At 49.1% G+C, this 140,204-nt stretch overlaps 6 protein-coding genes and 2 long non-coding RNA genes across 8 annotated transcripts; 1 reads left to right on the forward strand and 7 right to left on the reverse strand.

Annotated features, from left to right (window-relative positions):
* Positions 1-3,371: 3,371 nt before the first annotated feature.
* Positions 3,372-58,240, reverse strand: VPS13D (vacuolar protein sorting 13 homolog D). The gene is given in 75 exon segments (XM_083375739.1): positions 3,372-4,241; positions 4,891-5,131; positions 6,021-6,152; positions 12,389-12,584; positions 12,804-12,936; positions 17,759-17,878; positions 17,880-17,927; positions 18,043-18,066; positions 18,068-18,097; positions 18,099-18,179; positions 18,738-18,782; positions 18,784-18,887; positions 19,185-19,278; positions 19,280-19,282; positions 19,825-19,974; positions 20,530-20,679; positions 20,790-20,897; positions 21,392-21,571; positions 21,948-22,056; positions 22,254-22,417; positions 23,288-23,396; positions 23,602-23,837; positions 24,425-24,548; positions 25,279-25,454; positions 25,826-25,956; positions 26,222-26,364; positions 26,584-26,710; positions 27,489-27,680; positions 28,358-28,605; positions 29,123-29,333; positions 29,488-29,638; positions 30,167-30,214; positions 30,841-30,976; positions 31,287-31,439; positions 31,802-31,907; positions 32,357-32,431; positions 32,883-33,014; positions 33,168-33,308; positions 33,627-33,716; positions 33,926-34,132; positions 34,530-34,604; positions 34,741-34,960; positions 35,190-35,345; positions 35,429-35,562; positions 35,699-35,964; positions 36,295-36,504; positions 36,613-36,719; positions 37,072-37,243; positions 37,557-37,767; positions 38,182-38,401; positions 39,217-39,399; positions 39,990-40,170; positions 40,913-41,039; positions 41,482-41,572; positions 42,048-43,088; positions 43,766-43,914; positions 44,008-46,221; positions 46,868-47,000; positions 47,683-47,813; positions 48,589-48,753; positions 49,215-49,287; positions 49,716-49,846; positions 49,964-50,143; positions 50,457-50,667; positions 51,422-51,514; positions 52,030-52,198; positions 53,269-53,369; positions 53,633-53,803; positions 53,906-54,010; positions 54,234-54,350; positions 55,030-55,110; positions 55,416-55,606; positions 56,070-56,144; positions 56,839-57,013; positions 58,146-58,240. Coding segments are annotated over 74 exon segments (13,161 nt in total). The 5' UTR covers positions 56,936-57,013; positions 58,146-58,240; the 3' UTR covers positions 3,372-4,109.
* Positions 58,241-58,639: 399 nt separating this feature from the next.
* Positions 58,640-70,012, reverse strand: TNFRSF1B (TNF receptor superfamily member 1B). The gene is made up of 10 exons (XM_083375738.1): positions 69,911-70,012; positions 65,217-65,319; positions 64,900-65,028; positions 64,332-64,481; positions 63,338-63,431; positions 62,674-62,852; positions 61,915-61,989; positions 61,504-61,541; positions 61,114-61,348; positions 58,640-60,754 (listed from the first exon to the last, which is right to left on the reverse strand). The coding sequence occupies exons 1-10, from the start codon at positions 69,974-69,976 to the stop codon at positions 60,474-60,476; spliced, it is 1,350 nt and encodes a 449-aa protein (XP_083231864.1). The 5' UTR covers positions 69,977-70,012; the 3' UTR covers positions 58,640-60,473.
* Positions 70,013-79,602: 9,590 nt separating this feature from the next.
* Positions 79,603-82,417, forward strand: LOC310647997 (kelch-like protein 18; the record flags this gene model as incomplete). Its single annotated transcript, XM_083375629.1, has 4 exons — positions 79,603-79,636; positions 80,126-80,204; positions 80,489-80,716; positions 80,911-82,417. The coding sequence occupies 4 exons, from the start codon at positions 79,603-79,605 to the stop codon at positions 82,415-82,417; spliced, it is 1,848 nt and encodes a 615-aa protein (XP_083231755.1).
* Positions 82,418-83,163: 746 nt separating this feature from the next.
* LOC310647998 (kelch-like protein 38) lies at positions 83,164-87,600 on the reverse strand (the record flags this gene model as incomplete). The annotated part of the gene is made up of 5 exons (XM_083375630.1): positions 83,164-84,610; positions 85,194-85,421; positions 86,251-86,329; positions 87,032-87,104; positions 87,487-87,600. 5 exons carry the CDS (start codon positions 87,598-87,600, stop codon positions 83,164-83,166), a joined length of 1,941 nt encoding a protein of 646 aa, XP_083231756.1.
* Positions 87,601-89,253: 1,653 nt separating this feature from the next.
* Positions 89,254-90,005, reverse strand: LOC310648195. Its single transcript, XR_014494032.1, has 3 exons — positions 89,937-90,005; positions 89,733-89,789; positions 89,254-89,339 (listed from the first exon to the last, which is right to left on the reverse strand). It is a non-coding gene; the product is annotated as an uncharacterized lncRNA (long non-coding RNA).
* Positions 90,006-91,740: 1,735 nt separating this feature from the next.
* Positions 91,741-94,420, reverse strand: LOC310647999 (uncharacterized protein; the record flags this gene model as incomplete). Its single annotated transcript, XM_083375631.1, has 7 exons — positions 91,741-91,829; positions 91,934-92,040; positions 92,292-92,463; positions 93,119-93,217; positions 93,304-93,402; positions 94,166-94,264; positions 94,363-94,420. 7 exons carry the CDS (start codon positions 94,418-94,420, stop codon positions 91,741-91,743), a joined length of 723 nt encoding a protein of 240 aa, XP_083231757.1.
* A 36-nt stretch (positions 94,421-94,456) lies between these two features.
* Positions 94,457-95,278, reverse strand: LOC310647900. Its single transcript, XR_014493980.1, has 3 exons — positions 95,177-95,278; positions 94,844-94,951; positions 94,457-94,607 (listed from the first exon to the last, which is right to left on the reverse strand). It is a non-coding gene; the product is annotated as an uncharacterized lncRNA (long non-coding RNA).
* Positions 95,279-108,583: 13,305 nt separating this feature from the next.
* LACTBL1 (lactamase beta like 1) lies at positions 108,584-118,004 on the reverse strand (the record flags this gene model as incomplete). The annotated part of the gene is made up of 8 exons (XM_083375632.1): positions 108,584-109,562; positions 109,946-110,051; positions 110,731-110,978; positions 111,482-111,639; positions 112,288-112,397; positions 114,062-114,203; positions 116,104-116,113; positions 117,919-118,004. 8 exons carry the CDS (start codon positions 118,002-118,004, stop codon positions 108,584-108,586), a joined length of 1,839 nt encoding a protein of 612 aa, XP_083231758.1.
* Between the last annotated feature and the right edge of the window lie 22,200 nt (positions 118,005-140,204).

Raw genomic sequence — 140,204 nt, forward strand, 5'->3', positions numbered from 1 at the left:
CCAGCCACTGGTCCGCACAAACAAACAAAGCCCCCTCCGCGAGATGCAGGCAGCACAGAAAACCACTCGTGCTCTTCAGTCCGCGAAAGGTCGGAAACGGTCTCTGGTGCCCAAAAGGTTGGGGGCCTCTGGACTAGAAGACCTCCGAGGTCCCTTCCAGCTCTGTCATTCTCTTTCCCCCTCCTGGGGTCGCCTTCTGCCTCTCCGGGGTCTGGCCTCTTCCCCCCACCCCCCCTTCCTCCATTTTGCACTATCCCTACGAGTCCAGGCTGGGCTCGGCGCCCGCCTCTAGCCCACGTCAGCCGGAGCGCCGAGTTCAGAGCAGGGTTAGCCAAACAGCCGATAAATTAAGCCGGAGGGAAGAGGCGGCTGGGTTGAACTTTTCACCCGGGCGGGCTAACCTGTTCCTCCCCAGGGTCAGATACAGGTGGGCAGCCCTGGAGAGCCACCGTCTCAAGGAGGGGGGAGGGACTCGAGTCAAAGCAAGAGCACGAAGCCAAGAAGGAGCAACGCTCTGCTGGTTCCGAGGATTATGGTCTCGGAGGTGACTTCCACGGCTTTGCTGACTCTAGCAGGTGGACAGCCGTGCCAATAACCAAGCCCCAAATTCCTCTTCTTGAAGCGGAAAGTTGAAGCAAATTTCTCTAAGCGAAGTTTCATCAAATTCCTCTTTTTTTAAAAAAAATTCCATTTATATCCCGCCCTTCTCTGAAGACTCAGGGCGGCTTACAAGCTTAGCAGTAGCCTTCATTCTATGTATATGCCTGCTTATTAGGGCTTTCACACACACCCCAAGCGGCATTATTACAAAGTCAGCTTAATTGCCCCCAACAATCTGGGTCCTCATTTTACCTACCTGGGAAGGATGGAAAGCTTTAAGGGAAAAATGGGTTTGGCCCCTTTCTTGTTAAGGGAATTGCTGCGGTCGGTGAGTGAGTGAGTAGCCCGGTTGTTAAGTGAATCTTGACTCCTGATGGTCAGGAGGTCACCAAAGAGGATCCGTGTGGACCCCAGCGAATCTGTGACCGTCGTAACTATGAGTCGGTGGCCAAGCTTCCAAATTTTGATCGCATGATTGTGAGGACGGTGCCACGGTCGCCAAGTGTGAAAAACAGTCCTAAATCACGTTTTGCAGGGCCGTTGTAAACTTTGCATGGTCACAATTGAGGAGACCTCGGCGCTCTCTGAGCTTGTTTTTTTTTTTTTGCGGAGGTTGCGTTACCCAACTAGGGACCATCATCAGTGCTGGAAGGAAAGTGCGGACTGCTCTCTTTGTATACTCGTGGCTTGCCGTATATTAAATGAGAGGAAACTTCCCTTCTGGCACTGATGATGTTACCTAGTTTGGTCACGAAACGTCTGCAAGAAAACTCCCAAGCTCAGAGAGCACCGAGGACCCCACAGCCACCCTTCTAACATCTACACATCAGAAAAAGGGAAATTTTCCTCCTGCCTTCACTCTTTCCAAGAGAGGATTTCAGCCTGATTTTTCATTTTTCTCTTCTTCTCCTTCTTAGCTCGCTCACTCTCTTTCCCGCCTGACAGAAAGGAAGAAAGAAAAAGACACAGGACTCCCAAATGGGGGGGGGGGGGGGAAGGAATGGGAGTGGAGGGGGGGCAGGGAAAACCCAGGGCTCAGCAAATCCATTGTGTTGTGCTGACAGGGAGAAACTGTTACTACACGCTTCAGCTGCCAAGTCCCCTGTGCCACTCAATCCATCACGGTAGGTCACAGGCCGGTGAAATGCAGCCCGGACGGCTATTTTTGGCTAACCGAGACGGTGAGATAAACGGGGCATGAACCAGCCCCCCAGCAGGGGGGGAGAGACCCCTCGTACCCTCATTAAAGTGTCAATCAAAGAGAGTAATGGGCGAGGGGAAGGCCGCGGCATCGCTTGCTCCCGCTGGCTGGCGTTTCCCAGGCCCAGCAGCTGGAAACCCGGGGGCATGTCTGGGGGGGGGGAGTGCATGGAGTGGTGGGGAAAGGTCAGATTAAAGGCCGGGAGGCTGAGACTTAGGAAGAACAGTTGCCGGAACTAGCAGTATTCCAGCATTTGAGGGGTGCCAAAAAGGAGAGGTCAACTTATCTTCCAAAGCCCCAGGAAGCAAGACAATTAACAAGGGATGGAAACTTAAGCAAGGAGCACCCACAACTTCTGGTGGCAAGCTGTTCCACTGGTTGTTTTCACGGCTAGGAAGTTTCTCCTTAATTCCACACTGCTTCTCTCCTTGGTTAGTTTCCATGCATTAGAAAATCGGTTGACACAACCCCCCACCCCATCTTTGTGGCAGCCCCTCAAATATTGCAACATGTCACCCCAGTCCTTCTTTTCATTAAACTGGACATACCCAATTCCTGCAACCGTTCATTGTACGCTTTGTCCTTCAAATTCCCCCAATCATCTTTGTGGCTCTTCTCTGCGCTCTTTCCAAAGTCTCAAGATTATTATTTTTTTTTTAATATCGTGGTAACCAAAACTGGATGCCGTACACCAAGGGTGGCCTCACCAAGGCGTTGTGAAGTGGTATCACCACTTCACGTCATCTCGATTCTGTCCCTCTGTTAATGCCGCCTAGGACCATGTTGGCTTTTTCGGCAACTGCCGCACACGGCCGGTTCCTATTTAAGCGATTATCCACTAGGACTAGGTAAAAGTGTTGTGCTTTGGGGAAGGGGGGGTGGGAAATGGGGAAAAGGGAGGTATTTTTAGCTTTGAGCCTTGGTTACACTCCGCTCGCTCGCTCACTCGCTTAGCCGTGAGGTGGGGGTGCCAATGTCCATACGGATCTCACAGCAAGGAATCGTATTTTGCAGAAATACGGCGAGGTTCGTCCTTTGCTTGTGGCCTTCTCTTATCCCAGGGCTGCCAAAAGTGCATTTCCCCCCCCCCAAACTCCTCCCTCCCGATCACTCTTTTTTTGGCTCTCCAAATGAATTCTTTGGCAGGTATGCAAAGCCGAGGCGTGCCGTCTTGTTCTGTGCTTTCCGATGCTTGTGACAAGAGGCTGCAAAGTGCCACGAAAAAGGAGGGGAAAACGGAAGGTCAAGGCTTTTTTTTTTTTAGGCAAGGGAGGGGGGTGGGTGGGCAAAATAGCTGGCTGGCTTTGGCCGGTCACTTCTGCTCAGCCCAAGACAATCAATCGGAGTAAGAGCTGGAAGGGACCTTGGAGGTCTTCTAGTCCGGCCCCCCACCCCACCCCCGCTCGAGCAGGAGAACCTGGACCATTCCAGACAAGTGGCTGTCCAGTCTCTTCTTAAAAAGCTCCAGGGATGCAGCTCCCGCGACTGCTGTGGAAATAACCGCAAGATTCCAGGAGCAGCCACGTGGGGTTTTTTTTCCCTTTTTTTTAATTAATCCTCAGGGCCAGACTGCAGGTTTTTGCAATATTACATTTATCCACCGGCATTCTCTCTCCTTCGGTCTCCTTAAAACTCCCCTTCCCACATCCGGACGCCAGAAAAGCAAAACTTAGCCTGGTCCTGGGCAGGACTGAGTCGGTTCACCCTCCGTCGCTCAGTGAAGTCAGGCCCCCCTCCTGCCATGTCCTGAGATGCCCAAATTCTGGCCAGGCTGCCCAAGGGGGAGGGAGGCTAAGGGTCTCCCCCCTGCTCTATCTTCTTTGTGGCTTCCAGGGAAAGGAAGAGGGAAAAGGTGCCCTTTCCCCAAATGCTCAAGATCAGTGCAACGTAACTTCTCCTATCATTTCTTTACACGAAAAAGACTTTTATACAACCTCGCCAGTGTGTACGGTACATGTATCAATAGATACATCCACACATCATCCACACAAGTATGTATATATATATATATATATATATATATATATATATATATATATATATATATATATATATATATACACACACACAAATGGTTAAGAAAATCCCAGGTTTTTTTCCCCCCCCTAATGGATCTCCACTGTTGGTGACTCCGAGCGTCCCACAGCGCAAGATTGGTTTTTTTCCTGCAGACTTTTTTTTAGCTTCTCTGCTTCACCCAACGCTTTCCTATTCCTACACCCTGGGGAGGGGGCCAGATTCTCTGACTGAGCCGAGGGAGGGTGGTGGTGGTGTGTGTGTGTGTGTGTGTCCCCACATTTTCTCTGGGTCAGGAATCCAATTCTAACTGTTCCTGGTGTTCGCTGGACCGGAGCATCAGCTGCTGTTCGTAGAAAAGGCTCTTTGCATAGTTGATTTCTTGACAGAGACGGACGGCCACGTCCTCCGCGGATACGTGCACCTGGGGGAGAGGAAGAAAACGACCAGGGCTGCTTTTAAAATAATTAATAAAATTAAAATTAAAAAAGTCCTCACCATCCGCTCGCTGGCTGAGAATTTCAGGTCATCCTGGACAACCCAGAAAGACAAATCCGGTCCCGATTGCAGGTGTTAACATCAAGGAGGGGATCAATTTGCAACTTTTCACTTAGTGGTGGCTCGGAGTCACAGCGCTCCCCCGCGGTCCCGTGATCAAAATTCAGACGCTGGGCAACTGACTCATATTTATGACAGTCGCAGTGTCCCTTTTGTGACCTTCTGACAAGCAAAGTCAACAACGATGGGAAGAAGGTTTGTGAAATGGGGCAAAACTCCTATTCTATTCTATTCTATTCTATTCTATTCTATTCTATTCTATTCTATTCTATTCTATTCTATTCTATTCTATTCTATTCTATTCTATTCTATTCTATTCCGTTTCGTTCCATCCTGTCTCGCTTAGCAACGGAAACTACAGGCTCAGTGATGGCCTAAGTCGAGGCCTACCTTTCAATAAGAGTTTTCCAACACCTCCAGTGGGCTCCTCTCCCAAGCCAAGTTATTTCACTCAGAGCCCCCTCCACCCCTACCTTCCGTGGCCAATAAAGGAAAGTCTCCGAGTGGCCGCTCACCATGGGCTTCTGATGCGACGGGCCGGGCATCGCCACGCCGCTGGTGGAGTTGACGGCCTTCTTGGTCAGCTGGACGTAGACCTGTCCGTGGTCCCTGGAGATAAGGCAGTGGTAGAGGTCATCGTACTTGACCTCCAGGAAGATGGCCTCCCGGTCCATGGCATCCCCGCTCTTGAGGAAATAAACCGCTTTGGAAGAGATGATCACGCAGTAGCGGTCCACGTTCTCCACCGCGATGAAGCTGGGGGGAAGGAGAGAAGGAGGGCTCAGGGCTCATCCTGGGCCTACATTTCCCAGAATTCTGTGCGCCGGCAGCTGGTCAAGCTGAGAATTCTTTACACCTTTCGTCAGTCACCTGGCCCCGGGGCGCTGCAACCGCCACCAGTACGAGTCAGTCACCAAAGCATCTGAATTTGGATCGCGTGACCGCGGGGACGCCGCCACGGTCGTTAAACGAGAAAATGGGTCCTAGGTCGCCTTTGTCCAGGGCCGTTGTAACTTTAAACGGTCCCTAAGTGAACTATTGTTAAGTCAAGGATTACTTGCAGACTCTCCCCGCCCAGACCCCATCCCTAACTCCTGCTCTTGTGATTTGATTTTTTTTTCTCCCCCACCCTTTTTTTTCCTTTTTTTTTAAAAAAAAGTCCTAATGATCTGCATATTTTTCTCCAGAGTTAAATCTCTAAAGGAAAAAAAAAGTTTTGTGTTTTTTTTCTCTCCCCCCCCCAAAAAAAAATATCTTGCTCTCCCATACTAAGTGATTCCACATTGTTTTCCCTAGCTAGGCTCCCTGTTTCACTTCTGAAAAACATCGCTGATTAATTCAATTACTTTCTGATGTGTGTGTGTCTGTGTGTATGCAACCCAGCTAATTGCAAATCCAGAAATCTCAGAGAATGCAACCGCCACCCCCAAAAGCAGAAAATAAAAATCAAAGGTGGTTTGTTTGTTTTTTTTTTAAAAAAGGAGAAGCGACTAAATTGACCGGGAATTTACGGCCCCGATGCCCCCAAAGCCCTGACTGCCTCCCGCAAAAGTCACACTGATCACCCCACAGCGAGGCTCCCCAAGGAGGAGGGGAGCAAGGATTGTGTCCCCTGCAAGGGGAACCACCTACCCGGTGTACTTACAACTCATCCTGAATGTTGTCCGTCACCTTGAAGAGGGTCTCCTGGCCCTGCGCCTGGCTCTCCGAGTAGCGGGGCAGCAGGCCTTGTGGCCCCCGGCAACACCGCGGCCTCCGTATCCGCTCAGCCTGGGTCCTGTCAATCACACAGAGGAACAATTCGCTTTGTGACCGAAGCTATACCAGGAGCGGGGAAAAGCGACCGAGGACCGTTTTTCGCACTTACGACCACTACAGCGTTCCCCGTGGTCAAAATTCAAGACGCTTGGGCAATCGACCCATATTTACGACGGTGGCAGCATTCCCGTGTGTGTGTGTGTCACGTGATCCCCCCACTCCCGACGGTGGAAAAGCCCAGCGAGCGAATGTCTCACGGGGCGACCTAAATTTTGGTGGGTTTCCTCCTGGCTGTAAATCGAGGACTAGGTGTCCGATGGCAGCAGAACAAAAGGACACGGAAGGGTGGCAGAAGGCTTGACAGCTTCCCGGGGACATCTAGGGCACAGCAAAGGGGGGGGGAGGTGTTGTGCCAGGCACGGGTGCCAATACCAGGTTGCCCATATTTGCAGAGAGATGCAAAGGAGGAATTGCCTCTGACTAGCACACAACTCTTTTTGTGTGTTTTGCTCTGTTCTCTGGCAGGGCCTGTCCTCTGGCTCCCCACCAGCTTGGCTGGTTCCCCCCCCCACCCGTGTTCCCCCCCCTCCACGGTTCACCCAGAGTAGCATCCAACTCTCCCAGCGCAACGTGCTCACTTCCTTCCAGAGTGGAAATCACAGTTCCAAAGCCAAAAGCCAACGGACAGATGCATCACAAGCCAGGGAGGGAGGGGAGGAAACCCGCCAAGCAGGCAGAACTTGAACTCGGGATACGGCCAAGGGGAAAACACACCACCACCCAGCCCTCTCCTTTCAGGCTAGGCCAGTTTGCAGGCACGTACAGAGGTGAAAAGTTAAAACACTTACACACACAAAAAAAACAAGGGGAAAAAAAAACATGTGCTCTTCTTTCTGAATTGAAGGCCACATTCAAGAATTTGCCTGTCATCCTGGGCTTACATCCGTTCGTTTAGCGACCGTTCAAAGTTATGACGGCACAGGAAAAAAGGGAATAAGGACCTTTTTTTCACATCCACAACCTTTGATGCGTCCCCCCCCCCCCGATCCTGTAATCAAAATTCAGACTCTTGGCAAAGGAGTCATTGAACGAGACGGTATGATAACTTAAAATAAACAACAGTGGAGTTATCCACAAATGTTGCAAAAACAGCAACGTGGAAGGAATTTTTAGATAAATTCTCCCAAATAAATGGGATTACTGGACTCATAAATAACGTACAGGTAGAATTGCCAACCCAATCATACTGTAACTATCCTAGTTTGCATGGCTATCTGTCTAACATGGTTTAAATGTTGGTTAAGATGCTTTTTTTCCCGTTTCCCCTGACAGTCCTGGATGCTGTAAACAATTAACTGCGAGCCATCGGCTTCTGGCAACTGAGTCTTATTTGAGCTGGGTGAGAAAATAAACATTCCACAGTTCTTGAATATTAGGACGATTTAAACTCCAGCTTGTCTGGCTGCCTCAAGCTGCCTTCTGCAAATAAAGAGCACTTGGGGTGTGTGTCTCTGTGTGTGTGTGTCTGTGCGTCCACACGCACACAACTTATAAAAAGCTGAAAATGCAAAAACATTTAAAGAGAAGCCAATTAAATGCACGGTGACTTGTTTGCATCTAGGTTTTATTAAACCCAGCTCCCCCATTCATTGACAAGACAAAGCTTGGGGTTTGGTTTTTTTTTTTAAAAAAAAATGGAGGGTCAAAATAAAAAATAAAAAATGCAGAGATGGGGAGGGGAGGAACAGCTTGAACAGAAAACTACTGTTCCAAGACAGCCTCGGAGGTTTTTCTCCGAGAAAAGCAAAACAGACCTCAAAAGTCCATTTTGTTGACTGTTATTTTGAGGTTGGTGGCGTTCGCTGAAGCTTGCCAAAAGGCAGGAAAATTCTGCTTTTCAGCCAGGCAGGATTGCTGGAGCAACGTTAAATGTTGTTGGCTCGGGAGCCTCGACTATATTTTACAAGCACAATGGAGGCGAAGGGGGCCAGCCGTCCCAATGTGCAACTGAGAAGCCTCAGTAACGCAACTGAGGTTCACACAAAGAAACATCCTACCTTTCTTAAGATGGCCAAGCCAAAATTATTTGGCAGGGATGGTGGTGAACGTAGCGTGAATACATATATATGTGTGTGGGGGGGGAGGTGTCTTAAATTACACATTGCATCACAGAATTGGTCTCTTTTTCCTTTTTTTTTAAATTTTAAGAAACTTCCCTTTCTAACCAAGTCCTTGACTTACGATCACAATTTACGTTGCTGAGCAAGAAATTTATCGAGGGAGTTATGCCCCGTTTTACGACTATTTTTTTTTTAAAGCAAATCACTGCTGCAAAGAGAGAGAGAGAGAGAGAGAGAGAGGGAGGGAGGGAGGGAGGGAGAGAGAAAGAGAGAGAGAGAGAGAGAGAGAGAGAGAGAGAGAGAGAGAGAGAGAGAGAGAGAGAGAGAGAGATTTTTGACTCGGCCCAGACAAAACCTGTCTTTCTGGTAAGAAACGTGAATGCTCTGTTGCAAACTAACCAGAGAAAATAGCTATTTTGAAGAAATTTTGAGGGAGGGGGAGGCTGAAAAAACAACCAACCAAATCCCCTACAGGGCATCTTTAACTGGATGCAAACGCAACCTGTGCAGCTACATTTTTCATGAAGCATCCTCGGGGTTTGTTTTTTTTTTTTTTTTTAAAAAAAAGATCGAACAGGTCACGACTTTCACAATCTTCCTAAATAGACTTAAAGGCAGGCCGGCACAGTTGCAGGTTGTCCTCGACTTACGACTGCAGTGGAGCCCAATGTTGACATTGCTAACCATCGGTTAAATGAGACATTGGCTAAGCCAGACTTGCCCTGTTTCATGTGCCATTCGTGAAGTTGCATCACGGCGGGTGTTGAATTAAGTCACGCGGTTGTTAAAAGCGAAGCCGCCTTGTCACAAAAGGGGATCACGCGGCCCACTGCGAGCGTCGTTAAGTGTGAGCTGCTGCCAATTCGGATCACGTGACCACGGGGAACGCTGCAACGTGGCGCAAGGGTCAAAAAGCATCGTAAGTAAAGTCCCCCCCTGCTGTTTGACCTTGAATAGCCACTAAATGAGCTGTTGAGGACGGAGGACCTGTGCTGTATAAACCACCGATGAATTGCTGATGTCAGAAGATCGCCAAGTGAGACACCCCCCCACCCCACCCCCGGGACACTGTGGCCGTCGAAAAAAATACGAGCTGGTTGCCAAAGGTCCAAATTTTGATCTCTTGACCACAACAGTCCTTCAGTGCGAGAAACGGCGCTAACCCCCTTTTTCTCAAGGCTGTTGTAGGCTTGAACGGTTGCAAGTAAAAGGATCCTCTAGCCCATGCCCCACTGCGGCTGGGGGAAGTGGAGAAGGGAGGGTGCCAGCCATCAATGCCCCCTATTGTTCCCCCCCCCCACCCCGTCCTCCCGGCTGCCCTTTGCGGCCGAAACTCGGAAGTGAAGCCCTAATTGCGGGTTCGCATTTTTTGAATGGGGAAGGAAAGGGATCCGTTACGTGCTGCGCGAGAGGGTTAATTCGGAGAGCCTCGGCTCGCATTAAACTTTTGCCCTCTGGATATGTACTCGTTGGCGGCCGTACAAAACCCCGAGTAGCATTACACACGCCTTAACGCTGTAGTTCAACTGTCGGTCAAACCCGGGGCCTGGCTTTCCGCCAGACCGCAATCAATGGGACGAAACCTTCCTTCCCCATTGCCCCCCCCCATCCCTCAGCCAAATTCGGATCGGCCCTCTTTTTCCGTGCTGGAGGGGAAGGGGGGGGCTAAATTTACACGCCCCAAGCTTCTCAGGCTGGCTTGGGACCCCCACGTGTGTGTCTCTGTGTTTGTGCATGTGTGATGATGGTGGTGGTGGGGGGGGGCCTTGCCTTGGGGCTGCAAAGGAGACGTGCTTTGCAAGAGCTGCGGAGGGGCTCAAACGGAGAGAGTTCAGGGGGAGGGCAGGACAGGCCAAGGGTGAATCCGTTCCGGAGAACTCTGGGCTGCCAGGCGGGGGGGGAACTCCCTCCCCCTGCCCCGGCCAGCAGGGGGACCCTCAGGTCAGTGCAGGGGCTGGGGGCCGCGCTCCAGCCAGAAACAGCCAAAAAGCAATTGTCCTAGGCAGGTGTTATGGGGGGGGGAATTCCTTCTGCCAACAGGCAAGAAGCTCACAAAGGCCTACGTGGAGTCCTCGGCTTACGGCCGCAAATGGAAAGATGCGAAAGCCAGATGGGTGACCCATCGCTTACTCTCTCCCGTCCACGAAATCTCCAAGGAAGAAGGGGGAAAAAACAACAACTTTCTATCGGTAAGACTGCAGGTTTTGAAAGAAGAGACTGGAAAACCCGTTCGTCTAGAATGGCATAGGGTCAGCCTCCTGCTTGGGCAGGGGGTCAGACTAGATGACCTCCAAGGTCCCTTCCAACTCTGTTATTCTGTCCTCTGAAGCCGGCAGTCTAAGGTGCCCTGAGTTCCCCTGTTTGTCTGAAGCTTCAACCCTTCTCCCTCCCTCCTTCCTCCCCCTTCCAAGCCAAAGACACACACACACACACACACACACACACACACAGAGAGAGAGAGAGAGAGAGAGAGAGAGAGAGAGAGAGAGAGAGAGAGAGAGAGAGAGAGAGAGAGAGAAATGTACTGCAAATGTCTTTTCCTTGTGTTGGCTGAACTCTGAGTACTCCCTTGCACTCCTGAGCCCAAAATAATCCATTTCTCATTCTGGTGTCACTTTATGTAAGACTCTTAAAAAGAACGAAAGAAAACTTTCTTTCTTTCTCTCTCTTTCCCCTCCCTTTGAATAGTTGTGACTCATTCTAGCCTTCTGGAGGCAGTTTTATTGACACTCAAGTGGTTTTTCAGGAGGACCTAATTAGGTGGAAATCTAGAGCAGGGGAAAAAAGTGGAGGAATCAAACCCTTTAAGCCTTAAATCATTTTATTGGCTTGTTTGTTTGTTGATTTCTGGGCCATCCGTGACTGGGCCTTTTTTTACACCCAGAGATCCAATTCTTGCTCTAGCAAATCTATTTTATTCAGCAAACAGCAACGTTGCGTTAGCCGGGAGACTGCAGTGCTAATGCAAAGAAATGCTGAGGTGATGATAATAATAATAATAATAACAATAATCAGTCAGAATAGAGCTGGATGGGACCTCGGAGGTCATCTAGTCCAACCCCCTGCTCAAGCAGGAGACCCTAGACCAATCACTGACCCAGCTCACTACTGTCGTAACTCGGGACAGTTGTTAAGGTCAGTCGTGGGACGACCCAATTTTACCACCTGCTTTGCAGTGGCCGTTAAGTCAATCGCTGCAGCCGGTCGTTAAGCGAACACCGACACTTCGTCGTCAGTCTCCTGGCAGTTTCCAAAAGAACATTTCAAGTCCCAAAGAGGCTGCTGCTGCACACACCTTGTGTGCCAACGTGGGTGTGTAAACGCTCATTCCTAGCTCGTTTATTTATTTATTTATTTATTCCCTTCTGTGCCGGGTTTTCTGCACTTTAAGAGGAAGCGGGCGAAGGGGAACGTGGAAAGCCAAAGGTTGAAAGCTGGCTAGGAGAAGGAGGGGAGTGGTGGGGACGGGAGACAAACTCACACTGACACCCCCACCCCGCCCGCCCGCCTTAAGCAGGTAATCAGTGCATCATTGTTAGCGATACGCTTCTGGGTTCAAGTGGAGTTCAGCCAAACAATCCTCATTGTAGCACAACCTGGCTTTCATCCCCGGCTTTCCAGGATGTGGTCTTGGGAAACCGTTTCAGTGGGGTTGGGCTGCCCCTGCGGGCACCAGACACACCCCCTCCCCACCTTTCCCACTGAAGATGACGACGAAGAAGAAGGAGGCTACACTTGGAATAGCCACGATATTAAAAACAGATGTGGAGACTCTAGAAAGAGTGCAGAGAAAAACAACGAAGATCACTCAATGGGAATACAGCTGGAAGGGACCTTGGAGGTCTTCTAGTCCAACCCCCTGCTCAAGCAGGAGACCCTACTAGACTATTTCAATTAATCAATCAATCAGAGCTTGAAGGGACTTCAGAGGTCTTCTAGTCCAACCCCCTGCTCAAAAAGGGGGTCTGAATTTTGATCACGGGACCGTGGGGACCCTGCGACGGTCCTAAGTGTGAAAAGCCCCTTTTTCAGTGCTGCTGTAACTTTGAACGGTCCCTTGACGACTTGTCGTAAGTCGAGGACGTATGATGACACCCGACGAAAGACGGGAGCCAACTCAACCCGTTTCACTCACCTGGGGCCAGTCAGCGTGGCTGTCTCTCGGACGGCTTGGGCAGTCTCCGAGGCAAAGTCCAGCGCACCGGCCACCGGCTTCGTTAAGGTCCCGACAAGTCCCTTTCCCAGACCGGATATGAAGCCGCTCATTCCGCCTTCGTTCTTCACCCCTTCGACCGTCGAGGTGATCACGCTGGTCAACCCGCCGATGATGCCTGTCGGGGGGGGGGGGGGAAAGGAGACAGGTATTTATGAGGGCTGGAACAAAAGGTTTTGGGACAAAACACCCGCCAAGAGTGGAACACAAAGGTAGCTAAGCTTGTAAGCCGCCCTGAGTCTTCGGAGAAGGGCGGGATATAAATGGAATTAAAATAAAAAATAAAAATAGCCAAAGTGTCACTCGTGGAGAGAGAGAGAAGGTGGACGCTGATTACCGTGAGCCAGGCCTTGGATGCCGGCCACCAGGTGTTCACCGCTGGTGGCTGCGTGGTATCGGATATATTCCCGCTCCGTCTGATGCCGGTTATCCATCGTCTTTCCCAGACCGTCAGACAAAGTTCCGGTAAACTGCCATGAAGGGGGGGGGGGGGAGAAAAAAAAAAGAAGACATCTATTAATTTGCCCAGAACGTAACTAGCCTACGCAGCTATATAATTATATCCCAAGTACAGGAAATCCTGTACATTTAAGATCAGATAACCTTCATTGTCGCCTTTCTGGCACACATCAAAATGAAATTCCAATGCCTGCTCTCTGTGTAAAGAATAGAGAGAGGCACATAAATGCATACATATATGTATACTGTATATATACACATACATACATATGTCTATCTATCTATATCTATCTCTGTATCATCATTCAATCAATCTATCTATCTATCTATCTATCTATCTATCTATCTATCTATCTATCTATCTATCTATCTATCTATCATCTCTCTTTCTCCATCCATCTATCCATCCATCCTCGGCTCACAGAGCACTCTTTTTCCCCAATTGATCTGGGGATCTTCTGGCTTCCTAGGGTGGATTAGCTAGAGAAGGACCCAGAATTCAGTTTAAAACCTTAAAAAAAAACGAAACGAAAGCCAGACAGGGGCGGGCTACTGGCCAAGGGAAGATTTGTTGAGCAGCTGCCTTTTCGTGGCCTGCCAAAAGTGGCACATGGCTGGTGGCAGAAGGCCTGACGCCCTCTGGCTGAGAAAGAGGTGGGACAAAAGCTTAGCAAAGGCCGTCTCTGTTAGTAGCCCCAATTCAGGGCTTGCCAACTCCCCAGGGAAGATCTGGAAGCAGACCCTCCCAGCCATCCCGGGTCTCTCCATACCCTCAGGGAATCTGCTTGATTTCTGACAGGTCATCAGGCTTAAGTTGGATTCTCTGCGCTACTCTTGAAGCTTGATGGGGATTTTTTTAAACAAACAAACAAACTCGGAGGAAGGACTGTGGGCTCCTTGGCGCTCTCTCAGCCTGGTGGCTTCCTTGCAGACCTTTCGTGACCCAAACCAGGGAACATCATCAGCACTAAACGCGCTCAGTTGTAAGTCGAGGACCAGGTGGGGGTCCAGCCGGGCTCTCCATGGACTCCCCATGAAGTGGAGGATCCGGGCTGTTGCCCCCCACCCCTCCACGGGGCCTGATGGGAGGGGGCTGCCCCTGAGGAGCAGCTCCGGTGAAGCTGCCCAGCGGGGGCCCGCGGGCAACCGTGTTGTGTTACAGGCCTGAATGTGAGAGATCCCGGCAGGAGCTGCCGGCTGTTTTCCCTGCGTGCGCGCGCACAAACACACACACACACACACACACACAGAGCTGTCAAAAGTCCACGGAGTGAACTTGAAATGACCCCACTCGCTGGCGGTGTTCACTGCTGGGGCAAGTGAGGCTTTATTAAGCCACACGGATCATTTGGGAAGGGGGAAGCAAAGCCAGGCAGGCGGGGGGGGGGCTCCCCAGACCGCCCCCCCTAGGACCAATTGCAATGCACCCAACTCCTTAATGCAGCATCTTTGCTCCCGTCAGGTACCACCGGTGTGTCACCCGCCCCATCGCTGCCCTCAGCTTCCCAAGCCATCATTAAGCTGGCTTTAAGCTCCCTTTGGGGAAAGAGAGAGGCCCAGCAGGCCGAGTGCTAGTCATGCGTGGGGAGGGGGGGGCAGGTGGAAAGTTTTCCTTTGACGAGTGGCTCTTCCCAGCGCAATTGCTTTTTCCAAGGAATTTCCCCGCATGGTGTGGCCCAAATAAGTCGGGCATCCCACTAAAAAAAACAAAAACTATAACACCTTGGCAAAATATTTCCCATCTCGAGCCAGGGGGCTGCAGGCAGACCCTTCCAATCCCAGTTTTTAAAATTAATTTCATTATAGGTGCTCCGATTCGTCACGAGGTCACGCTCGGTGCTTTTTTAATATACGCATGTAGGCAAGTAGCCTGCAATTGGCTATTTTTCTGGCCCTATGGCTATAATAAAGTGCTTTTTTAAAAAATTCAGGTCGTTGCCTTGTGCCTTTTCCCGCACTCTGCACTTGTGGGGCGTTCCTCCCCGCCTCCCCCCCCCCCATGTTGAAAAGTTTGCTTTGGGGGAAGGGGGTGGTGTGTTCAGGAAGAGCTGCCAAGGATTTGCACTTATGAATGCTTGTTTGTCGTACGGCACAGAACATCCAGGCAAGAGGCAAAAAAAAAACTTGTTTCCCTCGCCAGGGTTCAAAGTCAGCATTGATGGAGATTTACAACGGGGAGGGAGGGCTTTGGGGAGGCAAACCCAGGGCAACTCTTCACCTACACACACACACACACACAGCCACACGCAAGAGTTACACAACCCACCCTCATAATCCATGACCTTTGTTGGGGCTGCTGTGTGATTGGAAGCGCGACAACACCACCTCCTGCCAGCCACAAGGAGAGAAAAGGGGAAGAAGAAAAAATACGCTCTCGTGTGGCCAAACCCACACCAGGAAGGCGAGAACTTGAAAAAAACGAGTGGAGCAAAACACCGGTGGTCCTCGACTTACGACCACAGGTGAATCTGTCGCTCAGCGAGACAGCTGGGAGGGGATTTTTGCCTCCTATTTGCCACCTTTCTGTTAAGGGAGCCCCTGAGGGCGTTAAGCTAAGGACACGGGGGGGGGGAGACACATTTGTTTGATGTCTTTTGCCCACTCCCGTGGTTTAAGTGAGCCACTCCAGTTATTCATTTATTTATTTTATTTTATTTATTTTTATTATTTTAATTCCATTTATATCCCGCCCTTCTCCGAAGACTCAGGGCGGCTTACAAGCTTAGCAGTAGCCTTCGTTCTATGTATATGCCTGCTTGTTAGGGCTTTCACACACACACACCCAAGCGACATTATTACAAGGTCAGCTTAACTGCCCCCAACAATCTGGGCCACGTGGTTGTTAAGATAATAATAATAATAATAATAATAATAATAATAATAATAATAATAATAATAATAATAATAATAATAAAAAAGCTCCAAACGTCTCGCTTAGCGATAGAAATGTGGGGCTCCACTGCGGCCGTAAGTTGGGACTATGTACCTGTCGGACGATAGCTGGTTTCTGAAATTCGGCCAAATTCAAGGTTTGTTTTTTTCTCTCCCCCCCCCCCATTTCTGTCCCTTTCCGCGCTTCGGATGAAATCGTGCAGTTCCCAGTTTGCTTGAAATGTTCCCCTCCTGACGGCTCCCGATTGAAGGGAGGGGGCTGCTGCGGGGGGGGGGGGTGAGGGGGGGCTACAGCTGCAGCTGCCTCAGCAGAAATCAGAACTCCCTAAGAAAACATTAAATTTCCGAGATGAAAGGCCCGCTCGGGATATTTAGTCGTCTCCTCTGCTGAGATTTGTCAGTTCCAAAATCTTTAGGCCGGCCCGGTGAACTCTGATTTACCTCCTTCGTGTTCCCCGAGAGGGTGTATCGTGCCGCCAGTAGTTTATATTGTATATTTTATATATTACGTTACGCTGCGTTGCATGATATATCACGTATTCTATGGCTGTATGGTATTGTGTTAAGACGTTATGTTGCTATATTATGGCGTGGCATAATACAGCGTAGCGTGGTATATTATATCATGCTATGTTATATATTATAGCACAGTATATTGTAGGACAGTATATATTGTATTATAGTATATTTTAGTATGTTGCTACACTATAGCAGGGGTCTTCAAACTTGGCCCTTTTATGACTTGTGGACTTCAACTCCCAGAATTCCTTAGCCAGCCATGCTGGCTAAGGAATTCTGGGAGTTGAAGTTCACAAGTCATAAAAGGGCCAAGTTTGAAGACTCCTGCACTATAGTATATTGTATTGTGCTGTGTTATATGGTATTGTAGATTATATTATAGTATTCCTTCCTTCTCTCCTGCTTCTACCTTTCTCCCTTTCTTTCTTTCTTTCTTTCTTTCTTTCTTTCTTTCTTTCTTTCTTTCTTTCTTTCTTTCTTTCTTTCTTTCTTTCTTTCTTTCTTTCTTTCTTTCTTTTTCTTTTTTTCAGCCAGCAGCCTGGAGGGCAAAGGGAATGGAAACTCCCTCCCAGACCTATATTTAGGATCAAAGTCCTCTCCTAGCACACAGGCAGCCAGTCTCCAGGGATCAAACTGCAGTGAACTTTCTCCATCCGAGAGGGCTGTGCCAAACTTCCATACTCAGCTCGGGGGCCTCTGAGAGAAGCCGTTCCCCGCTTCCAAGATACATGGGAAAAACATTACGGGGATCGTCAAGCGAAAAATCTAGACAATGGCAAAACCAGATGCGGCCCATAAAGAAGGATTTCTCTCTCTCTCTCTCTTTTTTTTTTAAAAAAAGGGGGGTTATTAAAATTCAGCTTTGTTCAGCTCCAGAGTCCAAAGGCCCACCTGGCTGAAGAAGCAGACAACTGAGAAAGGGAAGGGGCTGCATCCCTCCTGACATTTGGCTGTGATTGCCAGCCCCCAGCGCGCCCCCCCCCCCCGCCAAAGGCAGACAAGGATGAAAGAACGTCTGGCATATTTTTGGAATCAGGTGGAAGGATCTGGGGAGCAGACTCGGTCATTAATCCTCCTCTCCCTTGCGGACAGCATCCACGGAGAAGCTGTAGCCGTGGTCAACTGCTCAGGCTGAGGCTTCCTTGCAGGGAAAGAGCAATATTTTAACAGGAAGAACAGAGCGGGAAGGGACCTTGGAGGTCACCTAGTCCAACCCCCTGGCTCAAGCATTTCTCCAGTCCTCTTCCTAAAAACCTCCAGTGTTGGAGCGTCCACAACTGCTGAAGGCAGGGCTGTTCCACCCACCCACCCACCCACCGTGGACGCTGCAACCGTCACAAGTATGAAAATGGTGCTAAGGTCACATTTTTCAGCGCCGTGCTAACTTTGAAGGTTACCAAAGGGAACTGCTTGTGAGTCTACCTTTGCCGCGGAGTTCGACACGCCGTGAGCCACGTTCCGTATGAGGCCGCCGACGTTGCCGTATTTGATCAGCCCGGTGACCCCTTCGGAGACGTCGTTCAAGAGCCCCATGGGGTTACCCCAGGAAGTCCACGGAGCTCAGGATCCTGGCCGCCTGGCTGAGCAGTTCCTGGGAAACACGAGGGGGGAAAGGTCGCCACCTGGAGCTCCCGGCGCCAGCCACAAACCCGGAATGGCTGCCCCCCCCCACCACCATCGGAACAAGCATGAAGGACCCCACTTACTTCCTGGAAGTGCTTGAGAATGTCCATTGACGATGAAGCTCTTGGTCTCGTAGGGGGTGGACCCGGGTGTAAGGATCCAGGTCTATGACGGCGTCTTCGAAGCGGACGAGAGGGAAGCCCAGCGTGCTCTTCAGCGCCTGAGCTCGGAATAGCCAGGAAGAACCTGTCAGTTGTTAAGAGTCTTCCATTCTGTAAAATGGGTACTTAAGACAAAAGCTCGGCTGAGGATTGTTGTGGGGAGGCTGAGCTGGCCAGAAATGGATATTTACTATTTTGGGACAGCAACCCAATGAGAAAGACAACAGACTCCACGAATGTTTAGGGCTGCAGAAAAAACAATTGCCACCAGCCTGCCTTCCACGGTATACAGGCAGCCCTCGACTTTTGTTAACTGACCGTTCGAAGTTACAACAGTCCGTTGAAAAAGGGACTTAGGACTGTTTGTTCACATTTACGACCGTTGCAGCCATTGCAGTCGTAAGCGAGGACTGCCTGTACTGCACGGCCAGAAAGAGGGCTGGGGAAATATCTACAGACCCCCTCACAAACTGTTTCAACTTCTCCCCTCAAGACGACAGACGTACAACTATAAAATCTGGCAGAAAATTATTCACAAGAGTTTAATTAAACAGGACATAACTTTATGTAACACACACACACACACCTCCTTATTGAAGACACCCCCAAAGTCTTACCTTGAGATCCAGCGGGAGCTTGCTAGACGTGAAGACGCTGAGTTTTTATTTGTGGGATGCTGATTTTGAGGTTTTCAAAATAGTATCTCTTCCGGGCAACCTCTTGACCGACCGGCTTTTCGTGGAGGTTTTCGTCGTAATTTTCAACCTCTGTGGCCAGCGGGGAAAAGAGAGAGGAGAGAGAGACGTTTCTTAGCTGCAATGGCGCTCAGAACTGATGTGGCTGAAGGAAGACATTTATTATGTGAATTTTGCTTCGTTTTACGACCTTTCTTGCCACCGTCGCTAAGTGAATCGCTGCATTTTTTAAAAAAAATGTTTTTTGGGGGGGCCCTCCGTGTTCAGGGAAGTCTCTTTGCAATGTGACTCACAGACAAAATTCACGGAAACTCTTATTAGGGAGGGGCAGGTGGTACACAGAATTTACAGGCGGGTGGGAAGACATACCCGATTCTGTCTGGTCACAGCCGAAGAAGCTGAGAAGTTTAAGGAACAGTTTCTCCTCGATTTGGACCGTAAACTTGCTTGCTGTGATCATCAGGGTGCTGGAATGGAAGAGGACTGTTAGAGCACGTCGAGTATTCCAAGAGAGAGAGAGAGAGAGAGAGAGAGAGAGAGAGAGAGAGAGAGAGAGAGAGAGAGAGAGACTGAGAGAGAGAGAGAGAGAGAGAGGAGAGAGAGAGAGAGAGAGAGAGAGAAGGAAAGGGCACCAAGAGGTCACCTTGAACTGCACGAATGGGCTGGAAATAAAATTTGATCATCGCGACAAAAGGCCACAATAAGAAATGCATTTGCTAAGAGAGTTAATGCAGGGGAACCTGGAACTCAAGGGCTCTGAAGGTTAGCCTCTCGGGAGTTGGGTGGATCCAGTGGATTTAGAAGGGAGACATCAAACTAAGGGCCAATAAAACCAGAGCACTACGGGGCCCTTGGTGCTCTCTGAGCCGGTGGCTTTCTTGCTTCTTCTCTTTTTTTTTGGATCCGAGGGAGCGATGGGCCGAGATTAGAAGGTTTTTGGGGGGTTTGTTGTTTTCCCCCCCTGGTTCTGCAACGTCACCGACCAGAGGACTGGGGTGGAAGGGATTACCTTGTATATGTCACTTAAAGGGCTTTTACTAGGAAATTTCATAGCGTTCAGCTGCACGGCTGGGCCCGTGTCGGCAACTTCGTTCTCGCCCATCTTGGGGGTGAGGAAAAGCATGAAGGGCTGAGTGGTGCGGAGAAGCTGGTTGTCAACCTGGGGCGAAACAGGAAGCGGAGAGAGACACTCTGAGGCTTATCAAGCTCTGGGCTCTATTATTAAAACAGATGCCCAAATCTATTGGCTGATCAATGGACAAGCAAGCTGAGGACGCTTATGGAAGAAGAGAGCTGGAAGGGACTTGGAGGTCTTCTAGTCCAACCTCCTTCTAGACCCTGGACTTTTTAAAAACTCCAGAACCTTTACTCTCCTTCCTTCCTTCCTTCCTTCCTTCCTTCCTTCCTTCCTTCCTTCCTTCCTTCCTTCCTTCCCTCCCCTCCCTCCCTCCCTCCCTCCCTCCCTCCCTCCCTTCCCAGTGCTTAGAATGCACGATTGTAGGCTAATTTTGCCCACTGCCAGGACTTCGATTCTCACCGTCCTTCTGGAGGTCAGTAAAATGGAGAAGCCAGATTGCTGGGGACAAGATTGCTGCAGTAAAATGGAGAAGCCAGATTGCTGGGGACAAGATTGCTGACTGTGTCAAGCGCTTGCAGAGGGCTGCGAAGCGGTCTGCAAGTCTGAGGGCTGCGGCCCTTGCTCTGGTGCTGTTACCTGCACGTCCTGTATACTGAGTTCCAGCACTTGACTGGCTGACAGCTGGGTGAAATGGACGTTAATGCCGATGAAGCTTGCAAAGATCAGTTCTTCGGGGGCCTTGTTGACCAAAGACAAGCCGACCCCTCCTTCTAGCTTCAGCTGGACCTGCAAAGAGGGCGAAACACACACACACAGGTCAACAAGAGCGGTTATTAGTCGGGAAGGAATGACCACACCCCGGGCAAGAGCCCTTCTCCCAGCTCTGCAAAACTCACTTCCAACTCTTGCTGCAGGTCTGGATTTTTCAGCTTCCACAAGTCTTGGTCCAACTCCTCCCCTTCGTAGGAGAGGCGGTCGTTTCTGCGCTGGTTGAAATCGGTGATCTAATATGGGAAGCACAATTTAGGACTGTTTCAGGGTGCAAATCCTCCCTCCCTCTCCCTCCCCCCCCTCCCTCTTAAAACTGTTTTTCTTCTTAAAACTATGGAGGAGGTGGTGCAATTACTATCCTGGGTTATTCTGTCTGAGGGGTCTTTAGTGCTCTCTTGAGCTTGCTACTTTTCTCGCAGAGGTTTCGTTACCCAAACATCCAAGCTCAGAGAGTGCCAAGAACCCCACAGTCCTCCTCCTCCTCCTCCTCCTCCTCCTCCTCCTCCTCCTCCTCCTCCAAGTCCACTCCCTTCTGGCACTGATGACGTAACCTAGCTGGGTAATAAAGCCCCTGCAAGACCACCCCAAACTTCAGAGGGCACCAAGCCCTCTGAAGCTAGAAATCATCTCCTGGCTCATGGTTCCTTGTTTAGGGTTGCAACTGCTTATTACCAGGTTGGGTGCAGATCAAACCAAACACACAAAGACACACGCGGACAGCCCTCACCTGCAGAACTCTTGTGGGACCGTCGGGGATCACCTGGGCGGCCAGGGCTCCAGAACCGGGCCGCATCTTCTGGTTGATGAACTGCTGATCCGGAGGGACGGGACTCAAGTCTTCCAGGGAAGTGTCTGGTCCCAGAACAACTTCCGCTCCATCGCGGAGCCCGGCTCTGCCTCCTTTGGCCTAGGAGGACAAGAGAAGGTGACCGGAGAGAGCAGGGGGAGGGGAGTGTCCGTGGAGATGCTCCCTCCTCCAGCTCCAGGATGTCCCGAAGGTGCTTTTACTGGAGGCGACTGGACTTCCTGGTTTTTCTCTGAAGACGTTTCGCTTCTCCTCCAAGAAGCTTCTTCGGCTCTGACTGGAGGGTGGGAAGGACGGATACTCCTTGCCTGCTTCGAGAGACGTTGAGGACACTTGGAGGCGAGGCTGCGACCTCGGGGGCAGCTGAGTGGGGCCTTCTCCAAGCGGCCTCAACGACTCTCGAAAAGGAGGCAAATGACCGGCTCTCTCACCAACGGTCCACCCCTGACCCTCACGGGAAAGGGATCTCTCTCGCTACCTGCACTGCGAGTCCGTGCATGCCGCACACCAGTTTGCCGTCTCGAAAGCTCCACGTCTGGGTGGTGCTTCTCCGCCTGTCCGGTTTTCTCAGCATCAGAGGTTCGTATCTAGGAGAGCAACGCCAGCCAGTCGGAACAGAGCTGGAAGGGACCTCGGAGGTCTTCTAGTCCAACCCCCTGCTCCAGCAGAGACCCTGCAAACTTCGGGCTCAAGTCGAGGACCACCCATACGTGAGAAGGCTTGGCCCCACGGTTTTTCCTAACCGAGCATCCCAGACGGAGGGGAGCTCCCGAGCTTTGCCCACCTGTTGTCGGTGACGGCCGCCAAGCCAGCAATGTCCAGAATCATGGAGGTCTCTGCCGAGCGAGGTGGGGAGGGCTTGTTGGGGTGACGGGGGACAGCCGAGCCTTCGTGGCACAGCATGCCGGCCCCGGTCATTCTCCACAGCTGAGAGCGTTTCCCGGGTTCCTGCAAGGGGAAAGGGGCAATGAAACCAAGGCTGTGTGGCAGCCTTTGAGGCGTCGTCTTCCTCCCTCTTCCTAAGCCTTTTAAGCAGCATTAGTGCGAAGAAAAAAAACAGGAGAATCCCTGCAGCTCTGGGCTGAGCAGTCCCTGGCGGGCTCCGGCCCCGCTAGGGGACATCATCAGTGCCGGAAGGGAGGGGGGGGCGGTTGCAGAAAGGAGGAAGGACTGTAGGATGATCCTTGGGGATCTCTGAGCTTGGTGGTTTTCTGGCAGGCGTTTCAGGAGCCAACTAGGGGACGTAATCTGCAAGAGGGCACGTCCACTGAATAGGTTCTCCTCCTCTTCCTCCCGTTCCTTTCTAGCGCTGATGAGGTTATTTTTTTTTAAAAAATCCCATTTATATCCCGCCCTTCTCCGAAGACTCAGGGCGGCTTACAATCTAAGAAGCACAAACCAATGTGCTTAGCAGTAGCCTTCATTCTATGTATATGCCTGCTTATGAGGGCTTTCGCCCCCCACCCAAGCGGCATTATTACAAAGTCAGCTTATTGCCCCCAACAATCTGGGTCCTCATTTTAACTACCTGGGAAGGATGGAAGGCTGAGTCAACCTTGAGCCTGGTGGGACTCGAACCCGCACTAATTGCAGGCAGCTGGTGTTACTTAAGGAGGCATTAGCCCACTGCTCCACCAAGGCTCACCAAGGTTACCTAGTTGGGTCCTGAAACACCTGCAAGCAAAGTGCCAAGAGGCTACCTCCGCAAAACTTCCTCCTTCTCAGAGGTTCACTCAACTAATGCGCAGGAACCAGTTTCCTCATTCACTACTACTGGGGCGCAGCGATCAAGTTCCCGATTCTCTCCAAGCTTCGTACCTTTTTCTTCAAGATGACTCTCTGCGTCTTGGGAGCGACGTCCAGGACCAGCTCAGCGCAGTCCACTTCCTTGTTCGTAGCAACGGGTCTTCCCGTCTCTTCCTGGAGCCTGGAATGATCCAAGAAAATGGAGACCGAAGAAGCTACTTAGATGAGTGACGGAAACATCTCCGTTTTAATAAACTTTGTGCCATGAACAACAACGGCAGTTAATAACGATAGGAATAATAAGAGTCGGAAGGGGCCTTGGAGGTCTCCTAGTCCAACCCCCTGCTCAAGCGGGAAGCCCTACAAGCCACGGTTTAGAGGCTTACCCCGAGAAAGTGTAAGAGGCCGCGATGTAGATGAAGTTTTCGTAATAGAGCTGCTTGCTTTCTTGAAAGTCGTTCATGCAGCAGGCGACTTCGGAGGAGCCGGCCCCTTTGACCGTCAGGGTGACGTAGGGCGGGAGGGTGGGCTCGTCCCAGGCGTAGTCCAGGGAGGTGGAGGGCTTCACCTCGGTGCTGAGACGCGGCTCGGCCACGCCGTGTTGGGCGAAGACCACCGGCACCTGTCAGAGGGACATCCTTTGGGTTATGACTTGGCCCTTAGGGAGACGAAGCTCGGCCGGGACTTTTGATTGGAACGTCGACCTATTCACAAGAACGCTGCGCGGGCCAGTAGCCCTCGATTCACAGCAGTTCATTAAGCGACCGTTCAAAGTTACGACGACACTGAAAAAAGGGACTCTTATGAGTCAGTCGCGTCCGAATTTGGATCACGTGATCAGGGCTGATGCTGCAACGGTCGCTAAGCGTGAAAGACGGTCGCACGTCCCTATTTTTCAGAGCTGCCGTCACTGCGGTCGCTAAGTGAGCCGTCGTTGAGGACGACCTGCATTCCTTCCATTTCAAGAAGCTCCTCAACACTTTTCACCCCCCCTAGCGAAGTGTTCTCTCAACTTAGCCAGAATTCCCCAGCAGGGATTGGCCGTAAGCGAACGGTCGTAAAGCGAGGATTTATCTGTAATCCAAGCTCCAGTCGGCATTCTCCGCCCTCTGCACTGCACTTAAAGACTCGGCGTTCGCTTTCCAAAGCAAACAGCCTTCTCCCTCCCATCGCCACCCCCACCGTTTTTTGTGTTGTTTTTTTTTTTACCTTAGAAAAGTTGTCGATGCGGTACGGAGGGGGAAATTTATCGGTGTCGCTGAACGAGACGCAGTACGTGGCTCTCTTCAAGGTGATCTCGACTTGAAGGAAGCAGCATTTGCCCAGGGTGTCCCTGGAGAACGTCAAAGGCAAACAAGGCCTGGTACCATTTGACAATGTTCGCTTCGTCTCGTCACAAATGCTCAGGTGTACGCCAGTTGTTGTTTTTTTAAAAAACTCCACTGTGTAGTAACGCCTGGGGGAGTCCTCGATTTACGACTTGCAGGGGGAGGTAGGTCCGTTTTTCACACTTAATAACGGCTGCAGCACCCCCCTGGGTCAGGTGATCAAAATCCGGACGCTTGGCAACTGACTCAAAGTTATGACCGTTGCTGTGTCCCAAGGTCACGTGACCCCCTTTCTGCGGCCTTCTGAGACCAGCAAAGTCAAGGGGGGAGGGGAGAAAGCTGGATTTGCTTAGTGACCGTGTTCCTAACTTAACAAATGCAGCGATTCACTTAACTAAAGGTGGCAAGGATGGTTGTAAAATGGGGCAAAATTCACTGAACAAATGTCCTGCTTAGCCACAGAGGTTTTGGGTTCAATTGTGGCCGTAAGCTGAGGACTATCTACATATAAAAAGAAAAAAAACCCCACCCAAACTGTCACGGCCGCAACGTCCCAATCAAATCTGTCATTTGATCGGTTCCGCCTCCACATTAATCTTATTCTGGATGTTAAAATTTTAAAGGAAACTCCACGTAAACAAGAGGGACAGTGAGAGTGGCACACAGAGGCAACAACACACACAAAAGGGCTCACAACAGCCAATCTAAGACTCCCCAACACTCCTCCATTCCCACCTCATGTTGATGTGGAAGGAATTGTTCTTGTTGACCTCGAACCCTCCGGACCAAATGCAGCTGGGCACGTCCATCAGCCGGACGCAAAGCAGCTGGTCGTAATCGTTCCGTGGCCAGTGGAAGACCACGCTCGATCCCGGGAGGGTGGAGATGTAGCCGTCGGGATTGGACGTTCCCTAAGGAGATGGGAAAGAGAAAGACCTGACTGGCACCATTGGCTTGGAAGAATTCAGGAATAGGAGAAAGAAAGAAAGAAAGAAAGAAAGAAAGAAAGAGAGAGAGAGAGAGAGAGAGAGAGAGAGAGAGAGAGAGAGAGAGAATACATATAGATGGACAGATGAGAGACAGAGAGACAGAGAAGTTTCTTATCATTAACAGGTGTTCCTTAATTTCGGCCCCTTGAAGAAAGATCTTCAACTACCCAGAATCCCCCCCTGCCAGAGCAGGGAAAAGGGAATTCTGGGAGCTGAAGTCTGCCCATCTTCAAAGGGCTGAGTTCGAGAAAGGCTGGGTCACAGGAGGAGCCAAGGGTGGGGTTTTTTTTTACCTGTCCTCTGGCAAAGGCCCTCTGGGCGAAGGCGAGGGTGTGTGAGGATTTATTGTCCAGCAGGTAGCGAGGTGCAAAGGTCACCACGCAAGTGTCCATGTAGCGCCCTCTGCCTTTCTTAACGTCGATACCTGGTTAACACAGAGCCGGTCAGAAGAGGAGGGAAACAACTGTGGTGGTGGTAAGCTGTGGATCACCTGCATTCATTTTTTTTTAAATTTTCTTATTTCTTACCCCGAAGGCTTCTGAGCGGCTAACTATGAAAAAACACTGAAAGGAACTTTTTTTAAAAAATCACGACCCTCCACCCCCAAAATAACAACAACAACAATAATAATGTCCCATTCATACTGCAAGGGATGGAGGAAAAGAGACCACGTGGTGAGAAAGACATACCGATATTATAAATAAGGCCCGGCCGGTTTCCTTGCTGGATGACCTTAAGGGCTCGGACGCCGCTTCCTCCATCCAAGGAGAAGCCCTGGCACCAGCCAGGCATCCCCTCAGGGTGGATACCTCTCCCGACCCGCATGGTACAACTGGGGGGGAAAAAACAAACAGGGAAAAAATCACGAGTAAAACTAAGTTGTTAACTCTCGTGCGAGTCGAGAACCCCAAGGGCTGGGACCGTCGCAGGATCCAGGGGTCACGTGATAAGCCAAGTCAACGGGGGGGAGCCCCGATTCACTGTGACCAACTTAAGAACGAGTTGCGACACTTAACGAGGGTCGCAAAACGAGGCAAAAAGCAAAGCTCACAGATTTGGCTGCTCTTTGTCGGCGTAGCAGAAGAGGAGAGGGCTCAAGCTGCGGGCCAACTCGTGTTCCTCAAACTGGCCGGCCGCGTCGGTCTTGGCGTTGTCTTGCCGGAAAATCAAGGGCAACCCTTTGGATGCAAGCGGGGGGGGGGGGAAACAAGGGGATTTAAAAACTCAACTGGCATTAAAAGCACTCGGTTGTCCCTTCGCGGTGGCCTGCTCCAGAGCCACAATAATATTCAAACAAAATTGGGGGCGTCTGATTGAATGGAAAGAAGGACCAGGGGGGGGAACATAGGAGCAGCCTTCCAGTATTTGAGGGGCAGCCCCCCCAAAAAAGAGGAAGAGGGGGTCAATTTATTTTTCAAAGCACCAGAAGACAAGAAACAATGGATGGGAATTAAATCAAGGAGAGAAGCAACCTGGAATTAAGGAGAAACTTCCTAACAGGGAGGACAATTAACCAGCGGAACAGCCGGCCACTAGGAAGTTGTGTTTTCATCACTGGAGGTTTTTAAGAAAAGACTGGACAGCCATTGGTCTGTTATGGTATAGGGTCTCCTGCCTGAGCAGGGGGTCAGACTAGAAGACCTCGCAGGCCCCTCCCAACCCTGTCATTCTGTTAAACCGTTTCCATGTTCTTCCCTGGAGTAAAAGCCACCCAAGCAAAGAACATCTTTACATACTACACGGTTCAGGGTTTCGTTTGGTTTTTATGTTAAAACCATTAGTTCCTCCTTGTTCTGGACCAGCAAGAGAAAATGCAACATAACCGGTAGGACCGTGTTTCCACAATCAGCATTAATCGAATCCCGCAAAATTAAGATCTTGTTTTTTGTACATTTCCCGCCCCCCCCCCCCACCTTGAAATTGAAAAACGGAAGTTGCCTGGAGGCTGAGATTCACCTGTTTTGTTGATAAGCCAGTAAGGAGCCGAAATGAAAATCTTCAAGGAGCCTTTGGCTTGGCCCACGATCCGGACCGTGAGGTTCAAGAGACGCCGGTTGTTGTCGTACAGCCTCATCCGCACCACGTAATTTTGCGTCCCCGGCGGGATCAGAAGCTCCTTGCAGTGGGTGAAGTTTTCGAGGGAGATCCCTGGAAATCAACAGGAGGGAAATTAAGGCCCTTTTTTGGATTTTGAAGTAGGGGCGCCGTTTGCTGGCCGGGCGGTGAGGAGAGGCCCACGACCCAAGGTCTTGAATACAGGGAGTCCTCACCCTATGACTAGAATGGAGCCTGCCTATTATGGTCAGGATTCATGACGATCGTAAAGCAAGTCGGCCTAGGATCGACCTAATTTTGCCACCTTTCTCACAGTTCAAGGGAACCGAAAGATCCCTTCGTCCATCATTTAATTTCGATTCATCATCGTTTTATTCAGCCACTCGCCCTGCCTGTTTGGCAAATAATTCCCTGCTCTGGTGTTTTATATTTCCGATACACATTTTATACGTTGCATCTCTGATGGGCAGTCTCCATTATGGTGGGTGGGCGAGGACTAGCTGTGGATGCGACGCACTTTTCAAGGCAAAAGCTAGATTTTTTTTTAAATGATTAAGGCAAAACTATATATATATATATATATTTAAAAAAAGATTTCTAAGGCAAAGTTAGATTTTTTTTAAAAAAAAAACGATTCTTGGCAAAATTAGATATTTTGAAAAACCGATTCTTAAGGCAAAACTGGGCGATCGATTTGCAGAACTGACTGCCAGATTGGAAGCGGCGAGCCGAAGGAGTCGGGGAGGGGAAACCCATGTTTTGTCTCTTACCCAGCTCGATGTTCTGGGAAGTGTCGGCGGTGTGCAGGGCGGCTTCCTTCCTCGGCTTGAGAGTCCCGTTGATCGGCACGCCCTTGACGTAAAACTCCAGTTCACAAGGGAGCAGGTTACACAACACCACGGTGGGCAGGAGATACACGGTGTGTCCCGGCTGCCTGAAAATCTGCTTGGCGCTGTCGGAGAAGACGCTGGAAGGCATGTAGTCTGGGTAGTTTTCCTTCTTTATAGCCACACAAAACCTACGGGAGGAAGACCACGGCGGACGATTTAAAGAGCGAGAGATTCCCGCCTCTTCGGAGGCTCCTAGCAACGCTCCTGGTCAAATGCAGCTATTCCTCCAGTTACTTTTTTTGCGTTGCTAAGGGGAAAAGATCCGTGGAGTGAGTTTTGCCCCACTTTACGGCCTTCCTTGATGCGGTTGTTAAGGATGAAAGTTTTTCCCAGTGCCGTTGTAACTTCGAACTGTCACTAAACAGACGGTTGTTAAGTCGAGAAGCAGCGTTAAAGCCGCAGGGTCGTTTTTAGCTCCTGGCTGTGCAAAAAGTCTTTTCCCTCGTTCTTCCTCTGTGGAGCTTGACCTCCACTCCCACCTCGCTCGTTCGTTCGTTCCCCTTGTGGCGGCAGGGACACATCTCAAGGCTCAAAGCCAAACACACACACACACACACACACACACACACAGACACACACACACACAGACCGCCCCCTGAGTCAGTTTCTTTGCATCTGAGCGTCCAGGCTGGGGGGGGGGCTCACCTGAAGAATCGGCTGTTGTCCAGCTCCATGGAGTGACACTCCCGCTTGCTGCTGCAGACCTCCGAAGCCTTCTGGACGTTGGTCCAGTGGATGGGGGACTTGCAGAAGAAGACGCCGCTGCCCTTGGGCCTGGCCTGGAGGCGCCAGGAAGTCAGGTGCAGGGGGATGGCAAAGGAGTCGCCGGGCATCACCGCCGGGAGCACCACGGGTTCTGCACAAAGGGGGAAAGAGCAGGATGGCTGGGTCCCGGGCGCTCTCCTGCTTGAGCAAGGGGTTGGACTAGAAGACCTCCGAGGTCCCTCCCAGCTCTTATTTGGATTGAAAAAGAGTTGGTTTTGCCACTTCGGAAACTCTGAAGCACTTACTGTCCGGTGCTGAAGGGCTGTCCAGCCTCAGCTCCATTGGCACTTCAAGTTTGTTTTTCACAATCAAAGCGGAACGAACCGTAATCACTTTCCGGGCGCTGCCCTCCATGGTCACTGCAAAGACCACTCGAACGGGGGGCAGCGAAGAAAACTGTAAAAAAAACACACATATATTTTAAAGAAAGTTTATTAGATAGGGTGGAGAGAAATGCACACAAGTTCCACAACCACTTGCGCAGACTTTTAGGTGCCAATTATTTCCCAGTTTGTTAAACAAGCAAATCTTTGGGCCTGAAGGTCAATTCCACACAGGTAGCCCTTGACCTAGGACCACAATTGAGCCTAGAACTTATGTTGCTAAGTGAGAAATTTGTGAAGTGAATCTTGCCCTGTTTTATGACTTTAAATCTGTCGAACTGATTTATTGCTGCTTATGCACAGCAAGCTTCTCAGCTAACACCTTGCCCCTGCTAGGAATTGGAAGTTGGACTCCACTTGTGACTATGCAGAAATTCTAGGCTGGAACCTCTTTTGACTCTGCCCACAGGTTCTGCCACTCCTTCTCCTACATCTGGTTTGTTACAGCCATTCTGGTTCAAACAAACCGTGAGTTTGACTACAATCCAAGACAGCTAACAAGACGCTGAAGGGTGGAAGGAGGAGAGGAATTCCAACTTACATAAACCTGTGGATGGATGATGTTGGTTCTACTAATTGGGCTGCCAACCTACGTGAAGAAAGAGCAAGTTAATGTTAAGAAGCTGGCACCTGTGCACAACATACACAGAGAGAGACACAGACACACACAAAATGACTACTTGGGGAACTTGATAGTTTGCTCATGGAGCACAATCTTTCTCCAAAAAAAAGCAGGTATTCGGGGTGTGAATTATTTAGCCACTATCTCAAGGGAGATAGTCCAGATTTCCCCCTCTACACACACACACACACACACACACACACACAAACAAACACACACAAACTGAATTCTTGAAAATGTAATGGCAAAAATGATGGAAGTTGTTAAGGTGGCAAGACCTGACATCTTTGATTATTCATTAATGGTGACCGGAAACTGGACTTTTTGCACAAGACAGGAAAAAAAATATGAAATGATGATACGTAGGGGCTTGATGATCAGACAAAAGAGTAAGAAAGACACAAAAAATATGCACGTTGTAACGTTTGGGTTTTAATGGTCCAGAGCTGGAAGGGATCATGGAGGTCTTTTAGCCCAACCCTGCCTCCGGTTTCAGAGTCAGGTTGTTATGTTTTATATTAAAGGGCTTCGTGTTTAGCGCTAAACATAAGCCGTTTTCCTGAAAAGAATAAAGTACTCAAGGCTGGACTCACCGTTGAGGAAGAATTGCTTTTATCCGGAGCTGCGTACCGGAAAAATATTCCCACTTTGTCAACCGACACAGGGCTGACGGCCTCCCAGCCGTTGACTCTGACTTGCAGCTGGTGAATTCTCAGGTCGTGGGTATGCCTGGGTGGGGTAAAAATAAATCCATTTATACGATAAGACCAACGGAATGGTATTGATGAGAGAGACAGGCCCAAATTGACATCCCAAACGAGGAAAATAAAATTATTACATCTCTTCTACAGTATAACACCAAATAAAATGTTTAATAAAGTACAAAACATGCAATAAAATGATGTTTAGTAAGAGTATACATCTAGTCCTCGACTTAACAAGTTCGTTTACTGACTGTTGCAACGGCACTGGAAAAAGTTAACTCGGGACCGTTTTTTTCTCACACTTAACGACCGCTGCAGCATCCCTCCTGCCCTACCTGTGCCTCAGTTTCCCCTTGGCTTCGAAGGCGAAGGGGACCTCTTCTCCGGCGAGGACTTCCCGCCACTCGCTGACTTTGTGGGCTTCGTCCAGAAAGGTCACTTTTTCTTCTGGCAGGACCGGCGGGCTCCCGCTGTGCAGGAGGGCCGCGCTGGAAAGCGAGAATCGAGATGGTGAGTTCGAGTCCTGCCTTCGCTAGGAAAGCCAGCTGGGTGACCTTCGGCCGGTTAACTCTCTCTTATCTCTGTTTGCTTCACTAGGGTTGTTGCCGTGGGGAAAACGGGGGGGGGGGGAGGAAGAGAGTGTGTCGGATGTATTTCCTGTCTTGAGTAATTCAAGGGGCTTGGACTAGATGACCTCCAAGGTCCCTTCCAATTTTATTATTGTTACAATTCGTAAAACGAATGGAGGCAGTCCTCGACTAAAAGCGGTTCTCCTAGTGGCCGTCCAAAGTTACCATGCACTGAAAAAGAAAAAAAAAGTGATTTAGGGCCCCCATCCCTGCCTTCTTACCGGGTCGGGGTGGTGGTCATTGTGGCAAACCAGAGGGTGCAACCGGTGTGATTCCGCAGAGCGAAGGGCACAAAGGGTTGCCTCCGCTTAGGCGCCTTCATTTCGGCTGCGGAAGGAAGGAGGAAGAGCCAAGTGAGGCCGGGAAGCGCTGGGCTGACTTACAAGGCTCAGCCTCTTTCGGCTGGCTCAGGAATGTCTTCCCCGTAAGAGGCGGCGGGGGGGGGTCTTTCCCCCTTTATGGGACAAGCAGACCCCTTCCCAATTCTCAGTGGCTTGGGCTAGTGTGCCGCCTAAAAGCCCACCCAGATATGGGGAAGGATGAAGGGAAGGATGAAGGGAAGGAAAGAGAGAGAGAAAGGAAGGGAAGGCATAAAACCCAGACCCAAACCAGCATGCCAAAAGCCAGGTACCACACCTGAGGCAAGCTTTCTGAAATAGCCAACGTAATCGAGAGTTATTTTTTTAAAAAATATCTGTCAGGGGGAAAAAAAAAAAAAGAAGAGGCACCCAAGCAAGGAAACGAGGGAAGCGTCTGGACTCTGCAAATGCGGTTACCTCTAGCATACATCTGGTGCTCTAGGTTAGTCAGACTGGCCGTGCTCCTAGTTCTAAGGTAGGCAAGAGGGAGGCCTAGCAGACAGGAAAGAGAAGGTTAGGCAGAAAAGGGGGCAGAGATCGCAGGCCGAGAGGGGCCCGCCCCAGTCCCGTCGAGAGGGGGGCCTCGGCACCGAACCAGCAACGCGCCTTTTGCTTAAGGACCCCGACAAACATTGGAAACCGAACCGCGGCCGTTTTTAGGGGGGGGGCTGAGCTGCGACACTGAAACAGCAAAGCTCAGTGGGGGGTGGGGGGTGGGCAGCCAAAAACCCTAACTCTAGAGAGAAGCCAAATTGCAGGTTGGTGTCTGAAGCAGCAGCAGAGGGAGAGGAGAGTCAAGCAGGGCTGCCTGCCTCCTGGGGGGGGAATGAGGGGGGGGGCTCCTAAGCATCCGACCTGAATGCTTTGCTGGGTGGTTAAGGTTGCGACACCCATGCTGGGCAGGCCTCTAGGCAACGAGGGGGGAGGGGGAGGCAATTCATACCTTGCCTGAAGGAAGGGGGATCCACCGAAGAGCCGGCCCACTCCTCGGATTCAAGCTCCGTCGTCGTGGTGGCTTCTTTCTCCTGACTGCAGTAGTCGGCCATCCAGGACTGCTTGGTGCTGGCATATTGCTCTAGGGAAGGAGGGGAAAAGCCATGGAGGGAGGGAGGGAGGGAGGAGGAAAAGGGGGGGAGGGAGGGAGGGAGGGGAGGCCCCCTGCCCCACAGCTGGGAGGGCCGCTCTGGGCCATTCTCCCAGCCGCATCAGGCTTCCCCCGAGCACCTACCAAGGAACCTGGAGGTGATGTTGACGTCCAGACGGTGCTTGGCCTTCACTTCCAGCTTTAGCCGTGACGGGTGCAGGCGGCTGGCCGGCTGGCGCTGCCAGAAGACGGAGCAGGGCCAAGGCTCCACGAATGGCTCCCAGCCTGGGAGAAAAACAGAAGCAAAGACCTTTCACGCCGCTGCCGCTCTACCCTACGGAGAGCCTGGGGCTAGAAACCGGGAGCCTGCAGAGTCCCGGGGCCCCCAAGGCAGATGAACAGGGGCCAGCCCCTCTCTCAGCCCTAGGAAGGAGGCAACAGCAAACGAATGCCAAAAAAAACCATAACACCAAGGAAAGCGTAGGGCGGTTTTAACCAGGCAGTCTCCAAGAACTGGATGGAAGGGAAGGGGGAAAAAAAGAAGAAGATATTTCGGTCACTAAACGAATTCGGGGACTAGCTGCAGTGACGGCAGACGCTCACCGGAGAGTTCACGGTTGTAATAGTCACCGAAGAGTGTAAAATGGGCGTAGCCTTCCGGGCTGGCTCTCAAGTGCTGAAGGAAATTCAAACCTGTCGGGAAAGAACAGTTAATCAGTTCTGAAAGGTTGGATCTCTACAGAAGAAAATAGAAAATAAATGCCTCGTTCTATTAGTGGTCAAAGATCCCTCTCTGCGCTAAAATAAGCTTTTGAGTTTTCCTAAATAGGACTGCAAGACCCCCAAGGTCCCTTCCGACTCTCTTCTTCCGTTATTCCGTATTTTGTACTCCAGATGCTTACGGGAAAAGGTCAGCTCAGCCAGGGGAACGTCACAGTCCATGCAGTCGTCGATAAAGCAAATGCAGATGCTCTCAGCTTTGACTTCCACTCCGGAGATGAGTCGGAGAGCCCTGGAGTTCTGCCCGTCGGGACTGCTGGAATCGAACCCGGAGCGTTTCAAAGGCTCGGCGTTCTTGAACAACCAGCTGGCCGCTTTCTTGAGCTGACCTGACCACATCAACAGGCAGATGGAGAGAGAGAGAGATGGAATCAGTGCGGCATTGCCAGCTGGCTTATTCCACACACACACGGGGGGGGGTGTCCTCGATGTACGACCACAACGGGGCCCCAAATTTCCGTTGTTAAGTCATTGTTTGGCCTCATTCTGCGAACCTTCCTTGCCAGGGGTTATTAAGCGAATTGCAGCGGTTGATAAGTCAATAACCTGGTTGTTAAGTGTCAGAAGGTCGCAAAAGGGGATGATGTGACCTCAAGACACAACCGTCCTAAGTCCATGCCCGTTTCCAGGCAACTGAACTTCGATCACGTGACGGTGGGGGGGGGAGAGGCTGCCAAGGTTGCCAATGTGAAGAACGGCCCTCCGTCACTCAAAAATGACACACACCTTGACAATCCAGCAGAGCCTTGCGGCAGTCCTCCAGGCTGAATCCCAGTTCCTGCAGGCGGGCCAGCTGCACCTCTGCAAGGAAGTGCGGGTGACAAATTCAAGAGCTCGTTCACTTGGGAGGTGCTTAGGCTCCAACAGGTAGTAGCGGCACCTGGTGTGGGGTGCGGAGGCCGGGAAGTCAACCCCAATTTGAAAATTACGTCCCTACCCAGAACTGGATCCAGCAGCCGCTGAGAGGCTTCCGTTTGTTCTGCGGTTGTTCCCGAGACCTCATTGACACAAGAGGAGCCCGAAGGAGCCGAAGGGTCTACGGGGGCAGGAGGGCTGGGCAGCCCCCCGCTGGTCTGCTTAGAAATGGACTTGGCGATCGCCAGGAAGAGCTGGACGTCGTTGTAAGAGAGCCGAATGTCGAGGGTTTGCAACTGGATCTGCAGCCGGGAGAAAAAACAGACCCATTCGAGCATCGGGCGGGCAGGCGGGCGGCCAGAAGTTCTGCCATGGCAGATTGCCTCCCCCCGAGTTGGAGTAGGAAAAGGGAGTAGGAAAACTGGAGTAGGAAAAGGGATATTCTGTGTCTGCTGGAAACATCTGGAGTTTGAGAGAACACCTTGCTCCCAGTGGGAAACACCTTTGGGGAGGGGGGGTGGAGAACCGTACCTCTAGGAGGGGAGGGAAGTCTCCCCCATTGAAAGCATCCAACAGACCCGATCCGTTTGGATAGGAAGAATTCCCCACGAGTTCAACCTGGATCAGGGCTGGGTCGAGGATGGAGAGGGCCGTTTCCTGCTCGTTGCCCAGTCGGCAGGAGAAGACCTGGAGGAGCAGAATTCGTCCTGTAGCGCAGACCCTTCGCCACGTCTGGGTGCTGCAACCCACCGGCCGCCCAGGGCCCTCACCTCGATGCCCGAGAGGCTCCCGGAGAAAGGATGGTCCACCAGCTTGGGCTTGTAGGTCAGGACGGTCGTCCCCTTCAGAATGACCGCGTTGGTGTCCGTGCAAGTTGTGTCTTCCACCACCACGAATTCCGTGTCTGAAGGGCAACTGAATTGTTGGAGGGTTCCCCGGGAACAGGCTGCCTCCCTCCCAATCAGGCCTCCCTCGAGTGTGTTTAATAGAGGAAGCCCTGGGCGGACGACGACCCAGGTTCCGGCAGAAACCTCTCTTACCGGTCACATTGATCTTGACCTCCAGCTGTTTCTCGGTGGAGATCTGGAGAGAAGAACGCTTGGTGACTATTCCGCACTTGACCGCTTTGGGAATGACCGCCGTTTCGCCGCCGAGGCTACGCTGGCGAGAAGGAGGGGGGTTGGATGGCCTTTTCGGGTCGTTGGGGGTCTGAAGGAAGTCGTGGACCAGCACCAGCCAGTCGAAGATGAGAAAGACGCGGAGGTTGTTCAGGACGACCGTGAAGGAGGAGGAATCCTTGGTAGATCTGAAAGGGAGAAATGGAGAGGCTGGTTAATCCCAATGGTCTTGCTTGAAGACTGGCCAATTCCTTAACCCAACGGTAGCAAGATCCTTCCTTCCTTCCTTCCTTCCTTCCTTCCTTCCTTCCTTCCTTCCTTCCTTCCTCCCTCACCTTCTCTTTTATTTCTCCTTCTCCTTCCTTTCTTCCTTCCCTCCTTCCTTCCTCCCTCCCTCTTCATTAAAGATGGTTAGTACTTTAAGCCACCCCCTTAAATTCATTCTTCAGAAGAGCACGGAGGACCCTTCCCACTCCAGGCTCTGCTAGGGCCTTCTGGGAAAAAGGGGCTTCGTTTACCTGTAATGCAGTTCAATCTGGATCGCTCCTTGAGAATTGCTGTTCTTCGAAGGCTGGAAAATGCAGCTGAAGACATTGGGCGTTGCGGAAGGAGGCCTCAGCCCGGCGTATCGCGTGTCAAACGCCATCATGGAATGGCAGACCAGGTTGATGGATCTGGTTTGATTGGAGAAACTCTCAAACAGCAGCTTTGATTTCTTAAAGTCAAACCTAAACAAATTGGAAGGAGAGACGTTTTCTCGGTAACTACCTCGATTAGCCTTATTAATGACCTTTTTAACCATTTTAACCATTATTATCTTGATTAAGGGACAGTACCTGGCCAGTGAGCCTTGCTTGGCCTGGGGGCTGGTCAGTTCCAGACTCACGTTGACCATGTCAATGAGGAAGGAGAGGCTGGTGTAGACCTCGCCACTCAGCACCGTCTGAAGGAAAGGGAAAAAAAAACACGCCCAACTGTAACGTAAAACTTTTGCACGGATATTTACCAGCTTTGCCGAATTCCAGACTGGGGAAAAATCCCAACCCCAAATCCCAGCTAGCCTATTAGGCACCCCTCGAGTTTTCTTTCATAGGTTCTCTATGAGGGAGGGAGGGAGGAAGGAGAGGAGGAAAGAGAGAGGGAGGAAAGAAGGAAATAAATGAAGAACTAAGACAGGGACAGGCTACTTCCCTTCACGGTGGATGGCGGGGGGCTGAACTTTAAAATAAAAAAAGGTCTCCACGCAATAACGGTGACCTATTAACAGCAGGCAACACAACAAGCACCCGTCTCACGTGTATCCTGGGGTCCTGCAGGTCGTAGGGCCGTATGAAGTCCTCCACCGGCTCCCCCAGGTTCTCCTCCAGCAGGCCTCGAATCAGCTTGTATTTCTCCAGGTCCAGGGAACAGTGGACCGAAGAGACCATGCCGTGGATGCAGATATCCGGCACGGCGTGGCTGATCTCCCTGCAGGGGAAAAGCAGATCGGCCATCGTCGGACAACCCCAGGGAAACACAGGCAGTCCTCCACTTACGACCGCAACGGAGCCCGGAAATTTCTGCTGCTGAGCCAGGCGGTTAAAGTGAGTTCAGCGCCGCTTGACCAACTCTGTGGCCGAGGGAATCCTTGCGGTGGTTAAAGCGAAGCCGGTTTCCTCGCCGACTTTCTGTTCCGTACTTTCTCTTCTATTCCGTTCCCTTCCGTTCTGGAATTGTCCCCAAAGCCCAACCCGGAAGCAGAGCGGAGAGCGCGTGAAATGGCCACCAGGCGCAAACTCACTTGTCCAAGTTCCTCTCCACTTGCAATTTCAGCCGAAAAGGCTCCGTTAAGAGGCTGCCTCCCGTCTGCCTGATGACAAAAGACGGGAAGGTCAAATCCACCGAAGCGTCTCTGGCGGGCTGGGAATATTCGCGGGAGCATCTTTCGGCAGCGAAGATGTCCATGTCCTGCAGATCGACCGTGATGCAGTCCAGGAGGCAGGCGTGTCCCTCTGCAAAAGAGCAGCCTCGGAGGGTTAATTTTCCCCCCACAGGAAAAGAGCTCAAAATTACAGGAAAACATCCTGATGTTACCAGGTCATATTCTACTGGATAGGAATCATCAAGAGGAAGCATTTTATTGGGTGTGTGGAGAGCTAGCCTTTCTCAGGAAACAGGTAAGCTCCGGGGCACAACACAGGTTATAAAAATGTAAGAGACAGAGGGCCAAGGATCCCACAGTCCACAAACCCTCCTCCCTTCCAGCACTGATGATGTTACCTAGCTGGCTCATGAAACGTCCAACCAAGCTCAGCGAGGACGCCACAGATAGTTTGCTGAGGACTATCTGTATGCATTATTAACAGGAGCCACCCAGAAGAGAGGGGGGGAACGAGAATCTCTGGAGTAGCAGCCCCCTCACTTACCGGGATTATCTGCCGAGAACAAAGGAGACGATGGGCTCTCTTTTGCCCCAATGTCTGGGCTGTGCTCATTTTTCTGACTGCTGAGAATTGGCACGGAAGACGACTCTTTTGTGTGCAAACCTTCAGAGGAATGGGGCGCCTTCCTGGATTCATCGCCACGCGGAGTTTTCTTCACGTTATCCTTTGGGGTCCCCAGCGGTGAGGAAAACAGAACAGGATCCTAATTAAAAGGGGACTGTATAAATTAGCAATTCTGTTTTTTAAAGTTAAAATCTTCACGGCAAAGCCGTTCTGCAGACCTATCCCAGTCCACCCAAATCAATAAATCCACAAAGCATTTCCATTTATTTTAAGGGTTAGCCACTCTGAACGGCGCCTACATGACAGCAGAATAGAACAGGCTCCAGAGAAGAAGAATTTTGCTTCCGAATTGGTTCCTTTGAACGGGAACCTTTCCCAATAGCAGCTCATCTCACAAACATTCCACTTCGAAATCAAGAAATACATGGGCGGCTGAAGAGCGTGCATTCGGAATTAAGCTTTTATATTTGCCATTTGTAAAATATGTTTTGCACAGCACACGGACACAGCAAACCTAACTCTAAAACGAGCTTTTTTTGTGTTGGTTGTTTTTTTTTACAAAAAATTCTGCAGCTTTTTGGAATTCTAAATTTTGCAGAAATTCTAACTTCTAAATTCCAAGCATTCTATTTTTTTTGGAATTCTAAAAATATAACTCAAGAAACAGCGGTCCAAAGGGACGATGCTTTTTAGACGCTTGCCCGTTTCGGAAGCAACTCAAGACGGCTGCAGAATTCCCCGCAAAGGACTCAGTTCAAACCTCCCAGCCCGTGAGCCCAGGCAGATCCGTAAAATACCTGCCACGAAACAGGATCCCTGCAGACTTTGCCTTGCAAAATCGAATCCTCCAAAGAGAAGAAGGCAAACACGGGGGAGAGTCACAGACGTTGTTTTTGTGCTTTTCCAAAAGAGGCACCAAGCAATGAAGAAGGGGCTCAACTGCGGGAGGCTCACCTTATCTTTCAGCGAGAAGGTCGCGGAGTTGCTCGCCACGAGGAAGCGGTTCTTGATTTTTAGCTTTCCCAGATTGGCTACGATCAGGTGGCTGGATCTGGAGCTTTCCGGGATAAGGAGCACAGGTGCTCCCGCTTCGATGTCCAGAAGAATTCTGGCTGCTTGCTGGGCCTGGTGTCTCACCTGAAGGAAGGAGAGGCTTTAAGAAAGAGGCTCTGTAAGGTCATGGGTGACTTTATTTTTATTTATTTTTAATTTTAATTCCATTTATATCCCGCCCTTCTCCGAAGACTCAGGGCGGCTTACAAGCTTAGCAGTAGCCTTCATTCTATGTATATGCCTGCTTATTAGGTCTTTCGCGCCCCCCCCCAAGCGGCATTATTACAAAGTCAGCTTAATTGCCCCCAACAATCTGGGTCCTCATTTTACCTACCTCGGAAGGATGGAAGGCTGAGTCAACCTTGAGCCTGGTGGGACTCGAACCTGCACTAATGGCAGGCAGCTGGTGTTACTTAAGGAGGCATTAGCCCACTGCGCCACCGAGGCTCTGTAAAAAGCTACCTCAAGGAGAGTTGTCTATGGAGACTCTGTCACCCGGGCTGTGGTTGTCCCAAAGGTGCTTTTTTTTCTTTCTTTCTTTCTTTCTTTCTTTCTTTCTTTCTTTCTTTCTTTCTTTCTTTCTTTCTTTCTTTCTTTCCTCCCTCCCTCCCTCCCTCCCTCCCTCCCTCCCTCCCTCGCCAGACTCATTCAAGGCAACTCCTTGTGCTACACACCGTTTGTCCTTCAACGGCTGCCCTCTGACGGCCAAGGACATCCTGCAGTTGTGTAAAATGCTGGATGAAGGAGATGACCTCAGCCTGGAAGCGCTGGGTGTGAATGTACTGCACCGAAGCCATCCGCAGGCTGACACGCACGTCACACTCTCTCTGAAGGGACAAGTCTGGCCGGCCGTACCTGGGGGGAAGGGAGACTACCAACAGGCTCTCTTTTTAACCCAACAGGATTTATGCTGGATCTCGGATCAAAACAGAGCGGATTCCGTGCCTTTAGCAAGGCGAAGGCCGAGAAATCCAAAGCCGCCTTGTCAATATTTGTTCCTGCCTTCAGGAAGAGGAAGAAGAGGGGGCGCAAAGAGGGTCTTGGGAAACCATGCTAAGCTCGGGGAGAGGAGTAGGAGATGAATGGGGTGTGTGGGTTAGAGGGAGGGAGGAAGGAAAGAAGGAAGGAAGGAGGGAAATGGGAGGGAGGGAGGAGATGGGAGCGAAGGAGGAAGGAAGATGTGAAGGAAATAGGGAGGGAGAGAGGGAAGGAAGGAGAGGGAAGGAAGGAGAGGGAAGGAAAGAAGGAGAGAGAGAGAGAGAGAGAGAGAGGAGGGGGGGGAAGGAAGGAAGGAAAGAAGGGAGGGAGGAAAGAGCGAGGGAGGGGAGGAAAAAGGAAAGCTTGCTCCCACTAAGATATGCCTCGGCTGCTCAAGAAACAGCGAGCACTTATTAGCCTCCGAGTTATCTCGAGGACGAGGAGAATCCTTGCTAATTCCCAGAGCTTCTGAAGTCCACCAGATACCAGCCTCCCCCTTCCCCTCCCCCCCCCAAATTCGTTTGTTAGCCAAAATGGGATCCTGGCAAAGCTTAAGAAGTTAAAAAAAAACCAACAGCCCCGCTCAGTCCCAGGTGGAGAAGGCGATTCCGTCACCCACCTGAGGACGTGAAAGACGAGGGCCTCTTCGCCGCTGGTGGTGAAGCGCTGTCTGTAAAGCTCCCCGTGGGAGGTCAGGTCGCTTAAGGAGAAGCTTCCGATGCTTCCCCGCACGGTCAAGTCGCCTTCTGCAAGGAGAAAAGGGCCTGGGTCAGCCTGACCCGCCGCTGACACCGGTCGCGGTTTGCCAAACTGTGATTTGTTGACTGAAAAACAGTGCTTGGCTCCGTTCACCAGGACGGTAAACTCTGAACGCCTCTAAAGTTTGTTGCCCAAATCGACGTGACGGTTCAGCACAGGGAGCCCCCTCGGCTTACGACCACCGTCTTACAGCCGAGGCAAGACAGGCGGTAAAATGGGGAGAAGCTCACTTAACAAGCGTCTCAGATAGCAACAGAAGTTGGGGGGTTTTGACGGTGGCCGTTAAACCGAGGACTAGCTATACCGCAGACACAGGTGTGGTCCAAGGAGAGGGATTTTTACAGGCCAGGAAGGGCTCTGAAAACTGGAACGCAACCCCCAAGGATTACTGGGACACAAACACACCCCCTGTGGGTGCCTGAGACTCACCTGCCGTTTCCAGGTGAGTGACAAGCTTGGATACGTTTGCTTTCGCCAGTTCGTTGGTTGCCTTGTTCAGCACCATGGACAGAGAATGGACCTGTTTAAGCAGAAAGCGCCATCGGAACAACCATCACACCCATCGTCCCCTTCCTTCAAAATACGGCCAGCCTAGTACAGGCGGTCCTTGACTAACAACAGCTTGGTGACTGTTCGAAGCTGCAACGTCACTCAGAAAACGGACTTAGGAACAGTTTTTCTCACTTACGACCGTTGCACCACCCCCGCGGTCACATGATCAAAACTCGGCTGCTTGGCAACTGACTCGCATTTATGACGGTTGCAGTGCCCCCTTCCGACCAGCAAAGTCAACGGGGAATCCAGATTCCCTTAACAAACGGGGGACTACTGTGCAGTGACTGCCTCAACAACGGTGGCAAGGAAGGTTGTAAAAGGGGGCCAGACTCCCTTAACAAATGTCTCACTTAGAGACCCAGATTCAACTGCGGCCGTTAAGCCGAGGACTGCCTGCCTTCGTGAAATCAACAACAGTGTGGGATGGCGTCTCTCGGTACCTTCAGATCCAGTCTGGTGTTGACAGACTCCTCCGGTGCCTCGGTGTCCGGCAAGGGATTTATCTCCGATTTCGTTGCCTGCTGGACCTCTCCGCTCTGCGCCTTCACCCCGTGATTCTCGGCCGTGGATCCGATCCCGAAGAAATCCAGGATCACCACCCAGGTCTGCAGAGTGATCAGGACATCCAGGCAGTTGAAGTCGACGTCCACGCTGCGGTGCGTTTTGCCGTAGCGGGAGGCGAACTCCGGGTGCTTCTTGTCCACCAGGAGAACGTTGACGTGGACCAACGAGTCGTCAAAGTCGCTCTTCCCAGCGGGCGCACTCAACTCTTTGGCCGTGGGGGAGGGGGGTGGGGTCAGGGGGCAGCCTGCCTCGTCCTCCTCTCTGTGCCTGGGCTGAGAGGCGCACGAGGGCCGCTGGTAGAACTGGAAGACGTTGGGGGCTTCCTCCATGTGAGAAGGGAGCGAGCGAGGCATCTCCGGGTATTCCACGTTGGAGACCAGCGGGCAGGACTGAGAGAGGTACTCCTTGTGGGCCAGGTTGGAAGGTTTGGGGGCCCCGTGGGAGACCATGAGGTTCCTGTAGAGGGAATCGGGGTTCTTCTCCAGCAGATCCTCCATCAGCAGAGAACGTAAGGCGATCTGGATGGAGAGGGTCTGGGGATGGTCCTTGGAGAACTCCACGTCGAAATCCTGGAAGGTTAAGCTCACCAGGTCTTGGGCTCCCAGGGTGAGGTCCCCACTCAGCTGAACCTGGAGCTGCGCGATGTGGAAAGTGGCTCGCAGCTGCGTGAAAGTTTGGGCCGCTTCCTTGACTGGCAGAGACTGGGCGGCGGAGAAGCCGGAGTGGGTGAAGAAGCTGTTCTCCTTTCGGCCGAGGGAGAAATTGGTGCTTAGGCTCTGAAGCGAGGCGGAAGGGGAAGCCACGCCAGAGTAGGCGGGCGATGAGAAGCCGGACGGCGGCCTGGTCAAGTCCTCGTTGCAGACAAGGTTGTCCAGCGTCTGCATCAGTTGCTCGAAGACATGCTTGGCTAAAGTCACCTGCGTGGTTTGCAAATGAACACTACACGATCAGTTCAAATTTTATGCACTATTATATATATATATATATTTCATGTTTATAAGCCACCGAAGGCCACCACCCTCCTTAAAGTTGCCATGGTTGAAAACGCTCCAATATCTGAGGGGCTGCCACAAAGAGGAGGGGGTCCCGCTTATTCTCCAAAGCCCCTGAAGCAACGGAGGGAAACCCACCAAGGAGGGAATTAAGGAGAAACTTCCTGACAGGGAGCACAAGAAACCAGTGGAGCGACTTGTGAATGCTCCAACACTGGAGACTTTTATGAAGAGATTGGGCAACCATTTGTCTGAAATCGTACAGGGTTTCCTGTTAGAATAGGGGGGGGGGCTTGTTTATTTATAAAACTTACTTACAATTTTTCCCCCCATTTATAAAATTTACTTATTTGTAGAATTTATTGCCCACCCACCTTACCACTCTGGGGGGCTTCCAGTTACATCTTAACTGAAACATAAAAAGTTAAAATCAAACCTTACGGCCAGACACATGGGGAGGGCAGGAGGGGGGAGGCAGAATGGGGAGGGGAAATGGGATCTGTTATTACTCAATCAGCCCCCTCCATTGGACTGATTCCTACACACACACACACACACACACACACACTGGAGCCCCAAGCCAACTGGAGCTTTTTTTTTACCTGCAGAGGGTTGACAAACTTCCCCTCGATCCTCATCAGGCTTGAAATGTTGACATCGTCGCTCAGAGAGAAAGCCAGCTCTGCGCTGCGCTCAACGGGGATCTTCTCCAGGATGAACTGGATGGTGGCGTCATTCAGAATGTGGAAAGCTGAAAGGGAAGGGGACTCGCCTGAGATGCTTCCAACCTCCTACCTTAAGGCAGGGCTCCCCAACCCCCAGTCCTTGGACCGGGTTAGCTTACCTTGGCCTTTATGTAAAGACTCGAAAAAATCATGTCGCGTGAATTGCGACTCTTCCTGGTAGCCGCAGCTGGCGGTAATGCCCAACGGCGAGGGCGGAACGGGCCCCGCCTCTGACAGTGAGTCCTTCTTCCCGGCCAAGTGGCTGCAATTTAGAGAATACATCTTGATGTCTTTGATTTCCACCTGCAAGCTGTCGCTCCTCAGGTTGTCTTCGCCCGTCACAAAGTTCTGGATGGAGATCTGTCCCAAGTGACCCACCAGAAGTTCAGGGCTGCCCGGCCTGCGGGGTATGGAGACCACGGGCGACTCAATCTTCACGTTTAAGACCAGCCTGATGGTCTCCGTCTTGGGGTACAGGGGAGCAGGCTCCTCCCCTTCGTCGTGCTCCAGGTTAAAGGGGTCTCTCGATTTGGGCGCCGTGTCGAAGAGGGACACCATCTCGCTATACTCGGCCGTCTTGGTGGCCAGGACGGTGGTCACTCTGCTGGCCGCGCTCTTCAGCATGCTGCGGAAGTTGTCTTCCAGCTCGTCCAGCGACAGAGCCACCTCCTTCAGGAACTTAGCCGAGTGGTTGTAATGAAGGGAGGCCATCTGGAGGAGAAGCGAGCACTCCTCGGGCGACTGCTTTTGGAAGGTGAAGCTCAGGGCGTCGGGAAGGCTACTGGTATCCTCAAACTGGGGAAAGGCGGGCTTGGCGTAGCCCACGCCGTAGCGCTCCGCGTTCCCAATGCTGACCACATACTGGTTCCTCGCGTTGTCCTGGGTGAGGTCCATCAGATGCAGGCAGCCCAGAGACCCGTTCACCTCCAGCCTGCTGCCCATGGAGACGTTCACCTTGGTGCCCCCGATGCTGGCCGTGGCGATTTTCCGGCCGAACTTCTCTCGGTTGACCAGAGTGACCGTCCTGAGCAGAAGGATGTTCAGCCAGTGGATCTCCACGGCCACCTCCGTGCTTTGGGAATGGGTGGACTGAAAAACCTCTCGCTCGTGGAGGGTCTTCTCGGCGTCGGTCGTTAGTGGCTGGGGGCTGCCGTCGTCCTTCTCCTTCGGGAAGGACTTCTGGAGGAAGCCGATCAGCTCGACGATGGTCTCCGGGTTCAGGATGATGTCCAGGTTGTTCATCTGGACAGTCAGCACCTGAAGGGAGCTGTCCAAATTCATTGAAGGGCATTCGGCAGTGACAAATTGGTATTCTAGTTTGATTAGGGACTCATCTTGCTTCGGAGATGCGCCGGAGAGTCTCTGGGATGCCAGGGTGAACTTCTCGGTGAGAGGGACGTCCCGGACTAAGAGCAGCTCGCTCAGGCCGTTCACCGGGGACTGGGCTTTGCTGTCCCATAGGCTGCCCGTTGGGACGTCGAAACTGAGGTTCTTGTGCGAGGCCATCAGGAGGTCAAAATCGGAGCCGTAGGTCTGCATCGTGTCGACCAAGAGCAGGCCATGGACCGTGAGGGAGACCTCGACGTCGTAGGGCCTCTTCACAAAGTGAGCGTTGGTGCCGAAAACCTTGAGGACCGCGATGTAGCGGCCATTGCTCTCGACGGCCAGCTGCATGCAGTTGACCTGGAACTCTGCAAGGAGCAGCTGTGACTCCACCAGGACTTCTTTGGTGTGTTGTTCCACCAGGATGACGCTCTGGGTCAAGTTCACCACGGAGCTGTGCAGGCTTCCGCGCTGCTCCAAGCCTGGAGGCTCTTTCCCGATCTGCGAGGGGCCCGGGGTTTCCAAGTCAGGGGTGGTCAGCCTGCTGAAACAGTTATTCAAGGCCACGATTTTGTCTTCGTTGATGTGTATTTTCAAATCGGGGAGGTTCCCGGACAGGACAGCTCCGGGGTACTTGGGATCGGAAGTGTAGATCAAGCGTCGCTCCAGTTGTAAATGGACGTTGAATTTTTCCACCACGTGGGTTGGGCCCACGTCGATGTCTTGGGCGTATTTCCAGTTGTCTTTCACTCGCCCCACCATGATCTGCAGGTCCATGAAGGACAAGGTGTAGGTCTCGTACATTCTTTTGCTCATCAAGTGTGCCTGGAGTTGCTCTTCGCTAATTTCTACACCCGGGAACTCCTCTCTGCTTTTCTCCTCCTCTCCGCTCAGGTGGACTTCGGGAGGGGGGCTGTTGGGAGGGGTAGCAAGAGGGGTCTGGTATTCGTCGTCGCTCAAATCGCTCAGCTCCAGAGATGGGCTGTCCGGACTCTTCTTTCTGTGCTCCTCTAGAAAATGAGGGTCAGAAATCAGCCAAGCGGTCTTTGATAAACACACACAAGATACACAGACACTGGTCCGCGACAATTCGCCATGGTCAGCTCACCACAGCTAACTCGCCATGGTCAACTCGCTATGGCCAACTCACCATGGTCAACTCACTATGGTCAACTCACCACAGCCAACTCACCATGGTCAACTCACCACAGCTAACTCGCCATGGTCAACTCACTATGGCCAACTCACCATGGTCAACTCACCATGGTCAGCTCACTATGGCCAACTCACCATGGTCAACTCACCACAGCTAACTCGCCATGGTCAACTCGCCATGGTCAACTCACCATGGTCAACTCACTATGGTCAACTCACCATGGTCAGCTCACCACAGGGCAATTTGCCAATGGGACAAGAGTTACACTAATGTCGAAGAAATAGTGGAACAGAATCGTTAAAGAAAGGACACCACAGGAGGGACAATGTGAATGATAAAAATTAAAACAATGTTTTAACTGTTTTAAATAATTAAATTGAATTGTTGGGACTGTCCTCTAGTGTTCTGTCCCGTGGCGACTTGGCCGTGGCGCGTTGTCCCATCCCGCAGAGACACAGACTCTTGGATTGTAAATTTAGAAATAAATTAAGAGCTTGCACCTTGAGAATTAGTAAGCAGCATTCTGCCCAAATCAATCACGACTAAAACAGGGTCTGAAAATTTGAAGTCGTCCGGGAAGATCACCTGAGGGGCAGAGATATCCAGGCAGATGGACCAACGCCTGCTTTCCTCCTAAAACAAAGCAAAATCTGGTTATCTTTCCAACAGTCAAAATGATTCTCTAAGTACATATCTAAAGTTTAAAAGAAGTGGATGCCTAGGAGCGTAATAACCATAAAAACAAATCTAGAAACAGGTTTACCGGGAGGCAGTTGTGTATCCTAGGGAACAAATTCAAAGGATATACCAAAGGGGCCAATTTTAATCAAGATTGTTTTAATCAGACTCGTCGAGCTGCCTTCATTAGATGTAAACGGACACTTGAATAATCTGTAGTTAACTGAAATATGACAAACCAAAAATCATGGTTTACAAATGAAAACGGCTGACTTACCACAACTGGCTAAACCCAAAACCTGTGTGCACCACAGGCTGGAATGGTAAGATGGTCAAATCCAGTTTGTATTTTTAATATTAGAACACAAAGCTGTTTAGACCACTGTTTCTCAAACTTGGCAACTTTAAGATGCGTGGACTTCAACGCCCAGAATTCCCCAGGCAGCATGGAAGAATTCGGGGATTTGTAATCCACGCATCTTAAAAGTTGTCGGCGTTGAGACACCCTGGTTAGGCTGTTGGCCTAATCTGCCTTCCAACCAGCCGAAAACAGGGATTTCCTGAAGTCCTGGGTTTCAGGCAAAGACGTGACCATGCTGTAACTTGCAAAAAAAGAGACCCCCACAGCAACACTCACAATAAAATCCCCGACAAGCAGCCGATCGATGGTCTGGCGGATTTCAGCTTTGGTTTGCATCTTGAGCCTGTTGTATTGTCTTCTGGCAGCTTCGGCCACTCTCAGTTCCAGCTCGGACTGACATCCGAAACCTGCATTAAGGGTCACCAACATATTGATGTTGCACGTCCAGCAGTGGTGCAAGAAGCAACGGGCGGAAACTCATCAAGGAGAGAAGCAAGCTAGAACTAAGGAGAACATGCCTAACAGTGAGAGCAATTAACCAGCGGAACTGCTGGCTACCAGAAATTGTGGGTGCTCCATCACTGGAGGCTTTTTAAGAAGTGAATGTCTGGAATGGTCTCCTCGAGCAGGGGGTGGCTGGACTAGAAGACCTCAAGGGTCTCTTCCAAGTCTGTTAAGCCAATGGTCATTTTCAGACAGGCTGTTTCATACTGTGGAAATTTCATATGTCGGGGTTTTGTTTTTTAAGCTCAAGTAAAAATCTCTTATTTTTTTCCTTACCGTGTCCTTTAGAATCATACTAAGCCACATTTAAACCAGGTTTATTCTTACAGACTGCAAAGTGTGCCTTCTGAATCACAACGACTGATTTTGCACAACACGCCACCATGTCCAAACTTAAAAGCACGAAAGCGTGGAGGTTTAAAGGATAAAGTTCACGGCTTAGCCTGAAAAAAATGAATCTGGCCGTTGTGATTAGCAGCCAGAGATAGACTAAGCCCCCCCACCCCGTGTATTTGACAAAGGTTTCTTTATGCCCTGTAATCTATGGCTTAACAATAAAACAAACCATTTCACTTAAAAAAAACAACAGTTCTCTGGGTGAAACCAGTAAGGTAAATAACCTGAAATGTAAGGGGAAAAAAGAGAGAGATGGAGAAAGAAACAGACTAAGAAGTTCACCTGAGGACAAGATTCTGCCCTTGTAGAAAAAGTCAGCTACTTTCTTAATGGCCTGGGGGTTGTAAATAATATTCAGGGGCTGGGTGCTGACTTCCAACCGCCTCTCAAAATTGCTGCGAGCTGGATTCTTCTCATACAGCATTTCAAAAACTGGAACAGGATCTTCTGCAGAGAGAGGAGCAAAAGGGTAACCATGAGCAAAACACAGATTCTCTCTCTCTATAAAAAATAATAATAGTAAACGCATAATTCGCTTGAAGAAACAGGGCAACAGGATTGTACGGTCTCCAGCATCATCGGGAAGACGACGTCCAATTTTAAACTGCTTTTTGAGGGTCTGGCGATTGCTAAAGAGTTTAGGTGATTCTCAAAAATTAAAAACCAACCCGGCACAGCCAAACCGACTGCTGGAATTTGAGATTTGTGCTTTGCTTGCTTTTTCTGGGATCCCACGGGCGAAGCCGATGGGACTGATACGATTCAAAGAGGTTGAAAATTACACAAGAAGCTGCCAACTACGTATGTTTTTGTGTGGTAAGACTTAAATGCAACCTGTTCACGCTTGACAAATGACTGGATTATTTTGAACGGCAGGTGGCAAACTGCTGCCAAAATGAAAATATTACCACTGCTTTGGTTGCTAGTGTCAGAAGATGAGGTCTGGAGGCTGACGGAAGAGGCACAGCCGACTTCTTTAAGCTAGGGAGAGAGAAAAAGAGAAAGAATATAAGCATCAATAAAGGAGAATATTTGTAGCTCAAGCTTGAACTGTGGGGTCCCTGGTGCTCTCTGAGCCTGGCTGTTTTCTTGCAGACGTTTCATGACCCAATTAGGGAACCTCATCAGGGCCAGAAGGGAGGGGGGTTTGGTGGGAGGAGGAGGAGGACTCTGGGGGTCCCTGGTGCTCTCTGGGCTTGGCAGTTTTCTTGTGGACGTTTCGTAACAAGGGAGTGGGTTTGCAGAGGCCAGGGGTGGGGGTGAAATTGTGGTCATAACCTGAGGACTTCCCTTGTGCACGTGAGCAGAAAACGGATGAGGTTCCATATCCCTTCTCAAAGGTTTTTCTTTGATGTTTTAAGTTTTGGAACAGTGAAAAAGCTGCCTGCGTGGCATTGAGTTCAACGTACCGGATTAGGGAAGACAAGGACTGGAAATATGGTCCCTTCGGTGGCTAAATCCCGGACAAAGAGGCTTCCAAGCTGAACTTTCAGAAGGGAGGAATTCCTGCGAGGGAGCGTCTCCGCTAGGATGGTCACGCCTGAAAAGACAGACCAACCCAACCAGGGTTAGGATGCCCTCAGTAGAGCCAAGGACGTAGCCCGTCAAGGGAGGAAGACCAGCATCCATTTCACAAGAGCAAAATGGGACCAAGCACCTGAAAACTGCAGCTGCACGAAGGCCCTCTCACTGGTCTGTCGGCTGTTCTTCACTGTGTGCAAGAGCGTGATGGAGCCACCTTGTAGCCAAAGGTTGAGCTTGACCAGCACGTGGTCCCTCTTCGTGAAGGTGTTTATACTGGAGACATCGGTAGCTGAGTCAAAAAAATCATCAGCTCCTGCTTTGGGGGAAGAAAGTACCAAGGTTGATGAAGCTAATTATGAATAGAAGAGAACATTTGGCTTGGTCCTTGGTGTTCTCTGAGCTGGGCGGTTTTCCTCGAGACGTTTCATGACCCAACTAGGGCACCTCATCCGTGCTAGGAGGGAGAGGGATTTGCTCACAGAGCACCGATGATGCTACTCAGCTGGGCCGTGAAATGTCTGCGAGAAAAGGCCTGCAAGGAAAACCCAGGTTCCAGAGAGCACCAAGCACCCCACAAGGGACAACTGTCTGTATCCAGGCGAACACAACCTCGTAACTCAACGCACCGGCCATCTCCTCCTGCCGCCACTCTTCCGCGCTGTCCGAAAGGAGCTCTTCGATGGTCTTGGTTTCCAGCGCTTCTTGGGACTGGCTGTGCCAACCTCCCCATCCGGGGAACCAGGACTGGAGGTACCGCAGCATCCCACTGCTGCTCTTGGGGCCGCCTGCCAGGTCAGCCTCCGAGGCGGAATCCAGAGAATCGGGCTTCTTCGTGGTCTGTAGGGGGAAGAAGTGCACTCTGAGCCAATTTTTTTTTAATTTAAAAAATAAGAATGCAATTAACACGGACTCGCGACAAACCTATTCCAACTCAAATACACCTATATTTGGCTTAACTCAGGGGTGTCAAACTCAATTTCATGGAGGGCCGCGTCAGCATTGCGGTTGCCCTCAAGGGGTCGGGTGGGTGTGGCTAGAGTGGGTGTGGCCTACTGGGTGGGCATGGCCAGCTCTACATCGTTCGCATCAAGGGTGCCTATGGGGGCTTGGGCAGGAGTGGGACAGATATGGGGGTCTCTGGCAGAAGGAGGGTCTCTGGGCCAGGGCCAAGGCAGTGGGGGCCGTTCCCTCACTGTTCCCAGGATGGCTTCGCGGGCCACATGAAACCACTTCGCGGGCCGGATCTGGCCCCAAGGACTTGTGTTTGACATGTCTGGCTTAACTTCTGCTAGGGCCTCCTCCGGAATCAGAATAGAATATCTTTATTGCCCCTGTGTAACTCACAACGAAATTAAGTGCTGTCCACAGCACATGTCAAAACCACAAATAAGAACATCCTTCACACTCTATTCACACCCTTGCGCTGCCCCTAATATTGCACTTCAATGTTGCACTACAGTATGGTTACAGCTCTGGGATAAAAAAAAATACTTTTTTTCAGCCTGTCTGTCTTTGTTTTTTATTATCCTAGGCCACCGTGCCTCTCTTGCTAGTGCCCAACCTCTAGTAACTCCTTCAACTCGTCTCTCACCTCAGCCAGTTCCTGGAACCGGTTGTAAACTACTTCCCGTAGGATTTTCAGCTCCTCAAACGTCTGCTCGTCTTCGATACGCTCCATTTCCTCCTGCAGGTAGAAAGCAGAAAACCGTGAGAGACTGCTAAGAGAATGCAGGCAGTCCTCGTCTTAACGACGGCCACTCTGGCCAGGGCTTTTGTGTTGCTAAGTGAGAAATGAGTTAAGTAACTTTTTGCCCCCTTTTTTTACGACTTTTCTCGCCACATTTTTAGGCAAATCACTGCGGATGTTAAATTAACGACACGGGTGTTAAGTCAATCCGGCTTCCGCCCCCAACTTTGACATGGCTGGTCAGGTGGTGGCAAAAGGGGAGATCATGTGACCCCGGGACACTGTGACTGTCGTTAACTATGAATCAAGTTGCTAATCATTTGATCACGTGACCCCGGGGGTCGCTGCAACGGTTGTGTCAAAAACAACCGTAAGTCACCTTTTCCAGTACCCTTGTTAACCTCCAACGAACGAACGGTTTAAGTTGTAACCAGAGAGGGCCCTTCCGAATGAAAGCCACGCATGCTGCCTTGACGGATTAACCGTCTCAAGATGCTACAGGCTCTCAATACCTGCTCTTCCTCCAAAAGTGGCAAATCCTTCAGCTTCTTGTAGTACAAATCCGTGTACAAGACCGCATCGTGAGCGCGATGCAACACAAACTCCCAGGAGGAACGCTCCTTCTGCTCTCTGATCTCGGCCAAGTGGGTGTTTAGGGCGAAGCGCCACCATTCTTGGCAGCTGGAACGAGCCAAACAAGGAATTGTGGTCAGGCTAAGGCCCCCTAACTCCTCTAAACTGGTGGTTCTCCACCTGTGGTGTGTGGACCCGTGGGGGTGGTGGTCTCGCGACGTCACGGGGGGGAGCCTGAAGAAATGTTACGATTTAAATCTTAAGTCTTGGGGGTCCGTGGCCGTGGAATGTGGCCACAAAGGGCGTTCAAAGGGGATGGGTGGTGAAGAAGAGCTTGAGAATTGCTAAATTAAAAAAAATTAAAACTGACAGCTGGGTGAGGGTGGGTTTCTTTTAGGGTAGGGGGAATGCTGGTTAAAGTGAGATTAAAAGGTAAAGGTAAAGGTTCCCCTGCACACGTGTGCCAATCATTTCCGACTCTAGGGGCCGGTGCTCATCTCCGTTTCAAAGCCGAAGAGCCAGCACTTTTCCGAGGACATCTCCGTGGTCATGTGGCTGGCATGACTAGACGCCAAAGGCGCAGGGAACGCTGTTACCTTCCCACCATCGCGGTCCCTATTTTTCTACTTGCGTTTTTACGTGCTTTAGAACTGCTAGGTTGGCAGAAGCTGGGACGCGTAACAGGCGCTCACTCTGCTATGCGGCACTCAGGATTTGACCCGCCAAACTGCCGACCTTCTGATCGACAAGCTCAGCGTCCTAACCCACTGAGCTACCGCGTCCCTTAAAGTGAGATTACACGAACCAAAAAACCTATTTTAGTTTGTCAATGCCAATCACGGTCCTTTGCCTCTACTATGCCCCCAAAGTGTGTGTCAAACTGTCACGCTCAATACTGTATCCAAAGTAAACCTAATTATGTATAAATAGGCGTTTCTCTTGATCCCTCCTCAACCACTTTAGGAACAGAAAAAAAGTAGTAAAAAAATTCAGCAGGTTGGCAGCACTTTTCCTAATAGACTTTGTGAGCTGTAAAATCAAATAAAATTGTTGGAAAAACCCCTCCAGACTCTTGATTAACTCCGGCTCTTCTCCTCTTGTGTTAGAAACTGTAATCTAACTTGTGGAGGTGGCTAACCCTACAGGCTATTTCATAAACAAATAAAAATCACTCATACTTTCCCGTCACTGGGACTTTCGGTCTCCATTTTCTGAATTTGACCTGTCGCTCTTTCCTTTCCAGTTCTTTCAGAAAGTCCATAATTTGTCGGTACTGCGTCTGAGTGGATAAAATAATGTTATCAGTTGACAGAGAAGCATCCTCGCATTTAAACAACGCCCGGCTGGGCGTCGGGAGGAAAAGCCCAGTATTTTTCATTAAAATGCCACCCTGCTGTTTAAGAAGGCAGAACCAGTTTTGGGTAATGATAAGATTCGTTCTTCAAAGAGTCCTCGGGTTACGACGAAGATCACCGCTCAAAGCGGCAACTACCTTTAGCAGAGTGCAAACCAATTTCTGATTTATTTATTTTTTTTCTCCACCTGGGAAAGCTTCAAAGGGATTGTTTCCAGCTGGATGTCAAACTCCAGGCGTGGCGTATTCCGCGAGCGGAGGGGTTCCTTGGAGCAATTTCTCTTGAGGAGGGCGGACGTACACACGGGCTCCACAATGTATTTATGATCCCGGCTCTCCATGCTGTTATCCATGGCTTCCTGGAAATCAGAATTACGTTAATTTAGGGTTGTTGTTTTAAAATCTTGCTGATGAGCGTGCACAGAGGGGCCTGGCAGTTGCGTAAATTGAACACGTGGTACCTGCAGCTCCCCGTGGAGCAGGTCTCCCCACAGGGTACAGTTGCTGTCCCAGTAGATGCTGAAGTCGGAAATATCCAGCTGTTTCTTCTTCATTAGTTCCTCCACCTTCAAGTAAGAAAAACTGCAGGTCAGCCGGGCAATTGCGCCGTTGTTCTCCCCGCACTTCCTGCCTTTGCAGCGGAAGAGTGGCTGGGCTGGAGACTGTGTTCCTGTGGGCAAGGGAAGTCTTTCGACAATTGCCGGTGTGTGTAGCCCCTGGAGAAAGGAATTGTGTGGGGAAGGGTGCCCCCGTTTGGTGGCCTTAATACGGGGGTCCGTGTTTACTCACCGGCTCACCCGTGGCGTTTTGCATGGAGACGTGTTTGATGCAGACGCCAAAGGCAAAAGGTCGGGATGGGTTGGTGACCCCATCCTCAAATCTCAGGTGCACGTCTTGAATGTTGAGCTGATGGGTAGAGGAAAAAGAGGTGGGGGTCTCTCTTAAGTTTACCTCTGTTAGCGCAAAGGTATCATTCACAAACGTAGCTAGGGACAGAGTGTGGTTTTGCTTGCTATTACACCTAGTCCTCGGTTTACGACCAACGTTGCCCGAATTTCTGCCATGAAATGAGACATTTTGCTCAGTGGGTTTTGCCCCGTTTTGCCCCCTTTCTCGCCACGGTTGCTAAGTGAATCGTTGTGGTGGTTAAGCGAGTAAGCTGGCCGTTCACCGAATCCGGCTTCCCCACTGGCTTTGCTTATCAAAACACGATCGCACGGCCCCAAGACACTGCGACCGTCGTAAATGTGAGTCGGTTGCCAAGTGGGTCAAATTTTCATCAGGTGACCCTGGGGATGCTGCAACGGTCGTTAAGTGTGAAAAAGGGTCCTAAGTCACTTTGTAAGGCTGATGCTATATGGGACAGAACTGCGACCAAATCTGGATGTTCTGCTTCATCTAGTGACAGTTCTAAGTGACAACAGCCCCCCCAAAAAAGAGACTTTAAGACCATTTTTCCACACTTACAACCGCAGTAGCATCCCCAGCGGTCAGGTGATCAAAATTCAGATGCAACTGACTCATATTTACGACGGTCGCCAGCCAAGGACTACCTGTATAGAATTCTCCACCTGTTCCAACTTACCTCGATGTTCTCCACAATCTTTGTGACCACCGAGGCAGTGACCGAATACCAGTAAGATTCTCCGATCTGTTCCCGTTCTTTCTAAAAAAAACAGGACAGACGGAGGGCCGATACATTTTACAAATAAAAAAATTAAAAGAAATTAGAATAAAATCAGCTCTCCGTCTGCTGCTTTCTCCACCTCTGTGATGAAAAGTTTGTGATGAAACCGCACACCACAAAACACGTCCGCTCGTGTCACCAAATACAGGCACAACTTGAAAAAGGGCTGAGAAGCGGGGAAGGTGTAAAAAACTTTCTGGCCATCTCAGCTCGTTTGGTCGATTATTTCAAAACATAAAAGCTAGTTTTTGTACTCGGGACGTTTACATGCAAAAGGGACTCACTTTCCATTTTTCTTCCAAAGCGAGGAGAAACGCTTTCTTGCTCTCCTTATCCAGCAACCTCTCTCTCGCCTCCACAAACTCCTCTTGCTTTTCTGGCGAGCCGATGAGATACAATTTGGACACCGAGATCACCCAGGGGTCGATGTGGGGACGGTAGAAGGGGATTTGCAAGGTGATCTTGCCGACAAACCCTGCAGCCAGGGAGGGGGAGAAACGGGACACGATCCACGTGGGTCAAAAGGAGGCCCAGGTCTGCGTGCAAACCACCATCCCAGCAGGAGGAGTCTTAAAAAGCGATGTGCCTGCTGGAACAGGGCCCTCCAACCTTGGGCCCTTTAAGACTGGTGGACTTCAGCTCCCAGAATTCCCCAGCCAGCCTGGTTGGCTGAGGAATTCTGGGAGTTGAAGTCCTCAAGTCTTAAAGGGCCCAAGGTTGGAGAGCCCTGTGCGAGAGGGCCCGTCTTTCCCTCCTTTCTCTCCTCTCCCCCTTTCTCCCCTCCCTCCCCTTCTCCTCCTTTCTCCCCATTCTCTCCTGTCTCTCCCCCTCTCTCTCTTCTCCATCTTTCCTCTCCCCTTCCCTCCCTCCTCTTTCTCCACCTTATCTCTCACTTGCCCTCCCTCCCTCTTTCATCTCCCCCTTTCCCAAATGCCTACCAGCTTTCACTTCAAATGGCAACACTTCTTTCAAGGCATCCTTCTTCAGCGGTAAGTTCTCCAACTCTACGGCCCCTGAAGGGAAAGAGGGGGGGGGGGGGAAAGATAGCAAAACTTAAATAAAAGCCAAACCCCACCACTTTCTGATGATGCCCTGAATATCCCAGAATTATCTAGATAAGGGGAAGAGACAGGGCTGGCTGCCCTTCTTGTCACAAGCCACAAAACGGTACGTTTTACTTTCAACAGGGGAGCTACAAGCCCAGACAATGAGGTTTTACCACAACGACTGCTGACCTGGTGTGCGATGTATGAAGAGCCAACAAGCCACAGCTTAGCCTGAATGGTGATCACTCAACTGGCAAGCACGCTATCTCATATTCACACAAGGCTCGTGAAAATAAGGATAGTGGAATACTAATGACATGGTTTACATCGGACATGGAAATGATGGCATTCCAGATGCTGCTGGAATTACGACCTTTGCATTAACGCCCAAGGGCAAGAAAAGGTCATAAAACGGGGGAAAGCTGACTTAACAAGTGTCTCACTTAACAACAGAAATTTGGGGGCTCAAATGAGGTAGTAAGTCGAGGACTACCTGGAACGGCATCCCTATCATCACTGGAGAATTATTTTCATGGTTTTCATTTCCTGCTGGGGTTAACTCAGTGCTTTTTTGGCACCCATTAAAGCCCCCAAGGGGCCGAAAGCTGCTGGGCGATCGCCGGGCGGCAAGGTTTGGCGAAAATCTACCCCAAGGCCTTACCTTTGAGGAGAGCTACCGAGAGCTGGTCTGTGTTCAGGTTACTGACATATTTGCCCAGGTAAGTGTTGAGGACCCACGCTATCAATCCTTCCAACATGACGACTTATAGGAGAACAGGAGACTCAATCCGTCATTCCCGCTTTCTTCCTTCCATGGTTCAGAGCAGGCCCACTCTCTGCACGGAAACAAACATTGGTTTGTCAACCACTGCAGTCACTTCCCGGTCTGTGAAAAGAGCTCCAGGGGGAAGCCAATTCAAAGTGCACTTTCTCACACACAGCTCTACGCATTTGGAAAAAGAAAAAAATTCAAGGAAAGCTCAACGGGGGAGAAATGTTCTGTTTCTTACTCTACTCCTACCATCCCCAGCAGAGTGGATAATTTTTAATCGGTCGTCATTTATCGGTTGTCATTTCTACCAAAAAGGATAATTTCTACGAGGAGAACGTTTATTGTTTTGTTTTACCCAATCATATTTTTTTAATCTGGTGTTTTTAATTTCTGACTTTTCAAGTTTTATGTGAGTCAAAACAGCAGGGAGGGGGAGGGAGAGCGAAGGCAAGCCCTTCGGACAACACAAACAAAACTTTTTCAGACGCCTTTTTTTCCTGGGTGGGGAGAAACACAAAGAATGCGGCCAGACCTGCCTCTCACACGCCCAGATCAAAGGTAATAAAAGCGCTACAAATCCCAGGCACCGCGCCAAGATTTCGCTCGGCGGAAGTGACTTTTCTCCCAGGGAGGCTCAGCCACCGACTCATAGTTGTGACGGTCACAGCCTCCCCGAGCTTAGGCGATCCCCTTTTGCGACCTTAAGCCAAGTCGATGGGGGAAGCCGGGTTCACTCCACAACTGGGGGACTCGCGGAAGAACTTCCGATTCACTTAGCGACCTGTGCCAAGGACATGACGGAAAACGAGTAGGCTCCCGTTTACGGCTGCCGGCAGCGTCCTCGTGGTCAACACCCAGAGCCTTGGCAGCCGACTCGCATTCAAGACGTCCTGACATCTCCTTTTGCGACGTCCCGAACGGCAGAGTCAATGGGGGGAAGCCGGATTCGCTTAACAACTGCCGTGATTCGCTTAACAACCGTGGCCAGAAAAGGTCATCAAAGGGGGCAAAGGTCACCGAACCTGCTTAGCAACAGCAAGTTTGGGGTCGGCCCTTCAACTGTGGTCATAAATCGAGGACTGTCCTCAGGAGGAGGGAATATACCAAAAAAAGAGTGGGGGGGGGAAGACCCTCAGGAAGGACAAATGTTGGGAGGGGCAGCAGCAGCAGCAGAAACATCCTTTTATTTCATTTACCTTCTCTTATTTTAGCTACCTGATTTTATTTACCTTACTCTTATAAGATAAATAAATGCAGGGATGGCGGGGTCCTGGCCCACCTCGCAGGGCTGGTGTTGGGGGGGCGAGCGGCGCTCCTCCGCGCTTCCCCTCCCCTTCCTTTCCCGACAGGCTTTGCGCGAGCTGAGGTAAAAGCCCCCTCCGCCTCCTTCCGGCGGGCGCGCCCCTCAACGGGATCCCCTCCCCCCCCCCGGCGACCCCCGCCCGGGCCCCGCTCCGAACCTGCGACGCTGATCGCGGCACGGCGGCGGCGGCGGCGGCCCCGCCGGAAGTCCCGCCCCGCGTCGGGTCCAGCCCCGGCCACGCAGCCCGGCCGGCAGAGCGCCGAGCGGCGGATCGGCCCATCTCGGCCCTGATTGGCGGAACGGGCGTGAGGGCGGGGCTTGGAGAAGAGGCGGTGGACTCCACGTGTGGCACAAGCTGTCATGAACGTAAACACGCCAGGATCTTTTGAAAAACAGGACTTTATTCAGAAATCGTACAAAAGTAGAAAAGAAGGCCAAAGCAACATTAGAAACCGAAAACTAAGACTCGGCTAATATTTGGCTGCAGAAATCTGGGTGTCTAGGAGGGGAAGATATATACATATACATATACATCCAGTGCTTTTTTTTGTAAAGGAAAAAGGTGCCGGAACTCACACGTGTCATACAACCCGCCTTGCCTACCCTACAAGGTTCCATCCAGAAAAGGTGCCGGAACTCCGTTCTGAGCGTTCTATGAGAAAAAAAGCCCTGTATACATATATATACATATATACATATACACTTCTCCCAGAAGAACGAAGCTGAAGCCACCAGCCTGAGGATGACGGATGAGATTTCGTGGAAACGTTGCTCTTACACCTTCAATTCTACGTGGGAAAAAACCCGAATGACCAAAGATCCACATACAAACACCCGTGAAAACCTCAGAAAACATATGTACATATTTGGGAGGCTAAGATGATCATTTCGAACTCTTTTATGTTCTCATCAGTTAGTCATACCCTTTATCTGAGATAGATAGTGCGTTTTCTTTGGTGTTTAAGAATCATTGCAAATCATCCCTCTGGGATTGTGGGCAATTAATGCCTCGATTTCAATTACAGAAAGTGCTCGGCTTACGAGTGCAGTGGAGCCCCAGATTTCTGTGGTCAAGACAATGAGTTTTGCCCCCTTTTACGACCTTTCTCGCCCCTGTGCTTAAGCGAATCGCTGCCGTTGTTCAGTGACCCAAACGGGCGTTAGGCGAATCCGGCTTTCCCCCATTGACTTAGCTTGTCGGGAGGTCGCAAAAACGGATCGCACGACGCCAGGGACGCTGCGACCGTCGTAAATGCGAGTCAGCTGCCAAGTGTTGAAATTTTGATCACGGGAGCCACGGGGGACGCCGTGACAGTCGTAAGTGTGGAAAATGGTTCTAAGTGGCTTTTTTTCAGTGCCGTTGCAACTTCCAATGGTCGCTAAATGAACAGTCGTAAAGCAAGGACTGCCTGTTATAGCCAGGATGCTTTCAAACTTCGGAGGAGGACTGAAAATGCCCTTATTTTTTTTCCAAAAAGGATGGTTGCGATCCAAAGCTGCCTACTTTTCCGCTCCATCCAATGCAATCGTTTAACTCTAAAATACGAGATTTTCTTCCGAAAATTAGCTCTCCTTTCCTGGAATTTTTTTTCCTCCAAGATTCGGATCTGCTCCGCGTTTTTTTAATTTCAGCTTCCTTTTCTTTTGAGGGAGCAAAACATCCCCAAAACCGAAAGTTCAACCCAAAATACTGTAAGCTTCACCGTTTTATCTCTGAAACCTCTCCAAGAACAAAAGGAGAGGGGGAAAAAACTGAGAAATTCAATTTCTGTCCAGGACATTCCTCTCCCCCTCCACATTTGCATCAGAGTTCCCTAAATCTCCCCCAAATTAAGGGGGGGGTGCTCCTGAGGATCAAACCCTTTCCTCACCCCCAAATCAAGAAACAGGTTGATAGGTTAAAAGCGAATCCAGCTGCCCCCCATCCCTCCCTTGAGTTTGCCCGTCAGAAGCCAGCTGAGACAGTTTGCTGAGACGCTACGACCGTCGTAAATACACTCCAGTTGCCAAAGGCCCCAATTTTTATCATGTGACCGTAGGGACGGACGTAAGTATGAGGATCGCGTTTTTTCAGTGCCGTTGCTAAACAGATCATTGCAAATCATTTTTTTTCCCTTTGCCAGCTTCGTTTCTGCCTTATCGTCTTTTGTGGGATTTGTCGAGCAGAGCGGAAATTGTTGGCCTGGAAAACCGTCCGTGCCGACCGGCTGGACCGTCGTTCTCAGGAGCTCTTCATGCCGGAGTCTTGGACCCCCAGCGGGAGGGGCTTCCCCCCTCTGGGGTCGAAGAAGTCCATGCTGTCCTCTACCTCCACCGCGATTTGCTGGCCAGACCCTCTTCTGGCGGCGGTTTCTTCCTGCGAGAGGGGAAGGTCTGGGTGGCGTGCAGGGTGGGCAGCCCCCGAGGGGCTCAAGGCCGGGGAGGGAGCACCGTGGCCCCCTCCATTGCAGATGCTGACCACGCAGTTCACGTTCACCTGGGCCTTCCCGTTTCCCAAAATCCCTGTGGACGAAGGAAAGAAAATTTAATCAAGAAAGAAAGAAAGAAAGAAAGAAAGAAAGAAAGAAAGAAAGAAAGAAAGAAAGAAAGAAAGAAAGAAAGAAAAAGAGATAGAAAGACAAACCTGAATAAAAGAAATAGAGAGGGGAGGGAGGGAGGGAGGGAGGGAGGAAGGAAAGAGAGGAAGAGAGAAAAAAAAGAGCACGGATGATGTTACCTAGCAGGGCCATGGAACGTTTCGAAGACAAGCTCAGAGAGCACCAAGGGGCCCACAATCCTCAGCTTTGCAATGACCCAGCCCAGCCAGATGGGACCTGGCACCCCCACCCCCCTGATCTAGCCCCATCGGGGAGGGGTCTCACTTGAATCCGAGGTGCTGCAGCACGGCCCGTCGTTCGGAGGGAGAGATCTCTGCTGGACGCTGTCTGTTTCCACCCGGCGGGGGTCTCCATTGCTGCTTTCGTGGCTCTTCTCAGACCTGGCTGGACCGTCCCAAAGACCGGAGGGCGACGTCTGCAAGAGGCTGTCCTTCTCCTGTCCCACAGCCTCTGGAACCTGCGGCCACTTGCCCGGGAACTTTTCAGCCGCCGAGAAAGGCTGGAAGGAAACGGAGAAACCAAACGTCAGAGGTGCATTGATCAGCCAGGACCCCAGACCCAAATGGGGTCTGGCAGCTTTCTCACTTTGGGGGTGTCTCTGATGACAAAGCTGCTCAAATACTGATATAGAGAGGCAAAAAAATCAATGCTCACCTGTTTTTTCTTCTCCCACATGGGAAGACACTTTTGGCCTGCCGGAGGGAAAATTAAAAACTTTTAGGAAAAGTTCAGGTCAAGCAAGACACCCTAGACCATTTCAATCAATCAATCAATCAATCAATCAATCAATCAATCAGAATAGAGCTGGAAGGGGCCTTGGAGGTCTTCTAGTCCAGCCCCCTGCTCAGGCAGGACATTCCAGACAAATGGCTGTCCAGTCTCTTCTTAAAAGCCTCCAGTGTTGGAGCATTTCACCACTTCTAGAGGCAAGTAGTTCCACTGATTAATTGTTGGAACAGTTAATCGATTGGAACAATCTGATTTTCTTTAAAACCTTAATAAAAATGAAATTAACGTGCGAAGACAAGTCTTCCATTCTGCTTTTTTTTTTAGCCTCCAACTTACCACTTTTTCTAAAGGCGACGAAGCCAATGAGGGCTATCAGCACCAACGGGATAACGGTCATGCCCACAATCCTCCCTGGACACAAAAGAAATGGATAAAAATGCACAGTTAGGATGGCCAAGCCGTGCTAAGAAATTGCCACTTCCGTTTGCCTTCTCTGTTCCGGGAAGCCTCGAGGTGAAGATACCTGGAAACCTTTTGCACTTGCAAAAAAGAAAAGAAAAAAGAACGAAAGAAACTGGGGTGGAAATTGGGTTAAAACCAGGGGAAATTCTTCAGCCTGGTTTAGGATTTATTGCTGTATATTGCATCTAAGCTGTGGAAACTCTAAATAGCCACTAGAGGGCAGCAGAAAGACGCCGTTCTTTTGGCATCTTTCCAATTAAGCCACCGGCAGTCCTGGGCCCAGAATTTATGTCACTAAGTGAGACGTGTGTTAGGTGAGCGTTGCTGCTGTGGTCTTAAGTGTGAAAAACGGTCCCAGGTCCTCAAGTGTTAAAGTTACAAAGTCTGACTGGCTGGGGGATTCTGGGAGCTGAAGTTTAATTGTAGTAGTAGTAGTAGTAGTAGTAATGTTGGAAGGGACCTTGGAGGTCATCTAGTCCAACCCTATGCTCAGGCAGGAAGTCTTAGAGCTATGCTGGCTGGGGAATTCTGGGACCTGAAGTCCACAAGTCTTAAAGTTGCAAAGCTGAGAACTAAACCATCTTTTTCTACCCAGGATGAAAAAAGTCAACATTTTCTTTCCTTCTTGCTCACCGGTGTCTGCTGACGGATCCTGATCGTTGAAAGTCGGCCTCTCAGTCCCAGCGCGCAACGGTGGCCTCTTTGTAACGGTTGTGAGTTGCGGAGAAGTCGTCCCAGGGTTAACGCGCCCACCTGGATTTCCACAAACGGTGTCGCTGCTGCTGTTTCCGGGAACGAGCACGGGTTGGCAGCTTGTGTGTGTGTGTGTGGGGGGGGAAACACAACAAAAATAAACGAGTGACAAAAAGTAATCTAACTGGAGGAGTTTCCACACAAAGTATCTGTTGTGCAAACGTGACATTTTTATGACACAACTTTTCTTACCCTCAGAAAATCAGCCGGACTGCATGGTTATTAAGACGATCGGGGTGCTTCCAGGAAAGGGGCTAGGTTTTGCATCTAGAGGTCATCTTTCCCAACCCGTGGGGTGCGGTGCCAATTTTTATTTTAGCATTTCTCTCTCTCTTTTTTTTTAAAAAAAAATTGATTAGGGATTCTAGCCGTTCCACTGGTTAATTGTTCTTTTTTTGACCACCCTTTGGGGACAGCTCCGGCAGCCAACCCATGTAACAAATAATCATAGATAATTTGATAGGCTAGAGGCGTACAATTGTGGTTTTTCCTGCCAGGGTTTAAGCACGCTCCCTCTTCCCAAACAACGCAACCACCAACTTACATCCGGTGCTGGGTGCAGACCTTCCGGTGAGACTCCTGGTCGGAGAAGGTGCCTGGTTGGCACGGGGCACATTCCAAGTCCGTTTCCCTTGTGCCTGGCAGAGAAATGACAGGGAGAGAAAACGGCTTAAAAGTTGGAAAGACACTTCGGAGCCCGAAAAAGAGAGGGGGGGGAAGGCCGTCTCTCTCTGGAAACGCACAAGAATGTGGGGGAAATCAGCAATGGAAATTCTGAGGTCCCTTGCGGTTGTAAGTCGAGGGCAACGCGCGCACGCACTGAAATCCAGCTGATTCCCTCCTTGGGAATTCTGAATTTCCAAAGCTGAAGGCAAAGGAGTTTGCTTGGCTAATGTCCCACCGGCTCCGGGCTGCGATTCCCTGCCTTTTCCTGTCTTTTTGTTCAACTTCCTTTTCCCGTCGATAAGTTGTGTCTGGCCAGGTTGGAAGAATTTCTGCTTTCTTCCAGTATCTTGGCCTCACCAGCTCCTATCTTTACAGGCAGTCCTCGGCTTACGGCCACAATCGAGCCCCCAATCTCTGTTGCTAAGCCGGACAGTTGTTAAGGGAGGTTTGTCCCATTTTACGACCTTTCTAGCCACCGTTGTTAAGGGATAATGTGCTGGGAATGATGACGCTGTTCCCTGGTTTGGGTCATGAAAGGACTTCAAAAAAGCACCCAGCTCAGAGAGCTCCAACGACCCCACAGTCCTCCTCCTCCTCCTCCTCCTCCTCTCTTCAAACCCCCCTCCCTTCTATCACTGATGACATTCCCTAGTTGGGTCATGAAATGCCTGCCAGAAAAACCACCCAGCTCAGAGACCACCAAAGGGCTCCCCATTTCAGCCCCCAGCTACAAATATTCTCCTTCATCGGTAGATTTTTTCAAACAGACCAGGATCTCGCCGTTACCCAACCTCATTTTGCAACGTAGCACAACCCCCCACCCCGATTCTCTGGGTGCGCTGGATGGGCGCCGACCAAGCCTCCAAGCTTACCTGCCTGGACCACTCCGTGTCCGATCTCGCAGTTGCGGTAGGGCTGGCAGTGATAACATTTCTCGGAGACCGCCGAGCTGCAAAAGTGGCCAGGGGGACACCAGCAGACTCTGTTTTGGGTGGGGGTGCAGGCCCTTTCCTCCAGAAATCCTGTTTCAGGGGGGGGAAAAGGGTGGGGGTGGTTAGGGGACCAAAGGTGGGCTGAGAAGGGGGCAGACAGGAGAAGTATCCCTGGAAGTATCTCAGGGGCTGCCCCAAAGAAGAGGCAGTCAAGCTATTCTCCAAAGCTCCTGAAGGCAGGACAAGAAGCCACAGATGGAGACTAACCAAGGAGAGAAGCAACCTGGAACTAAGGAGAAATGTCCTGACAGTGAGGACAATTAACCAGTGGAACTCCTTGCCTCCAGAAGTTGTGAATGCTCCAACACTGGAAGTTTTTAAGAAAAGACTGGACAGCCATTTGTCTGAAAGGGTATAGGGTTCCCTGCCTGAGCAGGGGGTTGGACTGGATGACCTCCAGGGTCCCTTCCAACTTTATTATTATTATTATAAGGCCGGCTGCCCTCACCTTCTTTGCATTGTGGTGAACAACTGAAACACAACCGGGCCCGACTCCAGCCCTCTTTGAATGAGCCTTCCTTGCAGCGTGCGCACTGCGTGTTGTGAGTGTCGTTGCACTTCTGAAGCACACGGAAACCTGTAGGGGCAAAAAAGGGGGAAAGTCAGTCCTGCGGATAGGTTTGGCCCAATCTGTTCTGAGAAGTTTGGTGGGGGTGTCTCCTCCCTTCCACGTCTGGACATCCAGCCTCATCAGAATCAGTTCATCAACGATGAGGAATTAATTAAGGACCATTGATCAATGGAGCCGCTTGCACAGCACCCTACCTGGACCGCACAAGCGGCAACATTTGTGGATGTTTTCCTCGTAATATTCTTTGGGGTCGAGGCATTGAGACCCCCAGGAGGGGGTGTAAGGCACCACCTGAGCCTGCAGAAATGGGAAGAAAAATCAGTTTGCAGTCAGATGAGTTTGTCCACTGCTTCTCTTGATGATAGCCTTAACTACGGCGGAAAGGAAGGTGGGGAAACTCGCTGAACAGCTGTCTTGCTTAGTGACAAAAATGCCGGGCCGAATTGCAGTCATAAACTCGAGGACTGCCTGCAATTTGGGCAGATTTCAGCCCTTTAATTCCAGAACGGAAGCAGAGGGGAAACCGAACCTTTTTCTTCAACCACCGTTAATATTGGTTTTTTTCAGCAAGGGAAATGCTTAACAATCTCCCGAGAAGCCACAAAGACAGGAACTCTCTTATTATGATGATGATTTTCGTGCAGGCTCCGAGTAACCGTGGGAGGCTCTGTTAATTTCCTTGATTAAATGAACCTGCCTTTCCTCCCCGCTTGACTTTGCCTGTCAGAAGGCTGCAAAAGGTGACTCTGGGAAATAAATACAAGTCAGTTGCCAAAGTCTGAATTTTAATCACGCGACTGCAGGGATGCTGCAATGGTCCTAAGTGTGAGAAACGGTTCTAATTCGCTTTTTTCAGTGCTGTTGCAACATCCGTCACTAAGCGAGCTGTTGTAAGTCAAGGACTGCCTGGACTCAATTACTAGAAGTTCCTCCGATCACTAAACAAGCAGTCTTGTCTCCTGGGATGAAGCCAAGCCCTTGTTTGCTAGTTAGAAGGAAACAATCAGTCGTGGTTTGCCATTAAGTAACCAGAGACAGAGAGAGAGAAATCCGTTCAGGAGATTTGGAAATCGTCCCTCTTCCTCAACTGAAGGACCGTGAACCAAACTGGTCTTAATAAGTCCAAGGTTGGTTCCTTAACAGTTTTGCTTTCCACCCCCTCCCCCCGCCCCCCCGGTTTGCACAACGTGGTTTCGTTTCGTGCAAAACTGCCCTTTTTTTTTGCAATTTGCCATGGTAACGGAAACCACAGTTTGGCAAATCGGTCTCAACAAACTCCAGTCCCCAAAGATCAAATTCCGGTCTTTCTCCACTAAAGGTCCCAACACCAATTTGGTGGCGGTTTCAGATTCTCGATTAAATGCTGTGGATGCTCCAACACTGCAAGTTTTTAAGAAGAGACTGGACAACCGTTTGTCTGAAATGGTAGAGGGTTTCCTACCTGAGCAGGGGTTGGACTAGATGACCTCCAAGATCCCTTCCAACTCTGCCTATTCTATTCTATTCTATTCTATTCTATTCTATTCTATTCTATTCTATTCTATTCTATTCTATTCTATTCTATTCTATTCCTTTTTCCTATTTTATTCCATTCCATCCCAGAAATCTAATCAGCTGGGACAAAAAAAAACCTGGGGCTCTCCCCACGGATGTGTGTTCTCTGTCTTTTTGCCTAAGTTCACCCATAGTTACTTCTGCTGGGATAACTCTTCCATTTTTTCAGCAAGAAATGGGCCACATTGCAAAACAGACAAAGGAGCTGACGCCACACACGGCTGTCACGCTTTGCTAAAAGAAAAATCAAACATTAATCCTCAGCTTCCTCAAATTTGGGTTCCTTAATTTGACTCTGAAATCCGCTTCCATCCTTAGCTTGGTGTCCTTCTCCAAAGCACCTGAAGGCAGGACAAGGAACAACGGATGAAAACTAACCAAGGAGAGAAGCAACCTGGAATTAAGGAGGAACTTCCTGAAAGGGAGGACAACTAACCAGTGGAACAGCTCGCCTCCAGACGTTGTGGGTGTTCCAGTGTTGAGTTTCTACAGTTAATGAAGTCTGATTTCTCCTGGATTAATGATTCCTTTCCAAAGAACGATATTTTTCATGCTTAATCCATGGTGAGGCTCTTTGGAAAGATTTCATAGTTTCAGGGCAAGATTAGGGGGTGGGGGGGAGGCCAAATCAGTGCTTGGGAGAAGCCATGATAGTTTAAGTCGTGACACAGACTTAAAACTGTGGTCTCTGTGAACAGGCCTTAACCCGACTTAATAATAAGAGACTAATAAATTCTCTTTCTGCTCTCTGTGGAACTGACAAAGCTCGTGTTTTTGCAGAAAAAGGTGTCTTGGCAGCTACAGCTGGTTGCGGCTTTTTAAGTTTCCAGTGGCCGCAATAACATTTATAAAGTTGTGTTTGCCTTTTTCCAAAATAGAGCTGAACTGTAAACGTGAGACTCACACTTCACAAAGGCTTTGAGTCACGCTTCCTGTAATCCTGCCCGTACACAGTCCCCATGTAAACCACGTAGTGTGTCCCTCTGTATGTGTGTCTCTCTGGGTGTGTGTGCACGCTTGAACAAGAGAACATCTTTTCCTACTTAGTTCTGAATGAAAAGAAACTTTTTTAAAAAAATTTACATCAGGGCTGGGGAAATTGACAATGGCCCCTGCTGGTTACAGGTGGAAAAAGCTTGTTTGAGTTCTGGTACACATTTTTTTAACGCAACTTGCCCTTGAAATAAATCCAAAGAGATGGAGGGCTATAGAAATCAGAGAGAGACAAACAGACAGACAGACAGAGAGATGATAGCTAGTTAGATGATAGATCAGAGATATATAGAGATGATAGATAGATAGGGAGATAGATAAGGGATAGAGAGATAGCTAGATAGTTAGAGAGATAGATGATCAGGTAGCTAACTAGATAACAGAGAGATAGATAAATGATAAGAGAAAGAGATGATAACTAGTTAGCTATAGATAGATGGATAGAGAGATAGCTGTCAATCTACCAATCTAGCTAGCTAGATTGATATAGATAGGTGATAAAGAGATACAGACTCACAGTTTTCTATTTTCAACCAAAACATAACAGGACTGGATTAGCTATTATAAATAGACAGACAGACAAATAAAAATAGATAAATAAATAAACAGATACTCATTCCCCCCACCCCCACCCCAGTTCCATTTTCAACCACAGCATAACAGGACAAGGTTAACTACATCCAGAGGTCGAAAGTGGCTGAGGTGTTTAGGGCTGAAGGATTATATGGGCACTAAAAATTCTATTTTCACCTGGCTGAAGTGTCACCTAAATCGAGAAACGCTACCCTAAAATGATTTGCACAGGGAGAGATTTTTCTATCTCTTCCAAGTTTCACCAAAGATTTTTCCATCAAAAATTAAAGAGTAAAACCCAAGGGGGGGGGGGCTATTAAAGCCAGCTGACTACTTTACCTGTCGGATTTGGGCTCCGTCACCTTAGAGGCGATCCTCTCTAGATTTAAGGGGGAACCACGGATGTAATCAAAACAAGGAACAATCAAAAGGGAGCAGACTTTGATTAAGGGAAGTTGTACGGTTCCTGTTCTCCGAGCTGGGTCAGCAACAATTGCTAAAAAAAATAATCAGCCCCTTTGCAAGAGGAGGCAATCCCAAGGCAAACAGATCACCAATTTATAAGCCAGATTCGATCTAATAATCCTCTCTGGAGATCCGGGCAAGAAATAAATGGGGGGTGGGGGGTGATTTTGTGGTGCTTTCCAGCCTGCGTGGACTCCTGGAGATTGCCTGGACGATTCCCTGCCATTTTAGGGCTGAGAGAGAGCTAGATTCACTTAATAACAGAATAACCGAATGACAGAGTTGGAAGGGACCTTGGAGGTCATCTAGTCCAACCCCCTGCTCAGGCAGGAGACCCTGGACCACTCCAGATAAATGGCTGTCCAGTCTCTTCTTAAAAACTCCAGTGGTGGAGCATCCACAACTTCTAGAGGGAACCCCTTCATTTCATCCTTCCGTCCACCCATCTATCCATCATGCATCTTATCTATCTTAGAATCGAAGAATCCTGGGGCTGGACCTTGGAGGTCTTCTAGTCCAACCCCCTGCTCAAGCAGCAGGCCCTAGACCATCCAGACAAAGGGCTGTCCATTTTTTTTTCCTTAAAACCTCCAGTGATGGAGCAGCCACAGCTTCTGCCCGAGTAGGCACTCAGGGGAAGGGAAAGCGCTGGCGGAAAAGTTTGAGAGAATATGGAGTGGGGGGGGGACCTCAAACACCTTCACCGCTACCCTTCGCGCATCTTCGTGACTCCCACGAAACTGGGTCAGGACTGTCCCGTCCCTTGCACACACACCCCCCCCGAAAAAAAAAACAGAGCCTACGCAAAGCCGACCTTTGACGCGCGGAAATTTTCACGCGACAAGAAGTTTCCCCTCGCCTTTGAAACGAGGGGAAAGCGAAAAACCCACCGACGCTCGCTCGGTTCGCTCGTCCTTCGTCAGTGGGGAAGGAAGGCAGACACTCCCCCCCCATCCCGGTTGGGATCGATGGGAGTCAGTGTCCAGGAGACCTCCAAGGCAGCGGTTCCCCCAAACCTTTGGCGCACCACGGACCGGTTCCGTGGAGAGAGGGCCTTTTCCGCGGACCGGAGTGGGGACCCGTGGTTTCGCAGGCTGCCTGGATCCCGCGGATCGCGCGGCCCGGGTGCCGGTCCACGGACCACGGACAGGAAGTCGGGGACCCCCGCCCTAAGGGGAAAGTGCCGGCTTTTGCTCCCGGAGGATGCAAGCTGGAACCCCTCTCTCTGTGCCAGGACAGGAGGGGGGTCCCGGGGGGGGCAGGAGGGCGAAGGGGGGTGGGTTGCATGGGGGACGCGACTCACCTGCAGGCATAACATCTCCAGGGCGCAACAAGCCAGCGCAGCGTAAAGGCAACGGCGCGTCCTCATTTCGATGCGGGAGAAAAAGCGAAAGTGGCAGCGACTAGTCCGAAGCCGGGAGCCCCAGGCAGGCAAGGCGAGGGGCGGGCTCGGCTGGGAAGAGGCCGGCCGGGGTGGGCGGACGGAGAGGGAGGGGCCGATTTGCTGCAGACACCTTCGCAAACCACCCAGAGCTGAAAAATCCAGCTGTACATTTCGCGTAGAGGAGGGAATTCTTGCTTTGGGTTGAAATTGAATGTGAAGAAAAGCAAAGTTTTGACATCTAGGCAGAAACAAACAAAAAAAGCAAAGGCACAAGTCCAGATTAGGTGAAACCCAGCTGAAAAACAGTCCCCGTGAGAGGGACCTTGCAGTCCCACAGGAAGATCTCTTAAACGGGAGCCAGCCGCCTGCGTTGGCATCCCAAAAAGCTAACACAATCCTGGGCTGTGTAAAAAGATGCATAGAATGTGAAGCAGCTTTCACAAGAGATCGATGGAACGTTAAGGTGCTTCCAAAGTGAAATAGGCAGAATGCAGAGATGCAGTCATTATGAAGCTTTATTCATCGGCAGGTTATATAAAAAGAGCTATATGGCATGGAAGCATCCATGCTTGTAAGATAGAAGATAGATAGAAAGAGAAGCAGAGCTAGAACAAAGAAGCAGCCCCTGGGCAGAGGTATTTATGGGGGGTCTCGGCCCCTCCCTAGCCATAAAACTCTCTCGCCAATGGGGCTGCTGCAGGGGAGCAAAGAAGCCTCTTTGCTCCATCTGATGACCTGTTTGGGGAACTGCCATGGCTGGCACAAAACATGTAACAATTCCCCTTCTTGCCAGCCAATGACAGGGACCAGTGAATGTGTGCGAGGGGCAAGCAGGTGTCATAGACATGTATAAAAACATTCAGAAGGCCAAACACAAACGCTTACACAGAAGGTTGTGCCGGTCAATGGGAAGAGGTTTGGTGAACAGATCAGCTATCTGGTCAACTGTGTTACAGTGCTCTACACGTATAAAACCCTCTTTGACAAGCTGTCTGACATTTTTATAGCGTATGTCTATGTGGCGAGATCTAGAGCCTACTGCATAAGCCTCCGAGATTGCAATGGCGGCTGTGTTGTCCTCTAGAATTTGGATGGGCAGAGGAGGAGCTGCCCAGATGCTCGTTATCAGCTCATTGAACCAAGTCAAATCATTGGCCGTGTCTGACAGGCTGGCATATTCAGCCTCGGCCGTGGAGCAAGAAACAAATTTTTGCTGCCTAACATGCCAATGTATTGGGCAGCCATTTAGCAATATGAGAATACCGGAAGTACTCCGCCTACTTTTGGTGTCGCCAGCCCAGTCTGCGTCTGAGTAAGCAGAGAGCTGGGCCGTCTCCCCCTTCTCTGGTTCCAGCACAAGGAGGGCATCGGTCGTGCCCCTGAGGTACCTAAGTACCCTCTTAACAGCAGTCCAGTGGAATTCCTTTGGGTGTTCCACATGCCTGGACAATAGATTTACAGCTAAAGCTATGTCAGGCCTGCTCCAATTGCTGATATATAGCAAGGAGCCAATCACAGATCTGTAAAGTGTATTATCTGTGAACTCAGGACCGTCCTTGTGAGTATGGTTGTAAAAGTCGCTTTGCATTGGGCTGTGCGTAGGATTAGATTCTGCCATTTTGCATTTGGCCAATAACTCCTCTATCTTTTCTTTTTGAGATAGAGCGAACCCCCCCTTAGTGGCCAAAATATGCACACCCAAGTACTTATCAACCCGCCCCAAAGATTTCAAAGTAAACTTTTCTTCCAGGGCCTTGGCAAATTCATCACACCCTTCCTTGTCAGGTCCTACATATAGTAGGTCATCCACATAAACTAACACCCTTTCTGTGGTACCCTTTGAGTTGCGTGTGAAAACACATTTATCTGCACGGGATGCAGTGAAACCAACTCGTTCTAAACTTTTTCTAAGACAGTCATACCATAATTTCCCTGACTGCTTGAGACCATATAACCCTTTGTGAAGTAACCATGTATTTTCCCCTTCTTGCTGGTAGCCAGGAGGGGCCTTCACGTAGATCTGCCGGTCCAATTTGGCGTGGAGGTAAGCCGTCTGGATGTCGAATTGGAAGACTTCCTCCCCCAGAGCAGCTGCAGTCACGAGGGCGGTCTTGACGCTCTCTGCCCGGACAGTTGGAGAGTATGTCTCGCCATAGTCTTCCATATAGCGTTGGGCGAATCCCTGAGCTACCAAACGGGCCTTATACAGGTAGAGGCCATTGGCAAGTGGTTTTGCCTTGTAAACCCACCTTGTGCCAATGACTTTCCTCTCCTTTGGAGGTTGCTGGGGGGTGAAGACCTTGAGTTGTTTTAAGCTCTGCATTTCCTTCTCCATCGCGAGCTGCCATTTCTCCTGTTCTTCGATGGGCAGCTCCTGGATGTCAGAGAAGGATTTTGGGGTGACCACAACGCTGTTAACAGACGCGATGTGCCCAATGTCAATTCGCTTTGGCGGGATGCCTTTGTTGGACCGCTTTGACCTCCTTACCTTCTGCCACTCACCGCCTTTTCCTTCTGCGGGTTTCTGAGGCGTTGCTGGGGAACTGGACGGCTCATCCTCCCCATCTGAACCAGGTGGGATGACATCTTCGTCTTGTTCCACACTTTCGTCGGTGGCAGGGTATGTGGACGTCTCAGGTGATGTCGTAGTTGGTGTGCCCTTGTTGGGACGGTTGATATATGGGCTCAGATCATTGGAGTGTATCTGGGCCCAATTGGAGTCCTCTTCGAAGGAGGCAGATTGGGAAGTCACAATCTTGCCCCCTTCTCCCAGGAAACGGTAGGCCTTGGAGCCAGGAGCGTAGCCCAAGAACCTCAGTCTCTGGGAGACAGATCTCCCCTTCTTCCGCAGCTGCTTGGGGATGTGAACCCATGCATAGGACCCAAAAACACGTAAATGTCCAAGATTTGGTTTCCTACCATGAACTAGGAAATATGGGGTCTGGTTCACAACACTGCTCCAAGTGCGGTTTAAGGTATAATTGGCGTATTTTACCGCTTCTGCCCAGTATGATTCTGCGACCCCTGCGTCTGCAATCAGACTACGCATCATAGTTTGTAGGACTCCATTTCTTTTCTCTGCCACACCATTCTGAGCGGGGGTGAAAGGCGCGGTAAGAAAATGGCGGATGCCCTTACGCTTTACCCAGTCCTGGAATTTTCGGGACATGAACTCAGCCCCGCGGTCGCTCTGCAGTTGTGCAATCTTGGTTTTATACTGGGTCTCTACAAGGTTGTAGAGTGATTTTATGGCATCAAAAGCTCCAGATTTTTCTGTGAGGATATACACATGGCCGTACCTTGAAAAATCATCAACTGCAGTGAGAAAATACTGACTTTTCCCTAGAGATGGTGTGAAAGGCCCGACCAAATCAACATGAACTAGTTGATATGGGAATTGGGTCTTACGCAGTGATGTTTTTGGGATAGGCGCAGCTTTCCTCTTTGACTTCTTACAGATTGCACAGTCCAGGAATACCTCACAATCTTTGAGCTGGACTCCCTCAGCAAACTCTCCCATCTTTTTAACTACAGGGAAGCTTGCATGACCTAATCTTCGGTGCAAAATATGGGCACACTTATCGTGGAGTGGCTTCCCGACTGACACCCTCTTGGCTTTGGTTGCCTTGAGCGGTGCTTCAGTTGACAGCTGAGGTTGGGATTTCTTATCCACACTGCCTTGCTGTGGGGGCTTGGATGCAACCGCTTCACCCTTGCGGTCGTTAAGCAGCCTTGGGGTTGTCTGTGAGGCCCCTTCTAAGGGGGAGAAATATGGCAAATCATCTATGATGGCTATATTTCCAATGACCCTCTGGTCCCGGGTGACATGACCTCCCCCTTTGCGAAATAAAACTTCCACCCCGTCATCGTCACATAACTTGATAATGCTCAACAGGTTGTTGGCAATAGAGGGCGCGTGTAAGACACCTTCAACTTTTCCAAGCCCGGGTAGAGAAACCGTGCCCTCCCCAATAACCAAAGCTTTATCACCGTTGGCCACCTTGACAGATGATTTCATTTTCTTTACTCTTTTAAAACCTTGACTCATATTAGTAATGTGAGATGAAGCTCCAGAGTCCAGCAACCATAAGTCAGTGGAGCTATCAGCTCTTGTGGTGGGGGCACAGGTAGACACAAGATTGTTAGTACTTTTGGCCCCGCCACGGCCCCTTCCTTGTCCCTTGCCCCTACCTTGATTGGGACCACGCTTGGGGCCTTGTTGAAAATGGGGGCAGTCCTTCTTGAGGTGCCCCTCAGAGCCACAGGTGAAACACTTGAGTAGAGCATTAACCCGCTCTGAGTTGCGGTGTCGTGTGCTGGCTGGCTGGCTGGTGACTCTGTTGTATTCTCCCGTATGTCTACGTCTGCTATCTTCGTCAATGAGTCTGCCCTCGAGGTAGGACAGAGGCATGGGTCCATCCCTGCCCCCTTCCAGGGAAATAATAAAATTGTTCCAACTTTTGTCCAGGGAAGCCACAATAACTGCGACCAAGTTCTCTTCAGGTATTCGGTAATTTTTGGACATTAGTTGCGCCCTGAGGGATTTTAATTTTCCAAGATGTTCTGCCATGCTGGCCCCAAACCTGAGTCTTGTGTTGTAAAACTCAGTTGTGAGTCTGGTGAGAGAACCCATGCTCTTGCTGTTGAATAAATTGTATAATAAGTGCAAGGCTGCGCAAGCTGTGAGTCCATCTGGAATGCTAGGGAACATATTATCATCGATGGACTCCATCAGAGTGGAAAAAGTCTGTCTATGAAGCCACTCTTCTCGTGAGCTCCACGGGAAAGGTGGTGGGTTCAGGGCCATTTCAAGAATCCCATCCTTTAATAGACATACCTGCAAATTTCTATTCCAACTGTGATAGTTCTCACCCCCAATTTTCAATTTTTCAAAGTTGGGATTCAACGGGGTGGCAATTAGAAACGTATTATCCCATTCTTGGAGCATTTGGGAGGTTGGCATTGAAAAAAATGGTAAAGGTACCCCTCTAGTGGGCGTTGGTGGTATATTTCTCTGATTTTCAGATGGCCCCCCTTCTGGGTTAAAAAGCCCGTACTGAGCATGTCCGGAAAACATGTGATCAGGGGGTGGGCGGAGCCCAAGATTGCCGGCCGGCACTTGGTTTTTAAAATGCTCTGGAAATCCTTCCTGGAGCCCCCCCCCGGCCCTGGATTGCCTTGAGAAGCCCATCGCTGTTCCTGAAGACCTTGGGGATGGCTAAAGCCGATGCTGGAGGAGGGGGCCAACCCCCCCCCCGAAGGCCAAGTAAGGAGAGCGCCTGGGCGGGGGCGAAGGGAAGGCTGGGGGCCCCGGAGAGAGGGTCGGGGGCCTTGGGGGGTAATGGGCAGTCTTATAGCCATCATAGGTCATGAGGGTTTCTGCTGGAGAGAGCCCAGGAGTCTGCTACCAACTTGTGAAGCAGCTTTCACAAGAGATCGATGGAACGTTAAGGTGCTTCCAAAGTGAAATAGGCAGAATGCAGAGATGCAGTCATTATGAAGCTTTATTCATCGGCAGGTTATATAAAAAGAGCTATATGGCATGGAAGCATCCATGCTTGTAAGATAGAAGATAGATAGAAAGAGAAGCAGAGCTAGAACAAAGAAGCAGCCCCTGGGCAGAGGTATTTATGGGGGGTCTCGGCCCCTCCCTAGCCATAAAACTCTCTCGCCAATGGGGCTGCTGCAGGGGAGCAAAGAAGCCTCTTTGCTCCATCTGATGACCTGTTTGGGGAACTGCCATGGCTGGCACAAAACATGTAACATAGAATCAAAATCGTATGAAGTATTAGTACCGCTTTATAAAGCCTTAGTAAGGCCACACCTGGAATCCTGCATCCAGCTTTGGTCCCCACATTACAAATATATATATATATATGTAGAGACTTTGGGGAAAGTGCAGAGAAGAGCAACTAAGATGATTAAGGGCCTGGAGACTAAAATATATAAAGAACGGCTGCAGGAATTGGCTATGGCCAGTCTAGACAAAAGAAGGACCAAGGGGTGACATGATAGTGGTCTTCCGGTATTTGAGGGGCTGCCCAAAAGAAGAGGAGGGGGTCAACTTATTCTCCAAAGCACCAGAAGGCAGGACAAGAAACAAGAAACTAAGCAAGGAGAGAAGCGACCTGGAATTAAGGAGAAACTTCCTGACAGTGAGGACAATTAACCAGTGGAACGACTTGCCTCCAGATGTTGTGGATGCTCCATCACTGGAGGTCTTCGAGAAGAGACCGGACAACCATTTGTCTGAAGTCGTGGGTCTCCCACCCAGAAAATGGAGGGGGGGGGCAACTGGGAAGATGTGGCTGTGTAAACTCTATTAATCAATCAAAATGGAGATGGAAGGGACCTTGGAGGTCTTCTAGTCCAACCCTAGACCATTTCAATCAATCAATCAATCAAAATAAAGCTGGAGGGGACCTTGGAGGTCTTCTAGTCCAACCTCTACCACTCCAGGCAAGTGGCTGTCCAGTCTCTTCTTAAAAACCTCCAGGAATGGAGCACCCACAACTTCTGGTGGCAAGCTGTTCCACTGGTTAATCGTTCCCACTGTTGCTTCTCCTTAATTCCAGGTTGCTTCTCTCCTTCCTGCAGAGAATCCAGCTATTGACCAAAGCAAGGTATTGTTCAACCTGGAGGGCCTAAGGTCGAACTTTTCCACTGCAGTCAACACTACTTTGTTTAATCACTGCTGGGTGACTAAGGCCCTCTGGGCTGTCTTCACCCATCATGCTGAGCAGTTTAATTCAGTGTGCAAGCTTTCGTGACCAAGTTCATCCAAGCTACGAAGGCAAGCAGAACTTTTGTCTAATGGGTTGCGCAAACCCTAACCCCATACAAATAAGAAAAGTACCTTCACACAGGACTGATGTACTGGAAACCATTTGTAATGTTTGTTTTGAAGATACAGGAGAAATGCAAATTATTGGAGGCGAATCATTTTGCAAATGTGCCAGCTGGCACAAAGCCGGACGTATGGGGATTTTTAGGAACCGAATCCCTTGCATTTGGTTTAATTGAGATGGTATATATAGGGGGCTGGACTAGAAGATCTCCAAGGTCCCTCCCAGCTCTTATTTATTCTAAGAATATTCTAAGAATATATAATGTTGGTCTTTTTGCTTTCGATGGGACCCCAATCATATAGATAACCCTCAACGTATAACTGTCATTAAGCCCAGAATGACAGAAAGAAGAGGTTGCTGTCGTAGGTTAACCCAGGGGTCTTCAAACTTGGCCCTTTTATGACTTGTCCTGGGTGAGGAATTCTGGGAGTTGAAGTCCACAAGTCATAAAAGGGCCAAGTTTGAAGACCCCTGGGTTAACGCCATTTGCAGCAGACATTAAGTGAACACGGCAGTGGTTCTGTGAATGCCCTGGTCATTAAGCAAGTCAGTTTTCCCCCAAATGGGCCATCATAACTTCCAAAAGGTGGGAGGGACCTCGGAGGTCATCTAGTCCAACCCCTTGCTCAAGCAATCTTTCCTCGAGCTTATTCCTTCTGTCCTGCCCATGGCAGACATATTCCATGGTTCCTCCTGCTTAGCGATGCCCTGGGAGACCGTCCTTTCCTCTTACCCAGCGTTGATTGCCATTTTGGGCAATTTTTACTGGGATTCCCCCTCTTCTCCCCAGAAACTGCTTCCGCGGCTCTTTCCGACACCATTTCTGAGGTCCCAAATGAGGAAACGGCACCCAAAGTGGGGAAAAAAAAGGTTTTCCTTGCATTTCGTTATGGGGCAATCCTCTTGCACAATCTGGCGACGGGGTTGTGATCAAGCGCCTTGCTCACGTTCACAGCTGTCATGTGTTCTTGGCCGCTTCCTTCCCCTTGTCGGAAGAATAATTTGGGGTTCCAATGCGAGCTGGGGGTTGCGCAAGAATAAATAAGAACGAGGTCCGGGCAGCTGTGAGGAAAGAAGAAATATTTATTCCTAAAAGCAAGGAGTTCGCCTTTAAGGGCAGCTACAGGGAAATGGGGTAGAGAGAGACCGTTTTATATGGGGAGCTTGTCCTGGATGTGGAAGTGTGTACGTGCTGATTCTAGAGTGACACTTGAGGGGCGTGCACGTGTGTGTGTGTGTGTGTGTGTGTGTGTGTGTGTGTGTGTGTGTTTATTTCTTGAACATGCAGATCCTCTGGGCGACCTAATTTAATTGACTCCGTTTGTGTTTGCAGGCCTCATCCTTTGATATGTGGATTATTAGGTCTGGGTAATTTATTTGGGGATTTGAGGAAGTTTGGGTCAAGGATTCCCCCCCCATTTGCCATTTTTACTTTGATGAATTGAGTTTCAGCTTGACCGCCCATTATCTGGTGGAGACACTGATTCTCAAGACCACGTTGGATATTCTGTTAATATTTTACGGGAAGACAGAAATGGTAAAAAGAGGAAATATTTACAGCCCGAAGTTTTCAACTGGAGATCAAGTAATCTTTACGCTTCCTTCTTTTCAGAGGTTTTCGCCCTTCTCCCCTCAAACAGCCCCCTCCCCCTCCCCGATCTTCTTAAAATTCCAGCTGCCCCCCCATCCTTGCAGGCAGACAATCAGGGATGAACACATCAGAGGACCCCCCCCCTATGTAAAAATGGACTGTGACACCTGTCCTAAGTGAGCCAATGGGACACCTGCTGACTCTTTGGGCCAATTTGGCTTCCAGGTCTGGGAGGAAGTGAGACCACCAGTCTGGACAAAGGTAGGAGGTGAAAGGACAGGTCTAGGGGGGGGGGGGTTGGTAGGAAAGCCTAGTGGGAGGAGGAAACACACACTCTCTGTAAAGTTGCATACATTTCTCTAGATTAGTGCTATGCAAAGGAAATTCTCCTGCATTTCTCCCTCTGCTGTTTCCATTGTTTGCTGAATGTTCTTAAGGGAATTAAGGGTGAACATTCTCCAGTGCACAGGTCCGTGTGTGTGTGTGTGTGTGTGTGTGTGTGTGTTTGTGTATCCTTGTGCTGCTGAGTGTTCATCGCACAATCTTTCTCCAGGCATCTGCAACTTCCTTGGCTCCCTAATTTTTACTTGCACCCCCGCCCAGGTAAGACAGCCACCCACCCAACCCACCCCCCTTTCAAAGCAGCCCCTTTCAAAGACAGGCAGTTTGGTCTAGTGGTTAAGTCACCAGGCTAGGACGCAGGAGAGCATGAGTTCGAGTCCTGCCTTAGCCCCGAAACTGGCTCGGTGACTTTGGGCCAGGCAATCTGTCTCAGGTCAGCCTACTTCACAGGGCTGTTGTTGCGAGGGGGGAAGAGGAGGAGGAAGATGAGTTATGGCTGTCTGAGGAATTCTGGGAATTGAAGTCCACAGTTCAAAGTTCCCAAGGTTGGGGGGGGAACCCATACTAAGATAACAATTTTAGATTTGAACTCTGTAATTCCAGTCCCTTTAATTGTCCTTCTCTGATTTCTTTGCTCAGACATATAAAGAGAGGTTCCCTTTCCTGGAATCAACTTGGAGCACAAGAATGAATCCACTGTCAGACAGAGAGGGGAATCTTTCCGGGGATCAACCCAAACCTTTGGAACACTACATACGCGAAGGTCAGTTTCCTCTCTTCATGAAAACAAGCCCTAATTAGAACAAGACTAACCAGGTTTCCGTGGAAAGATGCAACCCAGGACGGCCTCCGTGTTTGAGGATTGTAAGTTGTTAGCGGGACTTTTAAAATAGTATTCCGGAGGTGTAAATAGACTCCGAGGATGCCCTTAAAATACAGGCAGTCCTCATTTAGTGGCCAGACGTGGGACTGGCAATTCTGTCATTAAGCAGAGGGGTCACTGTGCGGGAAATCGTGCGACCGAGACTGTTTTTTCTTTTTCTCAACTCCTCCACTCTTGGAATGCTCCTTCCAATGGCAGTGAAGTAATTAGCAAAAATGGAACTGTTTGTACTTACATTCAATGGAGAGGAAGGGATTGTAAGAGAGTAAGCAGGCACACAATGGCGATTATACATCAAAAGCAACAGACTGGCAGCCACAAGTGTGTTATACAAAGAGCTCGATGCATCCCTCACTGTCTGTCGGCTTACTCTCTTGTAATCCTGTGCGCGTCCTAGAAACAGAGTTCTGTTGAAGAAGAGCTTGTGTCTTTCTTCACAAACACAGTAACAAGTCTGAGTTATTTTTCAGGCCTGAAAGAGCTGTATGAGGAAGAGCTTCTGTGCGACACAACTATCGTGGCTAAAGGGGAACGATTTTCCTGTCACAGGTATTGTGCTATGATGCACTTAGCTTTTTTGTAAGGGTGGCCAGAATTTACTGCCTAATGGAGGAGACCTGGGCAACAACACTCCCCCCCCCCAAAATAAGTGAGTCCTATTTCTCTCTGCCACTCCACTACAGCAAGATCAGTCCCAAAAATTGCAGAGAGAAAAAAACATTGGCAAATCCTGGAGAATTGAGGTGGAAAAACAGAAGCCTCTTTGGCCAGGCAGGAAACACTTGGAAAGCCAGAGGGAAAAACAACAGTTATTTTGTGTTTCCTGTTCCTAGGATACTCCTGGCGGCTATCAACCCCTACTTCCGAGCCATGTTCTCCAACTCTTTCCGAGAATGCCAGGATGGCAAGGTGCTCCTGCAGGACATGGAGCCCCCCATTATTCAAGCGGTGGTGCAATACTTCTACACGGAAGAAATTGTACTCACACCTGAGATTGCCGAAGATTTGTATGAAGCAGCCAGCCGCCTCCAGATCCTTCCTCTGCTGGAAAGCTGTTCCAGGTAAGCACCAGGCTGCACAATGCCTGCTGGATGTTTTTAATTGGGTGGGGGGACCAATAGTATAGGGTTTCCTGCCTGAGCAGGGGGTTGGTCTAGAAGACCTCCAAGGTCCCTTTCTCCTTTCTTCCCTCCCTCCCTCCCTCCCTTCCTTCCTGGTTGCTCCTGCCCCCTTATGCCCCCTCCTGTCTTCGCAGCTACCTACTGGAGCACCTCTCTCCGGAGAACTGCCTGAGCATCTACCAGCTGGGCTACTCTCACAACGACCCTGCGCTCTTCCAGGAGGCCAAGGGCCTGGTGCATGCCCACTTCAAGCGCCTGTCCCAGGAGGCCCCCGCCTTCCTGGACCTCAACCCCAGCACCCTGGAGAGCATCCTGGCTTCCGACAACCTGCTGGTCTCCTCGGAGCTACTGGTCTACCGGGCCGCCTGGCGCTGGGTGCAGGCCCAGAGGGCCCTGCGTCTCCCCTTCCTGGCCCGCCTGCTGGCCCAGGTACGCTTCCCGCTCTTCACCCCTGAGGAGCTGCGCCAGGTGCAGGCTGAGCTGCTGCAGCGGCCCAAGGAGCTACGCCCACGCTGGCAGCGCCTGAGCCGGCAGGAGCGACTGACCCGCTGCGGGGGGCTCCGACGAGGCATGTTTGACACCTGCATCGTCTGCGTGGATCTCTTCAACCTGGAGGGCCCAGAGCTGCGCACCAAGGACTTCCAAGTGGGCTGCTACGACCCACAGGCCGGCCGCTGGGAGAAGCTGCCGCTGCAAGAGCGCCTCTACTGTGCACGCTGTGTGGCCTTGCATGACCGTCTCTTCGTCACGGGTGGGGTGCGCACCGACGACTCCTACTCGAGCGCGCTGCACGAGTACAGCCCGCTGCGGGGCCGCTGGAGCAGGCTGGCGCCCATGTCAGTGGCCCGCGCCTCCCATGGCTTCCTCGCATGGGGCGGCTGCCTCTTTGCACTGGGCGGCTGGCGCGACTTCGAGGACTACCTGGACTCGGCTGAGAGGTACGACCTGGCCGAGGGGCGCTGGGTGCGTGTGGCCCGCCTGCCGCTGCCACTCAGCCACTTCGCGGCAGCTGCGCTGCGGGGGCGCCTCTACCTGGTGGGCGGCGCGACTGAGGAGGTGGGCGCCTGGTACGCGTCACGCAAGGTGCTGATCTACCAGGTGGGCGCCGACCAGTGGAGCCAGGCCTTCCTCAGCAGCGGCGGCTACTGGGCAGGCGCTGTGGCCATGAGCGAGGGCATCTACGTCATAGGCGGCTATTTCCGTGGACGCACACGGCACCAACAGCCCACGCGCAACCGTCGGCCCGAGTCTGACGGGCTGCGCTGCACACGGCGCTGCTTCTTCCTGGGCGCCGACGGGCGTGTGGACCGCCGTGTGGCCGTGCCCCCCTTGCCCGTGGAGCTGGCCGGGGCTGGTGTGGTGCGCTGGAAGCAGCGCATCTACGTGCTGGGCGGCGAGAATGTGGCGCTGGGCCGGGGACGGCGGGCCAATGGCGAGAGTGAGGAGGAGTACTACAACACCGTCTACTACTGGGAGCCCGGCGCCCCCCGCTGGACCCGCTGTCAGGAGCGGCTGCCCTTCGCCAACTGGGGGGTGAGCGGCTTCGGCTGTGCCGCCGTCAAACTGCCCAAGAAGCCCATCCTGGAGCTCTTCCGCAAGACAGCTGTGGCCCTGACCGGGCTGGAGGTCCCTGCCTGCTGAAAGGGGACCCCCATCCCCCCTGCCCCCCTCTCCCTCTCTCTCCCTCTCTCTCCCTCTTTCTCTCTCATTCCCTCTTTCTTTCATTCTTTCTCTCTTTCTCTTGCTTTCTCTCTCTCTTTCTCTCATTCTTTCGTTCTCTCTCCCTCTCTCTCTTTCTCCTTCTCCCTCTCTCTCTCACACACACACTCACACACAAACACACACAGGGCCCCAACTGGGGAGACCCCTTTGTCCCGCACAGAGTCTAGAAAGAGAAAGTACTCCCTTGCCTACACACACGTGTCTGCCTTTCATTCCTGAGGGAGGGGCCGGGTATCTGGGCAAATTATTTTACTTTTGCAATGTTTAAAATGTTTTCACCCAACCCCACAGGAGAGACCCCCCGCCCAGACTGTGCCTTCCATTGCCCCTTGAATTTCTTGAAAAGAAAAGAACTTGAATATCAGTCACCAAACTCCATGAAATTCTAGCCGATGGTAACTTGAGGTCAGCTGAGGACACCAACATCTTCCAAATGGGATGTTGTCAAACCTGCTGGAATTTGGTGCTTTGGAGACATCGGAACGTCACTCTATGGGAGACCTTGAGCGTTCTGAGGTCCTTGGTCTTTGTAGCCTTTCAGTAATCTTGATAGGCTAGCACGCCAAGGCCCATAGAAGCCAGATGTGATTGTACATCATTAGAGTAGCATTTATTGAATATTACCACTTGAAGTTCACACATGAAGCCGAAGAGGGTGGTGGGAACTATGATTTCGGGACGGCTGACATGACGACTACCGAGGTCACTTGGAAGAGCTGTAGAATATGAGGCTTGGGCCTCAACAACGTTGTGCAACCAAATCTGCTGATGCCTTCCCGTGGCACGGGGATTTCAGCACCAGCCCGGTGCCAGCGAGATTCACCCGGTTGCCAGGAGTAAATCGCTTTGTACCGCTGGGTCAGATCTTCTCCTCCCAACACGTAGATCCGCTTCCCGCAGCGCACCACCCCTGCGTTAGCCAGTCCCCGTCGCAGCTTGGGGACGGCCACGTTGACATTCACCTTGCCTGCCTCGCTGACAAAGAAGCACTTACGGGTGCCGTGACGGTTCTCGGGCACCAGCGCCCTCTCCTCCCAGTCCTCGGGCTTCTTCTCAGCGTATCCTCCGAAGATGTAGATGCCATTCTCAGCAGCCACGGCTCCCGCGGCGAAGAAGCCCGTGGCCAGAGGGACCTGTGTCCACGTGTTGGAAGCCATCTCATAGATCAAGATTCCCTTATGGAAGAGCCAGTGGTTCGAGATTCCCGTGGTGCCCCCGAGGAGATACACCTTCTTTCGCAACACGCCAGAGGCTGAGTGGCTCAGGGCAAAGGGCAGCTTGGCCATTGGGGTCCAGGTCCCCATGGCGAGGTCAAGGCTCTCAGCCAGGTTTAAGAAACTCTTGAATCGGCACCAGCCACCCATGGCGTAGAGTTTTTGGTTGTCAAACACGAAGCCGTGGGCCACCCGGGGCACTGCCATGGGCGGGAGCTGCAGCCACTGGTTGGTGAAGGCGTTGAATTCGAACACGGCGCTGGAGTACGCGTTCTTGTAGATACCTCCTGAGAGGTAGACCCTGTCTCCGTTGGAGGTACAACAAGCTTGGGTCAAGGCCTTCAAGCCAGGAAGTTTCTCCCAGATTTCGGCCTGCGGCTCATAGCAGTTCATGTGGGTCTCTTCGCTCGCCAACTGTTGATAGTCACACATCTGGGTGTCGATGCACAGAATGTGTGGCTTGTACATGCCTAGGCGCAACGCAGGGCTTTGTTGCAACCGTTCTGGGCCGTCCATGACTTTCTGTTCTAGATCGAGGTCACCCCATCTCTCCAGATCTGCCTGGAGTATGTCCTGCTCCTCGGGGCCAAAGAGAGGGAAGCGGACGTGGCACAGAAGCTCTCCAAGGAGGGCGGTGCGCTTCCCGGGCTCGCTCTGCACCCACCGCCGCACGACCTGGTAGACCCTGAGCTCGGAAGCGACTTCAAGGTCATCGGAGGAGATCACGGTGGCAAAATCACCAGAGTCCAGTTGGAAGAAATTGTCCTCTTCAAAGGCCCGGTCAAAATTATTGATCAGGAGCTGGAGAACAGCGTGAAGGAGAGGCTGGCTGTGATGCTGTTGAGCTAGGGAATACATCTCAAAGCAGTTCTGGATGGAGATGTGGGTCACCAGGAAGCTAGGAGGAGAGAGAGAGATGGAGTAGGAGAGACCAGCTTGGTCTTCAAAGAGAAGCTAAAAGGACAGGTTGGTTTTTTGGAAGAATGAGGAGAGCAACAGGAGAGAACATTTGAAGCTCAGGGTTGAACTGGGGGGTCCCTGGCGCTCTCTGAGCTTGGTGGTTTTCTTGAAGACCTTTCACGACCCAATTAGGGGACATCATCAGTGCTAGGAGGGACTGGATTTGCAGAGGAGGAGGAGGGGGGGAGGGGAGGTCCTCGTGGTTTCTAGCCTGCCTCCTTTTACCCACTAAAAAAAGCTCTTTGGGTTGTTGTTTTTTTAAAACCATCTTTTAAAAACCAATTATTTGGATTGTTTAACCGATTAGCTACCCTAGTTTCCTAAGCACAGAAGGAACAGGAAACTCTTTATTTGGAGCCTTGCCTGTCCTGTCATGCCTTCACCCCCCAAGGCTCTCCCATTTGAGCACGCTTTGTGGTGGCTTGGACGGGAGACCACTCAGAAAATCTTAGGGACGAGATCAAACTCTAATAGAGATCCAAGCCCTTTGCAACATCGTCGTTCAACATCTGCAAACTTACCTACAGCAGACGATCTGCAAGGGGGTTATCTGCAGCCGACTGGCTCCCGTGAAGAGTAACGGTGCCAGCTCGGGCGTGAGTGCGAGTTCCTCCGTGTAGATGTATTTCAGGATGTTCTGCATGATGGACGGAGACACGCCCTGCAGATGGACCTCCGTCCCTTCCAGCTCTTTCCCACCTTTGATGAAGACGTCCCGGAAATAAGGACTCACGGCTGCTAGCAAGGCCCTGTGACAAGAGGCAGATGCCCGTGTTCCTGGTTTAGACCCGTGTGGCATTTACGAGTGCAATGGTCTCCAGTCCTAATCCCCGGAACAACGTCCCTGTGAGGCTGCTGGCCCTGAGGGGTTTTTTGCAGGGGCAAACAGGAAGCTCTTAATTCTCTTCCAATTTTTCTGCATTGTGTTGTATTCTATTCTATTCTATTCCATTCTATTCTAATTTTTCTGTATTGTATTGTATTGTATTCTATTGTATTCTATTCTAAAATTTTCTGTATTGTATTTTGTATTATTTTATTCTATTCTAGATTTTTCTGTATTGTATTGTATTGTATTATTCTATTCTATTCCATTCCATTCTATTCTAATTTTTCTGTATTGTATTATATTGTATTCTATTCTATTCTAGATTTTTCTGTATTGTATTATTCTATTCTATTCTATTCTATTCTATTCCATTCCATTCTATTCTAATTTTTCTGTATTGTATTGTATTCTATTCTAGATTTTTCTGTATTGTATTGTATTATTCTATTCTATTCCATTCTATTCTAATTTTTCTGTATTGTACTGTATTGTATTTTATTATTCTATTCTATTCTATTCTATTATTCTATTCTATTCTATTCTATTCTATTCTATTCTATTCTATTCTATTCTGTTCTGTTCTGTTCTGTTCTGTTCTGTTCTGTTCTGTTCTATTCTATTCTATTATTCTATTCTATTCCATTCCATTCCATTCCATTCTATTCTATTCTATTCTTAGTTTGGGACCCATTGTGGATAAAGCTGAGAGCACGGCTGGTCTGCAAAGGGATACCGTGGGAGGCTCTTACCTGTGGCAAGGAAACTTCTGTCCTTCAGCCACGAGAGTGATGTCACAAAGCAGCTCCCCCTGGTACATCTCGGTCAATCCTGGCTTCGGGAAGAGGACACATGCTCAGTTCACAAGCCAACATCCAAACCCCAACATTCTCCCACGTTGCACCAAAGCTCAAGCTTGAGCCAAATTCTTGAGCAGTGGCAAAAAGGATGTAAAAATTCACACTTGGATTTTTTCCCCACCCCGAACGTGACAAATGTTTCCTTTTAGAAAAGTCTTATGCGTGCCCTCAACTTACAACGGTTCATTTAATGACCATTCAAAGTTACAACAGCACTGAATAAAGGACCACTTTGCCACATTCGTTAAGCGAATCAATGCAACTGTTAAATTAGTAACCTGGTTGTTAAGTGAAGCTACTCCCAGGAACGGTTAGAATAGAATAGAATAGAATAGAATAGAATAGAATAGAATAGAATAGAATAGAATAGAATAGAATAGAATAGAATAGAATAGAATAGAATAGAATAGAATAGAATAGAATAGAATTAGAATTAGAATAAAGAATAGAATAGAATAGAATAGAATAGAATAGAATAGAATAGAATAGAATAGAATAGAATAGAATAGAATAGAATAGAATAGAATAGAATAGGACAGAGTTGGAAGGGACCTTGTAGGTCATCTAGTCCAACCCCTGTGCCCAGGCAGGAAACCCTGCCTACACCATTTCTAGGGTTGTGTGAACCCTTCAAAGTTGGGACACCTTCAGTAAGAGGTCGTTTGAAGCTTACCTTCTTTCAGGCCAAGAGGTCTTGGTTTAAGCTTGGTGACCTGTCCTCTTTTCTGGCTAGTACTCATCGTGAGCTAGAAAACAAAGAACGGAAGAGGCTCATAGCCAGCCTGCGATGGAATGAAAGATTGGCAGTTGCATCAATTGTAGCTGAATGGCCTTTCACCTTGTAATACTTCTCCAGGATGGTGTGTAGGTGCAGGCAGAAGGGCTCTCTTATTCCCTGCTCCGGCTTCGTGGAGAGAAAGCAGTGCCGGCAATAAATTGCTTATTTATTTATTGCATCCTGAACTTGCCATGCTGGCTGGGAATTTTGGGTTTGTAGGTTGGGAACGCACAGGGAGATGACAGCCCTTCTGATCCTAGAGGCTCTGGGTGTGGGTTTTCTTACCTCTGCAGTGCGGCAATGAGCCAAAAGTTATAAAGAGCGTCAGAGGGGAAAAAAGGTCACACTACCCTGGACCCATCAGCCTGGGCCAGGGCGGTGCCCAGCTCGCCTGGCAGAGTTGCCTCCTGCCCATCCGCTCCTCGGGGCTGCTCCTCCAGAGTGCTCTGGTGCCCCCCTGCCATCCATGGAGGCTGAGGAGCTCTGTGCCCAAGAAGACCCAGCGTCCAGCCTCTCTGGACGCACGGCCATTGTGATGTCACATCTGCACACTGACCTGTGTGCAGACAAAAGGCAACGGATAGGCTAGAGTGGAATCTGAAATTCTTCAGGTTCAGATTTTGTCTGAAATGGTCTAGGGTTTCCTGCCAGCAGGGGGTTGGACTAGATGACCTCCAAGGTCCCTTCCAACTCTATTATTGTTGTTGTTGTTGTTATTGTTATTATTATTATTCAGGGAGAGCCCTGGGTAGGCACAGATCCCTGGGATGAGCTTGTTAGATCCCAGCAATCCTTTGTAGATTTCTTGACCGTGTTTTGAAATCGGTCGCCGGTGATTTTCCTGAGAGCATGCCGGGAAAACGGAGGGACAATGATTTTTTTTAAGAGGGAGTGTTTGCATTTTGAAAGTGGTTCCAGTTATTAAGATGTTAAATGAAATGGTATCTGATTTTCACTCTTTGTAAAATGTCCAGATTGACAAGGAAAGTTTGCTTGGGAGAAGGAATTAAATATTACGTGAGGATAGCTTTAATTCCAACAGGTAAAACGCAAAGATTTGTGCCAGTGTTTCTCAACTTGGACAATTTTAAGAGGGGTGGGCTTCAACTCCCAGAATCCCCCAGCCAGCATGCTTCAAGATGGGTGGACTTCAACTCCCAGAATCCCCCAGCCAGGACGCTATGAAGGTGTGCAGACTTCAACTCCCAGAATCCCCCAGCTTCCACTGTGCAAGACTGAATGAGAGACCTGAGCAGCCCCCCACAGACCATCTGTGAGACTAATACTTGCTCTGTGCTTTATTATTTTATTATTATGGTATTATCAGCCAGCAATAACAGAACAAAACGTCGTTCATTTCTTCCACCGAGGTCCAAATCTTTAGTGGAGGCGACAAAAGTCATCTGCAATCTTCATGCTCCATCTTTCTTCTCGCCTTTCTGATCACCCCCTTCAAGACCAAAACAGGAAATTAAAAATAACAGGCGTTGAACACGGAAGTCGTTTTCTTCATCTCTCTTGGCCGCAACTTTGAACGGTCACTAAACAAAGTGTCGCAACTCGACCCCGTGTACACAAGAGGAGGAAATATCCCTTCGGGTTTACAGAAACCTACCTGAGCAGAAAGAGTTTGGACACACAAACCGGACCTGGTAATCGTGGCAAAATCCTCTTTTCCCCTGGTCAGTGTGGATGCAGGCGAAGCCGTTCACCGGGTCATTCCTGAAAGCAGGAGAAGAACCACCAGAACACAGGGGTGTCCTCAAGTTACGACCAGAAGTGAATCTGGCTTCCCCAATCACTTGGCTCGTCAGAAAGTCGCAAAAGGGGATCGCATGACACCTTCCTCCCCCCTTCACGGGGCTGTGTGACGGTCGTAAGGGTGAAAAGTGGTCATCAGCTGCTTTTTCTGAGTGCTGAACGGTCACTCAGTGAAACGTTGAAAGCTGAGGTCTACTTGTATATATTGAGCAAAAAAAGAAAGTTTTTGGACTCAGCAAAAAGGCGGGAGGGGGCAACTCGGCACCTTACCAGGCAAACTGCTGTCCTGTTTGGAAAGCGGGGACCCCTTTGAGGGTCTCCACCTCTATGGCGAGGGGGTTTTGGCACACAGCTTTGGGGAGTTCTTTCCGGATGTAGTAAACCAACTCGTAATCCCCCGTGCCGCATGGGTTGTCTCGGTTGATCCATTGCGTCTTGCAGACTAAGAACGGACAATAATCATAATCACAATCACAAAGAAAGTAAGTTATTGGCATTAGATACCAGCGCGTCGTTTTTCTTTAAAAGTCCTCGCCTTACGACTGCCACCGAGCCCCCAAATTTCGGCTGCTAAGCGGGACATTGGTGAGGTGAGGTTCTGCCCATTTTAACCACCGTTCTTGCCACGTTTGCTAAGTGGATCCCTGCAGTTGCTAAAGGGGTAAGTTTGTGAAGTGAACCCCCATCGACTTTGCTTGTCAGAAGGGGATCACGTGATCCTAGGATGTTGCAACCGTCGTAAATGTGAGTCGGTTGCCAAATCTCTCTCTCCGCGGTGGCTTTCAAGCCATTCTTTTAAAAACGGTGGGCCTTTTTAACTTTCTTTTGACCTTACCTGGCACGGCACTCTGAGAAGCGGTTACGTCCAGCTGTGGTTCGGTTTGGACTCGTCCTGTGGAACAAATGAAAATAAATGAGGAGGAGGAGAAGAGGGAGGACAGAAGGGGAAAGGAGAAGATGGAAAGAAGGAAGGAAGGAAAGGAAGGTGAGAAGGAGGAGGAAGAGGTTACAACGAGTTGTATAGTCTCAGACGCCTTACCTGTCGTGGAACTCTGGAGAGACGTCCATCTCGTTGGCTCACGAGTGGCAGGAGAATCGGTGCTCGAACTCTGCTGCGGCTGATCCTTCTCTGTTGACGGACATCAACGGAGGGTTTACTTACTTTGGGGACCCCAACCCACCTCTTGTCCCCCCAAAGAGCCCCCCCCCGGAGCTTGAAGAACAGCTCCCGTAGGCAAACTGGGCTACTCTTCCCGATGGACCAGGTTCATCAAAAAGCAGCGTTTCTTCAGCTCGCTCCATCCGGTCCCATCAGGCGCACGGAGTGATTAGTACATTGAGTTTAGGGAGACGTGGCAGGAAAAAATGTTACCTCTGTGCGTGTGTTGTGAGTGCCTGAGAAGGTGTGTAGGGGACGTGCATTGACTTCTGTCAAGAGGCAGAAGAAAAGGGCTGGAGGTCTCAGAATCAGGATCGAAATGGAGCTAGATGTTGGCGACAAACTGCAGGCGCAATTAAGCTGCAGGTTATTCTTCATTCTGCTGCTTTTTCCTTCCCTCCAGGGTTTTGTTACTCACCGCAGAAGGATTTGGGACATAGGAACCTCACGCGGTAGTCCAGACACAGAGTCCCCTTGCCTTGCTGGGCGTTGACACAGGCAAACCCCTGCTTAGCATCGTTTCTGTCAAAAGGACCCATCCAAAGCAATGTCAGATCCCGAAGGAGAGGGAGTCCGCTCCGCTTACCCAGGGAAGGAATCTAGTGGCCAGGAATTGGGATTTTGCGGTGCGTTTTTCCTCCACCCTCCTCCTCACTTTTCCTTTTGGGCTGTGTCTCATAGATTGGAGACGTGTGTTTTTCTTAGGTGCGAAGGCTAGATAATAAGACAGCTACATTCTGCTTTGGACGTGCAGAGAAGGCCAGAATCTCACATGGCAAAATACTGTCCAGTTTCGGAGGCCGGGACCCCTTCCCGGGTTTGAACCTCGATTCCGACGGGGGAAAGGCAGAGAGCGTCGGGGTTTTCGTCCAGGAGGTTGTGAAGAAGCTCGTAATCCCCCGTGCCCGAAGGATTGTCCCGATCAAACCATGCAGTTTTGCAAACTAGGCCCCAAAAGAAAAGTATAATAAAAAAATAAAAATTCACGACACGCAATTTAAAAAATTCCTGCTGACCTATTTCCTTGCTTTGACCGTAACTGGAAAAATAAGTAGAAAAAAAAACAAACAAATTGCGTTCCTTTTTCCCAAACTCCTTCTCCTCCTTCCTCCTCCTTCCTCCCCCTCTCCTCCTCCTCCTCCTCCACAAAAAGTGGAGAATAAACTCACCTCCTTCTTCAACCTGGACCCCAGTTGTGACTTCTGGAGTAGTTGGGGTGAGGACAGTCCCAGGTTCCGAACTTGAGCCTGGGGTGAAAAAGAGACATTCTCAATGCATATTCTGGAATAATTTGGATATTAGGGAGAGAGAGAAGAAGAGGGAGAGAGGTCAGCCCTGCGAGGTGGTCCAAGTAAGAAGCACATCAAGGTGTATTAGCTTTAATTTTACTGTAAGGTGACATTCAACAAAATCTTGCAGGTCCTTCCCTCCTCCCCCCCCTCACCTTTGCAACCTAAGAAACTTAAGGAGGGTCCCTGCTGAGATGCTTCCCACGCCCCTTTTCCATCCATGGGCTCAGCGACCTGTTATCTGACTGTGGTCTAGTCAGTGTCTCTTCTCCCTGTTAAGCCGAGGACTCCCCGCGCTATCAGGAAGATAACCTAAGCATTTTGCAGGTGTTTATTAGGGCCACCCTCGGCTCTAAATGCTCAATGAGCAGTCCGCAAAACAGGGATGATGATCTCTAGGTACCTTTCACCGGAACCTCTGGGGTGCTCTGAACTTGCCCCAGGGTGGAGACCGGGACAGGAGAAGTGATGGTCTCTTGGCCACCTGCAGAAAGAGGGAATCCCCCAAATATTATTTCTATTTTTTTTTCTTTTCTAATATTTATTTTATATAGTGGTCCATATACGTTTGTAGCCAAATGCACTCACCGGAACAGAAGTCTTGTGGGCACACGAACCGCACACGGTAGTCATGGCAACGCCGTCCTTTTCCTTGCATGATGTTGAGGCAAATGAATCCAATCGTTGCTTGCTTCCTGCACCGGACAAAGAACGAATGACATTATGAAAATAGTGTCCCGAAGGTTGCTCAATCCACAGCCTAGGATCAACCCCCAGGTTGGCTGCAAACCCCACTCCCTTCTAGCACTGATGATGTTCCCTACTTGGGTCGTGAAATGTCTGCAAGGAGACCACCCGGCTCAGCGAGCACCAAGGACCCCATAGCTGACCCCGAGCTACAAACGCTCTCAAATATTTTGAAAATGTCGCCATCTTCAAAACTCACACAGCAAACTGCTGCCCCGTTGCCAACGCGGGGATCCCCTCCAGAGTTTGAACCTCTATTTGCCTCGGCAGGCGGCAGATCTCGCCGGGATGTTGGAAAAGGATGTCAGCCAGCAGTTCGTAATCTCCACTCTTGGCAGGATTATCCTGGTTAAACCAGCGTGTGTAACACACTGCAAGGAGAGCGAAAGAAAAGAGAGGAAGATGGATGGAGAATTCTTAGTGATGGTTTTTAAGTCCCTACATGGCATGGGTCCGGAATACCTCGGGGACCACCTGCTGCCGGCGTCAACCCCCCTCCGCCCTGTGCGTTCCCACAGAGAGGGCCTCCTCAGGGTGCCTCCAGTCAGAGAATGCCGGCTGGTGGCCCCCAGGGGGAGGGCCTTCTCTGTGGGCGCCCCGGCCTTATGGAATGAACTGCCGGTGGAGCTCCGGATGGCACCGGATCTCCGCTCCTTCCGGCGCGGGTTAAAGACCCACCTGTTTGAACAAGCTGGCCTGGCCTGATGGGGAGTTAATTTGGGTTTTTAAATATTTGTATATTTTACTGTTTTATCTTGGGCATTAATTTAATTCTATTTTAACTTTTGTAGTTTTGTACTTTTATTATCTGCCCTGTTCACCGCCCTGAGTTCCTAGGGAGAAGGGCGGTATAAAAATTTAATAAAACTAAACTAAACTAAACTCCCCTTGGCTTCCAGGGTGGGAAGACTCAGTCCCCAAAGAATTACGCCTAGTCCTCGACCTACGACAGTTTGTTTATGTTTCGCTTAGCAGGGTCAGGCTCCGTTTTGGTCGTACGTTTGAGGAATGCCTGGACTGGCTTACCTTGCTTTGAAACCGGAGATGTCTCTTGCTGCTTAGGGCTGGGGATTAGGGTTTGGGGAGCGACGGGCTTCAGTTCTGGCGTGGGTGGGCCTTCTCCCTCTGCAAGGAAAAGGAACGGAATTCGAATTTGGGGCTGACGGTCTTAGCTTCCATCAGGGAGTTGAGTTGCTTTGTTTCTCCCTAACCTTTTGTGGGGCCCTGGGTGAGAATCTGCTGAGAATCAGGGGTGGGTGGCGGGGGCGGCGCGCCTTCCTCTTCTTTGCATTCAAGCACGCCGTCGTATCCTATCAGGATGGAAGCAAAAGCTGGGTTAGGGGTATCAGCTGGCCAAAGGAAAGAGACCCCCCCCCACGGAAATAATCCGGCTAGGTGGGGGTCCTCAGAGTCATCCTGCAGATAGGCTGCTGCGGAATATTTCGGTTTATTATCCATTGCCAGCTAAAACGTTAATTTCTTCCAACGTTTGTCTGCTTCTACTTTGAATTCCTCAATCCACCAGTGGCCTCCACCCTCCCCCGGGAGTTGTGCTATTTTAAACCAGGATTTGCCGTATATCTGCTTCCTTCTTCCTCTCTCTTCCTCCTTTCATTCTTCTTATTCTATCCTCCTTTTTCCTTCTTCTTCTCCTCTTCCTCTTCTCCTTCTCCTTTCTTTCTTATAATGCCCCCCTCTTCTCTTTTTCTTCTCCTCCTTCTTTCCCCTATCTTCCTTCCTTTCTCCCCCTTCCCCTTCTTTTCCTTCCTTCCTTCTCCTTCTCTCCTTCTTTTCTCCTTCTCCTTTCCTTCCTTCCTACCTCTCTCCCTCCTTTTCTTTCCTCCTCCTCCTCCTCCTTTATTGATAATTCTCATTAGAGAGACGGAGGCTACACATTTCTTATTAAGGTCCACCCCATATTTTGCTTCTTTAGAGAATGTTGATATGACCCAAGGCAGCTAGGATGTCAACTCCACCACAAGAAGGCATCATTTCTGGACACTCCTTCCTATCCATTCATCTTCCAAGAAGACCACAAAACCTTTCATTGAAGGTTTCTGATTCCATCTTTACCTCCTTTGAAGCTCTCCGTGGTTTCTTCCAGTTGGGGGTGTGGGGTCTTTGCTTTAGGGAGACTCGTCTTGGGTCTTACTGGCACTTGGGGGGTGGGTCCTGAAGGGAAGAGGCAAGTCAGAAAGTGGGATGGGAGGCTGACCTCTTCACAGATATTCTTCAATCAGCTTGGGACACGTCCACTCCCATCGTTAGACCAAACAGATATGACAGAAGACAGCAGCAATGTTTCTGGTGTCCGACAGAAGGTGGCATCCTTGCACAGCGTTTTCCATCAGCTCAACTTCCAAAGTTTCGACGGAACATTCCTAGTTGATTGAACGTTTCGGCTTTCCATATTTACCTCCTTTGAAGCTCTCCGTTGTCTCTTCCGGTTCAGGATGTGGAGTTTTTGGAGCAGGGGCTGTAGTCTTTGGTCTTACTGGTACTTGGGGGGTAGGTCCTAAAGAGAAGAGGTAAGTCAGAAGGTGGCTCTAGGCCTACGACAGATATCAGGCAGAAGGAGGAGGTGGAGGAAGATGATGGAGGAGGAGGAGGAGGAGGAGGAGGAGGAGGAGGAGGAGAAGAAGAAGAAGAAGAAGAAGAAGAAGAAGAAGAAGAAGAAGAAGAAGAAGAAGAAGAAGAAGAAGAAGAAGAAGAAGTCTCTAGGCAATGCAGCATCCCTCATGTTGACCTTACCTTCCTCTTGGCCCGTGACCTGAAAGGTTTGCTTCGGTTCAGGGTGCAGCGTCTGGGGTGGCAACGTCGTCTTTTCCGTACTGGAGGGTGCCGGGGTGCTGGAAGCAACTGGGAGAAAGACTCAAGGTCGTTGGCTCCCACCCTCCAAACAGATCCCACACACCCCTCCCATTTCCCTCGGTGCTTCATCACTATCCTGGTCTCAAGCTTGGTTATTTCTCATTCAGCCCAACCCAGCTGAGGTCAGGATCGGAAAAGAGTCCGTATATGCCAGGCCGTCTGTGCAAACCCACAAATACGGCCTTGGAAATCGTCAGGTCTGAATCTACTCACCGGGTGAACAGAAGGATGCTGGGCAAATGAAGCGGACTTTGTAATCGAAGCAGGATCTGCCTTTGCCCTGCTGGGCGTTGACGCAGGCAAAGCCTTTGGTGGGACTCTTCCTGGGGGGAGAAAGAGGGGAGGGTTGCAATCGGTCCCCCCAGGCGAAGATTTCGGAAGGATCCCCGCAACCCTCTGGCCCAGGTGGGGCAAAACCTGGATAGGGGGGGTCTTCTCCTCCGGAGGCAGGGATTTCAGAAAAGAGAGAGAAAGAGTGGGGGAGGAGAAAGTGGCGGTGAAGAAGGAAGGGAGGAAAGAGGAAGGGAGGAGAAGGAAGAGTGATGGAGGAGGAGGAGGAGGAGAGGAGTGGTGGTGAAGGAAAAGCAGGAAGGAAGGAGAAGGAAGGAAGGAGAAGGAGAAGAAGGAAAGAAGATGGGAGAAGAAGGAGAAGGAATGGGGAGGGAGGAGGGGAACCTTCTGCCCTTGACTCGGACACAGCAAATGCTTGAATCCCCTTCCTTCTCCTCCCAACTCTCCTCTATTCCCTCCCTCGAACTCGGGGAAAGCTCATTGGCCTCCCTCGGCTGGAAAAGGCTCTTCGAAGCCCACCAGAAAGAAGCCTCACACTGAGAAGCGCTGCCCGGTTTGGAAGGCCGGGAGGCCGCTGACCGTCTGAACCTCAATCCCAATCGGTGGCGAGCAGATTTTCTCTGGATTTTCATCCCAGAGTTCCGCCAGAAGCTCATAGTCGCCAATACCGGAGGGATTATCCCGGTCAAACCACTCGGTCTTGCATTCTGGAAGAGAAGGGGTTAAAAGGACTTGAGCCAGGGGCTGGTCTAGAAGACCTCCAAAGTCCCTTTCAGTTCTATTTCTATTCTATTTTATTCTATTCCATTCCATTCCATTCTAATTTTTCTGTATTGTATTGTATTGTATTGTATTGTATTGTATTGTATTGTATTGTATTGTATTGTATTGTATTGTATTGTATTGTATTGTATTGTATTGTATTATTCTATTCTATTCTATTCTATTCTATTCTATTCTATTCTATTCTATTCTATTCTATTCTATTGTTTCATTCTTCTATTCTATTCTATTCTATTCTTTCTATTTTATTCTATTCTATTCTATTCCATTCCATTCTAATTTTTCTGTCTTGTCTTGTCTTGTCTTGTATTATTCTATTCTATTCTATTATTCTATTCCTATTCCTATTCCTAATTCCAATTCCAATTCCAATTCCAATTCCAATTCCAATTCCAATTCCAATTCTAATTCTAATTCTATTCTATTCGGACTCCTTGCATACCCAAGAGCCTCAATCAATCCTTTCCGGGTAGTCCCCGACTTACGGCCACAGTTCAGCCCCATGTCAGATCCTGAAGCAGCACGCTTTGCTTACCCAAGGAAAGAATCTAGTGCTCAGGAATTGGGGCTTTGGGCTGCATTTTTCCTCCCCCCTCCTCCCGGCTTCTCCTTTAGTGCCGTGTTTTTAGCTTAGCTACGGAAAGCAAGAGAATTTTGCACTCGTCGTAAGTCGAGGACTAGCCCTGTAGCGCAGCAATATCCTTCTGAAATTAGCCGAAGGACCTTCCAGGGTTACGAAAGGAAGCTGGACAACTTCAGCGACCTAGCCCAGAGCGAGAGAGGAAAATTACTGACCGTTTGCAGGATTTTTCGTGTCTTCGGCACCTGGGGGAAAACGAAGAGCGTCACAAGGCGGTTGGGACTAGAGCGGGCTGCAAACACACAGTAGCTTCAGGCCTTCTTCGGGTGTTGTTAAAATGCAACTCCTGTGTCAGAACACCAGGCACTTTGTGGTGTCGAGACAGTGGACAGAAAACGGGGGCATGAAGAGCTTAAGGGGGGGGGTTGTGAAGGCCGTGGAGTCCAAACCATCACATTTTAAATAGAAGGATGGAGCTCGTTTGCAAGAGGCGCCGAGGTTGAATCAATCAATCAAATAAAAATAAGTGAAAGAGTGGAGAAGGGGGAAGGAGGAGGAGGAGGAGGAGGAGGAGGAGGAGGAGGAGGAGGAGGAGGAGGAGGAGGAGGACTGTGGGGTCCTTGATGCTCTGTGCTTGGCGGTTTTCTTGCAGACGTTTCATGACCCCACTAGGGAACATCATCAGTGCTTAAATGGGGCTGCATTTGGTGGGGTGGGGGGGAGGTTAAAACTGCAAACTAGAGGAGGCTGTGAGTACTTACTATTGAAGGAGAGGGTGAGGAGAACCCCCAGAAGCTGAAAAGAGAACAGAGAAGCATTAAAGAATTGCTCCATGAGGCAGACCAAACTTTGCAAATCCAGTGCTAACTTGGTTTAAGCTGCTATCTACGGGCTGTTTCATGAGTGGAAACAAACCTCTGTGTGCATTTGTAAGACGCTGCACCAGGACACGCCAGTGCAACCGGAGGCCCTTTCTAAAGCCTTAAGCCATTTGTTCTTGGGTACATGTAATTTGTTTACTGACCTACGTCCGATCCTCGCACTTATGACCATCAGAGCATCCCATCAACACAACCCTCAAGTTACCCTACATATTCTTTATAATTTGGAATGTTATTATCTTATTCTGCTGCTCCAAAAGGAGTCATAAATCACTCTTTTCTTTTTCTTCCCCCCCTCTTAATCCTACACTTTTTCCTCTTCCTTCTTTTCCTCCCCTCTTTTTCCTTTGTATTTCTGCATTTTATATTTTCATAAACTAATAATATATATTAATATATAATATATGATATATATATATATATATATATATATATATATATATATATATATATATATATATATATATATATATATATATAAAATAAGAAGGGAAGAAGAAGAAGAGACGAAGGAGGAGGAGGAGGAGAAGGAGAAGAAGAAGAAGAAGAAGAAGAAGAAGAAGAAGAAGAAGAAGAAGAAGAAGAAGAAGAAGAAGAAGAAGAAGAAGAAGTAGTTACCGCAGTTTGGAGGCCCTTCATCTCCAAGCGTTTGTGGAAGGCTTACACCGGGTCCTCCTCCGAAGGGGGCTTTTAAGGGCCCTGGGCAGCTGCCCCCATGCGTCAGCTGAACTTTTGCATTTCCTGCCGGGCTGCATTTCTGCCTCTGTGACATTTGAGGAGGAGGAGGAGGAAGGGTTTCCTCAGCCTGGTCATCCATCTGGGGTTTCGTCACCACAAAACCTGGAAGGACGAGAGGGCGGGGGTCACGCACGCAGCATCCCTAAACTCGGAGGTTGAGGTGAGGAGGAGGAGGACGAGGAAGGAGGTGGCCATGTTTTCCTGAGGGTTCCCTCCAGAAGGTGTGGGTGCTCCATCACCGGAGGCTTCTGAGATGGGACCACCGTTGGTCTGGGATGGTCCTAGGGGTCTCTTGCTTGAGCAGAGGGTTGGACTAGAAGACCCCAAGGACAGCCCCCACCCAGAGGAAGGAAGGCCTAATGGGCGCATGCAATCCAGGCACCCCGAGGGCAACCTGTGCAATTTAACCCTAAGCCGTTAAGTTGAACCCATCTTTGGGGGTCGTTCCATTTAGAGACCACGTGTCGCTTTCCACCTACTCCCCAAGTCCTTGACTCACGACCACGACTGACACCCCCCAAAACCTCCGTTGCTAGGTCAGACCTTTCCTTAAGTGAGTTTTACCCCGTTTTACGACACTTCCTCACCACAGTGGCCAGTGCACTTGTTACGTTGGTCGCACCGTTGTTAAATGAATCTTGCTTCCCCATTGACTTTGCTGGTCAGATGGTCGCAAAAGCAGATCGCATGACACACACACACACACATGGGACACTGCGACTGTCATAAATATGAATCGGTTGCTGAGCCTCTGAATTTTCATGATGTGACTGTGGGGGATGCTGCGGCGGCCGTAACTGTGAAAATGGTCCTAAGTCTCATTTTCCATTGGTGTTCTGACTTTGAATGGTCACTAAATGAAGTATTGTAAATTGAGGACTGGGAAAAACTTAGAGGAGATATTTTTGGAAGCATCTCCAGAGGTTGGCCCAAGGATCAAGCAGAAGCTCTCCAAAATATACAGGGCAAAGTGAAACGGATGGACTCGTTTTGCTGGCCAGACTGGTTTGGTGGATATACCCCTCCCCAAGCCATCTCACACACACACACACAAACACACATCTGCTTTCTTCTTGCTGCCGGCCACAGAGGTGGTTTCGGTCAACTCTGGCCGACTTCACACTCCATGGAGATAGACCGCCATAAATACCAGCGTTTTTTTCCAACTCGCAAATCTTATTTAAAAGACAAAACCTAAGCTCCCAGACTCCTTATTTTTCTCTTTCTTTTTTTTAACTTTTTTTGCTACCGTAGACCGACAGACTTCTCTTTCTCCACTGACCCGGAAAACTGACCGTGATTTAAAATCCCTCCAGACATTTCCATGGATGTGCAACAGAGGGCAGCCGAGCAACACAGAATATTATGAACATTATGATCTTTACAAAGAGACCCAGATTTCAGAAGCTGCTCTTTTCAAGCGCCCGGTTTTAAGAGAAAGTCCAGACCACCTTCTGATGTTGGCTAAGTGTCGGGCCTTTGGATGTCGCTGCTGAAACTGGGATTGTTGGCTGCTTGGGAATAGGGCAGGGTGAGACTTGCATTGGTGGTGGCTGTTTATGAGACAACCAGGGCAAAGTCTAAGGAATGAAGCAAAGGAGCCAGTGGCAGAATGTGGCCGAGCAGAATAAAAGGCTAATAGAGCTGGAAGGGACCCTGGAGATCATCTAGTCCAACCCCCTGCTCAGGCAGGAAACCCTATACCATTTCAAACAAATGGTTGTCCAATCTCTTCTTAAAAGCCTCCAGTGATGGAGCACCCACAACTCCTGGTGGCAAGTTGTTCCACTGACTAATTGTTCCTAAGTTTCTCCTTAGTTCCAGGTTGCTTCTCTCCCTTGATTTAATTTCCATCCGTTGTTTCTTGTCCTGCCTTCAGGGGCTTTGGAGAATAGCTGGACCCCCTCTTCTTTGTGGCAACCCCTGAGATAGCGGAATAAGTAAACCGTTTCAGAGACATTTTGCCCCATAAAAGCATTTTATTAGCCGTTTCCCATCAGGCCAGCTTTATTTTGGGGGTGGCCCTTTTTAGGGGGCTGCTTCCACCCACCGAAAAGTGGAGCTAGCAGAGGTTTAAGGGCTGCAGAAGTACAAAAATAAATCTGTTTAAAGGAAGGGATGGAGAAGAAGAGAAAAGCCCCGGGGGGGGAAGGGAAAAATGACTCCGTGGGCAGAGAGTGGAGTTATCAAAGGGCAGCGTGGCAGAAACGTGCCAAGAGCGCAAACTTGCAAGCTTTTGTGGCAGAGTTAAAAACTAAACGTATCTTGCTGCCGTTGAGCCAAAAATGTACCGTTTCCAGCTTGCGTTGGGCTTAGTCCTTATAAAACTAAGTTTCACGGCCCAAAGTAAGCTGAGTATGCGACAGAACACAGCCGAGTGTGGATTGCCCAACAAACCATGGTTAAGGAAACAATGGCTTAGGGTAATGTGTGAAGCCAGCTACTGAGAAGGAGACTTCACGGTCTTCGGAGGAGGAGGAGGACTGTGGGTCCTTGGTCCACTCTGAGCTGGGTGGCTTTCTTGCAGACGTTTCATGACCCAACTAGGCAACATCATCAGGGCTGTCCTTCCGTGGCTTCTCCTCTCTTGATACCAGCCCTGAAGTCCACAGAGGGGGCACGCAATGCGACGGAGGCGCCTTCTAGCAGGAGGTTGCAGACAGTCACAACAGGAGGACGGGGATGACCACGGCCGCCTCTCCCTTAGCATCCGGAGCAGGCAACATTAAAGCAGATCTCACAGGTCTCGGGATCGCTGGCGATGCGGTCTGAAGCAGAGGAAGACAACGGGTTGGAGAGGCCCTCCCAGCCTGAACAACCTTCACCTGTGCTACTTCGACCTGGTCAGCTAGGAGTTGGCCAAATGGTCTACTAGGCTACCCAACCTGTCAGCTGCCTCTGAGGAGCAGTTGTAAGGCACTAGAGTGGGAATTGAGAGAGGGTTGGGCTGTGGGGTCCCGGGTGCCCTCTGAGGTTGGGGGGGTCTTTTGAGAGGAGGAGGAGGAAGAGGAAAGAAGGATAAAGAAAGAAGGAAAAGAAGGAGGAGGAAGAGGAAAGAAAGAGGAGGGGAGGAGAAGGGAAAAAGAAGGAAGGAAGGAAGGAAGGAAGGAAGGGAGAGAGAGAGAGAGAGAGAGAGAGAGAGAGAGAGAGAGAGAGAGAGAGAGAGAGAGAGAGAGAGAAAGAAAGAAAGAAAGAAAGAAAGAAAGAAAGAAAGATGTGCTTAAAGAGGACTAGGTACTTAAAGAGGACTGTGGGAAAAGAAGGGTTAAAATGACCAGGAAGTGGACACCAGAAAAATCTTCCCAAGAGGAAGGACGTTCAGCCTTGCCTAAAGGGATGCTGGCTGGAGTTTCAACAGAGGCTGATTGACCGTCTCTTGAGGATACAGTAATTGCATATTCCTGCCCCAGGCTAGGGGGTGGGCTAGATGACCTCGCGGCTACCTTGCAAATGATTTAGGTGACAATGCTTTCGGGGGGGACCTTCCAGGAGCAGGGCCCCTATCACCCCCCCCCCAAAAGGCAGGTCCTGTCCTGGAGCATTTGCCCTCTGCTGTGACGTGTGAAGCACACAGTCACAACTCTGTGGGTTTACACAACTTTCCGAGCCGGCAACCACGTTTGCAAATGTCTCCTTGCAGTACAGGCGGTCCTTGGCTTACGGCCACATCGGAGCCCAACATTTCCGGGGCTAAGGGAGACCTTGGTTTGGGGTTTACTTTTGCTCCCTTTTACGACGACTGTTAAACTCGGTCCGTTTAAGGACCGTTTGGACTTACTGAGGGCCCTGATCACACTGGAGGCCTTTGGCGTGGAGCAGAGAGACAGGAATTCGTGGGGCAGTTGGGGGTGCAAGCACACGGGCACCGGGTCTCGGCTTCGGGATCGGGGGCTTAGGGGTGGAGGATCCAGGATCTTCTTCAGCGCTTTGACCGAGTCCCAGGAGAAGCTGAAATTTTCGACCTGTCCGGGATAGGAAGAGAAAAACAACATATTTCTCGCTTTATAAGGCAGTTCTCGAATTACGGCCCCAACTGGACCCCAAATTTGTGCAGCTAAGTGAGACAGTTCTCATGCGAACTTTGCCCCGTTTTAACCACCTGCCTTGCCACGGTTGTTAAATGAATCACGGCAGTTGTTAACCTAGGAACACAGTTGTTAAATGAAACTGGCTTCCCCCATTGACTTTGCTTGCTGGAAGGTTGCAAAAAGGGGATCACGTGACCCCCCGGGGACGCTGCAACCATCGTAAGTGTGAAAAACAGTCCTCGGTCCCTTTTTTCCGGGGCTGCTGCAATTTTGAGAACCGTTGCAAATCGAGGTCGTTTCTTCTTGAAAACCTCCAGAGATGGAGCACCCATAACCTCTGAAGGCAAGCTGTTCCACTGGTTAGTTGATTTGGGAATAGGATGATAGAATAACAGAGCTGGGAGGGACCTCAGAGGTCTTCCAGTCCAACCCCCTGCTCAGTGTCAGGAAGCTCCTCCTTCGTTCCAGGTTGCTTCTCTCCTTGATGAGTTTCCATCCGTTGCTTCTTGTCCTGCCTTCAGGGGCTTTGGAGGACAGGTGGACCCCCTCCTCTTCTTTGGGGCAGCCCCCCCAAATACTGGAAGACGGCTATCATGTCCCCCCTAGTCCTTCTCTTCATTAAACTAGCCAAACCCAATTCCTGCCGCCGTTCTTTATGAGGTTAGGCTGAAGTTCTGTAGGGAGAGCCTGGAGGCCGAACTCTGGGTCACGTAGCTTCCCACTATCCTATTTGATTTTAATCTATGCTGATTAACGTAGGTTTAAAGTGACAATAAAATTCTAATCAAGAATCCAAGGAGGTCTTTAAGAAGAGACTGGACAGCCATTTGTCCGAAATGGTGTATAGGGTTTCCTGCCTCAGCAGGGGGTTGGACTAGATGACCTCCAAAGTCGCTTCCAACCTCCTCCTCCTCCTCCTCATTATTATTATTATATAACCAAACAGCCTTCAAATATTACCTGGACAGTGATGCCTTCGGCGAGGGCCGGGAGGAGGCACAAACCAAGGATTAGCATCAGGCCAGTTTTCATGGCTGAAACCAAGCTTGAGGCTCTTCCAGAGACGGCGGAGACGAGGGAGACCTTTGACTTGACGGTCGGGAAGAGGGCTTTTTAAAGGCTAAACTCTGGTTACTGAATAACCAGGATCTCATGGCACGGGTTAGGACGGTGGCTGTAAAAGAGAGAAGGCGGATGGCAAACAATCCAAGGTTGGGGTGTGGCGTCCTTGTCGTTTTATGACCATCCTTCACAATTGAGCTTGCAGTTGAGGGGTTGGGGGATGGCTGGGATGGCTGGGATGGGACCGCAGGGGATGGTAGGAAGCTGCCCACCCCACCCCCACCCGGGAAAGGACATCAGCCAAAAACAGACCCTGCTGGCTATGAGCCACACAAAAAAGCCAACACAGTGCTAGGCTGCATTAACAGAGGGATAGAATCAAGATCAACTGAAGTACTAATACCACTTTAGTAAGGTAAGGTAAGGCCACACCTGGAATACGGCATCCAGTTTTGGTCACCACGATGTAAAAAAGATGTCGAGACTCTAGAAAGGGTGCAGAGAAGAGCAACAAAGAGGATTGGGGGACTGGAGGCTAAAACATATAGGGAACGGTTGCTGGAATTGGGTATGTGTAGTTTAACGAAGAGAAGGGCGAGGGGTGACATGATAGCAGCCTTCCAATATCTCAGGGGCTGCCCCAAAGAAGAGGGAGTCAAGCTATTCTCCAAAGCACCCGAAGGCAGGAAAAGAAGCGATGGATGAAAACTAATCAAGGAGAGAAGCAACCTGGAACTAAGGAGAAACTTCCTGACAGTTAGAACAATTAACCAGCGGAACAACCTGAAGTTTTTTAAGAAGAGGCTGGACAGCCATTTGTCTGAAATGGTACAGGGTTTCCTTCCTGAGCAGGGGGTTGGACTAGATGACCTCCAAGGTCCCTTCCAACTTCTTCTTCTTCTTCTTCTTCTTCTTCTTCTTCTTCTTCTTCTTCTTCTTCTTCTTCTTCTTCTTCTTCTTCTTCTTCTTCTTCTTCTTCTTCTTATTATTATTATTATTATTCCTCCTTTTTCCCTTCTTTCATTCTTTCTTCTCCTTTTCCATCACTTCTGCCCCTTCTTTCTCCTTCCTCTCCCTTCCCTTTCCTCTTCCTTCTTTCCTTTCATCTCCTTTCCCTTTCCTCCTCCTCTTTCCTTCTTTCCTCCTCCTCCCTCCCTCCTTCTCCTTCTCAGGGGTGCAAAGTCTGGAGAAGGGACTTACTTTATATTCAGCTATAACCTTTCTGGCCAAGTGTTAAAACTCAATATCCAATCCAGAACATCATGAACATTTTTATTGCGCTCTTAAAAGCTGTTCCCGAACTGCAGTTTTTGTTTGTGGGGATGAACGAGCGTGTGGGAAATTGCGTTGAGCTGATTATTCAACACAACTCTGCTTTTTTGTTTTGGAAACATCAGGCAATTCACTCTTAAAAACGTAAACTGATTAAAAAAAAAGTGGATTAAATTCGGGGCCAGACGGGGAAATGCCAGCCAGATATTTGCTTAGGTCATGATTCCTGCAAAATAAAGATGAATTATGCCAAACAAAGAAATGTTGGATCTGCAAATAAACCAGGGAAATTGTTTGTCATCCGAGTTGCAGAAAGAAAAAGAAAAGAATAATAAACTTACAAGAAGGGAATACTGGAACAACAGACGGTGTGAATATAAGAAAAGTATTATATTACTTTACACAAAGGCAAAGAAATTTCATTGGAAAAAAAATATTTCTTTCTCTCCCTCTCCCTCTCTCTTTATCTCTCTCTCTCTTTACCTATCTTTATCTCTCCCTCTTTTTATCTCTTTCTCTCTATCTTGTTCTCTCTAACTTGAACTCTCTTTATCTTTATTTTTCTCTATCTTTTTCTCTCTCTCCATGTAACTTCATCTCTCTCTCATTCTCTCTTTCTTCTCTCCCTCTCTGCATAGTTTTTAATATATTTACATAATTTAGAACAAAATATGCTATGTTTTGTATCTGTACTGGGGAAAAAATACTCTTTATATATATTTTTTTCAGGATTTTTTTCCCCACCACCTTTTATAAGTTCCTCTTTTTTTACCCTCCCCCGTTTTTCCCCCTTTGTGTTATTTTGTATTTACCAATAAAATTATTTGCAAAAGAAAGAAAATAGATGTGTAGAACTGAAGAATTCTGATATCCTTCAAAGCAGTTATAAGTTCGTATTTATTTTAACTTCTCGCTCTAAAATTACATCTATGTTCTTTCTATGATCTGGACTATCTAATCATCAAAACCATAAATCACCAATTCTGGTGTTTTTTTATTGCTACACAATAAAGTACATAACACCCTTTCAAGCAAAGGTTTGAATGCTCTAATGCTTTCCAGAAATGATAATAATTTTAAAATCTGCAAGAACGACACTTTTACCAAGGAAACAATTAAAAAAAATGAACAATTTGAAACTTTTGGATCTTGATAATGCATCTCGCCAGACAAATAAGATCAAGATTGCGGGAGATTCGTTTTTGACTCGAATCACACCCGTTGAAAGGTCTGCCTGTCACTTTGGGCTGGTTGTAAATTGTGTCTAAATCTTTATTGTTTTTTTGTTTTTCAACCAGACTCCCAGTCCGAGTGACGCAACTCTCTGCCAAAAAGAGGAAATGAACCTCTTGAGATGCAAATATTGAACTTTCGGTAACAGGGATCACCAGATCATATTTTCTGAAGATAAAACTCGGTGTGATGGATGCCTACAATTGTTCTCAAAGACCAATTTCGTTTCCCAGAAATGCTTCTTCTTCTTCTTCTTCTTCTTCTTCTTCTTCTTCTTCTTCTTCTTCTTCTTCTTCTTCTTCTTCTTCTTCTTCTTCTTCTTCTTCTTCTTCTTCTTCCTCTTGCCTTTCTCCTTCTCCTTCTCTTGCCTTTCTCCTTCTCCTTCTCCTCCTGACTTTGGGCTATATTTTTTCAGTCTGGTCTACTTCAGAATTGTTAGGAGATATTAAAATTCACTAGATGGATGTCTGCTAGACAAGATAGGACATAAATATGTGCAATAATAATCCAAGGTGTCTTTCTTTCTTTCTTTCTTTCTTTCTTTCTTTCTTTCTTTCTTTCTTCTTTCTTTCTTTCTTTCTCTCCCTCCCTCCTTCCCTCCCTCCCTCCCTCCCGGAGGTTCCAAAGAGATGATGTGAACTAGATGGCACATAATCAATCAATCAACCAATCCATCCATCCATCCATCCATCCATCCATCCATCCATCCATCCGGATTTAGTCCAAACGTGAATTTTGCAGACTGTAGAACAGATTATTGCGTAGTGAAAGGGGACACTGCCTTCCAAACATACGTCTCCGTTTACCCTGTGAATTTTCACCCGTGTTTCCTTTGCTTTGAAGGGGGGAAAAAAACAAAACAGCCGCACAAAATTTAAATGGACAAAGTTGAGAGAAAACAAACGAACAAAGGCCCCCTCCCATAGACAGAATGAACATTAATTTATTTATAAGAGCGCAAAGGCAGACCCGCGAATCATTTTGGGGCATACGCTTTGCTGTCGCCATCAAATAAACTCTCCTGTTCATGATTAACCGCTGAGAATCTTCGTCAATTCAAATCCACACCCGTATCCAGGATTTATTGCCGTCTCCTACGCAGGAATAATTCTACAGCCAACAGCTGGTTGAACGTAGAGCAATTTCAGCCTGGCACCTGTGAAATGAAATGGGTCAAAGTCTAAGCCGATGGATGGTTGAATCACTTGGCTTCTCCCTTTTATGGTCCATCCAATTTCTGTCCAGTCTCCCAATTTGGACTTTGCAAATTAAAACACCTGGCAGTTTTGCAGCCTGGGATCTAAATGGATTCAGAACAGGAGAAAACAAAAACTTAATTTGCAACTGCAGGTTTTTCAAAAGCCGCTCTCACCACTGTTATCACTGAGTAATTCTTGAAAGGGAAAAACTCAGAGATCATCTAGCCCAACCCTCTGCTAAGGACAGGACCCGTTTACCTGTAACCGTCACATTTTAGATGCTGTATCTGCTGTATTTTATCCTACTCTTTGGTTGTTCGATACGCCTTTTGTTTTTCATTGGTTTCTATCCTCGCCAGCGTTCAATTCACTTTACAAAAAAAAAAGGCTGTTTAAAAATCAGTTCGATTTAGCAATTGAAATGAAGGGAATTTGCAAATTTGAGATTTCGGGATCGTGCTGGGAAACAATTCAATGACATCTGATGGGGATTTTAAAAAAACAAAACGCGATGCACATTTTTAATCCGAGGGCCCACTTTTGCCCCAACCCCCCGGTAATCCTGTGATTTGGAGCTGAGCCCTGATCAGATGATCGTCCCGTTTTTAATCTGCCCCCAAACTCTTAACGAGCTTTGCACGCTCACAAACGCAAGGCTGGGCCACGACTTTCATTTGTTCATCCGAGAGATAAAACATCCGAATGCAGGTCAGTGCAGGAGGCTCGTGGGCTCCCCCTGCGTCCGCTTCTCTTTCGCGGGGGGTCAAGCTGCAAGATGCTGACCACCCGCTTCTGTTTTTACTTGTTTATCTCCGGCCAAAATCATTTTTATGAATAACTCAAGGCAGCGAAGCTACTTAATGCTCTTTCCTCTTCCTATTTTTCCCACAACAGCAACAACAGCCCTGCGAGGTGAGTTGGGTTGGGAGAGAGACTGGCCCAAAGTCACCCAGCTTACGACTTTTTTCAGCTGGCTGTCAGCATTTTCACGGAAGAAATCAGAATTGAGCTGGAAGGGACCCTGGAGGTCTTCTAGTCCAACCCCCTGGTCAAGGTAGGAGACCTAGACCATTTCAGACAAGTGACTGTCCAGTCTCTTCTTTAAAACCTTCAGTGATGGAGCGCCCACAATTTCTGGTGGCAAGCTGTTCCACTGGTTGATTGTCCTTACTCTTGGGAAGTTCCTCCTTAATTCCAGGTTGCTTCTCTCCTTGATTAGTTTCCACCCGTTGTTTCTTTTCCTGCCCTCTGGTGCTTTGGAGAGTTTGAGTAACTCTTTCCATAGTCTTAGTAAGGCGGGACCAAGATGTTATCTATTGTTGTGGGAAAGAAGGCAGGAAGCCCAGATCCTAGGAATGGTGAGAAAAGGGAAACATGAATTGAATCAAAGAATCATAGGGCTGGAAGGGACCTCAGAGGTCCTCCAGTCCAACCCCACACCATCTCAGTCAAATGTTTGAAAATATTCAGGAGGAAATACTCAGCTAATTCGGGGGGGGGGGGCTGGTTCTCTTCCTTTCTCAGCCTCCCGAGCAGGAAAAGTATCTTTTATCTTAAGAAGAGAAGACGGGCTTCCTTTGAAGACGTAGGATGTTGTAGGTGTTCAAGCCTGGGACGTCAAACCCGGGAGACAGTCCCTTGGGGTCAAACGGGTAGAAGTTAAAAAGCTGACCGTCCTGGGCCTCGAGGGAAATCGAGGCAGGCCCTAACTTCAGGATGCACGGAAATTCCTTCTCAAAGACCATCTGGAAGGTACGGTCTTCCAGGTGATGGAGCTGAATCGTCCGGTAGTTCTCAGGGATGACCTTCTCGATGTGAGGTCCAAACTGCTGCATAAGCAGCTCTCCTTGGGGCCCCACCTTGATCTCGTAGAAGGTCAAGTTGGAGAAGGTGTAGTAGCCCACGTAGGGAGCAGTACTCGGAGGAGATTTGAGCTTCTTCTTGACTTCCCGGAAGGCAGACTCCAGCGAGGGAATCAGGTACTCGTAGGTCTGGGTTACGAGGTCTCCTCCTTGGGGGCGAGGACCAGCCATCAAGAGGATGAAGCTCAGGCGGAGTTTGGGGATAAGGGAGAAGGTGGCCGAGTAGCCATCGATGTCCCCGTCCTTCCGGAGGAGGTCGTAGTCCCTCTGCTCGTTGATCTCCCAAGGGGTGCCCGTCTTGTTGGCGAAGTAGTCCCTGGGGCACTTCAACAGCGGGGTCAACATGACCTTCAGAGTCTCCGGCTCCAGAAGATGCCGGTGATAGGTGCCCAAGAAGACCATGGCTAACTTGGCCAAGTCAGCAGCGGTGGAGAACATCTGTCCAGAAGGTCTGTACCAGCCCAGGTCGTAGAGAGGAGCCACCTCTCCACTGCCGTAGACGCCAACGGTCAATCTGGAATGGAGGCTGGGCGTGAGATCAAAGCCCGTGTCCTCCATCCCAAGATGGTCAAGGATTCTCTCAGAGACCCAGTTCTGGTAGTCGCCCTTGGCAACTTGCTCAGATAAAACGTGAGCCAATAGCGAGAAGGCCAGATTACTGTAATGGCACCTGCGGAGGAAAAGCAGAGAGGATTACTGGGTCCATCACCACCAGGAGACAGTGAGTTCTAGTTCCACCTTAGGCACGACAGCCAGCCAGGTAACCTTGGGCCCATCAACAGAAGGTGGTGAGTTCTAGTCCAGCTGGGTGCCTTTGGGTGAATCACCAGGAGACGGAGAGTTCTAGTCCTGCCTTAGGCATGAGAGCCAGCATGACTGAAATGGCCAAGGACCCCCTGCTTGAGCAGAGGGTTGGACTAGAAGACCTCCAAGCTCCCTCCCAACTCTAGCATCCTGTGTTCTGAATATAGGGACCTCTGGGCACAGGTTGGAAACCCACAGCCCTGAGCAACACAACCAGACGAACAAGGTCAACTGAGGCCTTCTGCTCACCGGGTTCCTGGATCAGCCACCAGGACGTCATCTCGGAGAAGAGCTAGTGCTTCTCGGGTGGTTCCTTTCCACACGAGGTTGGTGGACCGCAGGCGCCTGGGAAGACCTGAAGGACCAGGAGAGCCGATGAATATCAGAAAAGGGGGCAGGGGAGGGCCAGGTGGGAGATATCTCCTTGGATTGCATTACCTTAGCTCATAATTTTGCACGTTCCTTTCAACCCCTGAAAGCAACCTCATCTTTTAGGCCAGGGGTCTTCAAACTTGGCCCTTTTATGACTTGTGGACTTCCTAGAATTCCTCGCTGGCTGATGAATTCTGGGAGTTGAAGTCCACAAGTCATAAAAGGGCCAAGTTTGAAGACCCCTGTTCCAGGCTATATATGTATAAAACCCTCTGCTCAGATACGAAAACCTAGACCTTTTCAGACAAAATGTTCTCTAATCTCTACTTGAAAACCTCCAATGATGGAGCACCCACAACCTCTGGTGGCAAGCCGTTCCACTGGTTAATTGTGGTCACTGTCAGGAAATTCCTCCTTAATTCCAGGTTGTTTCTCTCCTTGATTAGTGTCCATCCGTCGCTTCTTGTCCTGCCTTCTAGTGCTTTGGAGAAGAGGTTGACCCCCCCCTCTTTCTTGTAGGAGCAAGGCTGCTATCATGTCTCCCCTAGTCCTTCTGTTCATGGAACTACACCCCCCCCCCAATTCCTGCAGCCGTCCTTTGTATGTTTTAGCCTCCAGTCCCCTAATCGTCTTGACCTCTTGCTTGGCCAATTTTTTCCTACCTGACAGTTGGCTGACCATCCTCCTCAGGGTGACCGAAGAAGGCCTGGGGGGCAGAGTTTTGTCCTCGAAAGAGCTTGGACCATCCCCCGAGTACGTCTGCTTGGATTCCTTGAGGTGCCCCAAGGGGTTTTTAATGGAGAAATTGGGGGCGTAGCGCTCCAACGGATCATCGAGAGAATTTATCTTTCCTTCCTCCCAAAGCTTGTGCAGCATGATGGTTGGGAACAGCTTAGAGATGCTTCCAATTCTAACACAGAGGTACAAAATCACACAATTGCATAAAAGAGCACAGTAGACAAGATTGGGGCAGCAATTTGTTTCCGCTTTTGGACACGTTGGGGGAAGAAACCCACGCCCCCCCACACACAAATCCACGAGGCTGCAAATGTGGGCAGGCGGGTCGCCCTGCTTGTAATCCTCATTTCTCCTCTGTTCTCCGAATTAAGTCCGTGTTGTTAATATTTTACAAAATGAATAACTCTGCTTTAAGGCAGCAGAGAAGGGTACCTCCGGGCTTTGAGTTAAAACAGAGCAGAGGAAAAGCAGTAGAAAATATTGATTTTCCTCAGGAGAAAATCGTGACTCCCTAAGGAATCGGGCATTCTCACATCTAAGGTCCCCCTCAAGAGTTGGTGCTTGCATGTCTGAATTTCTGGAAAGCAACTAGAACCAGTGCAGTGCAAAAAAGATGCACGCTTGGGCTCCTGATCCTTCTCCCACATCTTCCAGTTGAGAAAAACCCCAAATCACCTGTAAATGGAATATTCGTTGGGAAGACCGGAGAGGTTACTGGATCCATTGCGTTTCCCAAAGTTACCGGTCCACAAGACCATGTCATTGTAGATGACAATGGCGGACAAAGCTGGGAGGCCTGGATTGCGGATTTTGTGCCGGAGGAGAGTGTCTACCTAGAGGGAATTTGGGGACCAGAAAGCAAGGAATAAAATTTTCAGACTTCTATTTCGCTTATGGCTAGAATGAATGGCTAATATTCCCATAATACTGTTCTGGCTTAGTGTGAAGGCCGCTTGCCAATCATTGTTTCTGGATAGCTTGTTGGGGGAACCCAATCATCCACAGCTTATTCAAAAAACAAGCCGCAGTTTAGCGTGATGTGTCAAGACAGCCAATGTAACTGTGCTACGGGAACTCAACCCACAATGACTTATTCAGCAAACTAGAATTGAATCAGCTTTCCAAATGCTTTACTCCCTCTTTCATCTGATTTACAGCAGTTAAAGGCATAAAATGTGACATATAATAACGCACAGGAAATATTATGTAAAAAACCTCAAAGAGAATAGACTAGACTAAACTAGACTAGACTAGACTAGACTAGAATAGAACAGAATAGAATTGGAAGGGACCCTGGAGGTCATCTAGTCCAACCCCCTGCTCAGGCAGGAAGCCCTATACCATTTCAGACAAATGGCTGTCGAGTCTCTTCTTAAAAACTTCCAGTGTTGGAGCATTCACAGCTTACTGAGGCAAGTTGTTCCGCTGATTAATTGTTCTAATTGTCGGGAAATAACTGGACCCATTTGATTGCAACGCACCTTTTCCAGAGCGTCCTTCAGGATGGGGATGGGGTGGTCCAGTTGGACAGGATCTGGGTAACGGGGACACATCTCCGCTGCAGCTGCTTGGGTGTCCGTGGTGACTGAGCCTAGCAGAAGAACCAGGGCAGAGAACAGGGTCTAAGGGCAGGAATGCGAGTCGAAGCATTTATGGAAATCCATATTCACAGTATTATGGGCTTTGTGAAGTCACCCCACCTGAGAAGGTCCAGGTGGGTTGGAGAGCCATGTGGAAACAGGAGCATCAGAACCAGGTTGGGCTGAACTATAAGTGGCCCGGAGGTACAGGTCTACAAGACGGCTGAAGCAGCGTGTTTCTCAACTCAACTTTAAGACCTGTGAACTTCATCTGTCTGAAATGGTCTAGGGTCTCCTGCTTGAGAAGGGGGTTGGACTAGAGGACCTCCAAGGTCCCTTCCAGCCCTAGAATTCCATAATCTAGTTGTCTGGTGCACCAAAGCGGTACAGAAAGCATTGTTCCAGATTTTGTGCAGCCGGATCTGGTAATTGGAGATAAAAAGCCAACTGAGATTAAAATTAATCAGCAAGCATGCTAGACGGAGCTTCCTATCATAAATGAGAGGGGGGGAGGGAGAAAGAGAGGGGGAGAGAGAAAGAGGAGGAAAGGGAGATGGAGAAAGGGGGGGAGAGAGAGTGAGAGAGAGGGGGAAGGAATGAAATGAATATGGATGGATATGAATGAATATGGAGGAATAACATTCATCTCTCTGTCAATTTAGTTTATCTTTTTATTTAGGCTGCCAGATCTGGGCTGACCTCGTTTTTATGTAGATGGGATTTTATGTATTTAATTAGCGTCTGATTTAGCCTGACGTGCAACTGTCGCCACCCCATTAAATATGCATATTTAAATGAGGGTTTTTTCGCCCAATATTTTAAAAGAGGCCAATGAACACCCAATTTGGTCCAAAACGAACCGGGATATTATCAATAGGATAGCAATTAAAGTGAATTAGACCTTGCAGCGTTTAAAACCAAAGCCACATTAAACACAATTAATCAACCTGCAAGGGTCCTGAATCATATTAAGTGATTTTTTTCTGCGTGACAACAAATGCTTTGTGTCCCCCCTTTTGCTCAGGTTTTGTTTTAGACCTTGACGAGTAAATTAAATTAAAGGATGAGATGTTTACCTGAGAACCTTTTCATTATTGGTTGCTAAGGTGAACCAATCCAATCAATAATAAATAAAATTCAGGGGCCATTGCTGTGCTAACGGGCAGAACGGAATCATCTATTCATTCAGATCACTGGATGTATTTAAATTAATATTGGGGATTGGACTAGAAGACCTCCAAAGTCCCTTCCAACTTTATTATTATTATTATTATTATTATTATTATTATTATTATTATTATTATTATTATTATTATTATTATTGACTTTTTTTTAAAAAAAAAAGGCCAGTACAGGCAGTCTTCAGCTATTTTTTTTTTCATTTTTACACACTTGTAATTTACTACATCCGTACCAGAGAATTATTTTTGTTCTAGATGGCAATCACATTTTAAGTTTTGATGTGTTTCTTCCGAATGGAGATAACTTTGTTGGGCATTGCCTTCATTTTGCAAATATTCCTTTCAACCAGTCTCTGACTAGCAGGGTTGAACGTACTACATGTCCCATCTTCCAAGGAAAGTGCCGCGAAACATGGAGAAGCAAAGTGGAGAACGCCCTTGGTTCCATTTCAATGCGCCACGAACCCACCAGCTGTGATGGATCTTGTACTCACTGGACATCGCTTTGGGGAGGCTGTACTGCCACAGGAAACAGCCCGTCATGGCCACAAAGAGCAGGAAGACGACCAGGAGTGCCACATGGACCACCTTCCCTTCCAGGGTGGAGAAGCGGAAGAAGCTCAGCCTAATGGCGGTCTGATGGGGACAGAAGAGAGAAGGCCAGCTGCCAACTCACGCTTGCCCTTCACCGTCGCTTGGCGCCAGCCTGCCCTGAGCTCTAGGGAGGGAGGGGGACTGCAGGTTTCAGGGGAAACTAAAAGTTCGCCGTATCTCCCTGGGATGCTGCTGAGAAAGTAAAGGAGTTGCGTGCCGGTCTAGCTAGTTCAGAGAAAAGAAGAACTAGGGGGGCCTGATGTCAGTGTTTTAGTATTTGAGGGGCTGCTGCAAAGACGAGGAGGGGGTCCACCTGTCCTCCAAAGCCCCTGAAGGCAGGATGAGAAGCAACGGATGGAAACCCATCAAGGAGAGAAGCAACCTGGAATGGAGGAGAAGCTTCCTGACAGTGAGGACAATTAACCGGGTTGCCTCCAGAGGTTGTGGGTGCTCCATCAATGGAAATGTTAAAGAAGAGACTAGATCATCTAGGGTCTCCTGCCTGAGCAGGGGGTTGGACTAGAAGACCTTCAGGGTCCCTTCTAACTCTATTTTGATTGATTGAACTTACGCTTGATCTAATCTAAAAACTTCTTTTCTGACCTTGGTTGGCTAGGGGTGGGGGGCAAGAGGAGGAAAGAGGGGATGGTTCCTAGGGCAAGGGGTCCGGGGCTTGGGGACCCCTGCCCTAGACAGCATCTCTTCGCCCCATAACTCACAACCGTTCCCACGTACCTATCCTAATCGGGATTATCTAGAAATCTCCGCCTTTCAATTCAGATAAGGCCACACCTGCCTTATCAATATTAAGCGTTATCGGGGTGATGCAACCATGATGAGAATACAGTTTATATCACCACCACGATCAGGCCATAAGGCTATAGATAACGGATGTAAAACGTGTCAGGAGGTGGGGGGGGAATTATTGCTTTTAAACATGTCGTAGGTTTGTGACTCACCGCTCAAAGTGGCACCACGCTTTATTGTAGTCTCTAACTTAGTGAGAACGAGGGAATAACAGAATAGCAGAGTTGGAAGGGCCTTGGAGATCTTCTAGTCCAACCCACTGCTCAAGCAGGAGACCCTAGACCATTTCAATCAATCAATCAATCAATCAATCAATCAATCAATCAATCAAACAGAATAAGAGCTGGAAAGGACCTCTATTATTGTATGTTCTATCCTTTCTCTTGATTCTTCCCTCTTGACTCTTCTGGCAAAGCCACCCACTTCCTCCTGAACTTCTGGGTGCGAGATGGTCCCCAAAGGCCAAGGGTTGATTCTGTGTGTGTTGTGTGTGTGATCGGTCCTTACCTGTTGCCGAATTGCAGAATTCTCCCCTTCTCCTCCTCCTCCTCTCCCTTGCCCTCCTACCCAAACATCTGTGGGAGATGGACTTACCATGACTCTGGAATCTGCCTTCCTTCTGCCAGCTTCAGAGGGAAAGGGAGGTGGGCGACGGGCTCGGTAGAAGCAGAGTTTCCTCCTGCCTCTCCGCTTCTATTGCCCAGTTCTGAGTATTTGAAATCTACTGCTGGAAGACAGCAAAATCCAGATTTATGTGGCTAAGCTCCCCGCCACAAGCTGTTGTGTGCAGACCTAAATTACCAGACTGCAAAGAGCTAGGAATGGAAAGAAAATTCCTGTTCCCCCATCCAGGCAAGAAATGGAAAGGGACCCCCCTAAAAAATTAAGAAGGGGGGGTTCTTGCACAGGTAACATACTTCATGCTGGTTGGGGAATTCACACATCTTAAAGTTGCCAAGGTTGAGAGACAGAGACCTACCCTTCATTCTATTGCTGTTGCTATTGCTATTGCTATTCCATTCCATTATCTTTATTGCTTTATTTGCTGAGAACGATGCTTCAATTTATGTGTCATTCAAAACAGAAAAAACAAACAAACCAGGTTTGTGATCCATTTTCAGCTTCATCCACTTACCGGTCTGTTTCTGCTTTTAAGGAACGGCAAATACACAAGTCTGTGGCGCCCTCTGCTGGTCAGCTATACAATTTCCTCCTTCCTTCTTCCATTGTAAATATTAGGGACTTCCCATATTAAACTCTTGATTGGTCATTGAAGGAAGGAAGGGAAGGAGGCAAAGATTTGATTTCTGAAGGACAGACATGTCCATAGTTTTCTGACACTTTATTATTAGATTTAAAGTTGATTAAAAAGGACTTCAGGCTTTGAGTACAGTCCTCTAAGAAGGAATTCAAAGCAGAATTATGTACAACTCAGGAATGTGTAATTGGAAAATTGGGCAAACTTCTCCTAATTCGAATCTGGAATCTGTCTGGCTGCTTTAAGCATCTGCTGGAGTTGATCCCTTTTAATAACATCTGCCAGCCAGAAAAAGGACTGTCCTTTCGATGCACGCAGCTTCCTAATTAAGCAGGTTTGTATGCCTCTAAAACTAACTCCTGTCTATATTTTCATCAATTTTAATGGGAATAATCCTGCAGAAATGATGTTATATGATGGTTTTAGGGAAACACCTCAAAAGCTGGGGTTCAGAGCAAATTATGAGAAGAAACTAGAGTAGAGTAGAACAGAACCTTGGAGGTCTTCTACTCCAACCCCCTGCTCAGGCAGGAGACCCTGGACCAGTGTTGGCAAACCTATGGCACACCCCAGAGGCGGCACGAGCACCATTTTGTGGAGGCTGTACTGACAGCAATTGGGAGGTCTTCTGGCAGGACTTTGATTCTCTTCACCCCAAACCCAGCTGGTAAAGCAGGAAAGTCTGCCCTCTTATGGACACCATTCATCAACCCCTGATCAAGAATTCTAGGGACTTATGATTCCTACGACTCCATGCTTTTTTTCTTAGGGGCACTTAGCATACACCTTTGATAAAGGAATACACGTATTAATCGAACACCCATACAACTGAGTTTAGTCAGAGCAGCAAAGTCTGCCCTCCTGTGGCCGGTGTGTGCTGTAACATTTGGCGAAGAAGCCCTGGAGTGGCCCATTTTTTCCCCCCTTTCCTTTCCTTCCTTCCATGAAAGCTCAAAGCAGCCCCAGAAGAGGCTGTCAGGAATACGAAAGATAATTCCAGGAGCCAAAACTTCATTTCTAATAGGACACCGAGGATGGCAAAGCAGGGAGTGCTGCCCTCCTGTGGCCATATAGGTCCATGGCACTTTTTTTCCTAAGGTACAGCAGAAAAGGTTACTGACAGAGAGAGAGAAATCAAAAATAATTTCATGAAAAGCGCAAACATAATTTCATTGGAAGTTTATTTTGGTAGAACAGCACATTTCTGAATACACCAAGACTCCGAATCCTTACAAAAGACGATCGCCGGTGACTTCAGCAAAGGGCAGAAGCCCAAGTGCCAAACAGGTCCAAACGCCTCACTGCAGGATTACAAATCTAGTTGAAAGTGGTTTCAAATACTTTATTGTTTAACACAAGCATCACATATTCCAAGCATAACTGCAACAGTTTGTACAATTCAAAACATAAAAGATAAAATACATAAAAATATCATCCAATATTTTAAGGATAAAAAGTCACATTTTAGAGAGATGGCAATACCTCGTATTAAAGTCTGCCACCTGGTTTAATTTTGGTTTTAAGAGATCTGGCTGCTACTGACATTATTTTTCAGGGTATGATGGTGGGAGGGAAACGATCCAAAAGGATTCCCTTGCAGTTTGAGACTCAGCTGGGGATCCTCAGGGACTGGGAGAGGCTTCCATTTGGGGGCTGCTGACTCCTCCAGTGTGATTCGCCCTGGCTGCTCACTCAGGGACCGAAAGGGTCTCCCTCCCAGTGTGAGTCTCGCAGAGTGTCTGCTCAGGGACCGAATGAGCCTGGGAGCCCTTTGGCATGGCCAATTCACCCAACCATCTTTGTCCCGGGCCGTTGGCTGCAGGGATAAGTAGCCCCCGGCCAATCGGGTGGCAGGCCAAAGCCGTGGTGCTGCGAGGGCAGCGTGCGATGGGGGATCGCAGGGCCTGCGGCTGCTCCCCAGGTTTTGAGGCCTTGCAGCTCTCTCGCCAGGACCGGAGTGAGGGGGAGTGGTGGCAGGAGTCACAGCCGCTGGGGTTACTGGGGGTGGCAGTTGGGCAAGAGTGGCCTGGGGGGACCAGGGAGGGAGGTGCAGGCGTCGCAAGGGGACTTCCTTCACAATGACACATTGGCTCGCAACTCTAACGAAAGAGGGGAGGAGCAGCAAGGCTGGTGTGAGTGGTGACAATGGGGTGAGGGCACGCACAGGCAAACAGCAAGGCCAGCGTGGCTTTTGCCCGCGTTTCCCTCCCACGACGCTCGCAGTTCCAGCAGTCACCCAGCCCTTACACAGTGCCCGCGTTTCCCTCCCACGCTGCTCGCAGTTCCAGCAGTCACCCAGCCCTTACAGTGCCCGCGTTTCCCTCCCACGCTGCTCGCAGTTCCAGCAGTCACCCAGCCCTTACACAGTGCCCGCGTTTCCCTCCCACATTGCTCGCAGTTCCAGCAGTCACCCAGCCCTTACAGTGCCCGCGTTTCCCTCCCACGCTGCTCGCAGTTCCAGCAGTCACCCAGCCCTTACACAGTGCCCGCGTTTCCCTCCCACGTTGCTCGCAGTTCCAGCAGTCACCCAGCCCTTACACAGTGCCCGCGTTTCCCTCCCACGCTGCTCGCAGTTCCAGCAGTCACCCAGCCCTTACACAGTGCCCGCGTTTCCCTCCCACGCTGCTCGCAGTTCCAGCAGTCACCCAGCCCTTACAGTGCCCGTGTTTCCCTCCCACGCAGCTCGCAGTTCCAGCAGTCACCCAGCACTTACACAGTGCCCGCGTTTCCCTCCCACGCTGCTCGCAGTTCCAGCAGTCACCCAGCCCTTACAGTGCCCGTGTTTCCCTCCCACGCAGCTCGCAGTTCCAGCAGTCACCCAGCACTTACACAGTGCCCGCATTTCCCTCCCACGCTGCTCGCAGTTCCAGCAGTCACCCAGCCCTTACACAGTGCCCGCGTTTCCCTCCCACGCCGCTCGCAGTTCCAGCAGTCACCCAGCCCTTACACAGTGCCCGCGTTTCCCTCCCACGACGCTCGCAGTTCCAGCAGTCACCCAGCCCTTACACAGTGCCCGCGTTTCCCTCCCACGACGCTCGCAGTTCCAGCAGTCACCCAGCCCTTACAGTGCCCGCGTTTCCCTCCCACGCCGCTCGCAGTTCCAGCAGTCACCCAGCCCTTACACAGTGCCCGCGTTTCCCTCCCACGACGCTCGCAGTTCCAGCAGTCACCCAGCCCTTACACAGTGCCCGCGTTTCCCTCCCACGCCGCTCGCAGTTCCAGCAGTCACCCAGCCCTTACACAGTGCCCGCGTTTCCCTCCCACGCCGCTCGCAGTTCCAGCAGTCACCCAGCCCTTACACAGTGCCCGCGTTTCCCTCCCACGACGCTCGCAGTTCCAGCAGTCACCCAGCCCTTACAGTGCCCACTTTTTCCTCCCACGCCGCTCGCAGTTCCAGCAGTCACCCAGCCCTTACACAGTGCCCGCGTTTCCCTCCCACAATAGTCACAGTTGCAGCAGCTACACTGGGCTTGCTGTTAGCCTGTGAGCCCCCAGCCCGGCACCCCCCCAGCAGCAGCCTTGTTCCTCTTCCCCTTTTTTGTTTGAGTTGCGAGCCGATGTGTCTTTGTGAAGGAAGCCCCCTTGCGATGCCTGCACCTCCCTCCCTGGTCCCCCCAGGCCACTCTTGCCCGACTGCCACCCCCAGTAACCCCAGCGGCTGTGACTCCTGCCACCACTCCCCCTCACTCCGGTCCCGGCGAGAGAGCTGCAAGGCCTCAAAACCTGGGGAGCAGCCGCAGGCCCTGCGATCCCCCATCGCACGCTGCCCTCGCAGCGCCACGGCTTTGGCCTGCCACCCGATTGGCTGGGGGCTACTTATCCCTGCAGCCAACGGCCTGGGACAAAGATGGTTGGGTGAATTGGCCATGCCAAAGGGCTCCCAGGCTCCTTCGGTCCCTGAGCAAACACTCTGCGAGACTCACACTGGGAGGGAGACCCTTTCGGTCCCTGAGTGAGCAGCCAGGGCGAATTATACTGGAGGAGTCAGCAGCCCCCAAATGGAAGCCTCTCCCAGTCCCTGAAGATCCCCAGCTGAGTCTCAAACTGCAAGGGAATCCTTTTGGATCGCTTCCCTCCCACCATCATGCCCTCAGAAATAATGTCAGTAGCAGCCAGATCTTAGAACCAAAAGTCTCATATAGTTTCAGGGATTCTTCTAAGTCAATTGTGAGCATTCTTGATGGGGATCATATTCATTCTCCCGTTCCTCCTTCTTCCATCGACGCTGCAGGCTGATGACTCAGTCTTCTGTCTTCTAAGGTGGTGCAGAGTGCATGTCTTTGAGATAAAAAAAACCCACTAACATTACTTCAGTTGCCATTGGAGTTTTACTCCTAAGATTGCACAGTACAGTGATTACTATTAGCTGAGTTGCAGGTGTTACTTACATCACAGCCAAAGGCTAACAGGGCTTGAGCTGGAGACATTTTCATGTTCTCTTCTTTCTTCTTTTCTTTCTTCCTCTGCCATGCCCAGGAAATCTTCTCTCTACTGAGGAAACTTTGGCAGCAGATGTGCCATTGTTCCTCCCCTCAACCTGACTAAAAAACTACAAAATCTACAGATCAACGGACACACCTAGCATTAAAAACTGCCGCTGAGATTTTATTTTTGGTTCTAAGAACCACTGCCATGGCTAAATTTACACCAGGCAGATAACCATAAAATATGTTACCAAGCACTGTCCACACTGGTCATTTAAAAGAGACAATGAGGTTTTTTTTCCTGGTTCTAAGAACCATCGGCATGGCTAGATTTACGCCAGGCAGAAAACTATAAAATCTATGATCAATCAACAGCCACACTTAAGATTAAAAAGGGCCATTGTGGTTTGCGTTATGGTTCTAAGAACCATCGCCAGGGCTAGATTTACGCCAGGCAGAAAACTATAAAATCCATTAATTAGCACTGGCCATACTGGTCATTTAAAAGGGCCAATGAGGTTTTTTCTGGTTCTAAGAACCATCGCCAGGGCTAAATTTACGCCAGGCAGAAAGCTATAAAATCTATAATCCATCAACAGCCATGCCAGGGATTAAAAAGGGCCATTGAGGATGTTTTTTTTTTTGCTTCTAATAACCATTGCCATCGCTAAATTTACAGCAGGCAAGAATGGTATAAAACCTATCATCTAAAGGTCAATTGTGGGCATTCTTGATGGGGATCATATCCATTCTTGCGTTCCATTCCTCCTTCTTCCATCGATGATGCAGGCTGAGGACTGAATCTTCTGTCTTCTAAGGTGGTGCAGAGTACATGTCTTTGAGATAAAAAAAAAACCTAACATCACTTCAGTTGCCATTGGACTTTTACTCCTATGAATGCCCAATACACAGTGCTAATTATTAGCTGAGTTGCAGCTAATAATAAGAAGGACCATCAAGTAGTGGAAGACCATCCACCTCCCTCTGTATCCCAAAACTTAGAAGAATACAAGACTCGGCTAAACTTACCTCACAGCGTAGGAGGCCATGTCACAGCCAAAGGCTAACAGGGCTTCAGCTGGAGACATTTTCACGCTCTCTTCTTTCTTCTTTTGCTTTTCTTTCTTCCTCAGTCGTGCCCATCAAGCGTTGTCTCTTTCGAGGAACCTTTGGCAGCAGGTGTGCAATTCTTCCTCCGCTCAGTCTGCAAACCTAGGGAACCCTAACCTCTCTTATAGATCAACGGCCACAGCTAACATTAAAAAGGGCCGTTGAGGATGTTTTTTTTGCTTCTAATAACCATTGCCATCGCTAAATTTACAGCAGGCAAGAATGGTATAAAACCTATCATCTAAAGGTCAGTTGTGAGCATTCTTGATGGAGATCATATTCATTCTTGTGTTCCATTCCTTCGGGTTGCCACCCGATTGGCTGGGGCCTATTATCCCCGCAGCCAATGGCCCGGGACAAAGATGGTTGGGTGAATTGGCCATGCCGAAGGGCAGAGGGCCAAGGGCTCCCAGGCTCATTCGGTCCCTGAGCAGACACTCTGCGAGACTCACACTGGGAGGGAGACCCTTTCGGTCCCTGAGTGAGCAGCCAGGGCGAATTACACTGGAGGAGTCAGCAGCCCCCAAATGGAAGCCTCTCCCAGTCCCTGAGGATCCCCAGCTGAGTTTCAAAGTGGAAGGAAATCTTTTTGGATCGCTTCCCTCCCACCATCATGCCCTCAGAAATAATGTCAGTAGCAGCCAGATCTTAGAACCAAAAGTCTCATATAGTTTCAGGGATTCTTCTAAGTCAATTGTGAGCATTCTTGATGGGGATCATATTCATTCTTCCGTTCCTCCTTCTTCCATCGACGCTGCAGGCTGATGACTCAGTCTTCTGTCTTCTAAGGTGGTGCAGAGTGCATGTCTTTGAGATAAAAAAAACCCACTAACATTACTTCAGTTGCCATTGGAGTTTTACTCCTAAGATTGCACAGTACAGTGATTACTATTAGCTGAGTTGCAGGTGTTACTTACATCACAGCCAAAGGCTAACAGGGCTTGAGCTGGAGACATTTTCATGTTCTCTTCTTTCTTCTTTTCTTTCTTCCTCTGCCATGCCCAGGAAATCTTCTCTCTACTGAGGAAACTTTGGCAGCAGATGTGCCATTGTTCCTCCCCTCAACCTGACTAAAAAACTACAAAATCTACAGATCAACGGACACACCTAGCATTAAAAACTGCCGCTGAGATTTTATTTTTGGTTCTAAGAACCACTGCCATGGCTAAATTTACACCAGGCAGATAACCATAAAATATGTTACCAAGCACTGTCCACACTGGTCATTTAAAAGAGACAATGAGGTTTTTTTTCCTGGTTCTAAGAACCATCGGCATGGCTAGATTTACGCCAGGCAGAAAACTATAAAATCTATGATCAATCAACAGCCACACTTAAGATTAAAAAGGGCCATTGTGGTTTGCGTTATGGTTCTAAGAACCATCGCCAGGGCTAGATTTACGCCAGGCAGAAAACTATAAAATCCATTAATTAGCACTGGCCATACTGGTCATTTAAAAGGGCCAATGAGGTTTTTTCCTGGTTCTAAGAACCATCGCCAGGGCTAAATTTACGCCAGGCAGAAAACTATAAAATCTATAATCCATCAACAGCCATGCCAGGGATTAAAAAGGGCCATTGAGGATGGTTTTTTTGCTTCTAATAACCATTGCCATCGCTAAATTTACAGCAGGCAAGAATGGTATAAAACCTATCATCTAAAGGTCAGTTGTGGGCATTCTTGATGGGGATCATATTCATTCTTGCGTTCCATTCCTCCTTCTTCCATCGATGATGCAGGCTGACAATTGAATCTTCTGTCTTCTAAGATGGTGCAAGTACATGTCTTTGAGATAAAAAAAAACCCTAAGATCACTTCAGTTGCCATTGGACTTTTACTCCTATGAATGCCCAATACACAGTGCTTATTATTAGCTGAGTTGCAGCTAATAATAAGAAGGACCATCAAGTAGTGGAAGACCATCCACCTCCCTCTGTATCCCAAAACTTTGAGGAATACAAGACTCGGCTAAACTTACCTCACAGCTTAGGAGGCCACGTCACAGCCAAAGGCTAACAGGGCTTCAGCTGGAGACATTTTCACGCTCTCTTCTTTCTTCTTTTGCTTTTGTTTCTTCCTCAGTCGTGCCCATCAAGCGTTGTCTCTTTCGAGGAACCTTTGGCAGCAGGTGTGCAATTCTTCCTCCGCTCAGTCTGCAAACCTAGGAAACCCTAACCTCTCTTATAGATCAACGGCCACAGCTAACATTAAAAAGGGCCGTTGAGGATGTTTTTTTTGCTTCTAATAACCATTGCCATCGCTAAATTTACAGCAGGCAAGAATGGTATAAAACCTATCATCTAAAGGTCAGTTGTGGGCATTCTTGATGGGGATCATATTCATTCTTGCGTTCCATTCCTCCTTCTTCCAGCGACGCTGCAGGCTGATGACTCAGTCTTCTGTCTTCTAAGGTGGTGCAGAGTACAGGCCTTTGAGATAAAAAAAACCCACTAACATTACTTCAGTTGCCATTCAACTTTTACTCCCAAGAATGCACAATACACAGTGATTACTATTAGCTGAGTTTCAGGTGTTACTTGACTAGGAAGGACAATCAAGAAGTGGAAGACCATCCACTTCCCTCCATATCCCAAAACTTTCAAGAATACAAGACTCGGCTAAACTTACATCACAGCCGAAGGCTAACAGGGCTTGAGCTGGAGATATTTTCTTGCTCTCTCCTTTCTTTTTTCTTCTTTTCTTTCTTCCTCTGCCATACCCAGCAAGTCTTCTCTCTTTCGAGGAACCTTTGGCAGCAGGTGTGCCATTGTTCCTCCCCTCAACCTCACAAAAACTACGAAATCTTCTATAGATCAACGGACACACCCAGCATTAAAAAGGGCCATTGAGGTTTGCTTCCTGGTTCTAAGAACCATCGCCAGGGCTAAATTTACTGCAGGCAAGAATGGTAGAAAACCTATCATCTAAAGCTCAGTTGTGATTAACCTGGTGAAGTAGCGTTCTTGATGGGGATCACATTCATTCTTCCTTTCCATCCCTCCTTCTTCCATCGACGCTGCAGGCTGACGACTCGGTCTTCCGTCTTCTAAGGTGGTGCAGAGTGCATGTCTTTGAGATAAAAAAAACCCTAACATCACTTCAGTTGCCATTGGAGTTTTACTCCTAAGAATGTACAGTACCCACTGCTTACTACTACCTCAGACACACGTGTTATACTTACGTATCTAGGCATAAGAGATGATCAAGTAGTGGAAAACCATCCACGTCCCTCCATATGCTAAAACCTAGAAGAATACAAGACTCGGCTAAACTTACCTCACAGCGTAGGAGGCCACGTCACAGCCAAAGGCTAATAGGGCTTCAGCTGGAGACATTTTCATGCTCTCTTCTTTCTTCTTTTGCTTTTGTTTCTTCCTCCGTCGTGGCCATCAAGCGTTGTCTCTTTCGAGGAACCTTTGGCAGCAGGTGTGCAATTCTTCCTCCGCTCAGTCTGCAAACCTAGGAAACCCTAACCTCTCTTATAGATCAACAGCCACAGCTAACATTAAAAAGGGCCGTTGAGGATTTATTTCGGGTTCTAAAAACCATCACCATAGCAAGAAACTAATACCGCACTCAAGAAATGGTCAAAGAAGCTAACAACATATAGCGCAACAAAGAAGCACCAAGACTATTTTCTACAACACTGAATGAAGCCACTCAAACATAAGCTGACAGCAAACCAGACTCCCTTCTACTAGCCCTGGTGATGTTCCCTAGTTTGCTAATGAAACGTCTACAAGCTCAGAGAGCACCAAGGATGCCTCATTTTAACTTTGAGCACTACATATTCTCCTATATTCATTGCAATAAATAGCATCATCACGTTTACTTTCAGTTTTAAGAATTAAACCATCTGTCTTACTATTGATGTCTTCTTCTTCGTCTACAGGTCAGTTTGGATTCATCAACGTTACTTCAGCTGCCATTGGAGTTTTACTCCTAAGAATGCACAGGAAACTCTGCTTACTATTACCTCAGAGACAGGTGTTATACTTACTTTTCTAGGCAAAAGGGACCATCAAAGACCATCCACCTCCTTCCGTATCCTAGAAGTTTAAAGAATACAAGACTCAGCTAAACTTACCTCACAGCTTAGGAGGCCACGTCACAGCCAAAGGCTAACAGGGCTTGAGCTGGAGACATTTTCACGCTCTCTTCCCTTCTTCTTTTCTTTCTTCCTCTCACATGCTGACCAAGTCTTGTCTCTTCTGAGGAACCTTTGGCAGCAGGTGTGCCATTGTTCCTCCCCTCAACCTCAAACACTCAAAAACTACAAAATCTTCTATAGATCAACGGACACACCTAGCATTAAAAAGGGCCGTTGAGGTTTGCTTCCTGGTTCTAAGAACCATTGCCAGGGCTAAATTTACGCCAGGCAGAAAGCTATAAAATCTATGATCGATCAATAGCCACACTGGCCATTTAAAAGGGCCAATGAGGATTTTTTCCTGGTTCTAAGAAGCATTGCCATGGCTAGATTTACGCCAGACAGAAAACTACCAAGCACTGGCCACACTGGTCATTTAAAAGGGCCAATGAGGTTTTATTTTTGGTTCTAAGAACTGTCGCCATTGCAAGATTTACGCCAGGCAGAAAGCTATAAAACCTATTACCAAGCACCGGCCACACTGCTCATTTAAAATGGCCAATGAGGTTTCCTTCCTGGTTCTAAGAACCATCGCCAGGGCTAGATTTACGCCAGGCAGAAAACTATAAAATCCATTAATTAGCACTGGCCACACTGGTCATTTAAAAGGGCCAATGAGGTTTTATTTTTGGTTCTAAGAACCATCGCCATAGCTAGATTTATGCCAGGCAAAAAACTATAAAATCTATTACCAAGCAATGGCCACACTAGTCAGTTAAAAGGGCCAATGAGGTTTTATTTTTGGTTCTAAGAACCATCGCCAGGGCTAAATTTACGCCAGACAGTAAACTATAAAATCTATAATCCATCAACAGCCATGCCTAGAATTAAAAAGGGCCATTGAGGATGTTTTTTTGCTTCTAATAACCATTGCCATCGCTAAATTTACAGCAGGCAAGAATGGTATAAAACCTATCATCTAAAGGTCAGTTGTGGGCATTCTTGATGGGGATCATATTCATTCTTGCGTTCCATTCCTCCTTCTTCCAGCGATGATGCAGGCTGACGACTGAATCTTCTGTCTTCTAAGGTGGTGCAAGTACATATCTTTGAGATAAAAAAAACCCTAACATTACTTGAACTGCCATTGGAGCTTTACTCCTAAGAATGCACAGTACACAGTGATTACTATTAGCTGAGTTGCAGGTGTTACTTACCTAGGAAGGACCATCAAGTGGTGGAAGACCATCCACCTCCTTCCATATCCTAAAACTTTGAAGAGTACAAGACTTGGCTAAACTTACCTCACAGCGTAGGAGGCCACGCCACAGCCAAAGGCTAACAGGGCTTGAGCTGGAGACATTTTCACACTCTCTTCCCTTCTTCTTTTCTTTCTTCCTCTGCCATGCCCAGTAAGTCTTCTCTCTTTCGAGGAACCTTTGGCAGCAAGTGTGCCATTGTTCCTCCCCTCATCCTCAAACACTAAAAAACTACAAAATCTTCTATAGATCAACGGACACACCTAGCATTAAAAAGAGCCGTTGAGATTTGCTTCCTGGTTCTAAGAACCATCGCCATGGCTAGATTTACGCCAGGCAGAGAACTATAAAATCTATTACCAAGCACTAGCCAGACTGTTCATTTAAAAGGGCCAATGAGGTTTTTTTCCTGGTTCTAAGAACCATTGCCATGCCTAAATTTACGCCAGGCAGAAAAGTATAAAATCTATTATAAATCACCGGCACACCTACCATTAAAAAGGGCCAGTGAGATGTTTTCTGGTTCTAAGAACCAACATCATGCCTAAATTAAGCCAGGCAAGAAATCTACTAATGGTTTCAATGGCCATGTCTAGAATTAAAAAGGGCCACATACATTTATTTTCCAGTTTGAGGACCTAATGTCTCACCCTAGCAAAAAAAATCTAGTTATTAATTTATTGAGAAGGCAATACCTCATAACATAGGCACCAGATTTACTTTTGGTTTTAAGAGATCTGGCTGCTACTGACATTATTTTTCAGGGTATGATGGTAAGAGGGAAGCGATCCAAAAGGATTCCATTCCAGTTTGAGAGTCAGCTGGGGATCCTCAGAGACTGGGAGAGGCTTCCATCCGGGGGTGTGGTTCGCCCTGGCTGCTCACTCAGGGGCCGAAAAGGTCTCCCTCCCAGTGTGGGTCTCACAGAGTGTCTGCTGAGGGACCGAATGAGCCTGGGAGCCGACTGGCCGCCTTCTCATTCAGGGTGAGTGTCCCAGAGTGGTAACTCAGGGATTGAAAAACCCCCCTCAGGAGGGGAAGGGGTTGCTTAGGCACGGACCCTTGGCCACTCCTCCTTCGCCCCCTGCAACTCGCCTCAGCCCATTTACCAGCAGCATTCCTCCTCCACTGCCCTCCCCCAGCCAGCCACCACAACCCATGGCCCTTGGCCCTCTGCCCTTTGGCACTGCCAATTCACCCGACACTCTTTCTCCTGGGCCGTTGGCTGCAGGGATAAGTAGTCCCTAGCCAATCGGGTGGCAGGCCGAAACTGCGGCACTGTGGGGGCAGCGTGCGATGGGGGATCACAGGGCCTGTGGGCTGCGGCTGCTCCCCAGGTTTTGAGGCCTTGCAGCTCTCTCGCCAGGACCGGAGTGAGGGGGAATGGTGGCAGGAGTCACAGCCACTGGGGGGGGGAGTCGGGCAAGAGTGGGTTGGGGGGAACAGGGAGGGAGAGGCGGGCGCCTCAAGGGGGCTTCACAGACACATTGGCTCGCAACTGAAACGAAAGAGGGGAAGAGGAACAATGTCGGTGCAGGGGGTGGCGGTTGGCTGGGGGCGCTCACAGGCAAACAGCAAGGCCAACGTAGCTGCTGCAACTGGGAGTATCGTGGGAAGGAAGCGTGGGCAAATGGCAAGGACTGGGGGGACTGCTGGAACTGCGAGCGTCTTGGGAGGGATGCGCGGGCAAATGGCATGTGCTGGGTGACTGCTGGAACTGCGAGCGCCGTGGGAGGGAACCGCGGGCAAATGCCATTTGCCTGCGCTTCTTTCCCAAGACGCTCGCAGTTCCAGCAGTCCCCCCAGTCCTTGCCATTTGCCCACGCTTCCCTCCCACGATACTCCCAGTTGCAGCAGCTACGTTGGCCTTGCTGTTTGCCTGTGTGCGTCCCCAGCCAGCCGCCACCCCCCGCACCGACATTGTTCTTCTTCCCCTCTTTCGTTTCAGTTGCGAGCCAATGTGTCTGTGAAGCCCACTTGAGGTGCCCGCCTCTCCCTCCCTGTTCCCCCCAACCCACTCTTGCCCGACTCCCCCCCCCCCAGTGGCTGTGACTCCTGCCACCATTCCCCCTCACTCCGGTCCTGGCGAGAGAGCTGCAAGGCCTCAAAACCTGGGGAGCAGCTGCAGCCCACAGGCCCTGTGATCCCCCATCGCACGCTGCCCCCGCAGTGCCGCAGCTTCGGCCTGCCACCCATTTGACAGGGGGCTACTTATCCCCACAACCAACAGCCCGGGAGAAAGAGTGTCGGGTGAACTGATCAGGCCAAAGGGCAGAGGGCCAAGGGCCCATTGGTGGTGGTGGCTGGCTGGGGGAGGGCAGCAGAGGAGGAAGACTGTCGGTAAATGGGCTGAGGCGAGTGGCAGGGGCGAAGGAGGCATGGCCAAGGGTCTGTGCCTAAGCATCCCCTTCCCCTCACGAGGTGAGGTTTTTTTCCCTGGTTCTAAGAACCATCGCCAGGGCTAGATTTACGCCAGGCAGAAAACTATAAAATCTATTACCAAGCACTGGCCACACTGCTCATTTAAAAGGGCCAATGAGGATTTTTTCCTGGTTCTAAGAACCATCGCCAGGGCTAAATTTACGCCAGGCAGAAAACTATAAAATCTATTACCAAGCACTGGCCACACTGCTCATTTAAAAGGGCCAATGAGGATTTTTTTCCTGGTTCTAAGAACCATCGCCATAGCTAAATTTATGCCAGGCAGAAAACTACAAAACCTATTAATTAGCACCGGCCACACTGGTCATTTAAAAGGGCCAATGAGGTTTTTTTCCTGGTTCTAAGAACAATCGCCATGGCTAGATTTACGCCAGGCAGAAAACTATAAAATCTATTATCGATCAACAGCCACACCTAAGATTAAAAAGGGCCATTGAGGTTTGCTTTATGGTTGTAAGAATCATTGCCATAGCTAAATTTATGCCAGGCAGAAAAGTATAAAATGTATTAATTAGCACTGGCCACACTGGTCATTTAAAAGGGCCAATGATGATTTTTTCCTGGTTCTAAGAACCAGTGCCATAGCTAAATTTACAGCAGGCTATAATGGTATAAAATCTATCATCTAAAGATCAGTTACGAGCATTTTTGATGGAGATCATATTCATTCTTGCGTTACATTCCTTCGGGCTGCCACCCGATTGGCTGGGGGCTATTATGCCTGCAGCCAACGGCCCGGGACAAAGATGGTTGGGTGAATTGGCCATGCCGAAGGGCTCCCAGGCTCATTTGGTCCCTGAGCAGACACTCTGTGAGACTCACACTGGGAGGGAGACCCTTTCGGTCCCTGAGTGAGCAGCCAGGGCGAATCACACTGGAGGAGACAGCAGCCCCCAAATGGAAGCCTCTCCCAGTCCCTGAGGATCCCCAGCTGAGTCTCAAAGTGGAAGGGAATTGTTTTGGATTGCTTTCCTCCCACCATCATAACCTGAAAAATAATGTCAGTAGCAGCCAGATCTCATAGAACCAAAAGTCTCTTATAGTTTCAGCGAAAATCTATTACCAAGCACCGGCCACACTGGTTATTTAAAAGGGCCAATGAGGATTTTTTCTAGGTTCTAAGAACCATTGCCATCGCTAAATTTACGGCAAGCAGAAAACTATAAAACCTATTAATTAGCACTGGCCACACTGCTCATTTAAAAGGGCCAATGAGGTTTTTTTTTTCCTGGTTCTAAGAACAACCGCCATGGCTAAATTTATGCCAGGCAGAAAACTATAAAATCTGTTACCAAGCCTTGGCCACACTGGTCATTTAAAATGGCCAATGAGGTTTGCCTTCTGGTTCTAAGAACCGTCGCCAGGGCTAAATTTACGCCAGGCAGAAAACTATAAAGTCTATTACCAAGCAATGGCCACACTAGTCATTTAAAAGGGCCAATGAGGTTTTATTTTTGGTTCTAAGAACCATCGCCAGGGCTAAATTTACGCCAGACAGAAAGCTATATAATCTGTAATCCATCAACAGCCATGCCAGGGATTAAAAAGGGCCATTGAGGATGTTTTTTTTTGCTTCTAATAACCATTGCCATCGCTAAATTTACAGCAGGCAAGAATGGTATAAAACCTGTCATCTAAAGGTCAGTTGTGGGCATTCTTCATGGGGATCATATTCATTCTTGCGTTCCATTCCTCCTTCTTCCATCGATGATGCAGGCTGAGGACTGAATCTTCTGTCTTCTAAGGTGGTGCAGAGTACATGTCTTTGAGATTAAAAAAAACCTAACATCACTTCAGTTGCCATTGGACTTTTATTCCTATGAATGCCCAATACACAGTGCTTACTATTAGCTGAGTTGCAATTGTTACTTACCTAGGAAGGACCATCAAGTAGTGGAAGACCATCCACCTCCCTCCATATGCTAAAACTTAGAAGAATACAAGACTCGGCTAAACTTACCTCACAGCGTAGGAGGCCACGTCACAGCCAAAGGCTAACAGGGCTTCAGCTGGAGACATTTTCACACTCTCTTCTTTCTTCTTTTGCTTTTCTTTCTTCCTCAGTCGTGCCCATCAAGCGTTGTCTCTTTCGAGGAACCTTTGGCAGCAGGTGTGCAATTCTTCCTCCGCTGTGTCTGCAAAGCTAGGAAACCCTAACCTCTCTTATAGATCAACGGCCACAGCTAACATTAAAAAGGGCCGTTGAGGTTTTATTTCCGTTTCTAAAAATCATCACCAGGGCAAGGAAACAATACTGCATTCATGGAACAGTCAACAATACTGAATGAAGCCACTCAAACATAAGCTGACAGCAAACCAGACTCCCTTCTGCTAGCACTGATGATGTTCCCTAGTTTGCTAATGAAACATCTACAAGAAAACCACCAAGCTCAGAGAGCACCAAGGATGCCTCATTTCAACTTTGAGCACTACATATTCTCCTTTTTTCATTGCAATAAATAGCATCATCACATTTACTTTCAGTTCTGAGAATTAAACCATCTGTCTTACTATTGATGTCTTCTTCTTCGTCTACAGGTCAGTTTGGATTCATGCCTTTGAGATAAAAAAAATCAACGTTACTTCAGCTGCCATTGGAGTTTTACTCCTAAGAATGCACAGGAAACACTGCTTACTATTACCTCAGAGCACCAAGGATGCCTTATTTCAACTGTGAGGTGGGAGGGAGGTGATCCCAAAGGATTGCCTTCCGGTTTGAGTCTTACTGAGGGGGTCCTCAGGCACTGGAGGAGGCTTGTAGCTGAGCGCTGTTGACTCTTCCAGTGTGATTCGCCCTCACTGCTTGCTCAGGGACTGAAAGGGTCACCCAGGCCGATCCCAGATAGGACTTCCAGTGTGAGTTCCCCACAGTGTTTGCTCAGGGATTCAATGAGAAGGGTAGCAGTTTGACTCCCAGGCTCATTCAGTGTGAGTGTCAGAGTGGAAGCTCAGGGACTGAAAGACCTCCACCAGTAGGGGCATCACCATGCTTGTTGGTATATGCCAGGGGTAGGCAACCTCGGCTCTTTTATGACTCGTGGACTTCAACTCCCAAAATTCCTGAGTCAGCTATGCTGAGGGGAAAGGAAGAGTTTCCAAGCTGAGCTATGCTGGCTCAGGAATTCTGGGAGTTGAAGTCCACAAGTCATAAAAGAGCTGAGGTTGCCTACCTCTGCTATATGCAATGGAGTACTATTGCTCTTTTTACCACTGATACTTTATAAACATTTTTGCAGGAATAAACATGTTGGAAACAGTACCTGCCAGGCTTCCACATTTTCATGATATACTGGAGAATGAATTAAGCCATCTGTCTTCCTGCTGATGTCTTCTTCTTCTTCCTCTATATGGATTCATGCCTTTGAAATAAAAAAAAAATCAACATCACCAAATGACCAGCTTATGTTCAGAGACTAGAAAAGCAATCAAAGGGGACTTTTGTGTTTTATCCTACCAGTGAAAGAAGACACTATACAATGAATTGAAAAATTGTCCCCTTGATAATTCCTGCAACTAGCAACATGTTTTGCTTCTTTTAAGGACTTGAGCTGACTAGTGACCTCAGTCCCAAGAAATCAGTTTATTCCTAAGAGTAAGATCAGCTCTTGAATAATTTTATCTTTAAATTTAAAACTATTTTTAATTCTGACTTGCCTATTCATTGCAATAAATAGCATCATCACATTTACTTTCAGTTCTGAGAATTAAACCATCTGTCTTACTATTGATGTCTTCTTCTTCGTCTACAGGTCAGTTTGGATTCATGCCTTTGAGATAAAAAAAATCAACGTTACTTCAGCTGCCATTGGAGTTTTACTCCTAAGAATGCACAGGAAACACTGCTTACTATTACCTCAGAGCACCAAGGATGCCTTATTTCAACTGTGAGGTGGGAGGGAGGTGATCCCAAAGGATTGCCTTCCGGTTTGAGTCTTACTGAGAGGGTCCTCAGGCACTGGAGGCTTGTAGCTGAGCGCTGTTGACTCTTCCAGTGTGATTCGCCCTCACTGCTTGCTCAGGGACTGAAAGGGTCACCCAGGCCGGTCCCAGATAGGACTTCCAGTGTGAGTTCCCCACAGTGTTTGCTCAGGGATTCAATGAGAAGGGTAGCAGTTTGACTCCCGGGCTCATTCAGTGTGAGTGTCAGAGTGGAAGCTCAGGGACTGAAAGACCTCCACCAGTAGGGGCATCACCATGCTTGTTGGTATATGCCAGGGGTAGGCAACCTCGGCTCTTTTATGACTCGTGGACTTCAACTCCCAGAATTCCTGAGTCAGCTATGCTGAGGGGAAAGGAAGAGTTTCCAAGCTGAGCTATGCTGGCTCAGGAATTCTGGGAGTTGAAGTCCACAAGTCATAAAAGAGCTGAGGTTGCCTACCTCTGCTATATGCAATGGAGTACTATTGCTCTTTTTACCACTGATACTTTATAAACATTTTTGCAGGAATAAACATGTTGGAAACAGTACCTGCCAGGCTTCCACATTTTCATGATATACTGGAGAATGAATTAAGCCATCTGTCTTCCTGCTGATGTCTTCTTCTTCCTCTATATGGATTCATGCCTTTGAAATAAAAAAAAAATCAACATCACCAAATGACCAGCTTATGTTCAGAGACTAGAAAAGCAATGAAAGGGGATTTTTGTGTTTTATCCTACCAGTGAAAGACAATATACAATGAATTGAAATATTGTCCCCTTGAGAATTCCTGCAACTAGTCGTCTTGTACATGTTTTGCTTTTTTTTAAGGATTTGAGCTGACTAAAGTGACCTCAGTCCCAAGAAATCAGTTTATTCCTGAGATCAAGGTCAGCTCTTGAATAATTTTATCTTTACCTTTAAAAACTTTTAATTCTGACTTACCTATGGTGGTTTGATCCTTTTAAAAGGGCATGGCTGAGATTACCTCAGGTTCCACCAAAATTTTATTCTAAGAACTTGAAGTCCTGGCTAAGATTGTCTCAGGAATTCATTTTATTCCTGAGAAGATCTGCTCCTGAGGCAATTTTATTTTTAAAGCTAATTTTAACTCTTATTCACCTGTGGCCGTTTGGTCTTTTTTAAGAACTTGTGTTTTGACTAGAATTACTTTGACATAGCAGTTTGCGAAGACTGAGATCAGTATCTTTAGTAACCTGTGATATGGGAGTCATTTGAATAAAGCACCCTTGAGATTTTACCTCAGCCACCCCTGGCGTTTTACTCCAAAGAATATACACTGCGCTTAAAATTACCAGAGGTGCTATCCTGACTCCCTAACTAATTAATAAGTTATTAATTAGCTACATTTAATTAGCTTAAATGGACTCCAGAAGATGGTAGAGGACAGGAAGGCCTGGAGGAACGTTGTCCATAGGGTCGCGATGAGTCGGACACGACTTCGCAGCGAACAACAACAATTAGCTACAGAACTCGCCCTCCTCTTCTTATCTTACAGCTAGAAAACTCTCCTCTAGAATTACCTCAAAGCTCAAAAGCTCTAGCCGGCCTCGAGCTCGAGGACTTGGGCTGTGGGAGCGCAGGAGAAAGACATTTTCTTCCCCTCCGCCCGGAGCCCCGCAGCATCGTCTCTTTCGGGGACCGAGAGATGCGGCAGCGGCGTCAGCTGCCTGAAGAGCGCGATCACTCTGCTTTTTTTTTTCTCACTCTGAGGAGCCCGCCATTTTTAAAATGTTCCGCCTTTTGGGGAGGAGTCAGACTGCTCAGCCAATCCGAGAGAACGCGTTTTCGGAGCAGCCAATCACGGGCGTGATGGGCCGTGCAGAAAAGAGCCCGCTTGGCGGTCCGAGGGCGCTGGGCGGGAAAGGCGCGCGCTAAAAACACGTGAGCGCGAGCTCGGTTTTCCCGGCTTGCGGAGCGGTTGCCATGGAGACGGCGGCGGCGGCAGCGCGCGGGAAGGCTCATTAGAGCCACGTAAAGGTGTTTAGGATGGTCCCTTCTTGCAACAGAGCTTTTTTTTTTTTTGGTCACGTTGAGCAGTTTCCCCACTGCTTAAGATGCCCACTGTTTTTCCAACAAAAACATCAGGAAAATGCAATACATACAATAAATAATAAAAATAAAATTATGGTTATACGTACAGCATAGCACAGGGGTCTTCAAACTTGGCCCTTTTGTCTTGTGGACTTCAACTCCCAGAATTCCTCAGCCAGGCACGCGTGAAGGCGATTGGACGGCTGCGACGTTGGGGGTGTGCGTGTGCGTGTGCGTGTGTTTGTGTAATGCCTTCTCAAGGCTTCGCCCACCTAGGGGACTCTCGTCCCACCCGAAGACCCTTGGACTACAAATCCCATCCATCAGGCAGCCGGCGGGTCTTCCCTTGTGCATGGGAGGCCGGAATAGGGTTTTTATTTATTTTATTTTTATTAAATTTATAAACCGCCCTTTCCCGAAGGGTTGGAGGTTGCCTCCTTCCCCCACTCCCATCTTCAAAGGCCCAGTTTTTAAAATATCCCCATCATTTTTGCAGCAGTGTTTTTTTAGGATTGAGAGATCCAGAGGGGGACTTTGGGCTTCTACTGAGGAATGCTTTGGATTACATGTCCCATCAGCCACCTCCGGGGTGGGGGGGTGTTGATAGGGATGGTCCCTTCTTGCAAGAGCTTTTTTTTTTTGCTCCTGTTGAGCAGGTTCCTCCTGCTTAAAATGCTCAGTTTTTACAAAAAAACAAATCTGAAAATGTCATACCAAAAAAATAATAAAAATGAAATTATGGCTATGTGTACAGTATATATGCTTTGGACTACAGTTCCCATTAGCCGCCCTTGGGGGTGGGGGTGATGGGGATTGCCTCTCTTGCAACAGATTGCCCTTCCCCTTGGTGGATCGTCCATCCCCTCCACCTAAAATTCAAAGCTCTTTTTCTGTTTTTTTGTTTGCATCTTCTCCACCCTGTTATAATCTTGCCAGGCAGCCCTTGGTTTTATTTTGAATGTTATTTTTTTTCAGTCTTTTTTTCTATAAGAAAAAAAAATCCAGGACTGGTTTGGGTTTTTTTTTATTTTGCTTTCTAGGAATTCTGCTAAAATGTTATAATAGAGTTCCTGATACATAGTGACTTGCCCAGTGAAATAAATTGACTCAAATTTGAAACTGTTTCTTCCTTTTTCTATTATTGGAACTCTTCCCTCTCCACAGTTAACTGTTTTCAAAAAAAGTCCGATACATTTATATCCCCATGACAAGGATTTTAATAACTTTTAATGAGACCCCTCTCAACATTTTCCACCATGATGCACCCTCCAGATAGGGTAGGGCCTATACCATTTCAGACAAACGGTTGTCCAATCTCTTCTTGATAACAGTCCAGTGTTGGCTGTCTATGGAGATTCTCCGTCATCCAGATCCCGGAGTTTCTTGTCCAAGAAACTTCTTCATAGCTGAAAAACCTTCTTGGGTGAGAAGCGAAACGTCTTCAAAGGAAAACATGAAAGCCCATTTTCTTCCTGAAAAAGCACCTTTGTGACATCGAGTGTTGGGGCATTCACAACTTCCGGAAAAAAGTTGTTCCACTGGTTAATTGTCCTCACTGTCAGAAAATTTCTCCTTAGGTCTAAGTTGCTTCTCTCCTTGATGAGTTTCCATCCATTACTTCTTGCCTTCCCTTCTGGACCCCCTTCTCTTCTTTGGGGCAACCCCTGTTGCTCTTCTCTGCGCTCTTTCTAGAGTCTCAACAACTTATATTGTGGTGTCCAAAACTAGATGCTGTATTCCAAGTGTGGCCTTACCAAGGCCTTATAAAGTGGTACTAACACTTCACATGATCTCGATTCTATCCCTCTGTTAATGCAGCCTAGGACTGTGTTGGCAGCTGCATCCTCTGGTCCATCAACTCAACATCTTGGCCTGGGAAGATGGCTTTGTTTCAGACAGTTGCAAATGTGTTTGGATGTAGCCATGGATGGCCAGAGGCCGACCTGTCACGGGTTGACAACAGATGTCCTTCCATGCATGAGAAATCGCTGTGTTTCCTTTCTTCTCTGTTGGTCCACAAACCTCCTTGTTTGTTAACTGAAGCCTACAGTGATGGGCAAATATTACCAATGGAGTCTCTGCCCTAAATCTTTGCACGTGTTGGGGCAAGGGAGGGTTAGGGTTGCCGTGGTAGCTCCTCCCACTTTGCTTCGCCATCCTCATCTCAAGATGAGTTGCTTGGAAACCCCACCACCCTCCGCCGATGAGTGGGCTCGGGGCATCCTTTGAGGTGTCAATCTTAGGTTGTCATCTTCTGAGGAGCTGGTTCCAGCAATCCTCCCGCCTCCGGGATCACGTGAAAGGTGCAATCCGTTGGGCTGAAGGCCAACCTCCAACCTCCCCCCTTGCCTTCTTGAGATGGAAGATGATCTCTCTTGATAAGCCCTGAACTTTTGAACCCATGGAAGCTTGTCCTTCGGAGGAGTCATCAAGAGTTCACTGCCCTTTCGCACATTGGCACCATGAAAGAGGCCACATCAAGAGTAATATCCATCAATGGGGAGGACTTCGTTCAAGGCCGCACAAATCCACCTCAGCTGTTCAGGAAGGCCCATCGTGGGCGACTGAAACATGTCACAACGTCCTTTTGTGTCTCTGCACCAATTAGGAGGCCAGCGTGGGAACGGGCTGGGCTGGGACACCTGCAAGGTCGCCCTGTCCCTCCCCTGCCAGATTGCATCATGCTCCAAAGGTCTATTTTGCGGAGCAGACCAGGGGTGTGAAAATCCTGCTCAGGAGAAGGCAAAGTTAATTGGAGAAGATCGAAGCATTATGCATGGTTGGCTTCTTTCCCCCCCCAGGAGACAGCAGAAGGGTGTGTGTGTGTGTGTGTGTGTGTGTGTGTGTAAGAGAGTCTCAATTTCCTCTCCCACTGTGCACAAAAACCTTCAAACGCGGCTGTGAGATGTGTTTCAAGATGGCTCTCCTTGGGTTGGGATCCTGGATTCGCCACGTGGCTAGACAGGGGGATGCGTTGGGGGCAAGGGAGGTCTTCTAGTCCAACCCCACCTGCCCGAGGCAGGAGTCCTTATAACCATCCTGGACAAATGGTTGCCCAGTTGTGTTTTTGAAAACCTGTAGAGATGGAGCACTTTCTTGAACAAGTTTCACCGTTCACTTTCTTGAACAATCGTAGCAAAAAGAAAGAAGTCCTAAAATGGGGAGTGACTTAACAGCAGTGCTGCTTAGTGATGAAAATTCTTGTCTCAAATGTGGGCATAAGTTGAGGACTATTGTAATGCTAAAGACGGGTTAATTCTGTTTTAGAAAAGAAAATGAAAAGATATACACGGGCAGTGGTTTTGGAGCAGAAGACCTTCTGTTCTGCTTTGTTCAACATTTTTTATTCTATTCTATTCTATTCTATTCTATTCTATTCTATTCTATTCTATTCTATTCTATTCTATTCTATTCTATTCTATTCTATTCTATTCTATTCTATTCTATTCTATTCTTATTCTTATTCTTATTCTTATTCCATTCCAGTCACTACAATACCTACTTCAGCAATACAAAGAGGCCGACACAGGCATCCCAAACTGGCAACCCAGCGATGTGAATGTAAATTACGCGATCGTGGGGATGCTACAAAACGCTTGTGTGAAAAAAACAATCATTAAGTCCCTTTTTTCAGCACCAGTGAACAAACAAATTCAGCACCAGTCAACAAACGAATTGTCATAAATGAAGGATTACTTGTAAGTGGTGGGTGATCTAGTTCAAGAGACCAGCTCTGCTCTTGGGGCATTGCACAATCTCACACTATCACAATCGCTTGTGATGGATTTTGAGCAAACCCCTTCAGCCAAATTTGAGGGGGGGGCTTGTCTTGCTTCTCCCCGCCCCGTTCTGTGATCCCCAACAACTGACCAGGTTTGGCGAAAACCTCGTGATGTTCCTCCCAGGGGGCTAGAGGGTCTCACCTCCTCCAGGTGAGTCCCTTTGGCACAGAAATGAAGCACCTGGAGACGTTTCCAGCTTCGTGCTTTCTCCTTCCAACCCAACCCCGACGATCAAAAATCAACCCAAAAAAGAAGACTTGGTCCAGACACTTCACATTTATTTTGGGAAAAAAAACAAAAAAGTCTTCTTAAAAATACTCCTACAAAGATCTTGGAGTAGCAGCTTCTGCTTTTCTCTCTCTCTCTCTCTCTCTTTATAAATACGTGGGATTTCATTTCTTCCTTCTCCTCTTTCCCGGGGACACCCCCAAAGATGTCCGACGGAGTACAGAGAAGGCCTTGGCTGGCATGGAAGACGCACCCTTGGGTGAGAAGGACCTGGCAAACCACCTGTTATTTACATATATATGTATATATATATATATATATATAATTTTTTCCTTTTGTAAAAATACAAATACTGTCAAGGGTAAAGAAGAAAAATTGCCAGGGACGAAAACAGTCCCCCGTAGGACCTGCTGATGAATTGAGATGCATCTTCGTGAAGGTTCAAGCAGGCAGACGCAGGACAGTTCAGTGAAGGTTCAAAGTTCAAAAGTCTCCAGTTCTACACACACGCACACACACACACACACACACACACACACACACACACACACACACACGAAATTGCAGACAGGAGAAGAACAGTCTTAAATTTTTCTCAATTTTAAATAAATATTCCCTGTTTGCAGCCACTGGCCCTTTGGACATCACCCTTCGCTTCATGCCAGGTT

Source organism: Vipera ursinii (assembly GCF_947247035.1).
Source record: "Vipera ursinii genome assembly, chromosome: 17".
NCBI classification, from domain to species: Eukaryota; Metazoa; Chordata; class Lepidosauria; order Squamata; family Viperidae; genus Vipera; species Vipera ursinii.

What these genes read in the sequence shown, in the direction of transcription:
- TNFRSF1B (XM_083375738.1), bottom strand. Translation starts at nt 69,976, where the DNA reads ATGAGGACGCGCCGTTGCCTTTACGCTGCGCTGGCTTGTTGCGCCCTG. An exon ending in TGGAGATGTTATGCCTGCAG is followed by an intron (nt 65,320 to 69,910) that starts GTGAGTCGCGTC and finishes CCATTTCTGCAG; the next exon opens with GCTCAGGTGGTGCCTTACAC. An exon ending in TGTGGGAGAAGAAAAAACAG is followed by an intron (nt 61,349 to 61,503) that starts GTGAGCATTGAT and finishes GTTTCCTTCCAG; the next exon opens with CCTTTCTCGGCGGCTGAAAA.